The sequence below is a fragment of the Pogoniulus pusillus genome, chromosome 11 (genome assembly GCF_015220805.1).
Source record: "Pogoniulus pusillus isolate bPogPus1 chromosome 11, bPogPus1.pri, whole genome shotgun sequence".
NCBI lineage: Eukaryota > Metazoa > Chordata > Aves > Piciformes > Lybiidae > Pogoniulus > Pogoniulus pusillus.
In genome coordinates, this window is record NC_087274.1 from 22033862 (window position 1) to 22154346 (window position 120485).

Consider the following 120485-nt stretch of genomic DNA (forward strand, 5'->3'; position numbering starts at 1 on the left):
TGTTTTCCTCCAGCAGACGATGACGAAAGAACAGAAATGAATCACACAGCAATGAAAATGTTGCTCAGATGCTCACCTTAAAGAGTTCCTGTTGCAAAACAAAGGAACAAAGAGAAATAAAGTAGTTTTCCATTTCAGCTCTAGCTGCCAGACTAACTCTGGGCTTGATCGTCAGGCTATTTCAGACAAGATGTGTTTCCAAAGCCTTTGAAAGAAGAACAGGTATGCAGGATCCCTTTCCTTTATGTGAGTACCTCTGACCATGCTGCTGCAGCTCTTCTCTTTCTGATTTAGTTAATATTTAATTAATGTATGTAGCTTCAAAGATGAGAATGCAGGAAAGTTTCTTCATCTTCAACACTGAGATGCCCTCTTCCTACCCCTCTCCAGATCCGAAGGGTTACTAGAGGTTTGGTCTCTCTGCCTCGACACAGAAGACAGGTCACTGGGTCTCCTCATCAGGAGCCTCCTAAGTGCCAAGTGCTAAGCTCTAACTTGGCACGTACATGGGAACTGCCAATGAAATAAATGTGTCACCTTTAGAGGAACACTGTGCTATGACCAAGAGCAGTTAAAGAGGTGTTGGTATGTAAATCTGCATTCACAGGAGACAGGTGAGTTGGAAGATTAATTCAGATACCAGGATGATCTCAACGTTTTGGGATCTGAAGGCAATTGACAAGTGTGGACCTGAAGAACATGATATGCGATGCCTTGTGGAGTAGGTAGCTGAGAAGAAAACACTTTTTCAGACTTAAAAATAAAATTAGACTCTAAAGGGAGAAAAAGAATGGTTTATTTATGCAGCCAAGCCTTACACATCAAGAAGAAAATAAATTAGCAGTTGGCATTTTACGCTTCTGTTGGTGAATCCCCATGTATGAATCACAAATAAAAGCTTCATATCCCTTTTTTTGCTGTACTTATTTAGGTGCTGAAACTTACTGAAGCAAAAATAAAGCAATGTACTGAAGTAGAAGGAAGCAGACTGAAGTTGTTAACAGGCTAACAGCATGGCCACTGCCTAAGGCCAGAAATAGCTGATGGATGATACAACAACAGTCAACAGACAAATCCTCATTACAATTGTAAATTTTGTGTCCCAAACAATTTATTCTCTTCACTATCATCCTTACACTTACTTTTTGCAGCAGCTGCACTGCCACCTTTCAGTGCTGGCATAGCTTGCTAATTCTGCATCCCTGGCACAGACCATAAGCTCTGAGATTGCCGCTGTCAAAGCAAAATGATGGTTCTGGAGGAGAATCGTGGCAGAGGAACCTGAAGTAATGTCCAGGTGTGTCCTGGCCAGCCCACAGCATGGTGACAACAAAGGATGGCCAGTGAGGGATTTTCTGGGAAAATGCATAGGAAAGGAGCGGCTGTCCATGAGCAGATGCAGCACAGTCTGTATCACATGGCAGAGAGGTGTGTGGCCACAGTATGTGTGACAGAATTGGACTCTCATGTCCTCAGTTCAGAGGAGAAAGTCTTCAAAACAACAAGAGAGGGATTGTTTCACAGTGGGATGCGGGGAGTGGGGGGGTGGTTTGAAGTTAGAGAAGAGTAGTTTTAGGTTGGATGTTAGGAACAAGTTCTTTACAATCATGGTGGTTCAGCGCTGGAGCAGGTTGCCCAGGAAGGCAGTTGAGTCTCCATCTCTGGAGGTATTCAAGGTGAAGCTTAGCAGGGCTGTGGGCAACCTGATCTAGCTGAGGATGCCCCTGGTGACTGCAGGGAGGTTGGACTACATGATCTTTAGAGGTCTCTTCCAACCTGTGTGAGTCTATGATTGTATGATTTGAGCAGAGGAGACATGTTAAAATTAGGCACTTAGAAAAAGGCACAATTCAGTTTGACCCAAAAAGCATCCTCTAGCCTGTTGCTGCATATAAATATGTGGTCTTCTCCACCCAGCACTTTTCTACATATAGTCACACACTTACAGACTATATCATAAAGCACACATCAGCGGACGGAAATAAAGGTAAGATTGCCTGGGCAGTCTTTACCTTCCCTTCTCTGAGCATTTGGTGGATTTATTTGCCAGCTACAGAACTTTTCTTATAAATAAGATTGTTGTTGCTCACATGACAAATAGGTGAAATAGACTATAGCGTGCAGAGCGAACTTCCAGTCTACTGTAAACATTCTGGAGTCACAGACTAACACAAGTTGCAAACCTGGTCTGAGTATAAACAAAGAATGTTTTTTTTTCCTCAACTCATGTATATTCTGGTTGGGTACTGGGGCAGATCAGCTCCACAGAAGAAACTTAACTAACTTTCCCTTGAAAGGAAAGGGGTGAGAGTAGTTATCTAGCTGCTTGATTAATGAAAATAGTCTTCAGTGTGAAGCTTGTGACTAACATGTTCAATAGGTCTCTCTTTATTGATAAATTACCATATATCTCCAAGCATGATATAATTAGGTAATAGGGCAGAGCTGTAAATCTAATTCAGTTGTTATTGATGCACTTCAGCTCTGCATCCCATCCTGTGAGACCACTAGAAAACCAAAAGGCTGATTTTATACCTTTCTGTTTGCAGAGAAATACATCCACTGCACTCGTAGATATCTTCCAGCTACAAGCTGTTGCTGAGTGCATTAAATGGGGAACTCATTACTCTTTCACCATTTTTTCTTACTTCTTCACCTCTCTCTATTTGTTCTTGCCTTCTAAGCTCACATGAAACAGAGACAAAATGGGAAGACGCTTTCTCACTGCTTAGATGTTGCTGCTTGAGCTTCTGTTCCTCATTTTATTTGAACTTGGATTCAGCTCACCTATAAATGCATTGATAGGTTGAATCTGCCTGAAACACAGAGAAATGCCTGTGAAGGAATAAGCCATCTCAGCTTATTGAGCTCCTAAACCAAAAGGTGCCAACCTCCCTCTTCCAGCTGAGTATCTTTTTTTTTGGTTTGAGTTATTAGCCCTTGGTTTATAAGAAGTGCTACAGTTTTCTCATGCATTCAGTACAGGAACTTGAAAAGCATTAAAGGGATCTAATGATCTCATTCTGCATGTTGCTTTGCACAGATCAAGAGGAGAAAAATAAATAAATAAATAAATAAATAAATATTATCAAAATCTGCACATTGGAATAGAGAAGTTACTGATCCAGATACCCCTCAATTTATTTCATGTGGAAGAAGTAATGACTTGAATCATTGTGAAGGTGAAATTGGAAGATGAATCACAGAATGCCAGGTTGGAGGGCCCCCAAGGCTCATCTGGCCCAATCTTTCTAGGTGGTAGTGTAGTTTAAATGAGACGGTCCAGCACCCTCTCAAGCTCAGTCATAAACTGCCCAATGTAGGGGATTCCCCTACTCTCAGGAGATGATTGCAATGTCTAACTTCTCATGGTGAAAAATGTTCTTCTGAGGTCCAATGGGAATCTCCCCAGCAGTAACTTGTATCCATCATCCCTTGTCTTTCCATGGGACTCCCTGTAAAAAGAGAGTCTCTGTCCTCTCGGTAGCTGCTCTTTATGTACTGGCATATGGTAATAAGGTATCCCTTAAGCCTCCTCTTCTCAAGGCTGTACAAACCCAGCTCTCTCAGCCTTTCTTCATATGGCAGGACTTCCAATCCTCTGACCATTCTTGTGGCCCTTCTCTGGACACTTTCCAGCCTGTCTACATGAAGTAAACTTTTCACTAATCCCAGCTTTACATACTGCCTCAACCCATGAACCCAAGTGTGTTTGCCATTCCAGGTTGCCCCTCTTAGTTGGCAGAGTTTCAACATTTCCTTTGTTACTCTCCATAGTTCTTTTGCTTTTTTTCTGTGCTTGCCTCTCTCCACAGCTTAATCATCTCCACAGGCTGCCCTGTGGCTAATTAGGGTCAGACACTTAGGTAATTTAAAGCAATTTATTCTGTGAACTTGGAAGAAGCCAAAAACAATTCCACACACTTACCAGCTGAGATGCTGGGCACTCTGTACATCTGTCTTTCTCAAGCATTGGGCTCCTGTAGCACACCAGGATTCATGGGTAATAAATTCCAAGGAAAACATCAAAAGGTTGGTTTGATTGAGTTACCTTCTGAGATGTTCCAACATGTTGATGTTTCCTCACAAAGGCAGATGCCAAAATTTAGTTTCTGAATATCAAGGTTCACACTAAGAATTTGATGGAAATAATTTTCATCTCTCCTGTGAGTAGAGTTGCGAAGTTTATAACATCACATGTTTAGCTGTTGCCTTCTGTGACAGTGAGCAAGCTAAAGACTCCTCAAAAAAACTGTGGATGTCTTTAACAATCATTCCAAATATTGATTTACTTTTTCTTTAATTCTCTCTTGTCTTTCCATTATCCCCTGCCTGTTACTTTTGGGGAGTCATGAATACTTTTTGCACTATTTGGTTATGTTTAAGGGCTGATTTGTAGAGAAGTCAGACTCCTCAAAAGCTGGTGCTGTTGGCCATCAAACTGTCTTCTCAAGTGCCACTAAAACTGTGTTCCCTTCTATGGCTGTGTGTAACTACTTGTGCACAGAAATATATGCTCTTGAAATACATGGTCCTAAAGTTACCAAATGTTGGAAGGCAGCAAAGAAAAGGACTATAGTTATTAACAAGAAACTGCTGACAAGATGGCCATTGGCAGAAAAAAATCAGCCTTTCATATAAGACATAGGAAGGTGGGATTTTACTTGCTGCATAGAAATACATAGTATAGATAGGAAATAATTTTTATTTGCCATTTTATGATCTGGATTCTATTATCTCAAGATAAACAATCACAATAAGAGAGGACTGGGCAGTTTGAATATCTCTTCAGGGCTCACATTATAGCTTTCATCGTGTGCAGGACTGTGTGTTACACTTTCATCACAAAGTGGATTTCAGCCTTTGCCTAATTTATGGAAAGATAAAACCACCATTGCTTAAAAGCAGCAAGCTTTTTCAGAGAAGAAGGCTGTAAATCCACAGAGCTCCATACTTTTCAATTGATGATATTAGATCATTTGTTAGATCATTTTGGGGGGACAAATTGGCTTTTCTCATCTGGTCAGCATCTGTTAAGTTCCATGTCACTATAGAACTTGTAAGATTTTTTTCCTCTAGCATTTGCTAAATTTGACCCAACTTAATTTCAAAAATCAATCAGATACACATCTTAAAGAGAGGAGAGAGAGACAGAGAGACAGGCACACACAGAGAGAGACTCCTCATGATCCTTGCCCTTAGAGATACCTATGCTGGTCATCTCTTGTAAAAAAGGCTGAATTACTTGACCCCTCTACTTGTTGATCAAAACTCACTTTATTTCAATTCTTAGGGATGTTATTCTTTAATGAAAGCCACTATGGGATAGAAGATATTTTATATTCTTTACTTATTAGCTGATTTCATTGGCCAATGACTGCAAAACACATAACAATTGCTTTGTTTTATAAGATCTCCCCAGAACCTTCTTTTCTCCAGGTTGAACATCTCCAGCTCTATGGTCCTGTCCTCACAGGACAAGTGCTCCAGCATGGGGCCTTTCTCTGGACCCATTCAAGTAGGTCCATGTCTTTCTTATGTCGGAGTGTGCCTCCACAGGACTGCTCTAAATTCTCATTGCCCAGTTTGTATTTGTGTTAGGGACTTGCCTGTCCCAGGTGCAGGTCCTTGCACTTGACCTATCTAAACTTCATGAGGTTTGCACAGGCCCACTGTCCAAATCCCTCTGGGTGACATCCCTTCTTTCCAGCATGTCAACAGCACCACACAGCCTGGGGTTGTCAGTAAACCTGATGAGGGTGCACTTGATCCTACTGCCCACGTCTCCAGCAAAGATGATAAACCACCACAAGACCTTTCTTGCAATTTCCTTGAGTCTCTTCACATGAAAGCTTACCACAGCAGTTCACTATGCCAGTTTTACCTATTGGCATCATCCAAATTTCATACTAGTTAAACATCCAGCCTGATCTTTTGGCACTTCAAGTGTTGTGGAGTTTTCCCTTTGATAAAACACAGGTGACAGAAATACATGTGAAATATGACTGCTGTATGAGCAGACATAGCATATCTCTCGGCATCGGTGGGTTCTCAGCATGACTGTAAATCCTTTGTTTATATGAAATGTGTTTTCATCAAAATGCCTTATTATCCTGTTTAGAGGGTCACTCTCACTTATTTTGTACCATTGTTATCCCACTTTCCCCAGGGAGTCACTACTGATTTGAAGCAATATTAGATAAAGAGAAGGCCATTTCATACCTCGGAATGACTTCAAGCTCCCTTCATTTTCTGAAAGGTTGATTTAACATTAGATCAAACATCTCTTGAGATCTTTTCATAAAATTTGAAGCTCTACTGAAATATCATGTTTTGAGATAAGCACATGCCTTAGAAGTCACGGATTATGTGTATCATGTAAGATATTAAACCTGTCAAGATGTTGTTTTTAATATGTCTTTTAGTTAAGGCCATATCTTGACATGAATTATTCCTAGCATAGTTCCTCACACACTGGTTCAGCAAGCAATCATCCACTACATCCATCATTTCTGTTGCTGTCTCACCATGTGTCTCAGAGGGAGTGGGGGGGGGAGGATGTTTCCAGTTAATCTTTTATTTTTGCATTTGGGATGCAAATCACTTCACGTCGAATGATGTAGCAGTTTCTTAGAATATTGTTCTAAGAAAGACTGAAGTTTTAGTGCTGAGTGAAATCTGATAGGTGTGCTGGGTGGGGATTTTTGTTTTTCTTGAATCTTAGACAAAATTTTATGGCTAGGAAAGCAAATCTCATTATAATCTCTAGCCTATTTCCTCCTCAGAGATATGTTTGCAAAAATTGGTTTTATGTTATTCAAGCAAGAGGCTTTTGCTTATAATATTTCAATCCTTCATCTGTCCTTGTCTGCCATGACATTCAACCTTCTGACAAAATGGAGAGGGGGAAAAGTGCCATTCAATGAGTAAATGCTCCTTTAGGTAAATCTGTTAGCCTGGTGTGGTAGTTTGAGGGATCCTTGGTCCCCCTTAACAAAACCACAGGGACAGAGGCCCATCCCCAGGGGATTGACCTGCTCATCCCAGCATACTGTAGTATTGTTATTCTAGTCCATCTTACCATAGAATCATAGAATCAGCCAGGCTGGAAGAGACCTCCAACATCATCCAGTCCAACCTAGCACCCAGCCCTAGCCAGTCAACCAGACCGTGGCACTAAGTGCCTCAACCAGTCTTTGATTGAACACCTCCAGGGACGGTGACTCCACCACCTCCCTGGGCAGCCCATTCCAATGCCAATCTCTCTCTCTGGCAACAACTTCCTCCTAACATCCAGCCTAGACCTCCCCTGGCACAACTTGAGACTGTGTCCCCTTGTTCTGTTGCTGGTTGCCTGGGAGAAGAGACCAACCCCACCTGGCTACAGCCTCCCTTCAGGTAGTTGTAGGCAGCAATGAGGTCTGCCCTGAGCCTCCTCTTCTCCAGGCTAAACACCTCCAGCTCCCTCAGCCTCTCCTCACAAAGCTGTGCTCCAGGCCCCTCATCACCTTCTGATTCCACAGCTTAAAAGGTAGTGCCTGACTGATCTCTCCCCCTTCCCTCCCCTACCCCTCTTCCCGTCACCTCTCCCTGCTCTTACCTCGTTCGCGGGGCACAGGGCTGGCAGGCGATGGAGCTGCGTCACTGCTGCCACCGAGGCCTTGTGGGCCCCAGCTGGGGAGGGCGGTTTCGGCCTACCCTCAGGCCGACGGGGGGTGGAAGGGGCAGAGGATTCTGGCAGGCCAGTTTGGGGCTGGTGGGCTCCGTACTTATTCTAGCTGAGTGCCTTTTGTACATATGCTCTCGTAAATAGAATCTCTCTTTAGACTTCAGTCAGTGTGCAGTGTCCTTATTGTTACTCTGGACAGGGGCAAGAGCCACTTCTGTCCTCCAGCCCCGGGTACGCTCGTGGCCCGGACTGGGACACCAGGCATGAAGGGGACTGTGCTCACGCTGCCAGCCACATCCCCAGCGGCCTTGTGACTCCTCCAGGCAGTGGGCGCCACAGGGCAGCCAGGCTCGCGCAGGACGCTCCAACACAGAGCGTTTGCTCTTAGGGACAATCTGTTTCCATCAGCCGCGAGTTGACCCACAGAACGCTGGCACTGCCTAGCTTGCTCCTGGCTCTCTGAAGAGGCGTGTAATGAGATAAACAATGGCTTGTTAAGTTTCAGATCCGTTTTCTGGCCTCATGAAAGCTCTGCATAGTGCTGCTTAGTACTGGGAATCGTCCAGCCCTAAACGCACATCGGTAAGACACAGGAGCCTGACGTTTGGGACACGGAGCAGAGCTGGAAACCAGCCAGGCACTGGGACCTGACTTCTCAGCTGTGTAAGCCAGGATGCTTGTGCAGTCAGGCCTCTGCTGGGCACAGAACAAGACAGAGATGGAGAGGAGGGACAGGATGAATTTTTATCCTCCTGAGTTTTTTTCTGAGGGGTGTGTGTTGTGCACAGGCACACACAGGTAGCCTCCCAGGCTGCCTGCACTTTCTTTCTCTAGAGAGAGTAGCAGGGATCCATGGAAGCTATCACCAGCAACAGCTGGGTTTAGTTTCATCAAGACATATTTTCCAAGCAGCTCTTTGTTTTGTAGGATCATCAAGACAGCTTGGAGCTTAACCCATGAGACAGATAGAGCAGCTTACTGAGCGTATTTTCATCTTTACATTCAGCAGGAAAAGCTTCATATCCTGATATGGGTTACTCCTATACAGAGCACTTACACACAATCCAATTAAATAAGAAGTGGCAACAGAGAACATAAGGTCAGACTTTGGGTTTTGTGTTGACCAATTTTTTTCCATGTCAGAAACAAGTAGGAGCTGAGGTGGCATGCAGGCTTCCTTCTGCCAGATGACTACAAACTGCTAGATGATACAATCATAGTTCCTCTTGGTCCCTCTTGGATCTATTAAATTTTGAAGATTTTTCTGCACAGTGGAACAGCTTCAGTCAGAGACAAGAGATGCCCTCTGACCCCTCACACTCCACATCTTGTACCATCATTGTAGTGATTTGGCCTCTCATATATGGGAGAGGTGACACAGACGGGTTTGATCCTTCTCCAGCAGGGCAGGGAGCTGAAATGGAGTCTTTAACTTCACAAGTGATGCAACTTGCACTGTAAAATAAAAAAGACCACCATGTAATATCAGGCAGATGTGGAGTTTAGGTTCTTCCATATGTGAGAGCTGAGAAAAAGACTTCAGTGTTCCAGTTTTCAGTATATGCACGTCAGTTTTGCCTGGTTTAGGCACCTCCATCATTTTATTGCAGGAGATTCTTATACTGTGTCCTGGAAAGCAGTCCCATCAGTTCCTGACCAGGAGAGCTACAAATGCTACATTCCCTACTATTGACAGAGAAAGTGGCAGTTTCTCAAGCCACCTGGATATTACTGGTGACCAAATTTCTCATCTGAGAGTATTTCTGCTGTTCAGAAACAGGAGGTGTTGTGGTTTAGTGCCTGTGAAGGTAATTTTGTCCAACATAAACTACTTCTTTTGAGCTATGCTGTGCCACTGTGCCCAGTAATCAGGAAGGTATTTCCTTGCACACCAGGACTTTGAAGTTGGGCCTGAATGCTTCTGAGTCACAGCATAAAGCTCCAAACCTCTGGATCCTCATTAAAATATTGGCTCCTGTTTCACACAAAGAATATTTGACTGTTGAATGGACAGTGGATGTGCTCTGCAGATACCTGCCTGGGTCCTGCAGCCAACAGTGGCTGAGCCACTAACAGTCTGGTGGGTCAAAAAATACCAAGCAAAACCTCTGCAGGTGATGCTTGTATTTAGGTCTCAAAGGATTTGCATTTTAGATTTAGAGTAGGAAGGTGCTGAGCAGCCTGAAGCAGGTTTTTCTCCCACAGCATCCCCATGCTATATGCAGGATGAACCATCTCTGTCCTAGGTCAGTTGAAAATTACTCTCTTGCTTCCCTAACAAAATATGCTTCTTTTTTTTTTATTTTACTGAGGATGTGACTCAAAGCTTTATTCATCTTGTACAAAAGGAACAACAACCAGATGTGAATGGAAAAGGTAGAATAGTCTTTGGCCAGAAAGCTCAGCTGAGAAAGGCCAGTGGAGGGCTCCATTTCACACAGCTCCTAAGGGGAGGACAGTTCTTTTTTAGATTAAAAAAAATAATGACCACTCTTTGAAAACCTTTTTTTTTTTTCCCTTGGGCATCTCATGGACTTTTTACAAAGGCAATAAAGTCTTAATTTAAAGCATCAATGATGCAATCTTTCAAAAGGTAATGCTTAGTTTAGTCTCTGGCAGCTCTTTGGTCCAATTCTCTTGGTCTTCAGTTTTCATGGGCCATTAATGAAGAGATGAACTGCAGAGGCAAATCTTGATCCATTAAATCCATGCCATTGCTTCACCTGTCCTCTTTATCAATCATCCCTAAGTAGTGACTAGAATTTTCTGTAAACACCTATTGCTTGTTCCATTTCTCTTTCCTCTTCGGGAGGTAGTTATTTTAAGTCTAAGCATGACTTTTGCCTGCAAGATCTCTTGCATGGAGAGGAAACTTGCTATGAATACTGATACTTATTGACTCACTTCTCAAAAAAATGCTCTGACTTTGCATAACTCTTGATCTGTAATATATTGTTTTGTTGCCTAAAGAAGCATTAATCATAAATTCAAGAAAGACAGGAGAACAAAAATAACGAAGATGAAACTGGAACAAGAAATGCATAAAACATTGGAAATATGTAAATAAATCCACCAAACATGCCTGCTAAATTCTGAGGGTATCAGTGATTTTTAGAAATAATTGCTTACATGCTGAAGCAAAATGTTTCTGATCGTGGCTGTTGGATTGTTTTGATAGCCCAAGATCTTTCACTGTCTGAAGCATCTGAAGCACTGAAGGAATTTTCCTTTCAAAATAAAAAGAAATATCAAACACATATCTAGATCTAGGAATAAAGGCTTCTTTTTTTTTTTTTCCTACCAAAATAAAACAGTTAGAACAATTTTGAGTAAAATTTAAAGAAAGATAATGAAACCAGATTTTCTTTTCTTCTAAAAACAAAAATGCTATGAATATTTCTGGCACGTATAGATACTAATTTTAAAATATCTTTATTTGACAAGCTATTTTCTTTGAAATATGAACGCAGAAAACTCTCAACTCTTTCAGTATCTGGGATCCTAAAAGGCAGTAAGTTTTACCTGGTGGCTATTGGGGTTGTTTAGCCTGGAGAAGAGGAGGCTCAGGGATGACCTCATTGCTGTCTACAACTACCTGAAGTGAGGTTGGTCTCTTTTCCCAGGCAACCAGCAATAGAACAAGGGGACACAGTATTGGAGGTCTCTTCCAACCTGGTTGATTCTATGATTCTGTGATTCTATTTCTCTGTGATAGCCTCTTTGCTGCATGTAATACTGTCTGAGTTTCTCAAGGTTGCTTCTCATCATTAAAAAAAGACAAAAATTGCCTTCCCAGTTGGGGGGGTTGGAGGTGCTGAGTTTGAATTCTTCCAACCTACGCACAGAAAAGACATAGGATCTGAAATCCACAGGCCTGTGTTAATGACTTTGTCGACACTGTGTTAACAACTGGGGAGACCCCATCTTGAGTACTGTGTTCAGTTTTGGGCTCCCCAGTTTAAGAGGGGCAGGGATCTGCTCACAAGGGTCCAACTGAAGGCTACAAGGATGGTTAGGGGACTGGAACACTGCCTGATGAGGAGAGGCTGAGGGACCTGGGATTTTTTTTTTTGTCTAGAGAAGAGAAGACTGAGAGGGGATTTAGTAAATGTTTATCTGAGGGCTGGGGGTCAGGAGCAGGGGGACAGGCTCTGCTCACTTGCTCCCTGGGATAGGACAAGGAGTAATGGATATAAGCTGCAGTGCAGGAGGTTCCACCTCAACACAAGGGGGAACTTCTTTACTGTAAGGGTCACAGAGCACTGGAACAGGCTCCCTAGAGAGGTTGTGGAGCCTCCTTCTCTGGAGACTTTCAAGACCTTTCTGGGTGTGTTCCTCTGTGACCTGAGCTAGATTGTGTGGTCCTGCTCTGGCAGGGAGCTTGGACTCAATAATCTCTTTGGGTCCCTTCCAACTCCTAATATTCTGTGACACTGATCACAGCAAACTGCAGAAACATATATGAATCTACTTGATACAGTACCATTCCCCATCCAAAGCTGCCTTCCCTTTCCCATCACAGTGTGGCGCTCTTCCTTCTTCACCAACCTAATGGAGGGTAATTTACCCAGAGCAATGGCAAGAGGAACCATCAGCTGTTATAGAGGACTGGTCAAAATATCCTGCCTCTTTAAAACCCATGCCAGTCAAGGACTGGCTGTCTAAACATGTGGAGGTGAATTTTGTGTTGAAATATCACTCAAAGGTTGTAACCAGGGACACAACACTTTTGCTGATGGTCCCCTTCCATTCCTTCTGGGACAGAAGGTCCTAGACATAGGGCAGAACAAAATAGGTTGCAGACTTGTGGCATCTGATCACACCAGCATCTGGCTATATGGCCAGAGTCAGTAGGGATGTGTGTAGGGCCAGGAACAAAGAGCGCTTGCTCTTCTGGTCCCTCTTCTGAATTTACACAGAATTTCAACACAACTCCTTCAGTCCATCCAGTTTGCCACTTAAATCTAGGAAGTTTAGCAATGTCACCCAACATGAAGGAGATCAGAAAAAAGCACACCACAGAAAATATGTTTCAATGTTAAAAAGAAAAAAAAAAAAAGAGAAAAGAATTACAAGAGCAGTGAGAATGCTACACAAAGGATTTGCCTGTTCTCTACCAATGTTTATTGTAGAGGATTTGAATAGATTTTAGCTACTCTGCCTGTGTATACAGCAGGGACTGCACAAACAGGCAGTCTCCATTCAGATAACACTATCAGCTTCTTCCTTCCTTACAGTACACAGCAGCATCAGTTTGCCACATGACCTGCCTACAGCTATGCTTCATCCAGCACTCTTCCTCTGTAGGAAACTGAGCCTGCAGTCTTCTTTGGCATACAGATATTCTCAGGGCCTGCTAACATTCCATCAGTTAAGTCAGGATGCCAACAAGGAGAACAGTACCCTTTTTTTCCCTGAAGCTAAAGGAAAAAAAATCCAGCAGCAATGAAACTTATATTATGCATTTTATCCTGTTGACTGACTGCTAAATTTCATTGTAAAGAAGCTTCCAGAGTGTATCTCTCTTTCTCTGGTCTAGTTGAGGGTGTCCCTTCTGAGTGTGGGGCTGGAGTTGGACTAGATGACCTTGGGAGGTCCCTTCCAGCCCAGCCTATTCCATCCCACGATTCTGTGATCCTGTGTTCCTCTGCCTTTCCTTTCTTCCCTACAAAGACATATCCTGTCAAGTGTGGCACTGACCTGTAGCATCCACAAAGACTGTGCTTAACAGGAAGGAGAGAAACACTAAGTATAAATATTCATTCATTTTGCTTGTCCCTCAGAATACACACACACAGAGAATACACACACACAATTTTCAATGCTGTTTTATTAAAACAAATCTTCACCACCACCACCCCCCACCACCCCGCAACAAACACCAGTCATTTATTAGTGGGAATCCACATGGATACTACAGAGCCTGACTACTTGTGCATTTGAGATGTAAATACCAAAATTGCTTTTGGAAAGAGTAAAATGTAAAAGCAGTTAAAGTTCAGGATTCCGTTTTTCCCCTCTTCTTTTGATAAATGCACTTACATTTTAATTTTCAGTGTTTTCAATTTTCATCAGTGAAAGGCTGTATTTCTTTTTGAAAGGCACAATAATCAAATGTTCTCCAGTCCATAATTTTCTTGTAATTCACAGAAATTATCTGAGGGCATATAGCTCATGACAATATATATTACAGTGTTCAATGCAGAGAACTCAATTGTTAGGTTAGGGCTGCAATTTCAAACATATGTATATTAATGAACTGGCTGTGGCTTCATTAGAAATTCCTATGGAGTTTTTTTTGCTGACATAGAGTCATCACTGCTGTAATCTTAAAAATCTGCAAAGATTGTCAGAACTGTGCATGTTATTTCACTTATTCAGTCAATAAAAGTGTCAATGCCAATTACACTGCAGAAATCCATACAATAGTCCTTTATTTTTTTTTTTCAAGTCCATATGGCACCATAGATTACAAAAGGATTGGAACAATGCAACGTGCCATGTCTTGCATAATTTGGCAAAGCAGTCTGGCTTTATTTGTAAGAGCATACTTATACATCCTTTTCTGCTTTTAATGCCATCAGCTCCCTTCCTGCACTCAGAATGATAAAGCAGATTTTGCTAATGTTAAAACCAAACCAAACCAAACTCAAGACACATGCACAAAACCCCCAAACAAACAAAAAAATCCAAACAAAAAAATGAAACTAAAACAAAACCCTCTGGTCTTTATCCACAGCACGAGATAGATTCTAGCTACACATCTTATTCACTCTAGCTACTAGAAACTGAAGAAAAAGATATTGTAACTTGCTGAGCCAACAACAGTGCCTACAATGAACAACTGTTCAACACAGTGCCTGTTATAAAATGTAAGACTGGTGTGCAGAGCTGTGAAAACCATACAGACTCTATTCTCAAATAAAAAAATTGGCAATCAATAAATAACATGAGAAACCAAAGGATAAGGCAAAGTATGTAAGAGGTCAACAGAAGTCTCCTAGATAAAGCTCGGAAGTGAAGCTGAAAACCAGCACAGAATGGAGAATGCGTTCAGCAGGGTGCTGAAGTATTGAGACAGGCTGCAACTGGCTTTCTTGGGGAGCTGCCATTTCACCTCAGCACGGGGAGCTTGCTGCTGGAGGGAAGTGTCCCTCTGGCCATGCTAAGAAAGCCCAGAGAGTCATTTGAAGGCTTGCCCTTTGGGGAGACTGCATTCTTCTTCACTGCAGATGCTGCAACAGGGCGAGCTCTGTTTGCAGCAACCTTCCCCTGCTCATATTCATTTCTCTTTCCCTCTCTAAAGGTTTATTTCTCTCTGTCTGCTCTCTTCTGTTTGCAGAAGCTCCCACTAGCACTCCTTGCTCTTAGCTTATTTAGGTCTTCTGATAAAGCTTCATTTATTAGATTTGGTCAGCATTCTCCATTCCACTTGGCTGTCAGGTTTGTTAGCTTCTGTCAATGCAGAGAGATGGGGCTAAGATGGACCTGTTCAGCTCTGGTGCTGTTGAAGGCACTTCTCATAGATAATCCTGCTTGACCTCCACACCATCCCATCTGGAGAGAGGAGAATCTCTTTTGAAACAAAAGGTTAAAAGGTCTGACCTTAGCAAGCCCGTGACCAAGAGCTGGCTGCTTGCTGCAAATCCAGCTAAGAATAAGCATCAGGAAGAACTTCTCAAGCTGAAAGTTAGAACTGGCACTAATACCATGGCTGTAAAGGAGGCATGAACAATATTTTTTAAATAGGAATTAAGCATATCCACTTCTACAAGAATTATTTCTCCTTCTGTTTACATATAGATATTATTCTAAACATACTACCTGTGGAACTACTGACATAGTGATCCTGTTAGTATATTTTCCCTGAGAAAGTGCTGGAATCTGAGTCTTTCAGTGGAATTGAATACATTGCACTTGTTCACTCACTCACAAGATCATGTCCTTCACATTCTGGAAACTTAGTCAAGATTGTTGTGTTCACTCAGCCTAAATTTATTTGACCTTAATCCACGGTTGATGATGCACTGTGAAAGCCAAAAGGGACATAGCAGACATAATAAGAGATGTGCCTCACGGCAGGGAACAGTTTATTCTAATGATTATTTATAAACCCCTTCAGTTCCCTGAGATGTGCTTCAGCAGTTGATTACAGGAGGTTTTTTTCAGCGTTTTAGAAGGTGCTCCTAATATGGCAGATTTTTCTAGCTGTTAGAATTACATTTCTGCTTAATTTTGTATCATTTGTGACACTAAGAGGAGATGCTTGTCCCTAGTCACAGCCAGTATAGCCAAAGAAAGGGAACTTCACTGCAGAACACCCACTCCTAGTACAAGCAGACAGTCAAGAGGCTCTCTCTCTCTCCCTTTGATTTTTCCAGATACTTTTTTTCTATTTTTTTCCCTAAGTTAAGGCTGCAGGACTTGGCTGTGAGTTTGTTAAGTGCCAAGGAGCTGAACTGAGTTTTACTACTCCATTACTCATGTGTCTCTATTTTTCCCCAAACTCTTTATATAGCTGCCACAGTTCCTCTGCACCTTGCAAGAGATGGATGAGCCAAGAAACACCTCTTTAGCAATACCTGTAGCACTTGCCAAGTGCCAAGTCATCTATTTTCTGTAGGATATAAGCAGTAGCTCTTGAGTGCTAGACTGCAGGCCAACTGTCCTGTAAATAAATCCTGGTCTTTCCAAGCTGACCCTCTGCGCACATTTAAACACTTCATCTTGCAGGACTTGGGGCTGCACCATGCTGCACAGTGGCTCCAAGAAGGAGTTTGCAGTAAAGTACTCGGGACAAGAGCAGAGATAGCTTCCCAGAAAAGTTAAGTACCAAAGTTACAAATAGAATTTGACCAGTTCTGCCTCTAACTAGGAGGTCACTGCTCAGGATTGAGTCTGGGAATACAGGAGCTGACGTTTCCCTCACTTTCCTTCTTAGCAGCTAGCCACGATGGACAGAGAGTTCACAGTGGGGTAAAAAAGGAAAAGCAAAATAAATAACAGGATAAGCTAAGGCTTGCTGGTACCTGTAGATTGTATTCTCTACTACAAATGTTTGCCAGAGATTGTTTCTTAGGAACCAATGAAGCTATTTGCACACCGCTTGTACTGCAAAAGGACTGATTGTTCCTATTCATAGTCAGAGCTAATTTACCTTTCTGCCAAAGCAATTTTTATGGAAAACTGATTTCTAAACATCTGCAAAAAATACCTTCTTTAGAGAAAAGACACAAGCAACAACCAGTAACCTGCATGACATCAGTCCAAGGAGTATGAAAAATTCTATACTGGGTGAGGAGAGGGAAACTGCAGCATCCTTTCAGGACTAGATTTTGCTTTTCCAACACCTACTTCTCCGAGGAGCTGGATCCTGCAGGATGACAGCAATTCCTGTAGTTGCATGCTGCAGTGTCACCACTGGCCCAACAAGGTGAGATAAGCTACCGGTGCCACATGAGTGCTGTGGCCATTGCATGCACAAAGACACTGAGTGTTTGGCTTGCAAAATCCGGGGGGATTTTATGGCATTGTTTCATTAGTGGTTGTGCAGTGTCTTTCTTCCAAGACCAGGCTCTGCCGCAGCAAGCTGAACGAATAGTCTTGTAACAGCTGCCACAATAAAAGTACAGTTGTGCTCTCACTGCAGCTGACTCAAAACTACCTGACTTGAGCAGGATGGGCACTGTACTAAGCCTACTCTGGCTTCTGCAGCACTGTTGTTCCCCTGTATCCCCCTTTTCCCATTTAAGTGCAGATACAGAATACTCTTTCTCAGCTAAGGACGATCTCTTCAACCCACAGCCTGTTTAGAACATCTCAGCACACCAGAGCTGTGAATGTCTGCCCTCCCTGTGACCTTCTGCAGCCCACAGCACCATGCCCTGGCTTATCCCAGGAACAAAGTGAAGGAAAAAATACTTAAGAGTGGTCTTTGGTTTTCTTAGCCTATAGCTTCTGGATTTGGTGGACTTTTCTGCCTGCAGTTGAGCTGACTTTCACAGCAAATAGCATAGATTAAGTTCCGTGCTCTGAGCAGGGATTTCTCATTTCATACATCATTTATAACTTTCTGCAGCGATTCCACAAAGTCAGTATCTCTCCATAACACAAAGATGAGAAGGATGGAAAATATAGCTGAAAAAGTGACAAACCTGCAAATTGCATTTATGTAGAGTTCTGGTGCCACAAAGCTTCTACAGCAATTTTACAGAAACCCAGCAAATTCAGTATAAATAAATGTACAGTTTAGGAAAGTTATGCATTTATGGATTTTGGCACAGTGCCATATTACAGCTTAGAGATGCTAAATATCTCTCACACAAAATGGAAATCAAATTTGCTGTTCTATTCTGTCAGATCAGGTCTTTTCCCTGTGATACACACTGGGCATAGATTTCACTGCTTTTCCCTCACAGAAGTTGCAGTAGCAGTGAAAAATCACACAAACAAAGCCTACTTTTGCAAAGGTTGCAAACACTGACTACATCAGATGCTCTGTAACTGGCAAGTGAAGTCTTTTCTCATTTTCTGCTTCTCTGGGAGATTCAATCCATCACTCATTACCAGAAAGTGAAGAGAAGCTACTGCAGAACCCCAGTACATTTTAGTGACATCCTGATTCCAGTGAACAGGTTTTGTTGGAGCTGCAAACTGCTCCTCTGTACCAAGCACTTGTTCTAAAGTCAGAGCCAGTAGCCAAAATGTCGGTCCTGATCCTGCTTTCATAGCTTCGTAATCAGAATTTACTATGACCTAAATTAAGTGAAGTCAGAATGGTGGAAATTATAGGGGAACTGGGGCCATCTGGTGTGAATTTTCAGACACCAAAAATAAGCCAAAGAAGTGATAGGTCTCCTTACCAGCCTTCAATTCCTAATGGGCAAAGATTCCCAAAGAAAGTCCAATTGTGCTTATTACCTGCATTTAACTGTATAGGAAATAATGCCAGTAGTCTGCACAGACTCACAAACACACAAATGAAAACACAGAATGGGATTCAGCTGCAATGCTTTTCTTTTCAGTACAGCATACTGCCATCAGATAAAGAAAATATATATATTACTGTCTGTCTAGCTCTTCCAAAGGAAATAATACCAAAGGTCTAAGAACATGCATTGGCTTCCATCCTGATAGGATTTAAAATGTTCTTTTCCAATGTAAGTGCAAAACTCAAGGTTGAAAACTTAAGGTTGAAAATCAAGCATACAAGTCACGCACATTCAAAACTGATGGGAAAAACCTGGACCTGTTGAAGTCAGTGGCACAACTCCCACTGACTTCCACAGGGCCAAAATTCCATCCAGTGTTCCTAAGAGAACATTAAATTGGCCTCATTATGTACCTTAATTAATGGGCTACGGTAAAAGGCATGATTTATTAAGATCTACATTCAACAAAGAAATCAACTAAATTGTGGAAGGCATTTAATGGATCTGTAACAATAGGACCTCTAAATTAAGGTAACATTCAAAGTCTTATTTTTGGTAGTGCTTGACTTCTTGCTTTTTGAAGTATTATGGTAAGGAAATTTTGATATTGTTTTCCTTCATTTCCCACAACAGAACAGCAAAGGAAGGAAGGAAGGAAGGAAGGAAGGAAGGAAGGAAGGAAGGAAGGAAGGAAGGAAGGAAGGAAGGAAGGAAGGAAGGAAGGAAGGAAGGAAGGAAGGAAGGAAAGGAACTTTAAAATCAGAAGATATTCAAGCACAAAATGTACAGATCTGGGTAAATTATTTTGTTCTTATTTTTCTCAAACCAATTCCCTGCTTATTTTTAACCCAATCACAAGTCTACTGACTGCAGAGAAAATTTGGATCCAATTTTTTCTGCTAACCAAGTGAAATTGTTTGGATAGTAAAGTCAAAAATTCTAACATCTTAATCAGGTTGCTTTCTGACTGTTTTAGTAACAAAAGTAATTGGATACATTAAAACTGCAATTCTTTGAAGGCCAAGGCAAACATCATAATAACATACAACATTTGTATGATTATTTTATTTAAGTTGCTTCCAAACTTCTCTCCTTTCTGTAAGGTTTGCTGTATCTTAGGTAGTTTTACAGAAGGATTGGAATTGCATACACTGTTATGCAGCCACTACACCTCTGAAAAGGTTATGAATTTCTTGTCACTTCACTGTGGCCAGAACAGACAAATACGTCATTTAATTTGCTTTCCTATGTTGCAAAGCTGGAACATTTTCCTCATTTTGCTTTGTCAGTACCTTCCTTTAGTCTCAGGCATCTCAGCAAGAGAGATGCTAAGCTGTCATACCCCACCAGTCACCCAAAGCTGGTCACATTCTCTTGCAACCCTGCAAGAGTGGTGCATTGACAGGCAAGGGGTAGGCAGGCAATACCAGCACCCTTGGTGCTGCAAATCATGAGAGAAAAAGCTGAATCAGAGCACAGACCCTGCAGATTCCCAGTGTGGGTGCCATGCTGCAGCCCAGAGCCAACTCTTCTGGGTGTAGGCAAGGTCTCTGGCACAAAGATCAACCCCAGGTACCAATGCACAGCATGGGCGTGGGGCACCACACTACCCAAGTGAGATGTGAACACCTTCCCCACCACAAAAGTAACCATCAAGCAGACAATGTGTGGAAAACCTGCACAAACAAACCGCTGAGAATGGTTTTAACTTACAAGAAGAAAAAAATAAGCACTAGTCATGCCCATCCCCAAATAAAATATTTCCAAGCAGATCTGTAGTGAAAGGAAATAAAGTCTGACCACTGCAGGCAAGCGTCAGAAACTTTAAATAATGAGACTGGGTTATAGGCATTTGTTAGTGCAGAACAGCAGCAGCAATGAATATGCTGGGACAATGCAGGGGGGGGGGGGGGGGTTATTCTCTTTCTGTGGAAGAAAATAAATGGAGAGGTTCATATACATTTCACTAGCTCCAAAGCCAAGAAAAAATAATCATAACCACCCAGCATAACCCATTGCACAGATGAGTTGTATAACTTCTTCTGAGTGCTTGATTAAATATTCTCCTCAAAGATGTGCTTTCCTTTCACCATAAACACATCAAGAGATGCTGAATTTACCACATTCCTTGATAAATTATTCCTTTTCTCCCTGCTAAGAGACCACATCTTCTTTCAGGATTCATTTTATCTAACTTCAATTTGTAGCCATCTTGTTGTGCTTTTCTCAGCAAGATTGAAAAATCCTCAGCAAGAGCCTTGATGAACTGTGCTGCATTTTTGTTATGTGTTAAGCACCCTTCCTTCAAGCCATCTCTCAGCTTTCCCTTTGATAAGGAGTTCAATCTGCAGCTTCTCACATCATGACACTTAACGTTCAGCCACTGGATCTCGTTTGCAGCCACACTGCTTCATTGCTTTTGCAGTCCTGCCCTTGAAATGATACTCCTGCCTTGTCTTGCATATGCTCTGTCCTTTGGGCTGCAAACCTCACCAACCAGGGGCCTCCCAAATGCACCATCAGCATACTTCATCCAGCAAAGCTCTCGCAAAAACTCAACCACTGAAACGTGACCTTCTGGTGCGTCCTCCCTACCTTCTGAAGCATCATGACAAGAAGAAACTTTTACAGCATTTTCAGTATCCAGGCCTATTTTAAGCAGCAGCACCTTGTGTTAAACCTCATCCTTATGAGTGTGCCCTGGATCTCCCCTTGAAGTATCATGGAAGATGCAGATCATCACCATTTGCATTCCCTTTTTCTTTCCTTTCTCTTACTTTTCCCAATCATGACGGCTTCCCACCATCAGGATGCAAGGGGAATTTTGCTGATGAGGCTGGACAGATGCTGCCCTCCTTTCCTCACCCACCTCATCCCACCACTTGCAGATTCACCTGGTCAGGAATATTTAATAACTTACATTGTCATTTTTCATAGAATCATATAGGATGCCTTGAGTTGAAAGGAACCTTAAAGATTATCTGGTTCCAATCACCCTCCCATGGGCAGGGACATCTCCCACTAGACCAGGCTGCTCAAAGCCCCATCCAGCCTGGTTTTAAATGCTTCCAAGGATGAGGCACTCACAACTTCTGTGGGGAACCTGTTCCAGTGTCTTACCACCCTCATAGTTAAGAATTTCCTCTTGATATCCAATATAAATCTACCCTGCTCTAGTTTAAAGCCATTGCCCCTTGTCTTATCACCATATGCCTTACAGCTTTCCTGTAGGCCCCCTTCAGGTACTGGAACACCTCTTATAAAGCCTTTTTTTAGTCACCTGTGATTTTATTTTTTTTTTTTTTTACAGTGAGAGAATGCAGTTTATTGGTTGGATCCTGTGGAGTTTGCTTAATATTACTAAAAGAAGCCAATATTTTACCAACTAAAGGAAATTTATAAACAGCCAATTTCTAAATGAAACAGATGGCTTATTAAAAATGAGCAGTCACTTCCTTGGCATACCAAACCAGTTTTAACTCTTTTTGTATTCTAATATTCCTGGCTTTGTGTGTGTTACAAGGCAGAAGATTGACAGTTGTCAGAGACCCACCGTGTTAAGCCACAAATAATAGAGAAATACCAGTTCCATGTTTTTGCTATGAATTGCAAAGATCTAATTACCTTCTCTTATATGCATGTAACAGTACCAAGTAAAGAAATGAAGCTAGTACTGAATTGAGGAACAACTGGTTTCAGGGATTGTCAAACATTGGCAAATTTGATCCAAACCTGCTGGGCAGAAAAATCACCATAATGGACTTCCAAAGTGACACCCCCATGCCCCTTCTTCAACTTAAGGGTTAGGTCATTCAGACAGGATGTGAATGATCCAAGGTAGCCTGAGACACAGATTTTTGTTCTTAGAAAGTGAGTAGAACACCTTACCATATGAACAGAAACCTGAGTCAGGCAGTGCAAACATGCAGCCTAGATAAGCAACCATATACGAGACAGTCTTAACTTCATAATTGCAACAACAAATGACGATGCACTTTCCTGCAGCGCTGCACAAAAATCTGGAGGACTTTCACTTTTCATCAAAACTCTCCATGAAAGGCTTTGCATAAACTTCATCCATGCATGTAGAACATATATGTAATAGAAAGCTGTAGATGTGACATTAGCACATAGCTTTCATTGCTAAGTTAAGGGACTTGGTTTCCCTCCCTCTACTACACATCAGAAGAACAAAACCAGCACATTAGCCTGAGTCAAAACCTCACAGGCCAAAAATTTCCTAAGAGATAAAAATATTAAAAGAAGACAAGTTTGCCTATTCCTCATCTAAAGACTGTGGCTGTTTCTTTGAACCAAACTCCTGAGCTGTATCACAAAACTTGTGAGACTTCCTTTTCTTCATCAGCGTACTATATGAAAGGGGGGGGGGAGGGGGGGGGAAGCAGTTTTGAATACATTTGCTTGAAACTGAAGAATATTACTGCCTGAGAATATTATTAAACTTAGAGAATATTCATACTTCTACATCTAGGTAAAAGGTTTGATAATTCACCAGAGAAAATCACTGTTTGGGTTTTCTTCACAGATACAGAGCAAGCAAGTATTGACCTCTAAAATGCTGTCATCAGAAAAAGGAGGTCATTGCAAAAGCTACAAACATGCCATCAAGCTATCATTTTTTATGGCCAAGGGTTTCATTTTTGTTGATTTTGAGGTATGTGCTGCTTCCAGAAACTTTAATCAAGAACTAATCACAGCAGAGGAAAAACTTATCACCTTAGTCACAGATAGATTTCCATAATGGATAGCTTCCCCAAGCTTCCCGAGTTAGCCTAAAATGTGCTTTTCTAGAGTGATGTTGCTGACACTATCATGAGACATTAATGCATTTAAAGTAAATCTGAAGATGTCAAAAGACTTTCAAAGCAACCTCATGACTTTCTACATCTGTGTCTCTGTCTTGATGCCATGAATAATGAATTTGCAGTAATTTCATTTAGAGAGAAGCAGAGAAAAAGGTCACTTCAAAGATGGGAAATTAGGCAATGTGATTCTATCAGAAATCATGTTGAAAGGACTCATTTCTTACAAAAAGAAAAAAGAGAAAAGACAGCAGCTAAAAATATTAATCTTGTTCCACAGATGTTTGATAGAAAAGAGCACATGAAAGCAGCCCCCAGTCTGTAGAAACTACAGGGCCACATCCAGCCTGTGATTCAATTAGACAAAAAACCCCCACATCTATGTAGGCTGCAGTTTGCCTCCCTTCCATAGGACATAATGGTTTGAAAAAGCTGCAGCTGCCCAATGTCACACCATAGGAAACAGTTTGGGCTCCCACTGCTGCAGGATTTTGTCCAGAAGGGCTGAGGACACTGTGTCTTTATCTTGACACCTTTTCAAGCATTGGCAGAATAGGAGAAAGAAGCAGAGTACCAGAAGTCCTGACACATCACAGGTATGGTGATACAGTTTTTGAAATGCCTTTAGCCAGCAGGACTGCAGCTGAGGGCATTTCTAATGTGCTTTATCAGATCATCCTCTTGAAACAGCAGCAGTCTTAGATACCGATGTGTTCTGCAGATCCTTCAGCAGCTGGCCTCTCCTGTGATAAAACCTGGTATTGTCTGTCTTGTAGATGCTCTCCATCACTAAAGGTTGTCATTTTGGCTTTGGCATTGGCCATGCTGAATAACATTTATCCAGAGAAACAGGGATAGATATTTTAAAGTCTTAAAATATTAGTAACATGGCAAGCATCTAATTGCTGTGTTTGGTCTAAAACCAGAAATAATGTCCAAGTCTGAGCTGAATTAAAGCCAGACAGTGACAAAACCAAAAGGATTTGTGTGTGTGACAGTGCACTTGATTTATTGCCTCAGATTTCAGGTAGTAAAAGGCAATGTCAGTACTCATTTTTAGGTGACAAAAGACATAAAGAGGTTATTATAAGAACTCCAACAGGTTTCTACAGGTCTGATCTGAGAGAAGATAGTAATGTTAGGTGTTACACAAGGATGGAGCAGAAATGCAAGTTTATGGAGGAACTTCCCAGAAAGCAGCTGAGGTCTTCAACCTTTTTGAGCTTTATACACTCAAAAAAACAGTTTTTTTTTTCAAAGCCTTTATCTAGTCCTGAGGCATTTCAGCTGCTAGCAAACAGTAAAGTTCCCATGGCATCTAATGTTTTGCTTCTAGGCAAAAATGCATGCTCAGAGGTGAAGAGCTTAGCACTGAGCTCTTGCCTTATTTCCAGCAGGACTGGCACAGTAAGGTCCTAAGGTCTTTTGTCTCCACTCCTGGTTCAGCCCCACAAGGTCACACATCTTGGCAACTGTACACCAAGCAGGCCAGACAGTCTACCCTTTAGGTGAGCTGTCAAGGGAAGCACACTCAGATCCCTGACATTAGCACAGCTTATTTCTCAGAGCAGGACCCCAGCATGCAGCTCCAGAATACTCAAGAACTGAGACAGTGGCAATAAAAATCAATGGCAAAAGCTGAGCAGAGTCACAAATTTTACACTTGTCTCTTTTATGCTTTCAGTGGGCACCTGAAAAAGCAGTTAGTCAGTTAGGGTGGGTTTCATCTTATCTAATTCCAACTGTCTGAAAGTTAAGCACCTGCTCAAGGTGCTTAACTACAGTGTTACAGTCTTCAACACATCAGCAGATAGAAAACCTCTCTTATTTGCAGTAATTGTATGCATGCTACATGACATGTACACCTACACACACAGGAGAAAAGGAGAAATCCAGCTTCTGTGGAGCTGAGATCCTTAGAACATAATGACTATGAAACAGCCAAGTAGGAAGGCAACTGGTTTCTAGGGCTTAAGGAAGGAGGTATATAGGTACATTCGCTGCAGCGGAGAGAACACTTCCTCTCCGGAGCCAGAGCCCTGAGGCCTGCAACCAGACTGACCCCACCATCAGTTCATCTCTTTGAACCTTTGGCTGCCAGATGCTGTATGAAAAAAAAAAGGCTTGTACCATCTCCCTGCCGTGTGTTGCTAGAGCACTTCTGATTTACTGTGTCTGGCCAGCCAACGGTGCACTGAGCCGCACAAGTCTCTGCAGCCAGGCAAGAAGCAGGACAGACAGGAACCTGGTGAGGCAGATCATTCTCAACAATAGCCTCTAATGCAGAATGAAGTGGCAGAAACAGTACATTACAGATATTATGGTCATTATCTCTTGCTACCTCTAATAGGTTTTTATATCATTTTGCTCATTTTTATAGCTTGCTGGCTCAGAACTGACATTCTTTGTAATTCACTGGAAGAAATGCTTGATTTCAGCTCCCCTTGTTCTAACCATCCACAGAATGAGTGAAATAGGGATGTGACCACTGGGGTAGAACAACCCTTTCTTGCATGCTTCAGACTAAGACATTTCTAAAGAATGGTATTTTTTTGCACACAAAAGGATAAAGGAAGCTTCCTTTTACATTTCTTTTAAGCCTTTTCTTATTTACTTTTTTTTTTAGTCATTTCTTTCTGATGAAAAAACTACAGAAAGGTGCAAACTGGGCAAAGTGTGAGCCTCATGAAGCTGCAAGGAAGGATTCAGCAGTGAAAAAAAAATCTCAGAAGGCTATACCAAATGGCTACACAACCCCCTGAACCAATTTCTGTAGGGTTTTCCCAGAAGGTACTATCCCAACTGCCTCAGGACATGGAGCAGAATGATACCTCATTACGGAACTATGAGTTATTCCAGCACTTTTTTTGATCTGAGAAGGAAAACCCTTGTGTGAGAAAGCTAACACCAGGATAGCAATCTGTGTTGTGATAGGAACATAAATACAAAATAATTTAAACCCACCAACATCCTGTAGGATGTGCCAAGAGCCTGCTTTGGGACACTCTCGGGAGCAAGTAATTGTGTGCTACCTTCTACCTCTTCCTTCAACGGCTTGCTTTTCTTCTTATGTATTTGCTGGTAAAAACAATGCCCTGGGCTCCCATATGCTCTTGTAGGAACACACACCTTGAGGAGGGGGCACAGGGAAAGTAGGGGAGGTCCAATTTGGGGACATAAAGGGGAAAAGGGCCAAGGGGCTATTGTAGAGGTAGGGGAAAGCAGAAGCGCTGGGGCTGCAGAGTGAGAGCTGGACTGGGAGGAACATGAGAGCAGAGAGGACATGAGTGTGGGGTCCTGAGGGAGGAAAGTCAAGCCTGGAAACACAGTGCAAACACAGGAGTTGAGTGGGAAAATGGGAATGTGCATGAAATGCCTGAGGGGAATGAGGTCTGAGAACAAAGAGAGGAATCTGCCACGATACAGGAGAGAGCTGGGATGCAGCCACCAGCAACACTGCAGTGCTAAGGGACAGAGATCTGCAGTCTGGGGATTAGCTGCTTCACATTTTTTCACAAAATTTAACCACCAAGTGTCATTACAGAAAGAGGCAGTTTCAGGTGTCACATCTGCTGCTGCTTCACACTGCTAAGTCTTCATTAACCTGCCCACACATGTGCCTTGTATACCCCACTCACGCTGTTATTCCTGAGCTTCTGCTGCCCCTCTGCTTATTACTTTCAATAAGCATTTGTCAGAGTGGTAGGTGTTTGGTCTGCTGTGGGCAAGGAACCAAGAGCTCACTGGGGAGTTCAGATACTGTATTCTTTTCCAGACCTCTTAATATATTTTCTCTTTTTTTTTTTTTAAGGTAAGCACATTCAGTTCCTTGCAGTCTCACTTCTTTAGAGATTTTTCTTCTGCTGTTTATCAGTGACAGTGTTCTTTGCTAACCCCCTCTAGCCCAATTTCCAGCTGGGCTGGGCTGCTATTGCTCTAGATGTTCTAGATGAGGTCCAAGCAGAAGCATCCTGGGTGATGTGACACAACAGATGGCAGTCACACATGCCCTGAAATATCATACATACATACATGTATATGTGTTCAGTGTCTAGTTTTGGCAGGAGTTTATGTATCATCTCTGAATGTTCTCACTTACATAAGCACAAAAACTTGCACTTGAGGGAAGATAGGTTTGGGATTATCCTCGTTTCTTGTGGGTGTTTGGGCTAATCTTAGACAGGCTGTCAAGAAACCTCAATTCCCAACGCAGCCAAATGTAGCCTTTATCTGTAGAAGTCCTATTGTGTCAGAGACACAGAAACCTTGAGCACAGCCTTTATCACAAAGCTTTAGCTAAGACTCCATGTAAACTGAACCCCAGCCATTGAAGGACTGAAGCATGAGGTTCATAGCCTTGAATTTTCTTTGGGGCTCCACAGCTTGACTGGGGGGAGAGAAAATACATAGAAAAGTGTGGGCTCAGGTTTTCTGCAGCCTGCTGGAATGGCCAGAATGCCAAGCCTTTCCATGCAGGTTTAGGGGATTGCCACTGCCTAGAGGAAAATGGAGTCACAGGGAAATGGGTCGATGTTTCTGAGATGGAGCAAGAATCCCCAGGATAGCTGGAAATGGTAGAAAGTTCCCTACTAGTGCACTGCTATGCAAGAGCTTGTTTGAAATCTATATATATAACTGACACTTAAGTGCCTATTGTCTAACTTCTTGTCTAGTGGTTGCAAATATAATTAAAATCAGGCAGAGATGGGGGGTGAAAAACCCCTGCAATCTGTATAATACCTATGAAAATACTGACAAATCCCATTAGCAAATCAATCAGCTATAATTTTCAGCCTCAACAGTGGTACAGGATGATAGATACAATACATTGCCAATCCAATTTCCTGATCAGAGTTGACTGTCTTGGACAATGCTGTAAGTAGGAAAACAAAGCATTCCTATCCCACAGTAATGCCATGGTACTTTAATGCCAGTGAAGGCTGTTGCTGAGAATCCTGCTTATAAAACTGACTTCATACAGCTCCATCCTAGGATACGTTTTTCAAGTTGTAATTATCTAATCATGCATTCATTCAACTTGAACTTTGTCTTCACATAAAGAGATACAATATTATACAGCTCAAAATAAAATGTGGAACTGTAACCATGTATTTTAGTTTTGATTGCACTGCCAGAATACACACAGTCATGCTAGATTTTGAGAGGAGGCACGAATTAAAAATGCATGCTATGAAATGCATTTCATGTGAATAATTGTCAAAATGGCACAGTTTCACCTCTTGACTAAGCTAAGGAATTAATGTAATGTATTAAAATGAAGCTATATAGATTACAATGGAGAAAATATTAGCAGAGTATCAAATTCAGATTATTATTACCTGCCATCCTACAGAGACTGTCTAAAAATGAAGGCTTCCATTTTCTTGTTTTTCTACTTCAACCCACAGCTCACTTTTAGAAATCATACAGTCTGAGAAAGCTATACTGGGTGGCAGATAGAGCCTGCACTTGCCCATGGCTGGGCTGGTAATGCAGAGTTGTTAAACCAAGAGAGCAGATCTTAGGAGCAACACTGCACATTACAGCCACTGCATCACACAGCCCAGCGCTGTGACTGCAGGGATACTGCAGGGTGAGAGAACACCAAAGGTACAGCCCTGTTCACAAGCCCTTCACAGAACTTCGCTAATACAAATCGTGGTTTAGGAAGGGGAAAAGAAACAATAACATAAAATATAAATTACCCTGTGCCATGTTATCAAAAATTTCCTGCAGCAGGGATAAGCAGAACCTAAACTCTGCTGTGCTTTTTAAAGACAAGGAGAAAGAGATAAGGCACCTGCACACATACAGCCAGTAACTAATTTGGGAGTCCTTTTCACTGTCTGTATGTGGGAAAGACAAAAGTGTTCACAGTAGAAGCCCCATTTTGGAAGCTTTTACCAGCAGAAGGAAGTATGTCCCAATGCTGTCTCATGGACATCAAAGACACAAATAAGATGTGAAGAAGCTAGAGAAAATAGTTCAATTAATAGGAGAGCATACTGAGTTTAGCCATTCCCTTCATGATCCTGAATCCCATCCAATCCATTAAGTAAGGGCACAAACAGATAAACAACAGCACTTACTTAAGCCTCAGGTGATCAGTTTGCTCAAGGGTGCTAGAGAAGAAGCTACCTAGCCAACAGCCATTTATGCCCTCCTCCTGATCTACATACTGAAATGCATTTCCCACTGATGTAGGCAGTTAGGAATGATTTTCCATGCACCTGCTTCGGGGACTTGCACAGCTCTGTAACCAGTTCAGCCAGACAAGGGAAAGGCTATATGCAACTTGGGTTTCATTGTTTACATTTTTGAAGCATTCATTAAAGTTAGGTGAGAACAGATCTCATCTTAAGAGAGAATAAGACCAAAGAATCATTGCTAAAAGATATGAGTATTTTAGAGGGGAAAAAAAATAAAAGAAAGAGGCTCCTTCTTACAAAGAGCAAACAACAGAGACAGAAAAGGCTTTCTGTTGGAAAAAATTCACCACATATGCAAAACTGGAAGATGCCTGGGGGAAAAGACAAAGTTGGTATCAGTGTGAGTGGCATCTTGGGGAAAACCCCAGCTGACAGAAGGAGGCTGCATAGAGGAAAGAGTGCTGGGAACTACTAGACGACTGACTGGCACATATGTGGTTTCTGGTGATTAAAATAAGCCATTTAAAAACAGACCTGCTTGAAAAGCAAAAATCTAAATGACATTATACTGGATGGAACAGCTACCAGATGGTCCAGTTACCAGCAGCTACTAGATTTTGGTTTTGTTTTTTTAAACACACACATGCACTCGCATGAGCAAACGCTTGTGGGCCAAACTGGACTGTAAAAGCCATCTGGCACTGTCTGTGTAAGTTTACTACACTGGGAAACCTCATTCTGCCTGACATTATTTGTGGTTAGAGGACTAATTCCAGTTTCAGCCAGGCGACTGCGCTGCAATCTGGAGCACAAGAATCAGAGGGCATAGGAACAAAGCAGAGAGCCATAGGTTGGATTCTCAGCTGTGAAGAGACAACTTCCAAGAGGAAAATGTGCTTCCCTTTTTCTGTTCTTAACCTGAGGAATGGGAAGGTAAAAAGAAAATTCTCCTCATTCTTTGCTGTAAATCAAGACCCATAAAAGCCTCCCCTCAGCCTTTACACACAGCAGAGCCCCAGCGAGGATTTATATCTGCAGAGTTGTTCACCACTTTCTTCTGCCTTCCCCAACTCCTACCTATTATCAGAGCATCACAGGATTTGATGAGTTCCTATTCTCCATTCACTCATCTACTCCCAGTTCAGTTCCACTTTCCTGCTCTGGCACATTAAGGTGTTTGAGCTCATATCCAGGTGCCACCATGCAGGAATGATGTTTGATATGTCATCACAAAGCATTTATAGAATAAGCTTATAGAATCATCATATTAATATCTCCTGCACATCTTGCTCTTAAATGTAAGGAAGATGGTTAGCAATGTGTGTTCCTAAAGGATCTCACTGGGCATTATCTTAATAAAATAATCAAAGCATTATTAAAAAACCTGAACACCTACTAGAACATAGGCAGTCCCATCTAAACGTGAGGAGGAACTCCTTTACATGGAGGGCAGCAGAGCACTGGAACAGGCTGCTCAGAGATGTGGTGGAGTTCCCATCTCTGAAGTCATGCAGAACCCTTCTGGATACCATCTTGTGCAACCTGCTCCAGATGAACCTGCTCTGGGAGGAGGTTTGGACTAGATGATCTCCAGATGATCGTCAGAGGTCCCTTCTAACTCCTGTCATTCTGGGATTCTCTGATATGTGAGTCTTTTCCTAAGAAAGACATAATCAGCTGTGCCATAGCACTGCAGGCTCTGCTCCTGTCCTCCTGGGGCCCCAGGTTACGCTATATGTCACCTCCTACTTAAAACTAAGTGCTCCCACTAGTAGAAAATACATTCATGGTTACCCCTACCATTCTGCAGGCATCTACTTGCCTTTTCTGTTTGCAGTAGCAGGGCATTTTCTGGAGGGAGAATGAAGGGTTAAAAGAAAACCAGTCTCATCTCCACTCACACATTTGTCACCTTCCCCAAAATAGCTGCAGCATTTGAGCACTGTATGCCATTTTCCTCCTTGACAGGTTAATCCCTGTATTATTCATCCATTTAATGAAAATACTGTGTCTCCATGCTAAGAACAAAACCAAACCTCCACCAACACTGGTTGCCTTTAAATCATTTTCATCATATTGCACACTTTGGTTTGTCTTTGAACCCAGCTTTATTTTTAACCATAAGTTGGAAGCAGGAAACCTATTTCTTCGGATTTCACATTGTTGCCTCTAGCCACATTTATGGAATGTTTTCTGGGTTCTGCAAAATGATCAGCATTTCATTACTGGCTTCTGCAACAGCCATGTATCTGCTGTGAAAAGGTCACCCAGAAGTTAATGAACCTCACGCTTAGCCAAACTGCTCTTCTCCTGTGGGACAGAAATTTTCATGAAACTCTGCAAGGCTCATCTTGCAAAGTTTCCTGAATGTACTCCAAAAACAGAATAGTTAGTAAGTCATGGAGCAAATATGTCTCCCTTTCACAGGCAACTGGCCCTGTTAACTTTTCTGCAATAACATGGGGCTCGACTTTTCAGTGGCATCTTTTGTAAAGGAAAAACCACAGCAGTGTTTTGAACCAGGCACGGAAGTATTACAACCATGTAGCTCTACAGAACAATCATATCCCCTTCCAGGCTTTCATTCTTCTACAAGATCCCCTATATCCACTGGAAGCAACTTTTTTGATGCACCACATATGGTTTTCTCCACAGATTCCTCACATTAGAAGGCTGGATTCATGATCCATTCAAGTAGTATGCCTAGATCTTTCTCCTCAGGCATTTCCTCAGGGTAACTAACTTGAATACAGAAGAATCATATAATACTGCATTTTGAACTGCTGCATTTCAAACCACTCCTCTCACTCCTGTCATTATTTCCATCTTATATTCCAGCCTTTTTCTCTATGGCCAGTGCCTCCCAACTCCAGCCAACTCTGGAAGGGACCTCACAAGATCATCCAGCCCAAACCCCTGCCAGAGCAAGATCACCTGGAGTAAGTCACATAGAAATGTATGAAAAAGGAAAATACCCATGAACAACATTTGATTGTTTCCTTGCCCAGTACTGACAACAGTTGTCATGTTTTCTGCCTTCCAGTTCCCTTAGGTATCCTCTACTCCAGCAGCTTTCTCTCTGGGACCATACCAAGTATTTGCATCTCTCAAGAAGTGCCATCAGAGTAGTCCAGCAGAATCTGGACTTTGTCAGCCTATTTTACTATACCAAATTCACCTTTCTTAGGTTCAAATATCAAATAAAAACTTGTGGCCATTCATTGCACTTTTAGCTGTAGGTCACAACATTCTTGAAAGACCTTTGTGGGAGCTGATGCCGGCCTTGAAACACCACAGTTAGCTTTTAACTGTGATCTACTGCTCCAACAGAATAACTGCATGAACAAGTTGCTGGGAAAAAAAAAGAAAAAGAAAAAGGTGAGTAGATGATTATTTTTTACTTACTTTTTAGAGGCACTGTTGCTGCATCAACTACATTCAAAATGAAAATATAATTAAGACAGAAAATGAAGACAAAGGCATTTGGTTTGGGGTTGCTCTGCTCTCCATTACAGGCAAATCACTCCAACAAGAAAAAAGGATGTTTGGTCTTTTTAGTCTCAGATTAAATGATTAAAGCATTAAATGTCTATAGGTGAACCAGAAACAGACCAAGACTTGGGTGTAACAGGAAAAGAATTTGGGGTGGGAAAACAGTTCCCTCTTCAGCTGCATTACCAAATCCTGATCTCCACCCTTGTGCAGGCTTCCCTGGGGCTTCATTCAGGGTCATGCTTTCCACGGTTTACCCAACACTAGTATGAGAAAACAGCTCACAGAACTACTGAAGGTTAACTGTTGCTCGAAGCATACCTTGGATGCATTCCTCTGTGACCTGAGCTAGATTGTATGGTCTCTGTGACCTGAGCTAGATTGTATGGTCCTGCTCTGGCAGGGGGGTTGGACTCTATGATCTCTTTGGGTCCCTTCCAATCTCTGACATCCTGTGATCCTGTGAAATGAACAGTATGTGCAGAGGTGCAATTCTTAGGGCCAGAACTTGCAGACACACAACGGGGCTTGACCATGTTCAAGCCTGGAGGCGTTGCAGCAGTTCATGTGTGTGATCACAACCACTCAAGCTGGGAGGGACCTCAAGAGGACTCTGGTCCAGCCTCCGTATCAAGCTGGGTCACCTGTGAGATCAGACCAGGTTGCTCAGAGCTTTTTCTAGTTGAGACATAAAAACTTCTGAAGAAGCAGAATGCAGAACCTATGCAGCCAAAACATCTATTTTGAAACATCTGTTGTTCAAGTGATGCCTCAGAACAGCAGTTTTTCCAGGCTTGAATATCCCACTGGCTTTAAGTCAGCTGCCGTTCCTACTTATCTGTCTTGACAGAAGTCGTCACCATGGTATCCAAGCACCTGGAACCTAAGGGACAACATGGAAATTGCAAGGCAGCTCCCAGCACAGCTAAGATGACTCAAGGACAACACAATGCCCAATGTGTAGGCAGGCTCCCAGAGGCTAATGGCATGCTCTTGTTCCACCCTAAACCTGAGTAAGGCATTTGACTCTGTCCCATGTGACATCCTGGTCACCAAGCTGGAAACACACGAATTTGATAGGTGGAGCACTGCTGGATAAGGAATTGGCTGGATGATAGCACACAGAGAGTGGTGATCAATGGCACAATGTCCACCTGGAGACCAGTGCCAAGTGGTGTCCCTCAGGGGTCAGAGCTGGCACCACTGCTGTTTAACAACTTTGTCAGTGATATGGACAGAAGACCCTAAGCAAGTCTGCAGATGGCACCAAGCTGTGTGGCACAGTTGACTTGCTAGAGGGAAGGCATCCATCCAGAGGGACCTGGACAGGCTGGAGAGGTGGGTCCACGCCAACCTCATGAAATTCAATGAGGCCAAGTGGAAGGTCATGCACCTGGTTTGGCACAATCCCAAGCACAAATACAGGCTGGGTGGTGAATGGCAGGAGAGCAGTCCTGAGGAAAAGGACCTGGGGGTCTGGGTTGATGAAAAGCTGAACATGAGCTGGCAGTGTGCACATGCAGCCCAGGCAGCAACCACATCCTGGGCTGCATCAAGAGAAGTGTGGCCAGCAGGGCAAGGGAGGGGATTCTGCCCCTTTACTCTGCTCTCGTCAGACCCCACCTGGAGGAGTGCACACAGTTCTGGAGCCCCCAACACAAGGAGGACCTGGAACTGTTGGAGCAAGTCCAGAGGACGGCCACAAAGGTGATCAGAGGGCTGGAGCAGCTCTGCTACAAGAACAGGATACAAGAGTTGGGGCTCTTCAGGCTGGAGAAGAGAAGACTTCGAGGAGACCTTATAGTGGCCTTCCAGTATCTGAAGGGGACCTACAGGAAGGCTGGGGAGGGGCAATTTACAAGGTCTTGTAATGATAGGATGAAGGGTAATGTGTTTAAACTGGAAGAGAGGAGATTCAAACTAGATGTTAGGATAGGGTTCTCTCCAGTGAGGGTAGTGAGACACTGGCATAGGTTGCCCAGGGAGGCTGTAGATGCTCCCTCCCTGGAGATGTTCAAGGCCAGGTTGATGAGGCCTTGAGCAACCTGTTCTAGTGGGAAGTGTCCCTGCCTATGGCAGGAGGTTGGAACTGGATGATCTTTGAGGTCCCTTCCAACCTAAACCATTCTATGATTCTATGACTGCCCCAGCACAAAGCCTCCAGCTGGCCTCCTGCAGCAAAAGCATCCAGCGCTTCCCAGGCTGCCAGCAGATGCTTGGGTGTCACCACAAGCAGCACACAGAGGCATCTAGGCACAGGCAGACACAAGGCAGGTCATAAATGAAGAAGATGAGGTTCTTAAAAATAGCAACTCTCTTTTTAGGAGGTTAGGCTTGAAAATGTAATGACCTGCACTTTCTTCTTTATCTGTTACTTTAACTACACAAGCTCCAGAAAACCATCACTGTCCTTCTTTAACTGGACAGAAATAAAGTCTCATACTCTGCTTTCAAGCAGCAGACATAATGAATCTCTGCAGGTTCATTTGTCCTGGTGGACTGCATGCCCTCAGCAGAGTTGTTTAACTTAGCTGTAACTTAACTTCATTTCCTAATAAGCCTCATCAGATTTCCTCAAGCTGTCAGAATACAGACTACATTTAAATAGCAGATTGTAGGTATTAACAGTCCAGGGCAAATGGCAGTTAGGCAATGAAAAACTGCTTCTTGCATTTTTTTTTCCTTGATAATGCCAGTAGACAAGCAACCAACAAGGCATTTTAGCTGGTTTGTGTCTCTCATAACAGCAAGAGTTAAATCAAAATAGCTGTGTGGAAAGCCCTTCATGTGTCTCTCCATCTCACAGATAAATCCAAATTTCCAACAAAGCTTAGGCAAAAGGGAAAAAAATACTATTCACTCATTTTCATATGAAACTATGCACTGCTGTACACTGGGATGCAAAAAAAGGGCACAGAATGGGGCAGGGATGTCAGTGCTGAAACAGCCTTCAAGCTGCTGTGCAGGACCTGGCACTTGCAGAGCAGAGAGCTCAATGACTTGCTGACCTTGGCTGTGTTACTGGACAGCAGTTCCACAAGGAGCGGACATTAGATCGTTTGGACCTAACAAGCAAAGCAAACACTTACCAAGAGGCATGGGAATACCTGCACTTTGTATCTCGTCCCATCATCTGCTCACGAGATTCATGTGAAATATTAGGCAGTGACACTGAGTCCGGCTGCTAAAAGGTGCAGGTTTACGAGACCCGGCATGGTGCTGAACGTCTGTGCTGCTCAGCCAACGACTCCATACGCGCAACTCCGCTCCTACAGCTCCTCTTGGAGTTGGGGGAGCTCCTGTCTGCAGCTGGGAGCCAGGGATGGGAAAGGAACAACTCTGACTTGTAAAGCAATCGGATTTCCAAGCTCTGCTTTTAAAAATACTCTGATGACAAAGTAAGCGTTTAAGTGTTAAGAGAGACTTGGAAAGAGATCTCGCCCCGCTCCCAGGCAGAACACTGGATGAAAGCAGAAGCAGCTATTTGAACAGGGAATGCGTTGTGCACACGCCAAGTCCCCCAAGTCCAGACGGAAAGTCGAGATTGCCACCTGCTGCCCAAACGGAGAGTAGCGATCGGGACGGCAGCAAACCCAGGCACTGCCAAAATTAACGGGGACTTCAACACGGGCTTCCACACAGCTTGGACCCCACCCTGGCTCTTAACATGCCTCGCCAGCCACACCAAGACGTGCGCTCATAAAGCCCCACAGCTATCTACTGTACGAAAGACAACAGCTGTCAGAACACGAGACAGATACAGGTCTCTGGCTCCGTCATCTTCAGCTGATGAGATCATTTTGTTCAGTCATCGAATCTTGAAGTGGTTTGGGTCAGAGGAGATTTCATAGCTCCTCTAGTTCCAACCCACCAGCTATGGACAGGGACATCTTTCACTAGACTAGGTTAGCCCAATCCAACCAAACTTTGAACACTTCCAGGAAGAGGGCATCCACAGCTTCTCTGGCAACCTGCTCCAGTGCCTCACCACCCTCATCATAAAGAATGTCTTCCTTGTGTCCAATCTAAACCTATCCTCTTTGATTTAACATCATTGCTCCTTCTCCTGTCATTACAGGCCACTGAAAAGTCTTCCTCTGTTTTTCTTGTAAGTCATCTTCCTTCCTTCCTTCCTTCCTTCCTTCCTTCCTTCCTTCCTTCCTTCCTTCCTTCCTTCCGAATTCCTTCCTTCCGAATTCCTTCCTTCCTTCCTTCCGAATTCCTTCCTTCCGAATTCCTTCCTTCCTTCCTTCCGAATTCCTTCCTTCCGAATTCCTTCCTTCCTTCCTTCCGAATTCCTTCCTTCTGAATTCTTGTTGAATTCCTTCCTTCCAAATTCCTTCTGAATTCCTTCCTTGTGAATTTGTCCTTCTTTCTGAATTCCTTCCTCCCTTCCTTTCTTCCAAATTCCTTCTGAATGCCAAATTCCTTCCAAATTCCTCCCTTCCTCCCTCTCTTTCCCCTTCCTTCCTTTGCATTAGCACAGGAGCAAGCTAGGAAAATGTAACCAGTGCATTAAATGAGCAGGGTTTTTAGATCAATTAAAAATATTAATTTCATGCTATTTTGGATGGCTTTGTTCATGGGCAGACAAAGGAAACTTACATTATGGCTACTAAAATGATTCCACATACTCGTGTAGGCTTAGTCTTCTATTCTTCAAGCCAGCTCCCCACAGACACATCTATATAAACAGAAGCAAGCTAATTAAAATTGCCAGGGAGACAGCATCTATTTAAAGTCTCAAAGCATGATTTTACTTCTAGACTACATATTGTGATCGTGTAAAAGAGCAGAGTTTCTCTTCAAGGTTTAAATACAATGAAGTCTAAATTTTTGTTAAGTATCTGCTGTTTGGCTGCATGCTGCCCTTATCTCCTCCAACATGCACCTGATTTCCTTTTCTATCTTGCCTTTGTTGGTTGTTAAATCTCCAGCAGTCTTTCATGGTTTCTAAAGGACTGCAGAACTCATTAAAACTTTGCCGTTGTTTATTTCTTTCTGCTTTCTCATTTAACCCTCCCTTCACAGTTCCTTCGGTGTCACATGAAGTCAGAAACTTTAAGACAGTTTAGATACACCACTGTCTAGACTGTCAGTATTTACAGGCCTCTTTCTTGCTATTTTACTTCTTCTGCCAACATATATGTATGCATTTATTGGTTTGGTTTGGTTTCAATATAATATCTTAAATTTTCCACACAATTCCACATATTATGGTCTGTAATAGTGGGCAGCACTTTGTTTATTAGTCCCCAGGATGACAGTTCCATTACAGTTTTTCTTCTTATGTCTTCTCCAAGATGCTGTGTCTAAGTCCCACCTTGGGGACATTAGTGTAATTCAGTAGCTAAGCATATTTGAACTTAATCTCTTGGGTCATCAGAGGAACAAGCTTAGCCATGCCAGGTGTGTCTGCAGCCCTCATTCTGATGTGGTGAAAAGCCTCCACACTTGTCCAAGACAAAGCAGCAACACGCCTCCAACTGTGATCCAGTGCCTTCTCTCTCCACCAGGCCCCTGCTATGGAGCTCTCATGCCCTTATTCCACTAACCAGATGTTTTCCCTCACTTGATCAGCTGATAGATTAAAAATCTATGATCAGAAGCCATCAAAGAGCACTTGAAGCCCCAGAAGCCAACTATAACCTGGGCTGCATGAAAACAAGCATGGCCAGCAGATCAAGGGAATATTTTTTTCCTCTCTACTTCACTCTCATGGAGGAATGCATCCAGCTCTAGGATCTCCAGCACAAGAAAGACATGGACCTGTTAGAGAAGTCCAGAGGACAGTCATGAAAATGGTCAGAGCTGGAACACCTCTTCTATGAAGAAGGGCTGAGAGAGCTAGAAGGAAGGGAAGGAAAGGGAAGGGAAGGGAAGGGAAGGGAAGGGAAGGGAAGGGAAGGGAAGGGAAGGGAAGGGAAGGGAAGGGAAGGGAAGGGAAGGGAAGGGAAGGGAAGGGAAGGGAAGGGAAGGGAAGGGAAGGGAAGGGAAGGGAAGGGAAAAGTATTTTAAATCGTTAGTCAAAAGATTCTCTTTTTGGTATTTTGATGAAAAGAGTCTGAGGAGATCTTGAGAATATGTAGAGAATTTGAGAAGAGAGGAAGAAGGTATGTGAGCTCCACCCTTTCCCTTTCAATATCAGAGCAGTGATCTGTAATTGACATCCCAGGAGAATCTAGAAATACTTTTGCCCACCCCAGAGATTTGAATTACTTGTCTAATAAATTATTTTAATCCATCCCTCAGGCTAAGTGAGAAATTTTGCATATGGCAATAGCCATAGCTCCTCTGTGCTATATAGGGTAGAATCCCACTGCAATTCATACACAGTACTCTGCCACTACAATTAATGGAACTGCAGCAGGAAAAGTCAAGGCATAATCAAGTGCTATAGCTGATTTTCACGAAGGGTAGATTTCATGCACTTCCACTATTACTTGCCTTTATTGAGTTCTGAAAGTTCATGTGCCTCTCTTGAGATATTTTATTGCAGGCTTGTAAAGAAAGTTGTGTTGTTCTGTATAGGGTTTTAGTTTATGGGGAGTGGGTGTACATTGTATTTCTGATAACCTTGTCTCTTCAGACTCTTGTCAAGAAGCAATAAATCACAAATTTGGCTGAAACAAGCAAGTACAGAAGGATATTTTAAGTGAAAAAGAAAAAAAAATCCAGTCTTGCTGGGAGACCTTAGTGTTACTTTTCAAATAGAGCTGATTTTAACAACCACTTAGTAGTCAAAGCTGAGGAAAACACCTCCAAGCTCAGGCCAGGAGAGAGACACAGGCCTAGAAAAAAAGAGTTCTTCTGTTTGTATGGATACACAGGCAGTGGGACAATTTAACAGACTGTTTTGGAGGAAAGACTTTGTAGCACCAGCACTGAGAAGCTCCTTTACCCCTTAAAATTCTACACAGCTTCATGGTCTTCCTCATTGTCACTTCAGAAAGCAAGAAAAAAAGAGACTAAAATATCTTTGGCCAATGTGGGCAATTATTCATTCTGTCTCAGCAGAGGGAGAGTCAGAAGCTGATGCTTTTCTCATTAACAGACAGAAGTAGATGTAATCAAAACTCTGCAATACTTTGGGATCTGTTTTCTCACAAGAGAAATCAAACAGTTCTGGAAAAGGACTTCAGACTTACGGAGAGTTAAAGAAATAAATTCCCATCTACACTCAAAAGTCAGATTGAGAAAACTGTAACCACTCTAGATCATTTCCTTTGATGCCGGCAGCCTTGGCAGGACTGGAATGCTTTGCTATCAGAGGTGAACGCTGCATGTGGTGCTTTCGGGCAGCAGTGTGAGGGCCAAAGAGAGTTTTACTTGTTTCTTGAGCTAGATGCCCCAGCTACCAGCCTCTGAACCTGACAAACATGTTTTCAGCATGACAAAAATCACCTTGACAATTGCTACATGCAAAAATACCTCCTTCCATCTCCATAAGCATCAAGTGGACTACCTGGAAACAGAGATGTTACTATAATGATGACAGAGGTGGTGAGTGGGATTTTGCTTGGAAGTCCTTAGGACAAAGTAAGTAGAGCTTAAGCTGTGGAGGAGAGCAGAGGGTCATTGGCATATAGTTTGTATTTTAGTTCTTTAAGCCTTTCATTTTCTTTCTAAGGCTGCTTTCTTGAAGTCTGAACTGCTAAGACATTTTGGAGAACCTGAGCAAGCAAGTACTTTGGTCAGATTTCCTTTGGTTGATCCATGACAGCACACAGGAGAGAGGAGCATTGCCCAAAATCTTCCCAGCACCTCTCTGGTGGAAGTGGGGAATATACCTTTTGAGTCAGCATATAATGAGAAAGAAATTAGCCCTAGCTTTATGTAAAGAGAACCATATAGCTGGTTAAAAAATCCTGCAGCAAACAGATGTTTCCAACTACAAAAATCACTGAAGTGTGATGCTGCTCTCCTAGGAATTACTTTCACAAAACAAGCTATATGACATTATCAAAGCCACTCAGGTGATGAGCATTAACACAAGCCAAAAAAATAGACCATGAGATAAAGTAAAAAAAAAGGTCAAGTTTGTGGTACCTAAGGCAAAGTCTGTGGAAGAGGCTGCAGACAAAGCAGTTCTGCCCTCTACGCTTGGAAGGGGCTGCAGACAAGCTGGCTGGATCCAGCACCTTTTTGACAGTGGTGCTGTGCTTCAGCTGCCTGACCACCTTCCAGTCAGCATACTCTTAAAACAGGAGAAAAAGTCTCTGGCAAAGTTGGCTTTGTTTTTTTTCCCAGCTCCTTTTTTTCTGAGCACAAGAAAATTTTTTACTAATCCCATTGCTGAAGCAAACATCATACTTGTTCATTTCAGGAAGGTTTCAAACCTTGCTGGGAGCAAATAAAAGCTAAAACCCCCAGCAGGTTCTGATTTCTTACTCTCATACACATTCATGAGAATTAATTTTTAAAATACTGTAGGATCAAACTCAGGATGCCCAAATGTTCAAGGTTAGCAATGGTAATACTGCTTATACTCTTCCCAGCTTTCCTTTTTCCTCTGGTTAAACAAATGAAATAGAAAACCTTGCATTTCTCACACTCCCCAGCATGACTGAGCAGGCACACCAGTCTGAGATTGTTTCCCCTTGTCTGACTCCTACATCAGTTCCTATTCAGAAGGCAGCTGGTCTCTGAATATATTCAGAGCTGGTTATCTCCATATACAATAGATCCTAGTGGAACTAGGCTTCTATTTCCACCACCCACCCCCCCAGGAAACATTTACTTCACTATTTGTCAGGCTTTCTTCAACCCCTGTTCCATAACTTTTGAAATGGTTGGCCAATTTTAATGAAACCTGGCAGAAAAGCAAGGCTCTTAAAGACATTAAATTCCTATCATCTTTGTACAAATCAATAGGTGAGGAGGAAAGATTTGGAACAAGCATTATTATTTCTGCTGTTTCACTGAAGATAGTTTTCTTCTCTCATGTTCCACCTTCTTTAGAGTCTCAAAGACTGTCCCTGGCCTTGAAGTGCAAGAGTTTGGGGTCCTCCTCTGAATAGGTAGGAAATCTCCAGAGTCCAGTTCAGGCATCTGAATTTCAAGTGGGAGCAGCCTCAGGTGGGCAACACTCTCCTCTTCTCTTCCCACTCAATGGACAGCCATGAAAAGACACCAGGCATGCTGCCAGCGTATCCAATGGGATCTGCAGCACTCAGAATGGGGGAACATCCCTAACTGCACCCAGCCCACAGCCTTGATTTGAAGCCAGACCCAGCACATGCTGGTTTACCTGTGCCTCCTTCATACCCGCCCTTGCTCTGCATACTCCTGCCTTACCAGCGACTTCAGAAAGAGGTCTCTTAATTGCCCAGCTGTACAGGGAACCAAGCATGGGAAGTAGGTCAACAGCAACAAAATGATCCATCTCATTCCTGCCTTCCACTCCACCTGTCCTAAAAGAATACTGTTGCAAGGTGACTCATCATTCCATTTCCTCTGAAGGTGTGGCACTCTCATCACAAAAGAACAAGTCAAAATCCCAAATAACTTCTTTTGCTTTTATTTTCATAAACACTTTCAACATTTTTTGCAGAAAATACTACTTTTTACTAGATAAAATAACTTTAATTTTTACTTGAGGAGTACGACCAAGGTTGCAAAAATGACAGAGTGAGCAATTTTGGGCACCCTCTTATTTAGTGGCAAAGTCCTGCTTTGATCCATCTCCCTGCTGACTTCAATGGAATGACGCAAGGTACAAATTAAAGCAAAATTCAGTCCATCCGCTCTCCTTTAGGCTTCGTGCGTTCCATTTAAGCAGTGCCTCCACCTTGATCTCACCTTGCTGCAGTCAGCAAAGAATGCCAATATAAAAGGTGTCACGCTCTCCTGTATCCGTTCATGCTGCTTTCATGTTTAAGCTGTGCCATTTTACCTCACCATTAAAATCACATTTAGGCAAAAGTGGAAGAGTGTAGAAAGAGCGTAGAGTCTCTTGTGCTCTCTCTAGAGAACAAGCCTCCATTAAGTTCTTCTCCGTCCCCCTGTACACAAATAGCAAAAACATGCATTTTGCAGTCAGAAACAAGCATCAAAGTAAAGTCTATTAAAGGGAGCACAGTCACTCACTCTAACATTTTTCATCTGAATGGAGAAATAAAGTGGTATTTCTCCAGTAGACAGGAACCTACCTTTCAAAAAAAAAAAAGTTATGGTGAGATCATCAATCACATTAGCAGAAATTAGATGTCCAGTCTCTCAGATGCCAATAACAATCTCAGCCATATTGCATCAATTAGCCATTGATTGCTTGTGAAGAGGTAAGAAAGCTTTAGTGCTTTTCTCCCTTCTCTCATTACCATGGAAGAGCGCAGCACAAAGAGCTGTACCAGGAGTTGCAGCCATAGCCACACGGGTGGGCTTTCTTCTCACTGGCATGTCAAGGGTCCATCTGCCATTGAAGTTTTTTTTCCTGGTCTGTGGATTAAAGCTATTTGTTACAGTCATCTTTTTTTTTTCTTTCAAATGTCATCCTCTAAGCAGGCTCTACTCATCTCACAAAACTTGGGGATCCAGGAACTTACTCCTTGGCCTTGACAAAGACATAAAATGAGATAAAGGGAGAAGAGGTGTAGCTATGCTTTCAAAACAATGTATTTTTAAAAGCGATCATGTGCAAACTTGGAGTCACACTGAAGTTCTGAAATTGGAAAAAGTAACCTTTCAGAGCAAGTTACAGTCAGAAATGTAACTTGAAATTGGTTTTATATGTTAAAGCTAGGAAAATAAAGATGAGTTCATTCCTCTGCACATCAGTGAAAAAGCACTTTGTTGAAATGTGGCTTAGAAAATTGTACAAGTTGGGTGTTGTTTTGGGTTATTTTTCTTCAAACCTTAAGCAATCTTCCCAGCTAGTAGGATTAGCTACTGAACATGACAACCTTAGTATTTCTAAATAGCACCCCAGTCTGCCTATTTGATTAAGCATGTTGAGCAGCCACCACATGCTGTCTCCATTCAAGCCATGTGTCAGCAATAACAATCACCCTGCTCAGATCCAGTGAGAGAGACAGGATCTCAGTCATTTTTTTCCTCAAAGAATCTTCTTTAGGAGTGACCAAAAAGTTCTAGAGGTGTCAGCACAAGGTCTTGACAAGCTAGTTTAAATAAATGCTTTCCTTTCATCACTTTAAAATGTGTTGTCCAGTCACTGTTTTCATTTCTGGCAAGTGTTTTCCTTGCCAAAGACTTGCCTGTGGAAAACACTCAGGATAGGCAGCCTCCTATTGAAAGGGAACGTATTTGCAATCCCACTGGATAACACCATTAAGCCATCAAGCATCACCTTCTACACAGGGCCTATTTGCCAGTGCAAAAAAACCCCAAAGCCTGTATGTCTGTATATCTGTGCTTCAACAAATAAAAATACTACTAACACCTGGAAAAAAACACAGTTATAAAGGCAGAAAGAGTACTTTGTGCATGCTTTATTAAACAACAACAGTTTGTCCAAATGTTCTTTATTTGGCTAAAAAAAAACAAACCCTAAATGCAAAAGATGACAAAATCATGTCCTCCAGTCATGGAAGTCCAAAAGCATTTCACTCACCATGACAATTTCCATGTAAGGATATGGACATCACTCTGATCACATCACAGCTGAAGTATATTCTGCATCTTGGCTACATTATAGCCTTGCGCAGCTGAAGCCACATGTGTTGTTAGCGACAAAGCATAAAACCTCAGCAATGCTGGCACCATTTCCCTGCTGTTTCAGAACAGTGTGGACTAGATTGTGATTACTGGTGATGCTCCTAGGAATAATAATTTTGCCTTTTTTGGAAAACTCAGAAAGCACCACAAAATCTGAGCATTTCTTTAACTAGACACGACCATAAAATATACTGCTCATGCACGTGGAGAAGCAAATGTGAACCATGCATCAGGAAATGCACACTTATACAACAGATCAGCCCACCAGCAATGGGTCTGAGTTTTATTGTGTAACAATAAACAAGACATAAAATGCACACCAAAAGAAAATGAGCCTCAGAGAATGGCGCAACAGTGGCAACAGATGGTGCAAGGCACAAATGCATTATCACATACACAGAGGAAGAAGTGAGCAAACCATCCAGGATAGATCTCTAGCTCGTGTTGGGCAGCTTCAGAATTTTTACTATCCATGAAATCTGTTCTGGCATTTCACTGAAATCATAGAATAATAAAGGTTGGAAAAGACCTCTAAGATCATCAAACCCAACCATCAGCCCACCACCACTATGACCACTAAACCATTTCCTGAAGTGTCCTGTCTACACGTATTCTAAACACCACCAGGAACGGTGTTTCATTTGAGTCATTCCTGATGACAAGTCATTCTTTTTCCTAGCCAAGTTGAATTGCTTCTAAACAGCTCCCTTTTCTGTGTCCTCTCATTAGTAAAAGTCCACTGAGATTTTATAGGAACATTATGCTAGTGAGGTATTTCGCCCTCTAACTCAATGCTGCCAGCAACGTTTTATCTTCAGAGAGCACAGAACTCTAGAGGAGTGAAGCATGTGCAAATTCAAGCAATAACAGAAATACAGGTTAGGAAAATCAACTGAGACTATGAAAGTAAACAAAAAGAATACTCTGCACAGAACAACATTTTGTATTCACTCTAAACTCTCTAATTACCTGCTAAGTCTTTACCAAACTGTTATCTCACAAATAAAACCATTTGACCAGCACAGGTGATCAGGCATCACAAAGTGACTACACTGAATGACAGTAAACTACAAAGGTAAATACTGAGTACAAAATAAACAAGGACTGAATAGTCCTGGAACAACTGAAATGATTGCACTTATATAAGCACATTCATTTGTGAACTGACTGCAAACAGCAAGATGGCTAAACATTGAGTTGCACATTCACGATTATTTATGTAGCTGTAGGATTCCAGTTTCCTTTTGTGATGGTTTGAAGTTAATTGGAGTATATTTTAATGAGAGAAAATATAGGTAGTGAAAACAATTGTGATATCTACTTCACTCCTAGGTTTGCTGAGATGTATAAAAGGAAGGACACAAACATAGATAAGAGAGTCTGTCGGAGTCTGTGTCTCTCTCCGGCTTCTGCTCAGACCTGTATTAACTAACAACTAACCATTCTGCTTCTAACCCCCTTTCTGATCCTTCTAACTCACCCTGCACATAAGGCAGACTCTGGGATAAAGTAGAAGGGTGGAAAGAAGGTGGAAGGGTGGTTGGGAGCCCCTTCTAGGGACTCTGGTTTCTGGAAGGGGTGTTGTGTTTCTGTATTACCTTTAACTTGTATATTTCTGTATATAGCTGTAAATATTTGTAATATATTGTAAATATCTGCTGTATATTGTGCTAAACTGTGAATATAAACCTTCATTCCTTATCTTCCATCTGCCTGAGTCTAGCCTTGGTGATTTCATTGTGTGGGGGGGGTGGGGGAAAGTAACTTTCAAACCATCACACCTTTACAGGATTTTCCTGTAAGGTAATCTACAGTTAGACCCAGACAATGAAGAAAAAGATTTTCAGCCAACATGTAGGGTGAAGATATTTGATACATAAGGTAGCTGGCAATCATTTGCATGACATATGGGACGGTAGATGATTTAGAGCACAGAACAATCTTTTATATTCAGCTGTTGAATCAGACTATGGACTGCTTGTTGCAGTAGCTTTAGACCACTGGGCATAACTTATTCCTGATAGCCCTTAATTTCCAAGTTATTAATGGATTCCAGCTCTCTAGTACATATCCTTGACCCTGCATTCATTAAAGGCCACAGATATTCTAGGTTCTTCATGATATCTTATATGTGTATGTCATATTCATCTGTAAGGCAGGTATCTTGATCATGCTGTTAAAAAAGGAATTATTTTTTCCTCATTTTCTTCACATGCCTTGATTTGGGAACACACACAAGAGCAAACAAACATTTGAAAAGCCAAAACCCAGGCAGCTGCAGTGCCTTTTCGTGGCACAACATTTTGAAAATGTCACTTCCTAGTAAAGTCTGGAATTTTCATTCATTATCACAGTAAGTCACACACTAGTTCTAAAATTAATAGATGCCTTTATTAATAGGACAACAACCACTTATGCCCTCCCGTGCGTACTGCTACATGATCGGCAGTCGGCAGTGAGGAAACTTAACAGACACTGGGTAACATATCTGGATTTGCCAGTAGAGGCTGTGCTAGGCTACAAGCTGCAGATTGCCTGCTCCTCTTACATCTGATCACAGGATGCCAGAGGTTGGAAGGAACCCAAAGAGATCATTGAGTCCAACCTCCCTGCCAGAGCAGGACCATACAACATAGGGCAGGCCACAAAGGAACACATCCAGACAGGCCTTGAAAGTCTCCATAGAAGGAGGCTCCACAGCCTCTCTGGGGAGCTTGTTCCAGTGCTCTTACAATAAAGAGGTTCCCCTTTATGTTGAGGTGGAACATCCTGTGCTGCAGCTTACGTCCACTGCACCTTGTCCTATCCCAGGGAGCAAGTGAGCAGAGCCTGTCCCCCCACTCCTGACCCCCAGCCCTCAGCTATTTATAAACCTTTATTAAATCCTCTCTCAGGCTTTTCTTCTCCAGACTAAGCAGCCCCAGGGCCCTCAGCCTCTCGTCATAAGGCAGTGCTCCAGTCCCTTCATCATCCTCGTAGCCCTCTGCTGGACCCTCTTGAGCAAAGCCCTGTCTCTCTTAAATGGGTCTTTTTATACTTCTTGGTGGTGCTGAGGGCCCTGCTATAGCACCAGACACGGTAGTATTAACTATTGGTTGCATGTAGTATCTTTAAGCTCTTTTCCGATAGAAATGATTCTACAGGATCCCACGGAACGGCCTAAGCCTTCACTTGGGCTCACGGCAGCAGTGACCCCTGAAGCTGAGGAAGGTACACCGAGGGGGTCGTGCGTGCAGGGTTCGTTAGCAGCGAGTACCAGCGCCTCGCCGCCCCGCAAAAGCCCTTCGGGCACGCACCCCAGCAGGCCCTCCGCCGGCCCCGCCCCCAGGCCCCGCCCCGCGCCTCCGGGAGGAAGGGCGCGGCGCTGCCCCCACCATGATGGCGGCCAGCGCAGGAAGGGGCGGGGCGCGGGGCGCAGGGCGGAGCTGCGGGGGCACAGCCGGGGAGTGCGGCAGCGGCGCGGCGCCGGGGCGGCCGGGAGCCCCAGCGCTGCCCGCAGCGCCCAGCCGGGGCCGCGCTGCACGCAGGAAGGGGGGGGGCACGGGCTGCCGGTGAGGCGGGTAGGGGCCAAGGGTCGCGGCGGTTGTCCCTCTCCGCGCCGCGAGCCCCCCCCCCCCCCCCCCTTCCCCTTCCTTCCCTTAACCTCCGCCGCTGCCGCCGCCGGGCCGAGGCCCCACTGAAGCGGGCCGCAAGCGGCTCCGCCCCCACCGTGTCCTTAAAGGGCCCGCGGCTGCTGCGCGCGGCTCCGCCAGTGCCCGCCTGGCGCCGATGGCGCCGCTCTCGGCGGCGTCGTCCCTGCTTCCCTTCTGGCCGCCTGCCGCTTCCTCCCTCCGTTCCCTTTCGCTTCCGGGGTCAGTGCTGCCGCGGCCGCTGCTCGGTAACAAGCCCCGTCCCGGGGTCTGGCCGGGAAAGCCGGCAGCCGCGCGCAGCGCAGGCTGCGCCGTCCCGCTGCCTTTATGGCCAGCAACCCCCCGCAGCAGCCACCGCCGCCACCCCCGCCGCCGCCCCCTCAGCAGCCTCCGCCGCTGCCGGGTGCTGGGGCCGCCGTGGGGGGCGGTGCGGCCGAGCCCGAGCTAGTCTCCATGATCGTCAACCACCTCAAGAGACAGGGGCTTTTCGACCAGTTTCGCCGCGACTGCCTGGCCGACGTGGACACCAAGGTGGGGGCGGGCGGGCCTGGCTGCCGGCGCCTCAGGGGAGTCCCGGCGCCCCGCCGGTGGCTTGCCGCGGGCTCCGAGCCGTCGGGGAAGGCTGGGCCTGTCCGAGACCGGCGAGGCCCGGCCCGGACCAGGAGCGGCGGTCTCTTGAGGGGGAACATGGCCCACGTTCGGGGACGGGGAGCGGCCGGCTGGGCCCGCGTAGGCCTCCGACTGGGCCCGCTGTCCGAGGACGCTACTCGGCGTCCCGTGGGGCAAAGCCGGAGACCTTGTTTTCAGAGGGAAGCGTGGGCTGGCCGGCGGCACTAACGCCTGGTTTCATGGAGTGTTTCTAGTGACATAGGCTTGTTTAACATGCTGTGATCTCTGCGAGCGAGAGGGAGCAGCTGCACGTTCAGTGAGTTGAGGGGTGCAGTGGGTCCTCCAGCTCGGCCTCTGGGAGGTTAGCTGCTTATCGAAACCTTCCTGTCCAACCTCTCTGTTGTTGTTTTGTAGCCCGCCTACCAGAATCTGAGACAACGCGTTGACAACTTTGTTTCCAATCATTTGGCCACTCATACTTGGAGTCCCCATCTCAACAAGAACCAGCTGAGAAATAACATTAGGCAGCAGGTTCTCAAGTAAGTGGCAGCTCTGGGGTTTCTCTAAACGTTGTCATGTACTACAACAGGTGATGGAGGCTTTTTAGATCGTTTGTAAAGTGTACCTCTTCAAAGAAACTTCTGAAGAAGCTTGCTCGATTGTTGTTTTTAGTGTTTAATGCATGGTGTTATTTCAACCTGCCATCAGCATTAGTCAGACAGCAAATATTATTTTGTGTGATCCAAACTCATTCAGAGGTTGAAAGCTCATCTCTGGCTTGAGAAGTCTGTCTTTAAAGTTTCTACTAAAAGAATTAATTGCACTTACCAGGTTTTGAGCTAAGGAAAACTAAAAGCATTTGACAAGCAAAGCTCTGCAGCATACAAAGCCAAATTCAGAAACAAACTGACTGTCCATCTGGCTAGAAGACAAAAAAGTTGTTTTTCATAACTGCTGTTACATCAAAATTATCAAACACTTACCTGTTGTTACATTATTTCATGTGGACTGTTCTAGTTTTTTCCTTTTCAAAGCTTAAGTCGTAGGTATTAGGAAGCTTCTTCAAAGAAGCGTAAGTCTGTTCACTAAACTGGGTCAAACAGGGCATTTAGGAATAAACTTATTCATGCTATAGTGGTACTGTTGAACTGAGGAGCTGTTCTGTTTTGGAGGAGGGGTCTGGTGATTCTTTGGAGGTTTTTTTTGTTCTTGGGAGACTGTATGTTCCACAAAAGATCACAAAGGTCTAGAGAGAACCTATAGATAAAAAGGTCTTTACTGCTGTTCATTTAGTTTTACTTTGGTGTTCTGTAAAGTTGCAGAACCTTCAGCTGCACTGGCCAGTAAGTAACTTAGGCTGGTGATGACTGGCTGAGTAGTTGTTTGTCCTTCATGCCTTCTGCAGTTCATCTGTTTTATGCCTTGGGAATTGATATCATCAAGTTGTTTAATTTTTTCAACAAGTGTTGCTTTCACAGTTAGATAACGTTTACAGGCATAACCAATAATGACATAATAGGCTGTTGTGTTAATTGCATGTGATTGGGCTGCTTTCTTACTCTGACTTTGTTTTTTATTACTTGATAAGCATAGAGAGAGCTGATGATATACAGGCATCTGGTTAAATTTGTAGCTGCAACATTACCCAGAAACTGTTAATGCTTTCACTTATGGGTCTTGAGCCTGTTCATGTCACACCTAAATGAGGATATTTCATTGAGATGTTCTTGAAAAGTAATTGTTCTTATTAGTTATTCATGTAACTTTGTTCCAGGTCTGGGATGTTGGAGTCTGGAATTGACAGAATAATTTCTCAGGTTGTGGACCCAAAGATCAACCACACATTTCGACCTCAGGTGGAAAAAGCTGTCCATGAATTTTTAGCCACATTGAATCACAAAGAGGAGGCAGGCCCCAGTACAGCTCCAAGTGAGGAGAAAGCAGATGTTTCTATTACAGTACAAGGTATTCTACCATTTCTCTGAGCATTCTATTAACAAAATATTTTATAGAGAGCAGTTTAGCTGCTTTAGAGAGAGAGTAGTTTAGCTTCTAGCACAGAATTGTTAGTATTGGTATGAACAAGCTGAGCCCAGGGCAGCATGCCATGATACTTGTCTCTTACTGTATGTATAAAGGTAAAAGGCAAGAGAAACCATGTCACACTCGCTTCTGCTTGAGATTACAAGGGATTGGTTTACTGTAGGAAAAAAAGTTGGTCTCAGGGTTTAAGTATTAGAAGATCAGACAAGACAGATCTAAAGTGTGATTCAATTTTTTTAATGAATTAGTAAACCAGAAGAAAAGTTCCCTATGACACAGACAGTTACCTGTCTTAATGCGTCTGCTGTGTGCTGTGAAATTTGAATAGCTGTAGTTTTGTCAGGAGCTTCAGCTGTGCTGTAAATCAGCTAGTCTTTGGTTTGTTTACAAACACAGCGTTTTTTCATTATGGTTTTCATTTTTGTTGCCTGATAGCAACTTCTAAACACTCCTGCAGGTAGTTGTCCATTCCTTCTCTTCCTAAGAAACTCCACAGCAGTCCATCTCTTTGTAACCAGACCCTTTATTTAAATTCTAGCCCTTTCCCTGTGAGGCCCACTTCCTTTAAAGAAAGTGGGTTAACAAGCCAGCTGCAGTTCTTAGCTCTAGTCCAGTTAACCCTTTCTCATCTATCTTGAGAGTTGCTTCAAAGAGAGTGGTGAAGTGATAAGGTATTTCTGATAGTCCTATTGTTATGTAATTAATATACTGAGATAATTTTCTGTGTCACGGAGATACCAGAGGTATGAAATACAAACTTTCTGCTGTGGTAATCTGTGTTGTGCTGCTTCAGAGTTGTCATCTCATTTGGGATGATGGTGAAGTTAAAGACTGTGTGCAGAACATCCTTTCCATAGGCATGCTTTCCAAGTTGATCTCGGGAGCAGTGGCATGTGGCAGAGCAGAATGCATCTCCAGAATTGAGAGTGGGATTACTGCAGGAATGCAACTTCTTGACTTTTTTTAAATGAACTCTTGAACTGCAAAATTGGTTAATTTTACTGATTTTTAAATGGAGTAGTTATTTGTTTTTGTTTTGCTTGCTTAACATTCTGTCTGAACAGAATTAGAGAAACTAAGATGAACTGAAACTATTTTCTTCCTTACTATTCAAGGTGTCTCTGCTACAACTTCTAGTGGGAACGTAGCTAATGATGCAATGTCAATTTTGGAAACAATAACTTCTCTTAACCAAGAAGCACATGCTGCCAGGGCTTCGTCAGAGAACTTAAATCCCAAGAACAATGACAGAGTTGCAAGAAGACTCTCATCACAGCAGAGCGTGGATGGTAGCGGTGATAGAGAGAAAAATGCAGAGGACTTGTCAGACAGAGAGAAAGCAATGTGTGATCCTTCCGGAGAAGGGACTGAAACATTTGCAAGGTGTGAAGATTTAAGTGAACTTTCCTACCACAGTGAAGAAATAAGACATTCAACAAAGGATGCTAATAATTTGTCTTTCACAAGTAAAGAAAATCAACATGAAAGTGAAGATCAAAAGAGTAAATTGTTATTAGATAAATGGGACAAGAAAACAGACAGTGGAGAAAGAAGAAAAGAAAAGAAGGAAAAACTTGACAGGAGGTCTGACCATTCAAAGAAAAGCGATGATGCTGCAAAGTCAAAAGAAGAAAAGCAGTCAAGAGAGTTGGAACCCCTGAAACAGTTAGCTCCAGAGAAAAATAACAATAGACATAAAACAACTGAAAACACTAAAGAAGGTATGGTGCTGGCATTGATCTTCCTTAAAGTAATGGTTTGGGCTGTTTAAGCACATTCATGAGTTGAATCAGGAGTATATTTGGAATGTAGATTCTCTGCTTATTCTGGCAAATCCTGGTTAAATCTGTTCAGCTAGCCACAGGTAAGCCTTGATTCATCTTCCTGAAGTACACTGAAACTGGTTGAGCTTTGGTTCCTCAAGTGTGTGATCACTTGTCTTACTTCCTCTGGCAAGTTCTCTCAGCGATCCTAGTCTATATTTACTGTTTCTAGTTGTATCTCAGAGTGGTTTCTGTTTTGGAGTAAACCAAAACTAGCCTAAGAACGTTTCATTAGTGTTACTTTTTTTTTTTCATATTTCTTGTTCTTATGATCATTTTGGTGTTGAGTGGCAAAATTAGTGTTTTTCAAAGAAGAATTTCTCAAGTTCAGTATGTTGCGTTACAGCCTTTTCTTTCTGTTTTTTCCTTTGCAAGAAAATACATCAATAGATTCAGATATGGATGCACTCAGTGATATCACTGTCAGCTCTGTCCATACCAGTGACCTTTCTTCCTTTGAAGAGGAGAGTGAAGAGGAGACTGTAATTTCTGACAGTACTGAAGAGGGGGAGATCACATCAGATGGTAAAAGACTAAGTAGCAAGAAAGCATATACAACACTTTTGAGTGCATCAAATCAGGAGTTTGAGATTTTGCAGTGTGTTTTGTAGTATTACTGTAATAGTTCGTTCTAAACATTTTATTTGTACTACAATATTTCAAAGATGAGAAAAATGCCTATGTGTGAAGGATATGTCACTTATCCATGGGTTTTCCTCCCTTCCTTCTGCTATGAATTTGGTATAACATTGGAGTGCTTTGTGACCCCAGAATAGTGGTTGTAGTTGAGTTTGCAAACGAGGTTGATTTTGTTGCTTTGAGGTTAAAGGAATTTCCAAATTCTGCCTAGCTGTGGTAGAAGGAACAGGAATAGATTTAGCTTTGAGAATGTGGAGATCTCTTCTTTGGCTGGGTTAGCTTTTTGTGTTGTTCTCTGAAAGCAAACTTTGGATAGTGTTGCTTTTGCAGTTAATAAGACTTTGCACTTTGTAATGTGCAGAGCCTTAGTACCTGTAAGAGTTGTCTCTGATATCCTGCGATCTTTTCTGCTCTAAGAGTATTACTTGGCACTAAATTACTTGTATATTCTCTGGCTTTGGTTTTACCTCTAGGCAGGACAGATTGTGTTCAGTTATGACTAAGTATTTGTAAAGTGAAAAGGAGCCTTAAGCATGTTTCAGAGCTACAAGTAATTTGTATAGTATGGAGCACAAGCAGCTTCACTCAGTTTCTAATTATATTGATAAAACTGAAATGTTTATTCTTACTTCAGCAGGACATGAGTATAGACAGTGTGTTTTGTGTGTGTATTTCAGTAAGCCTGTCTAGTTATTACATACTTAAATGTTGTACAGAAGTTTTTGGTCTAGGGAAGAAGCTTAATTAATACAGAGCAGAAATTAGACTCTAACTTCTTACATGATGATAACTACCAAGTACTATATGTAAAAAAGGCAGTGTGATTACAGGCAAGATTTGTATCCCAGTTTATTCTGGGCTATTTTGTAATTTTTGGGCTGAGTGGTGCTTGCAAACATGAATGTACCTTTCAGATTTTCATAATCTAGTGCTATTTTTCTGATAAATGTGTTTTAACTGTTTTTAGAATAAATTGTAATCCATTTTGAGTAGCTTTTGACTCCTCGAAAGCTATATTGAAAGAACTGCTCTGATTTGTCAATGCATCTCTACACTTTACTAACCTTTCTTCAGATGAGGAGGAGAAAAACAGTCACATTAAGACAAAGCCTCATGTTAATGAGCTGAGTGATGGAAAGGCCAAGCCCATTCGTCATGCCTATGTTCGCAAGCCTTTCCTGTACTCCAAATACTTCAGTGATTCTGATGATGAACGAACTGTAGAGCAGCGCCGTCAGTCTATTGTAAGTGTGGGGATTGTTACTGCTCACATTCTGACTACTTAAAACTCCTCAGCACAGAAATTGCACTTCTTACTTGGTGATGGTTTGTGAGGGAGAGTGTTCTGTTTCTTCTTGCTTCATTTTTTTGTATTTCTCTCCTTGTGTTACATCTGCCCCTTCTTCAGACATCCACCAATATTACATGATCTGCTCTCCAGTGAAGTACTCTGCTTGTAGTAGTTTGAAGCCTTCTTGTGGTGAAACCAACAACACACTTTCCCATCTTTTCCCCTCATTCTAAAATGAACAGTCTTCTGGTGTTGATAGAGCATTTACTAATTACATGCAATGTCTTCACAAAATCACAACAATAAATTGATTCTTTCTCAATTTTGATGAGGAGCGTAAGAACTACTGCACATATTATGACAATTTGGGTGGGAAAAGTAGCATATGTCTACTTGCAACTTGCCTTCAGTGGACTTTTGTGTAGTTCAGGTTTGTCTTGACTGCTGCAGGCTGCTTCATCAAATCATGTCTTTACAGATGTAGTTCATGGTGCCAGTAGTTTGCAGCATGTCTGCAGCCACTGAGAGTGGAAAGAGGTTTAAGTATATTCCCTGCATTCTGTGAAAGAAGGACCAACAGTTCTTTCTTATGTTCTTTCTTTGATTAAATAGATAAGGGGTTATATACAAAAATGTGTGTGTGTATATTAATATAGTTAATATGCAATATGTGTATAATTTAATTAATTTATCTATATGAAATACGCATGTTCTCTGAGGTCTCGTAACCACAATCTGCAGTGTTAAGGGGCAATAAAGCTCTGCAATTCAGTTAGATTCACTTCATGGAAGTTTTGGAGGATTCTGAGAACTACTTATTTCTTGGCTTGTTTTAAGCTACAGTGTTTTGTTTTCTGTGGGCTTTAGACATACACTTACAGTGAAAGAATAGTTTGCCCTAATCGTTTTCCTTATTTTTTGCCCTAATCGTTTTCCTTATTTTTTGCCCTAATCGTTTTCCTTATTTTTTGCCCTAATCGTTTTCCTTATTTTTTGCCCTAATCGTTTTCCTTATTTTTTGCCCTAATCGTTTTCCTTATTTTTTGCCCTAATCGTTTTCCTTATTTTTTGCCCTAATCGTTTTCCTTATTTTTGTATATCAAGGCCAAAGAAAAAGAAGAGAGACTCCTAAGAAGACAGATTAACAGAGAGAGACTTGAAGAAAAACGTAAACAGAAGGCTGCAGAAAAAACAAAATCCCTGAAAAACGGAAGTCAGAATGCTAAAGGTATGTGAACATCAACTCCCAGTGCCCTATTCTCGTATGCTCACTCTGATAACATCCAGCTTGAAATACTGGTAATAGATCTCTAGGCATTTCCCTTAAAACCCCAACATTTCAACAGCAAAGTAACAGAAAAAAAATGCAAATTATTAATACAAAATTCTATATCTTCACTTTTTCATACATCCTTTCACGTATCCTTACATTCTTAAATGCAGTGTATACCTGCATACACTAATACTCTATGCTATATATTAGTTTTCTTTGTACTGCTTTCAGTCATGTTTATAGCTGAAATAGTGGTAAAATGACATGCTTATGTATTGCATCATTTGTGTATTATAGGAAAGAGTGGCTTGAACTTAGAAGAACCTTCATCGAGAAGCCTTGAGTCAAAAGCTGCTGGCACCAGCATTAAGGATGTGCTTAAAGAACAGAAATTTTTAGAAAAAAAAGTAGCCTTGAGCAGAAAAAGAAAAAGAGATTATTCAAGGTATGACTGTTTGTCCAAAAGGGATTATGTTTTTGGATAGTAATTTTTGCCAACTGAAAACGTTCTTTTCAGCTTTGCATTAGTCTTACCCGTTTTGACTATTTTCTCTGAAAATGTTTCTGTGATTTTTATTACTAACAAACATGAATTCCAGGCAGAAAATCAAATTACAGCAGCTCAGACTGGTAATAAGGGCATGAGAAGGAAGGCTTTCAGATATTTGTGCATCTGTCAGTCAAATTTGCCTGGTCTTTAAATTGGCATTTTACAGTGATATGCACACGTGTATGTATGTCTACACATGGATATATATGGGGCAAGGAAATCTCTTACACATTTTGCTGGGACAACTACATACTGATACTCTCATACTGAAATTCTCTGCTTTAAAGCATTGATGTCCAGAGGATAGCCTAGAAGCCAGCACATGATTTTTCAAGAGAAAAGAGCTTGGACAAACTGACTGGTCAAAACTTGTGTGGTGATGTTCTATTTCAGTGTATTTACTGTGCATATCTGTCACTTCTTCAGCTGTAGAATCGGGATGTTTACAAACTAATGTTAGGCTGATGCTTGCTTTTTTTTTTTAATTGACAAAATACCTGTTTCAGGCATACTGAAGACAGCTGCAAAAAGAAATATGAGCCTTCTGAAGAAAATTCTAAAGAAATGCAAAAGACAAATGAGGTATGTGTCATATAAAGAGAAATTTAAGCGTCTTCCTTTTTAACTGTAGTACTACTTATTCACATGTCTGTACAAGACCACTTTGTGTCAGTAATCTGGCAGTGCTATAGTTAATATTTTCTGAGTTCAGTAGCTGCTGGAAGGTAGTTACACAATAGCAGATGGACTGAAAATATAAAGTCTGATTTTCGTATTGACTATATTTTAGGTGAATTCTAATTATACTGAGTGTATTCTCTAGTGTATTTTATTTTTATGGAGAGTTTGTCCTTTTAACAGTTCTGTTCATTCACATAGTGAAGGAGCTGTGGACCATTTGCTTATATATAAAAACTTTCTTTTATAGACTGGTGAGAAAAATTCTTCCAAAGAAATGAAGCACAATCATGGGAAAAGTGAATCCTCCAAACAGCTTAGAAGATTTTCAGAGTCGGTGCATTCAACAGAGGAAAGCAAAAGCGATTTAAAGGCAGAAAAAGAACATAAAAGAAAAACCTCCACCTCCCTTCAGGGTGAAGTAGCACAGCACGACAGTGAAACAAGGGATCCAAAAAGGCAGCCGGATAGAGCAGAAGTCAATAGTGATGAACTACCAAAGCAGAAATCTATATTTAGAAGTGAAAAACACCCCAAGAAAGATAATGATGCAGAAATTCAGCATGTGAGAAGTGCTGCCAAAAAAGAATCCAAGTCTTACAGAGACAAAAACGAAAAGGAAAGAACTGCTTCAGAAGATAAAGTTTCTTTAAAGCACAAATATAAAGGTGACATTATTCACAAATCAACTGAAGATGCTGACATCCATTTGTTTGAGAGAAGTTTGAAAGGAGAGGATGGTGGTCAGAAACATAATCAACAAATAAAGGTTTCAGATGATAAATCTGAAAGAAAAAGTAAACACCGAAGTGAACGGAAAGTATCAGTGACAGGAAAAGATGGGAAAAATATTTCTGAGTCCACCCTAAAAGCTGAGGAGTTGTTGCATAAGGAAGCAAAAAAAGACAGACACCTCTCAACAGAAAAATCGAGAGCAGAATACAAGTCCAAAAGATCCCTGAGTGATTCTAGGCCACAAAAAGATTCCCTAAGTGCCTCAAAGCAGCTTGCTTCTGCGTCACACAAAAGAAGTGAAAGCTACTCAGAAGATAAACATGAAATAGAGCCAGCTAACTCTGATAGTAATTTCAAACAAGAAGATGGTGTTCATAAAGATAGACGAAGATCTAAGAGCCTTATAGAAGACAAGATTTTGTTGAAGTCTAAGTCAAGGAGTCACAGTAAACAATTCAAAGCATCTGAAACAGAATCACAGGAAAATTTAACAAAACAAGAGACTGGTCAGAAACTAGAAAAAGATAAGAGTGCAGAGGAGAATGACTCAGATAAGCAACACAAATCCAAGAATGAAGACAAAGTTTTTGAGGAAAGTAGTGCTGAGTTTGAAATTGTAAGTGGCACACAGTCAACTCAGGGATCACAAAAAGACTTTAGTCACAAAGTAAAGTTACATTCTGGTGAGAAAGGATCTGTAAAAGAGAAATACAGAGGAGATAAAGATTCAAGTAATTCCAAACTAGAAAGAAGGTTCTCTGCTGAAGGACACAAAAATAGAAACCTAAAGCACAGCAACAAGGAAATCAAGAAGAAGGAAGAGCATCTCAGATCAGAAAATAAAAGTGTTAAAGAAATTGACAGTGGGCATGAAAAGGTGTTGAGCATCCCAGTGGCAGTGAGTAAAAGACAAAGTAAGAAGATACCATGTGAAAACAGGAAAGGCAGTATGTCAAACCAGAGTTTACTTGGAGAGGATAAGAAATCAGCTAGCAGTGCTGAAAGCAGCCATGCTCCAGCCCCTCACAGATCAAGTATGAATAATGACTTGCATTCTGGTCACGAGGAAGAGCTGATGGAGCGTGATTTGAAACGAACAAAAGTACAGGTAGCACCTAACACTGAAGGAAAAAACATTCAAAACTCAGTCCAAGCCACAGATGCCAGGTTTACAGCAAGTTCAAATAAGAAACTAAAACACAGCTTGGCAGATCTGGAAGGCTGTGAATCACAGTTTCCACCAACAGCTAAAAAAACTGTTAAACAAGGAGATATCTCTTACAAACAAGTTGGTGCCTTAAACACTTTGTCCAAGCAAGCTTCCATGGATCAAGGATCCAGTAAACAAGGGGCTTACAAAACAAACGTTTTACATGAAACAAATGATAGACTCTTACTGAATGTTCCCAGTAAGAATCAAGCTTCAGAAAATAGCAGAAGACCAAAGAACTTAAAAACTGTGACATATCCTAATTCAGATGATGTTCCTTCAGCAAATAATTCTTCCAGAGAAGATGCTGCTAATGCAAAGTCCATGGATATGGATATCTCAGATTTTACAGATTCTTTTGATAGCATGTCTAAAGAATACCATAATTCAGATAGAACTTCTTCATTGGAAGATACTTCCATTTTGAAGAATGATGCAGCACAGGTTGTACACATGGGACAGCAGGATAGTGTGGTGCTGAATTCTGTCACAAAAGATGATGGTGACAGCACCCCTCCGACAAAGAGTATAGAAAAAGATAACGAGGTGCCCCGATCTGATGAACAAGCAGTAGAAAACAGTGCAGTTTGGTTACATAGTCAAGAAGATTACAGTGAAGCAGAAAAGTCAAAAAGCACTCAGGGAAGGGATTTGAAAATAAAAGAGGAAGACTTGATGACTGACATTACTGAAGGTTGTGGAGATGTAACAACAAAAGAGCTGGGAAAAAAAGGATGTTTGAATACAGATCCCTCCACAAAGGAAGAGAAGAGCACAATGGTGGATAATATGGAAAAGAGTGAAGGGCATGATATTGATGATATGATACAGTCTTCTTCTGTCTTAATGCCTGAAAGAGTTCCTGAGGAAACAGTTGAAGGCTCTTGTATAGCCAGTGAGCAAGAAGGGAATGCTGTGCTTGGCATGGAAGATAAAAATGATAGTAATGCAGTAGGCACCAGTGCAGGAAGTAGTAAACTTAGTTTGTCATGGAGTAGCCTACAAACAGCTCCGAGCACTGTGATAGGAACTAGCACAGAAGAGATCATTGAGAGCACCATAATAGCCACCAGTACAGGACAAGAAAGAGCCGAGGGTGCATCACATTCTGAAAAGGACAGTGATGCTACAACCACTTGCTCAGAAAAAGAAAGTGAGGTGACTGTATTCTGCACAAGCATAGAAGCTGATGAAGGTTTCACAACAGGCACATGGGTGAAAAGCAGTGGGGCTGGCAGTTGCATCACAGGTACAGATGTTGGTGAATGCACTGTTGCTGCAGCTGAAGAAAGTGGTGGTGTCGTCACTGAAGGATTAGCAGAAAGTGAAAGCTTCCTAACAAGTACAGAAAGAGAAGAAAATGAGGACTGTACTGTGGTTAATGCAGAAGAAAGTGGTAAGAACTCAGTCAATGCAAGTGGAATAGAAACTGAAGACAGTGTCAACAGTGCTGGGGCAGAAGAAAAAGATGATGCTGTGACTAGTGCAGGCTCTGAAGAAAAGCGAAAGACCTCAACTTGTGTAGATACAGGCAAATTTGAAAGTTCTGTATCCTGCTTAGGTGAAGTGGAGAGTGATGGAGCTGTAACTAGTGCAGGGACAGAAACAGGTGAAGGGTCAACGAGTGGTGACAGTCCAGGTGAATTTAGGGGCAGTGTGACAGCTGGCCAGGTTAAAGAACATGAAAGTACTGTCACTTGTACAGGTGCAGAAGAAAGAATCCATAACTTCATCATCTGCTCAGTGACTGGAACAGATGCCCAAGGAGAAGGAACTGCAATTGGTGCATGTATTGCAATGGAAGCAAACAACAGTGCTACAACTGGAACTAGTGGTGACAAATCTGAGGATACTATAAATGGTGAAAGTGCAGTGACCAGCACAGGTATAACCCCAGAAGATGATGCTGAAATTTCGGTTGTCTGCACAGGTCTAGAAGACAGCAATGAGGGGTTTGCAGTTTGTTTAGAAGTTGAAAAATGTGAAAGTCTAATGGACAGTACAAGGGCAGAAGAAGAAGCCAGTGTCACTACGGTCAGTGTAGGTCCGTATGATGATGAAGGCTTTGTGACTAGCACTGGTTCAAAAGAAGAGGATGAAGAAGGTGAGGGCATTGTGACCAGTACAGGAAGAGGAAATGAAGAAAATGAGCATGCCCCTACTTGTACAGCAGTAGAAAGTGAAAACGCTCTGATCTGCATAGGTGCTGAAGACAGTGAGAGTTCAATTATCTGCATAGTTGCTGAACAAATGGAAGCTGAGTCAGGAGTGGCTGGCACAAACACAAATAAGCTCACTGTGGACAGCATGATGAGTGCAGAGCAAGAAGCTAATTGTGGCACAAACCACAAAAGTGATAAAGGGATTGTTGAAAGCAGTGTAACCAGTGCAAGTGCTGTGGATGAGGGTGCCTTGACTGCCCACGCAGGAATGCATGAGGGTACCTTGATTGCCTTAGATGCTGAGGAATGTGAGGGTCCCATGACTAGTGCTATGGCTTTGCAAGAGAAGGGTCAGTCTGGTGCTGCAGGTGAACATGAGAACACCATGACTTCCTTTGACAGCAGAGATTCTGATGCCTCTATAAGCAGTGCAGTTCCAAAGGAGGATTCTTTTATTCCTGCTGATGGAGAAGAAAAAGTGAAAGGTGATATCATCTCTACTAGTACAGCAGAAGAAAGTAGGGAAAGCTCTATGATTTTAATGGATACTGAAGACACAGAGGTGCCTATGCCCAGTACAGCTGCAGAGTTCAAAGAGTGTGTGCATACTTTCAGCAATAAGCAGGAGAAAGATGAGTGCACTATGATTTCCACCAGTATTGTGGAAGAATTTGAGGCTCCTATGTCAAGTGCAGGTATTGAATATGATGGTCAGCTCCACTCTGTGAAAGCAGAAGAGATAAATGAGAATGCTATGGTTTCTCTAGATGTGGAAGTGTATGAGGTTCCCATGCCTAGTGAATCCAGTGCTGGAGGAGATGATAATGATGATGAAAGTCACCCATCTGCTAGTGGTAAGGAAGAAAAAGATGAGTGTGCTATGATTTCCACAAGTGTTATGGAAGAACAAGTAATCTTGCTAGCAGATGGAGTCACAGAGGAGACGATTCAACATATGTCAGACACAGAGTCAAAAAATGAAACAGTAATGATCTCTACAAGTACAGCAGAATGTTTTGAAGCTGCAGTGTCTAGTGTAGCTGTGCAAGATGAAAACAATCTCTCTGCTTCAGAAACAGAAGGAAGATATGAAGCTGCTGTGATCACTACAAGCATGACAGAAGAATGTGATATAGTTTTGATCAGTGCAGAACCACAAGCTGGAAGTCAGCTTATTGTAGCAGGAGATGAAGATGCTGTTATCTCTCCAAATGCATCGGAGGAATGTAAGATTGTGGAGACAACTGCAACTGTAGATGAACAGTTTGGACTAGCTGCTTTCAGTGCAGATGCAAAAAACAAAGGTTCCATGATTTTTGTGGGAGAATGTGGGGCTTCTGTGCTGAGAGTTGCCACCAACAGTGATGATGAACATGCTGCTTCGAGTATAGGAGAGAAGAAGGAGGGAGCAGTGATCACTCTGAGTACAATGGAAGAATGTGATAGTCTCTTCACCTTTACAGTCATAGAAGAAAGTCAACTTGCTGCTGAGACTACAGAAGGAAAAGACAAAAGTGAGGAGATGTTTGTTACTGCTAACCAGGCTGAATGTATCTTATCAACTGCAGGGCCAGAAGAAAACAGTAGTTCTTTGGTTGTCACTGATGGAGAGAGTGAGACCCATGGCAGCAGTGTGAGGGAAGAACCAGTGGCATCTCAGACCACAGCGAGCAGTGAAATCACAGAAACCGATGAAAATTCAGTGAACCTCATGAGCGTAGATGAAGCCCTTTGCGTGGAGATTAGTACAGAGACTGCTGTGAGTCCAAGTCCTTCCTCAGAGTCCACTGAGGATGATGAGCAAGCTGAAGTTGTTCTGCACGAAGATATTACATCAGAACTCTCTTCTGTGATTTCAGAAGCAGCAGTGGAGAGTGAAATTCTAAGGAATGTAAACCATAAATTTAACTCAGACTTGCTTTTAGAAAGTGACTTTTCTGAACAAAGGACTCCTTTGCCCAGCACACAAGCTCTTTCCTTAGTTTCTGCAAGTGAAGGGTCTGTAAATACCAACCATGGCAAAGTGACAACAGAGGCAGAATTAGGGGAAAAAAGTGACTTGCCTTTGCTATATGGCAGCGATGACAAAACGAACTTGGTCAAAGTAGATGATGATAGTGGAATTAAAGTTACTTTTGAAGAAAGTAACACAGCCTTGAATTCAGGTGAGAATTTCTTTTTGTTAACTCTTCAGTTTGTAAGGTGTTGCAATTTTCAGTAGTTACCATGGAATGATAGAGTGGATTGGGTTCAAAGGGACCTTAAATGTAATGTAGTTCCACCCCCCGTGCTGTGGGGAAGGACACTTTCCACTAGACCACTTGTAGATGCCAGGTTGGGATTTTCTGAGCTGCTTTGCTGCAGACAGGCTTGCTATTGTTTCCTTTGTCTACAGGAAGGGATTACGTTCATGCACTTTGTTCATGAGGTGGTACTAAGAAACAACATCCTAACGTAGCATGAGATGAATACAACATAATGTAATCTAATAATTTTAACCTATTTGTATTTCATTAGGCAATAATGCAGCTTTACCAAAGTTGGCAGAAGAACTAGAATCTGAAAGTAACTTGAGAACCAACAAGGTATTTATGTTGTATTGAAATTTTTGACTAGACTATTTCTTGTAGTATTATACATCTGGCTGGGTTTCTTACTCTACAGATGGATTTTTTTGTTGTTGTTTTGTTCATCAAAAAATGGCATTTGAACTTCAAAACTTTTGAAAGAGTTATTTTTCACATTTTTCAGCTGTACTTTTCTAAGCAACTGGCATTTAATTTGCAGGCTGTTCGTGTTCTCTGGTACAACCAATTCCTTCCCTCAGCCATTCTCCTGTTACTGTGACATCCAAGTTTGCTTTTTTTAGGCTTGGTCATACTGTATGCCTGCTGCTCATGATAGTACTTGTAAAATAATTGCAGAAGCTTTAGCTCTCACAGTTGACAGTTGTTGGTTTAGTGCTTAGAAGTAATAAACATGCACTGCTGTTCCTTTCCTGGTGTCACTGCCTTGCCAGGCTTCAGGCTCGCCCATTCCCTAAGTGTTTGAGGAACATTTGCTGCTAATCTGTACTGACATGGCTGTAGTCCATTGTCTGCTGCAACAGAAGCCAAGGGCATCCTGGATAATCCAGGGTATTTGGCCTCATGGGCCACCTATAGTTCATGCAAGACCAAAGTTGAGCCTTCTTGTTTGTCTGTGCCCTGATCCATACAAGCCAGGATTCCAGATGAGTTAATTCTTCATTCAGATGTGAGAACAGATCTATCCATATCTTGCTAAACTCTGATAATGAGCATTTTGAGGGAGAACACAGCATTTATGGAAGTGTGACTCCTCACAGGGCTATTGGCTGCAGCTCCAGAGCAGAGCAGATGGTTTTGATGCCTGGAATGCACATCAGAAAAATCCAAGTCAGCTTCAGTCTGGTGGGATGTGTTGAGCTGAGTTCCACCTGCAGACAAATGTGTAGTTAGGCAGCATAATATGATATGAGTCAGTGTAACCATGTTTACATGTCATATATATTGAGTTTACAGCGTCCTGGTCTGACTTAAGTTCTCTTAACTCCACAGAGCATTGTCTGTATCAGTGACATAGAGCTGAGCTACAATTTGAATTGAAAAAAAAAAACCAAAACAAAAAACACCAGAAGGGTGTTTCCTGTACTTTGTTACACATTGCAGATACAACTTTTTCTATATATATGAACATTTTTAGACTATTGCTCATATTTGGAGCTCACAGTAGACATTGCACCTTGACTTTCTGAGTTTTCTCTTTTTAAAGCAACTGCCTCTAGTACCAGTGTTAACTCTAAGGACAAGGCACTGCACTGTTTAACAGTAGTGTGATCTAGCTCTGATGGTGTTCTTTATTAATATCTCTGCTACTAGCTTAAAAAAGCTTTTGAAGACTTCCATTGATTATAATAAGACTATGTTCATCATGACACAATGGAGAGAAATGAGACATACTTGTTCTAGATGTCTGAAATATTTTTTGTTGGTTTTTTTTCTGATTTTGTGTTTAGCCACAGCAGCCTGAAGGTCTAAGAAGTGAAGAGGGATATGTGGATCTTCATACTGAAGAGTTTGAAAAAGGTGATTTTTATGCTGATTGCAACTTAATTTTCATACTGATTTGACTATGACTTATGATGGAAGGGCCGTAGATTTGATACACACTATGTTTTATGTTTCATTTAAAATTTAAGTAATGGGCTGAGGGGTCAGAACTGGATGGTCCTTAAGGTCCCTTCCAACCCAAACCATTCTGTGTAGAGAGACTGAAGCAATGCATTCAGAAATCTTCCTGAAATCTTTTGAAAGCTCCTGTGGCTCTGCATTTGATTCGTGGGCAAGAAAGAGGGTGACCCATCCCTGGAGGTCTTCAAGAAAAGACTGGATGAGGCACTTAGTGCCATGGTCTAGTTGACTGGATAGGGCTGGGGGATAGGTTGGACTGGATGACCTTGGAGGTCTCTTCCAACCTGGTTGATTCTATGGTATGTTGAAAGAAAGGTGGGAAGCATTAAGGTTTTTACAAAAGTAGGCTGCTAACCTTCTGTTTAAAAATTGATAAATACAGAAGTAGTTTTGCCTAGGAAAGATAGAGAAGAATGATTTTCTTGGAAACTTAGAGCCTTGTTATTTCAGGTCTTGTGACAGCCCCTGTGAGCATATGACAAGAGTAAGAAGTATTTGGCTTAAGTCACAGAGGTTTTCCAGAAAGTGGGGGGATTTGTTTGGTTTGAGTTTTTTTTGAAGTGGGGAGGGGTGCTGTTGTTTTGTGGTTGTTTTCTTGCTTTCTCTTCAGAAAACTAAAATATTTCTGGCCATCCACTGAAATTTGGAGAGCATTTATAAGTAGGTAATCACTTAACTAGAAGTCTCAATCAACTTGGATCTCTGCTCAGAGAGATCCTCCTTTTCTATGTATTAGATTTATCTTCACTAGGACCCAAAAAAACCCCGAACTGTTTCCCAAAACCCCATTCTTTTAAAATGTCTTGCAATTCTTTGGCTTTCCTATTAAAGCAGAAACAAAGCCCTGCTTTGTTCCCATCTTGATGGATTTTGTGCACCAGATCTATTGAAAAGATGTTTACAGCACTACCAAATGAGAGCTAATCCTCAGTTGATGGAGTAACAAGGAAAACCTCAAGTGAGTTCCAAGAGGTACCAATGTTACTGCTGCCTGAAGAGCCCAGAGAGGTTAAAGATGCATTTCCCCTTATGGACAGCTGGAGCTGAAAGGCTAAATGCTGTGAAAGGACACACTGTTGAGCTCAGTCCTAAATTTTTAGACATACATGTGATGATAACCACTTACCAAACAGAAAACATAAATGGGAGTAAAGTGAGATATGAGCATAGGTTTAAAATCTTGCATTTCTTTTTATTCTTGGGCTGGGTCAAATTTACATGCCTGGTCTAATGGTGGTGTATCTGGTGCATCTGGTAAGAGATGGTAAGAGACAAGTTCAGCTTGCAAGCAAGAGAATGTAAATCCTGAGAACTGTGATCTTCAGGACAACAGACCCAAAACCTGAACCAGTTTTTCCTCTACTGTGAGGTTTCTTTGAAGTGTGCAAAAAACTCTTGCCACTTCACATCACTCAGTCACCCAGACAGACAGTGCTTAACGTGCAAAATGTGCAGACTGAGCTAGCTGTGATAATCTTGTTGCCTGAGAAATGTTTAACAAAAACCCATTTCTTGTGTAAATCATGGTAGATATGACATGCACTGAAGAGTAATGCTTTGTAGCTCTTGGTAGAGAGGGTTTTTTTCCTCCCTCCCACCACACAATTATATCTCTTACGTATGTCTATACAGACATATATACATATAGCTCAACGTACGTAAAAGGAAGTTGTTTAAAAGACAGATGTGTGTCCTGTCATGAGTATGAACAGCAGACACAGTAGTTTAGTAGTCCAAGATTCCTTGGAATGTAAACAAATCATTGCTGGTTGAGTGGGTAGGATCTAGTTCTTCATTTGACATTGCTTTTAAAATGGAGAGATGCTGTGCAACTGAGCAGTAGAGCTGTGGAAGAATTGTTGCTAAAACATGTAGATTTAAGAAATGAGCTGCAGTGTCCCTAATATTGTATGTAGAATGGAGTGGGTTTATTGGATTATAGGTTTATGTTCTTACTGTAGCTGAAAGGAAAACTGTTTGGAATGTTTCAGCAGTTTGGGTTTTTTTCTAATTAAAACACTAATTCAGTGCCATTATGAATCAGACCTCAGTTTGTAGAGCACTTGGAGCTGCTTCTTCATGATTCTTTATATGTATCTATGTGTAATGGCTTTGGAAGTTGCAGATTTCTTTCAAAACTGCAGAGTGCTCATCAGATCCCATAATTCATAATTATTTTCTACATTTTTGTGATGTGGAAGACTATGGCTCTACTTTGTCAGAGTACATGCAGTATGGTCTATCAACTGAGCAATTTCCTTATGCACACTGCATCAGCTGCAGGTCTCATTGGTACAATTATGCAAAATTCTATGTCACTGAACAGTTTTGCATCACATTTTACTTCATCCCATGATCTAGGGGTGCAATGGATACAACTCTTAATTCATTCAAATGCCAGAACTGGCTTTGAAATGTCAAGGCTACCATAGAGTGCAAAGATGACAGCCCTCTGCCTGTATTTTAGCCATAAATAGATTCTCAGTAATCTTATACTTTAAAAATACACATCTTTATCTTTTTATCGTTTGAATATTGTGAAACAGAAGATTGGGTGGCTGTCGTTTCCAACATCAAAAGTAAGTTTTACACAGTTTCAGGCACACTGGAGTCCTTTCAGTGAAGTAAATACTGTGATATTTTACTCTTACTTGTCTGTTTTTTAATTGCCTTTGTATTTACTTTTAATAGGTTTGCTGCAGAAGAATGCTGCCTTAGAAAAAGAAACATTACATGTAAGTTCATAGGTTTTAAATTTGCTCTCTAAGTCTGTGCTGTCTTTATTTTTTCTTACTTGAATTTACTTCTATTTACATTGAATATTCTCTGAAGGAAAGTAATAGTTTTTAATTATATACTCAAAGCCTGTGTATATTGAGACTGTGCAGCTGTGTAGGTTGATGTCTATTTATTCTTTCAAATTTGCCAGTATAATTTTTTTTGTATTGTTCCAAGCTCTGTGACTATTTCCAGACTGTTATCTGACAGAAAAGAGAAGCTTGATTGTCCTCTTGCAGAATAGAGGGTAAAAGTAACAATTATTCTCAAGGCTTTTTGATCAGGATTACAAGTCTAGTTTAGTGCAGCCTTGTTGTCATTTCACAAGAACTTGATACTTAGTGATACAGAAGGGGATTGGCTGGGAAAGTTGCAAATGTAAAGTGTTTTTTAAAGAGCAGAAGTCATAGAAACAGATGAGAAGTTTCAAACCTCTAACTTGAGTAGTAAACTTATATATTAATACAGCATAATGCTGGTTGGCCACATTTCTGGTGCTAGGGAGACACTTACTTCTGCATGCAAGTGTGCCTTTCATCCAAAAGTATTCCGTATGTATTGCTGTAAGCTGCTTTTAAAGCAAATGATAGGTGCTTAATTAAAACTGAGACTGATTAATTAGAAATTTTGAAGACACTGTGAGTCAGAAATTCTTTCATGGTGCTATTTGATAGTAGTAATTGAATACTACTTGAGCTCTAGGAACTGCTTTTGTAATAGTGATACTTTCCATTGTGTTGCATGTTGTACTTGAAAGTAACAAGTAGGAAAAGCTTTCTTCTGTGTTTATGAGCTTTATGGGGGGAAGAAAGGAGGTAAGGAGTTACTTTTGTGTTTTCTGTGTAGGAGGAACATGTGGATCCCCAGATAACTGAAGAACGTAGATCTAGAGCAATACAGTGTATATCTTCAGGAACAGTGGATAAAGACAAATGTAAGTGACACACAACTATGTGAATTTGCCTAAAGCTTTTCTGCCACAATATCAAGTTCTGCTGCGCTTAGGCCATAAAATGGTATTTTGGAGAAAAGAACAGAACATGGGAAATTCCAAACTCCAAAAGATATATATATATTTTAATATTGCACTTCATATACTTGATAAAAATATGGTAACCAATTTTATACTGCACAAAATTGTATTAGAGTAGCTATTAGATTGGAAAGAAATAAGTTTTAGTATAATCTTTTATCTCTCTAGAAGCAGAAAGTGCAGAGTCAGTGCATTGATGGGTATAAACATTTCTAAAGTTAACTTATTTCTAAGGTGGACATTTTGTTGACACAATGAGGAGTATGACTGTGTAAAAGCTATTCAAGCTCTACCCTCAACTGCCTTTGTCCTTTTAGCATAAGAATATTTTTTAAATATATGAGGATAGATAATAATGTCAGATTTTAACAACAGTTTTTGTCCTGCTTCTAAGAAATTAGATTTGATGAAGTGAGTCATTATAAGCTATTCATGCTTGTGACCCACAACATTAACTGCTTTCTCTAGCTCTGATTGAGTTGAAGTTATGGTTGTTGTTTTGTTTCTTAATGTGGTACCTGTCAAATTTTTACTTGGAGATTATCTTTGAAACAAACCAAAAATAAACCCTCAAACCCTACCTGTAACATAAAAGAAACTTTTTAATTGTTTTTGGTAGCTGTTTAGTCTTCCATAAGGAAGACATAACTTCTCCTTCAGAGCTTTTAAATGAGATGCTGCTTTTTAGAGTCTCTCATGTGGCACTAATGATGAGCTAATAGAAAAGTGGCATCGAAATCTCACAATGCAGAAGGCACATTTTTAACACTTGAACTGTTGTTTGTCTTTGCAGGCAACCAGCTGATTGCTCAGGATATGAAAAAAGATGATGAACAAAGTCAGTGTTCCAAAACAAAACCTGATAACATCAAGGTATTTTCAAAAGCACTTTTTAATCCTATGCAGTTGTTTGTAGGTTGAAGTCTTAAGTTTTTCTTTCTAATGCAGTTTGTTCTGGGAAGTTTTTTTTCATTATGAACTGCAAACTACTTTTGAATTGTCTTGAGTACAAAAGAACTGACTGTAGAATGATACTCAACTTTTCAAGGGGGAGACAAAAAGGCATGAGTCTGTTTGTTCACAGCATTTGAACTCCTTTGGGTTGTGGTGCACTGATGTACACAGCTGTTAGGAACTTCCAATCACTTGGAGCATTGTTGAATCCCAGCTGCCTAGTCAGTTCAGCACCATCATGGTCATACTGATATGAGATTTGAAAGAGGTTATGAGACTTGGCCAAGTTTTGGGGGTTTGCACTGGTTCCTTCTAAGTCAAAACAGGAATTCAGGGCAAAATAGATGTGGCTTTTACAAGTACACACAGAATATTTATGACTATCTCACCGTTAAGGTTTTTAAGAGACATTACAAAGTCTTCATGAATAAAACTATTCTTCATATATTTGGGTCTGCAGCTGGTTAGTGGTTTGGGTTTTGTTTTTTTTTTTCATATAAGTAACTGACAGTGGTTTTAATTTGTAGTAAGATGTTCTTTTCTTTGTTGTTTCAAAATAATATAGGGTGTTATTTCAGATGACAAAGCAGAAGTGTCCAAAGAAATGGATGTAAAGCATATATCTCCTAAAAGTACTCTGGAAGAAAAAGGTAATGAGACTGCCAATTTTGGACCATTTTTCAGTACTCATACTGAATGCTAATTTCATATGAATGATTCTGAGAGAAATTAAGAACTTGGTCCCACTTGGATCCTAGCAATTGCTTACATATGTTTGCTAGTTGCTGTCTGTTCTACTGCTGCTATCAGATAATGCATTAATCCTAATTCATTTAATGATGAGAGCAGACTGATCTTTTCCACTGTACTATCACTTGCCCAGTCCATTATTTCTTCATTCTGTACCTCAGGTAGAAAAGCTAATTGCAAATAAAGATTTGGATAGGGAAATAACACACTCAAGGTGGGTGCCAAGAAGAACTCCTAACTCTGACCACAAATAAGAGATGTCCTTCCATTAGGGAAAAAAAAACATACCATCAAAATCACTAATTGCAGTAAAATTAATAATAAAAGGTAGCTGGTTCACAGTGTTCCTACTGGCTTTGTAACTTCAGTCTGTCTTTGTGTGAACAGTATATCTTCCCTGTTGTTTTTGTAACCTGTTCATAGTTCTGGCTCTCCAATGAGCATGTTGACAAGTCTGAAACCGTTCTGCAATGATCCCCAGGTCCCTGTTTCATGAAATGTGGGAGAAAATTGAATAATGGGGACCACTATTCAATTTGGGGTTCACACTCTTGAGATTTTGCACATTTACCTTAAATTAGACAACCTGCCTAACTAGAATCCTGGCAAGCCAATATGTTGTTGCTACAGGGCAAATAGTGCTAATTCCTGATGAATTTTGGACTACAGAATGAAGTAATGCTTTTAGTGCAGAGGTTGTGGCTTGTAGCTTTACCTTTGTCTAATAAAACAGAGCTATACACTTCCTCTCTCTTTTTCCCTGTTAAGATGAATTTACTATCAACCAGGACGTGTCAGAAAAGGACAGACGTGGTCTAGAATCAAATGAAAATTCACCCGAGGTAAGTGATCTTATTTACGATAACTCACTAAGGTAATGCTGCTTCTCACTAAAAATAAGTACTATGTGTTTTGTTGACAGCAATATTAAAACTCACTTCACCAGCACAGAAATAGCTGTGAAAACTTGGTTCCCTCACGTTTGACTCCTATAGTTCTGTGTCATAAAGTATAAACTCACCATATGACATCAGTGGCTGATAACTGAAGTACAAATAACTCACTTCCTACATTTAATGCTACTTATTAGTGGTCTCGAAAGCAATTCTATGGAATTGTGTTGTACACAAATCATGTTTTCTGAAAACTGAGACATAGACAGTGTGGTCACAAGCCAACATGACTTGGGTTTACAAAAACATTTTCATAGCAATTGTAAAACTTCTCTGTCTTAGGAATATGCTTGCTTCTACAGTGGTAGTTATAAACTGATATCTGAACCCTAGAGATGAGAATAGTTGCTGGTCCCTAGAAATGGTGCCAGTTCTCATAAAGATGTTGGGTTTTGTCATTTCCCTTTTTTGCCTCTGATTTGGAGGTGGATGAAAGCTTCAAGAACAGATAGTTAACATTTGTTCATGCAGGAGTTGAGTCTCTAAGATTCATTGCTGGGGGAGGCATGGCTAGACTTCAGTAAGTGCCTGAATTGAGGCATTTAACCTTCTTTCCTTGCAAATAAGACAAAGGGACCTTTGTGATCTGAGATTGAAGATCTTTGATCTAAACGTCTGACTCTATTCATTACTTAAAACTGTCTTTCAAAGCTTACACTGCCAAGTCAGGGGCCTGTTTCTGTAGAGTACATCACCCATCTATATATTGGGATAACTGGGAAACCGGCCTGTTTAGTAGCACCTGCTGTTACAAGATGCAGTCTGTGCCATATGGCATTGAGAGAAAGAGCTCTCAAGATACCAAGTTCGGAGTTCTTGTGAGACTGAAAAGATGTAGCTGGATATTTAGGATAGGGCAACAGCATTTGTGAGAACAAGTGGTAGAGCTGCTGGGGGGAAGGGGCAGAAAGCACTGTGCTCTCAGGCATGCTTTGTGCCTGAGGCCAGCTACAGAGAATTTTGTATAACTGGGAGCTGTCCTGATTCTTTTCAGCTGTATCAATGGATATCATAGCAGGCAGTGTTTCTTCCTCATCTTTGTTTTTCAACCAGCAAACTATTTCCACCACTATCACACGAAGAAGCTAGCAGCAGCCCTTGTATTATATTGCTCAAATGGCAACAGTCACTTACAGTACCTAATTTTCTTCCTTTTCCTTTTAATAGGAAAATCAGCCTGTAATAGTGAAACGGAAAAGGGGAAGGCCTCGTAAATACCCTCTTGAAGCTGTACAGCCTGGTGGTAAGTACTTCTTAACACTTGTGTGGAGCAACAAGGAAAACAGTGACATTCAAGTTCTGAATTCATATTTCTTCCCTCAGGTGGGGAGTCAAAAGCTGATATCAGCACTGGGAATGTAAGTGCCTTTATTTTGTTTGGGTGCATTTAAACATGGTAATTCAAGAGCCGTTTATCTGTTTAACATTTAATGGTATTTCAGAAACATCTTGTGGAAAACTTGATCATTGAGTTCAGTCTAAGCAAACAAAGAGCTATTCATAGTATCTCAATACAACTGAACTAAGTAAGCAAAATAGACTATTAAAGCAGAACACAGCAAATATGCTAATAGGATCAAACTTGGTACGACATACTTGCTTAATGCAAATCTGTGCTGCACTGCCCAGAAATACACTTGTACAAAATTCTGTTTGTGTGCACATGGGCTTATAGTTTGTGCTGAGAGCAATTTTGGCCTGAAGGTGAAGGATGGCTTGGTTTTGAAAACTTGAGATTTTTTTTCTCTACTGAACCTACCCTAATAATAGCTTATAGTAATTCATGATACCTGTGAAATAAAATGTTGTGTGATGCAGTTGTATTCTCTGTTACAGCGTGCACAGTTTATTCCAGTGATAGGGACCTGCTGGTTAGTAACTTAAGAGCTCATGAAGCATATGTCTGTGTTTTAAAGCTCAGCAATATCTTAATTTCTTAGTCCTGCTGAAGTATATTGGATGTGGCACTTGGTGCCATGGTCTAGCCTTGGGCACTGTGGTAAAGGGTTGGACTTGATGATCTGTGAGGTCTCTTCCAACCTTGGTGATACTGTGATACTGTGATACTGTGATATTGCTACTAAGAAAAGACTGTTTCTGCAGTCCAGTGGGTTAAAGCACAGGGTAGTAATGGATCAGGGGTATTCTATGGGTATTTGTGAAGTACAGCTAGCTAGGTTTCAGGTAGAAGGCTCCTCTCTTGGAAATTCCTGTCTGCCATAACCAGTGTTGCTGTCATGGGAAAGAAGTGATTTTTGAAAGCCAAATTATACTGAAACTGAAGTTTTCTGCCTGCTTGCCTGGTGAAGCACCAGCTGACATAGGTGTCAGAAGCCTTAGGAATTCATGTAGGCTATAGGCAGCGTTCAGTCCTGTCCCTTTCACAGGTCTGGTGGAGCTTCGTTTTGCAATTTCTAATCTTTCCTAATTGACTTTCTTTTTCCCAATGTTAATTTAATTGTAATTTGAACTGGTGTGGTTTGAGGGTAGAAGGGGTATTCATGTTGATGGGTTTGGGTGAATTTTTATTGTTGTATCAAATAAGAATTATAACTAATTCAAATCCCCTTCAGAAGTAGATATACTTTGCAACTGTCAGTGCTGGAACAAAGTCATCTTGTTCTAGTTGACTATCTTAAAGATTTTGTTCTTCTTAGTGATGACCAATTGGTTTGTCAGTCAGGTAGAGACAGGCTTCAGGAGGAGCAGTATCTGCCCTTCTGAGATAAGGATTCTATAAAGTGAGATAGGGCCTTAGCAGGACATTTTCCCCTAGACCAATTGAGAACATGTCGCTAGTTCAGAGGGAGCATAGACATCCTAGTGTAGTCATTCAGTGATGAAAGCAACTGGATTTTTTGGGTGGTCTTCATAAGAACTCGTGTAATTATAGCTCGCTTTTCCTGCGTTCTGGGTGAACACAAAATCCTGGTGATCTCTGTGTGTGGTTACATAGAGTGCACTCCTCAACTGTTTTCCTGACAAATTCAGTTTTTAGGAATGTATTTGAAACTGCTTTTAACTTTGTCTTACTGTGATGGCTTTGGTGTCAATGAGGTTACTGAAACTGCTGATTCCTTTAGATTTTGAGCTGATTTGACTTGTTTCAAATAATCAAATGAAAAAATGCAGGCTGCTGTGAAGCTGTGTAAACTTTCTGTATGCTCCTTGATGTTCATGCCTCTAGATTGGCAGATACATTCTGCTACAAGTGAAAGCAGCTTGCTGTGTTTATGTAATACAATCCTGGATTTCTCTGATTTGCTTGAAATTAAGACACACCTCTTTTGTTTTTTTATTTCAGCTGCAGTTTCCTGTCTTTGCAAGTAGGAAAACCCCTCAAGCAGGTAAGAGAATGATAACCAAGTAAAAGATACACTCTTAGTAATATAAAGTTACTTGTATGTGAATTTTAGAGCAGGTTTCTGCTCTTTGAGATCTATCTTTAATCAGCTGCATTGACATTTTTCTGCTTGTCCTGTCAGCCTAATGGTGATGGGTTTAGAGTTTGTATCATTTTTTGTGTTGCTTTCAGAAAACAAAAGCAGGCAGCAATTTTATGGGAGGCAAAAAAACTTACTGTTGTTTGGGTTGCTTTGCTCCTTTTATTGCTAAGAATCTTCATCCTTGCAGTGTTGCAGATGCTTCCATTTACTGGGGCTCAAAAGCTTTGTAAAATAAGCTCTTTGTTATTACAGAGCTGGTCAGGGTAGAAGTGGTAAGCATCTGCCGTGGGGTGCAGCCTTGTTGAAACTTGGGTTGTAGGGTAAGGAATGTACTTAAAAATACAGAGGCCAGCCTCTAAGAACTGACCTGAAAGTAAGAAGTACTTCAAAGGACAAAAACACATCATTTGCACACCAGATATTAGACAGATTTTAAGTACTGTCTTTTTGAGCTACAGCCATTTGGTGCTTCAACGTTGACAGCTAAGCACAATAACAGACTGCTTGGTGGAGGGCCCACAATTTTTGAGACTGTGAAAATGGATTGAACAAGATCTTCTCACTTGTGCCCTGTGATAGGACAAGGTGTAATACATGTAGACTACAGCACAGGAAGTTCCACCTCAGCTGTAAGGGTCACGGAGCACTGGAACAGGCTTCTCAGAGAGTTTGTTGAGTCTCCTTCTCTGGAGACTTTCAAGACCTGTCTGGATGTGTTCCTTTGTGACCTGTGCTAGATTATATGCTCCTGCTGTGGCAGGAGGGTTGGACTCAATCTCCAGAGGCTCCTTCCAGCCCCTAATATCCTGTGATCCTGTATGATCAGATTAATGTAACCATGCTCTGAACAAGAGGTTGGACTAGATGACCTCCAGAGGCCCCTTCCAAGATATTTTTTTTCTGTGATTCTGTAACTGATTGACAGTAGTTAAAAAGGATAAGTAGCTTTGCTTTTCTATTAAAACAAAATAGCAGATGCAAAAAGCAATAAATAATGTCAGTCATACAAAGCCTTTCTCCTTAAAATGAAAAAAAAATTATTGACCCAGTCTTTGTGTATAACAAAATGCAACACAGCCATACTGTAAATCAGATAGAGACTTTAAACGTTTTCTGAGTTTCTGTGATGTTTATGCAAAGTTGACAGAGTTGGAAAGGACTCTTTTGTAAACTGATGGGCAAAAGATTTGAAGTTCAGGATTAAATTGCAGGATGTCTTTTGTTTTCTCTTCAGGTACAGACGTATCTAGTAAGAAAGAAACAACGAATGTAAGTGCAACCATTTTAATTTGGCAGTTTATTAGCAGTATATAATGAAAAAGTCTGTCTTCTATTTAAATTAAATTGTTGCTGCCTTGCATTCTGTTTTCTCAGGAAGATGATTCTAAGAAGGCAGAAATGATTGTGCGTAAAAGGGGAAGGAAGCCCAGGCGTTCTCTGCTTCGATCAGAGGAAACTGGTAAAAACATGAAAAGCTCTGCTACTCCCAGCAGAATGTGGAGATGTTACTGTGCCTTTCTGTTTACTGATGGCAGCAGGATGAGCTTCACTCAATTTTTTCATTCTTGAGGGAAAATCATTGAGTTCCAGCTAGTGTAAATATTATGTAAATATGTGTAAATTGCTGTAATCTCATGTCAGAATTGCTACATCCCAGATGCTTCTATAAAGCCTCATGAATTTTCTCTGAATTCTGGCTACAAGCTGCATAAGTAAACTGTGATGAATGTGTTAGCAAGATTAAATCAAACAAATGTGAATTAGAAATGTTGAAGTATAAAGGAGATGGAAAATTGCTTACTTGCAACAGGATTTGTGAATAGAATACTGTTTCTAAACTAAGTGTCCATATCCTTTTGGAGGGCTTTTGGAAAATTATAGCACATGTGTAAAATTTTACATGGGCAGAAACACTGGAGCCAGAACGAAAACGTCAGAAATTAATGTCTTCTGAAGATGAGCTTAAAGAGCAGGAGGAAGGTGAGGAAGAAGACGGTGAGGAAGATGATGAAGCACATTCCGGAGCCACAACGAGGTCAGCCACAAGATTAGAGGCTCAGAGGTAACTGCTTATAGAGACAGCAATAGTAGAATTGTTTTCTATATTGTTCTCAGCTGGTTTGGGGTGGTTGGTTTGGTTCATTTTTAAATTGATTTGGTTCTAATTCTAGCACCACTCTTCTAAAGACAAAGAGACAGAAGGGGAGGTGGGGAAGCTGTTAGGGTTTCAAGAGACATCTCTGAGTATGTCAGAAGGTAATTTTTCTTGTTTAGTTTTCCAAGTACTATTCCAGTTAACTATGTCAATCTGCAGCAGTGGAGAACTACTGTCTAGTCTGGTGACCTGCAAGCTCAGAAAGCAATCTTCCTGCTGAAGACTGCTGTGGTAGCAGAAATCTGTTTTCAAGAAGCTGTTTGCAGCACAGGTCTCCCTGAGCCTTAAGTCTGCCTTTGGTAGGCAAACTGAATGACAACAGAATTCCTCCCTTGACTTCGTTGTGGAAGCAGCTTTGGGAAGTTGCTGCCTATCCAGACCAGAACTGAAATCCAGGCTTTATTTTTGTTTTCATGATGAGATTCCTGTAAATTCGTTGGATTTAATTCCTAAGGATACAATATATATGTTAAGTCTTGGGAGCTTATTCACAGTGCACTCTTGAATTCATCATTTCAGAGATGAATCAGAAAGTAGTTATTTAGTCTTCATTTAAATGAAAACTCTGAAGGTTTATCATACCACACTTTGCAAACAGCTTGTTTTGGTAAAGGCTAGGGAACTTCCTTTAGTCTTGCATAGTTGTTGACTACAATTGTAATGAAAGTTTAGCTATTAGTGTTTCCATTCTGATTACTTGTGGGAACATTTGCTTTTTTTTCCTATGTATAGATGTTTGTGTTTGGTTTTGTGTATCAGCTTTACAGTGTTATCTTTCTAGCACAGGCTGTAATACAGCATCTCCCATTGCTGCTAAGAATATAAACCAGCATTTTAGAAGTATCATTTCGGTCTAATTCTGTGGAAGGGGCTGCTTCTTCACCTTCAGCATTGTAGGATTATCAGTTTTTATGGTTTAAGTAACCTGTTTTCCAAGCTGTACAGTTGATCACCAGTAACCAGTTCTCCATCTTTCTGAACTGGTGGATACTGAAGCTAATGAGGGCTTTTCCTTCACACAGGATAAGCAAATTCTCTTTCCTGCTGCAGTCCACTTTTCTCTGCTTGTTTTGGTTTTCTGCTGCTACTCCAAGCTATTCTGTTAAACATGGACACTTCTTGTGAGAATGATTGCAGATTTGGAACCAGGATTTTTGTTTACTTAAATGCTAAATACTGTCAGCAGAGTAGCCTTTTGACTCCCTGTTTGATATGGAAACACATGGCCTGATGTTGCAGTTTGTGTCCCAAAACATTCAAATGGTTTATGAGTTGGTTTTTTTTTCACTGCTGCTTTTGGCAGCTTTGATTTACTTGTTGCAAATACTATGCGGTCTTAATTTTCTGCTCTTGGAAGGCAAGAAGAAAGTAACTTGGTGAAAGCATTTTGTTGTATATACCTTCATCATTCTTTCGTATTGCAGAAAGCAGCCCAGCAAGCCAACCACACGTGCAACTTCTAAAGGCATCAGTCCAAGCTCAATTTCTCCCAGAAAACGACAGAGCCTAGCAGCAAAAAAAAGATCTCCAAGTGATACAAAACTTAATAAATCTCCTCCGTTGACACAGTAAGTATTAAACTTGAATCCACTTCTAGTATTTGTTTTGGAAGCCACTACATTGAGCCTTCCCTTATATGTAATATACTGCTTCAGAATCTGAACAGCACTCGTAGCTTCACTCTGTTCTGTTCTCTTGTAGTACAGAAAAGCTTTTAAAGGATTTTCTTCTGTTTACATTTTTTCTCTTTTTCTTCCTTTCTTTAACATTTGGAGACTAGATTTTTTTTTGTTTTAACTTTCCATCCTCAGAAACCTCTTGGGAGAATCTGAAAATGCTGTTATGAAGTATTTTAACTTGAGCTGTGATTCCTTTCTGAATGAGAAGAACAGCTGTAGTTCAGGTTAACAGATGATGACACAATCCTAATGCTTCAAAGTTCTTTCTGAGTTCAGCTGATAAGAGAAGCTCTGAGAGTCTATCAAATTCTGAAAATATTTCCCTTTCCCTTCTTCCCTCTACACTTTTTAAAGTTGAGATCAGAGTGTAAAATCCTAAGGGAATAGTAGAAGTGATACGAAGTTGCTATTCATCTTGTAGTTTACTTGTAAAATGGGTCATATGCCAGACAAACCTAGTTGTCCTCCACTCTGAAATGTGGCAGTGTCTTCAGACTGAGCCGTGGGAATGTGTGCCATGTTCTGATCAGTTGTGACAGTTCACATCCTGTTAATTGCTTTGCATGATTATGAATGGTTTAAGCCACACTTACAACTGGCTACAGCTGAAATGTGGTCTTACATATGGATATTTAAATGAGAGGTGGTTATGTGGTACCTGCACTTCACTCCCTCTTCTAGAAGCATGTGAGATTTAAGCCACTTACTGCTGTTGTAATGTCTTTGAGACAGAGTACTGAAATTGGTTCTATTCTATTACAATACACAAGTCTTCTCCAGAGAAAAGAAGGAATGATGACAGCTCTAGCCCCAAACTCTACATCTGGAGCACTGTCCAACACACAGAATTAGCATGCAGCACCCCCACTAAGATGTGATGGGAATGTTCAGGGTCACCATGTGGTCTGTGCTGGCATACAATGTTTGAGCAGTAAACTTCTAAGTAATTCATCAGAGGTGGGCAATTAAGTTTCATCCTCTAAACAGGATTGTGCCTGCCCACCCTTTTTGTTTTACAGCTCCTACCATTATTAACATGATTATTAATAATGCTTTTCAGGTTAAAGGTGCAGTCTATCAAACGTAGAAGGGAAGACAGTCCAACAGTGGTACGGAGAAAAGGCCAGCAGAAGACAGAGGAGACACCAGTAAAGAAAGCAAAGCGATAATCTACCAGCTAGTACTGTTCATGGAAGAGTCAAGAGAGGAAAAAACAACAACAAACATCTGTGCTTCTATTTTCTTTTCTTTTGTAAAGCAAAGGGATTTGCACGTGCTTGTTTCAGAGCTCTAAGTTAATCAATGCAGTACTTTTAAGTTACATTCTAAACAGCTTTATAAACTATTGTTTATACAGAATATTATGTACATTTATTTCAGAGGAAAAAAATAAGTTTACTTTGTATCAGAAAGAAAAAAAAACAAAACAAAAACAAAACAACAAAGTAATTATATATTTTGTCACTGACTTGGAAAGTTGGGGGTTTCCCAATTGACATGCTAATGCAGATGCTTCCAACCCATGAGGCACCCCTTGAGCCTACTAATACACTTTGTATATAAACTTGTAAAAATAGGTTGTATTTTACTCTGTGTATGAATCTAATCAATGATGGACATTTTATTTATTATATGGAAAGCATTGGTCTGTAAACTTTAGTATATACCTTAGGGTTTTTTAATTATATATTTTACATTCTATGCAGATGTCAGTAGGAAACTTCCCCTCTGCTCCCCCAGGGTATCTAAAACCTGAAGTTCTCAAAAAGATTCTCAGTTGGGTATTTTTCGCGCATGCATTGAAGTAGTTTAGCATAGTGAAAGGGACTTGGCTCCTTTCTGGTCACGTTTGTGACAAAGTATGAAACAAACAATAAAAAAATTCAAATGTAACCTTACTAAATTGTATTTTCACTTGGGAATTTACTATCAACCTGAAGGAAGAAATAAATAGTATTAGGTTAGATTTATTCACAGTGAGCCAACACTACCCTGAACTTGAAACAGTTTTATTTTGCAACTTTAACACCTGTTCTTTCAGTATTTGTCTTTGTTTCCAACAGAGAGGGACCGATCGAAATCAAATGGCAGTTCTAACTCTAGAGCTTCAGCATTTTATGTTACATTTTATACACAGGTATTAGAACCTGGCATTGTTGCCAGAATCTTTTTTTAATGTATATTAACTCTGGTAAGAGCAAATGTTCAAGTGAAGTTGTATATAAAGTTAAACTTTTCTTATGATCAAATGTGTCTCTTGTTATGATGTGATGAGTTGCCAAAAAATCTGAGATTATTTTAAGTGTTTTGTTGATATTCTGGTTTATAATTAAAAAAAAAAAAGGACTCTGGGGGTTTGGAATTTTACCTTTTTTTGTTTGGTTTGGGGTTTTTTTTTCTCTCTGTGAGTTTGTTTTTGTTCGTTTTTGTTTTTTAACTTGTTGTAAGGCAGATGTTTCCGTCAGATATTCTGCTTGGTTTCTTACTGAGATTTTTGTATAAAAGTTATAAAATGTTTGCCAAAAAAATCTGAATTGCCATATTTTGTTATTCTTTGGTTGTATTGCTGTGGAACTGTCTTCACAAATCAGAGAATCATAGACTCACTAAAGGCTGGAAAAGACTTCAGGCCAAGTCCAACCATAACCCAACTACTGTGGCCACTAATCTATATCTGTGTGTGAAGTACCACATCTGCGTGTTTCCTGATCACCGCTAGGGATGGTGACTCCATTACCTCTCCAGACAGCCTATTCCAGTGCCTCACCACTGTCTCAGTAAAGAAGCTTTCCTAATGTCCAATCTAAACCACCACTGACACAACTTAGACCCCTTTCCTCTTGTCCTATGGCAAGTTTTTGGGGAGAAGAGATCAACACCAGCCTCCTTTCTGGTAAATGTAGAGCACAATGAGATCTCTCCTTAGCCTTCTCTTCTCCAGCCTAAACCACTCCAGGTTTTTCAGCTGCTTTTTGTGAGATGTGCCCTCCAAAATTCTCACCATTGTCCTTACTCAGTGGTTGGAGCTATCTCTACAAACTTTACCAGATCAATGCCTTGTATTAGGCACATAAACAGGTGTAGGCCCTCTTTGCCAGACTTAAGATGCACTACAAAAGCAGGTACAGACTGGTACACTTTAGAGATGCAGTAGTTGTCTGCTGTATTTAAGCATAGCTTAGGCACTGACTGCAGTTCCCAACTTCATTTGCTCTGTCTCTCAGAGCACTTCCTGAGCAAAAGGAGAAGGTAGAGAAGTCTGGTTTCCATTGGGTGCAACAGGAGATACATCTTCAGAAGTTGAGTTTATGGTCCAGCTTGAGCCTTGGACATGGGTAAAGCAGCTATGCTTTCTTATTCTGTGCAAATGTGGAGTTCAGGGGGAAAGGTACTGTTTCACACCATGATAATGTCCTGACATTATGTCCTTTACACAGACATTTACTCAGGGTGATTTGTTGCTACCTTTAGTGCAAGAACGTGGCTGCCCTGCAACTGAAATAAATTCAGTGCCTGGCTTTTCTTCTAGTTCCTTCTCTTGGAACTGCTTCATTTCTCTGAATATTAAAATTAAGTGAACTAGAAATGTTCTGGTGGAAGATGGAGTTCAAGTCCTCCTGCTGAGTTTTATAGAAGAACTTGAGTCTTGTTTACCATGCTTCAGCTGGCTGTTGGCTACTTGTCAGTATCTCCACATGTTTTCTACTGCACTCTACTCAAAGGTTCTTTACATCTCTACTGTCTTCAATCAAAACCACTATATCCTACCATACAGATTTTAAAGCATACAAATGGATTTGGTTCAATTTGAAAGTTTCTTTGTTAAATCAACTAAAAGGTCATCATTAAAAGTTCATTAGCAGTTTTTGATGGGGTCTGGCAAGGTTAGGACTCTTGCAACCAGTGAAATTTCACTCTAGAACTTGATCCAAAGTCAGAAGGTGCACTTAGCAGCTGGGGCAAAGCTTTTGTTGATGCTGGCAGATCTCTGAATGCTTCAATTTTTTATTCCAACAGCTACTTTAGCAACACATCTCATTTGGTTGGCTCTTTGGGGTTTGGTTTTGGTTTGGTTTTTTTTTGTCTGTGACATCCATCTCAAATACACAGCTCCTCTGTTTCTTCTCAGTCTGTCCTGAGAGCATCAGAATAACCTCTGGTCCTGGTCCCTCAGAGGCTGCACACTGTCCTGAGTTGCCTTCATATGCCCTTTTGGACTCAGTAAAAATGTATGCCATAGAACTTGGCAACCAAGAGCAGCAAATGCTCCTGCTCATAGTGACTATCAACAGGCATCCACCTAGGATGCGAGTCCAACACCAATTAGATGTCAGCACTAAAAGTGGCCAAAATCTGCTACCTGTATCAAATGCTGCATTGGGAAAAGATCTTTGGCCACCACGGATTGTTGTCACCTCTTGCTTATTGGAAGAGGCAGTGGAACTTTTGTGAGGCTGAGAGTCATGGCTGACCTGGAGCTGGGGTACAGAGTGACTTCTCGATGTCCTTCCAAAGCAGCATTTGATTTCTTTGGAGCTGTACCTGTTTATGTTGTAAAGAGTGAATTTAACTGGTAGATTTTTGTTCTCTTCCCATTAAAGTCATTCCATGTGAAGCGTTTCCAGTTCCAAGATTTAATGTGAACATCTGAGCAAATATGAACTGCAGGTTCACATAGCATTCACCTACTCCCAGCTCTTGGTGACTTCAGCATTCTCAACACTGCCTGCCTGGTCACTTCATGTACCAGCTTGGAAGACTCTTACCTTCACAATTTCAACAGCCTTCATTTAATTTGCCTCTAGCTCCAATTCAGAGGAAATTGCCCATATCAGCCTTCTGCAGGTTTTGGCAACTTCTTAAAGATACTGTGCTTGCTTCTTTCAGTAGATTCCTTGTCCCACCTATGTATGTCACACTCCATTACTTCCATCAGCTTCTCAAAAATCCTGGGTCTGTTGCAAGCAGAGTGTTTTTTAGTACTAAAACATGAAAGTCTAAACACCAAGGAAATTCTATCTACATTTCAGTCTTCGTTTCCAGATCTCGATGTTTAACCAAAATTCCTTGAAAAACAATTTGTGATTTAAGCTTCTTTCCTCTTTCAAAAGTCAGCTTTTTAGCTCTTATCCTTGCTGGCTTTGTGAATAAAGTCCACAAGAAAAACATAATAAAAATAAGTGTTTCTCTGGGAGTCCCTAGATAGCTGTATTTAAAGCTAGGAACATAACACTCTTGCCAAACAACTAGGGAAGAAAAATATGGTTTGAAATGGCTGTAACTGAGTAGGGCAGGAATAGATTTTTGGCACTGGCTGTGCAATTAATTAGCCCAGGGTGAGCATTCATGGTCAGGCTGTGACAGCAAGGCACCTTTCACCTTTCCTTTTCTTCTACCCCTTGGTCAGTGCCTTCCTCTGTGCCAGCACTGAATTGAGCAATCACAGACTGATGGACCAGGAAGCCTTAAGTTTTCTCTACAAAGCAAAGCTGCAGGTTAGTTGTCACAGTGTATTAAACCAACTGGTGCAGTGCAAATACTGCTGCTCACACTAAGAAGATGGTCATGTGGTAGAGGGAGAATGTGGAACTGCCCTTCCTTTGTACCATGAATTTGGGTACACTTAAGCTGGTCCTTCAGGTGTACCAGGGCTTCTCAGATGCACTTATAGTACCTCTGTACCAAGCAATTGGTGTATAGATGGATAGTCAGGCAGTTTCCTGCAAGAAGCATGAACTACCCCAACTAGTCAGGGACCCTTGCTGTCTACCATGTGCCAAGAAGAGTTGATGCAGTTTTCAGAAGCAGACAAATTAAGACTGGATATAACACGCTGAGTCACTTCTCAGCAGTGCAGGCAGTTCAACAATGAAGCGACTTGCAGGGGTGTGATGTGTTCTCCCCTAGTGGGTATGCTTTCATTTCTGACATGAGACAAAATTTTTCAGAGCTCTTTAGGAACTGAAGCCCTGTACCTAAAGCCGATGCAAATTCTTGGGTTGTGCTCAAAGGTTGAACTGAGTCTGGTGTTGAAACACTTGAATTTAAGCTAGGTGTCTCCCTGGAGAAGTCAGGGATCCAAAGGAAGCAGCAAAAGTTTCTGTATTAGGGCATTTAGATCTTCAGATGCAATCCACAAAGCTGAGCAAGCTGTCCTGGAATCTGACAGCACTGACCCCTAGGAAACACCTAGGATTATCTCCTCAGAAACAAGCACGTAGAGCTGGAAGATGGTATCTAACCTCTGCTTAGGTTTCCCCAAGAATGGACCTTTGTTGGTCTTTCTTCTAAAGACACAGAGAAAGAAATGTGGCTGTATGCTGTGGTTAGCCCATGATGGGGCTGGAACCCACACATCTGAGTGGGGTATCTAAAGGTGGGTACCAATTTCTCTCCTGTTAGGATATATCACTTCTCCTAGCATGACCTACCTGCTGAAGCAGAAGCTAGGTATTAGGTCTCATTGTCTGCATGCCAGATGACTGCTCTACTCCAGAGCATACTGAGGAAATGGTTGTTAGGGGCATGCATGTTCCACCACTTCATTCAGGGTTTGTCAAAAAGAAATACTTAGGCTTTTAAATCCAAGGCAGGCTTCATGTCTGTGGCTCCTTAAGAAGACAAGGCATCTCTTTCCACCTCAAGTTAGGAGCTGAATCAAAGCTATCAGTCTTATTGTCAGCTGGACAACTTAACCCTCTAACAATGTCCCTTCCCTGTCTAGATTTTATTGTAATGTCACACAAGCTCTGCAATGGTTTATATAAGTCAACATAAATTAAGATGAATGAATAGAGGGCCACATAAGAGGGAAACACTCAGTGATCACATTCATGATAGTCCAGCAGCAGTTCCAGTATATAAATACAAAACTGTTAAAATTAAATAGCCCTTCCTGTTTCTGTGCCCAAAGCAAACTGAGATCTGGAATGTGACTTTCTTTTCAGACAATGGTAAGTTCACCCTGCACTTTTTATATAAACAAAAGCCAAGAATTGCTGGGTAATATACTGCTTATTTAACTATCTTCAGCCAGGATTTTTCAGGCTGAGTAAATAGGCAATATAAGGCCACTTAAAAAAAATTAAACCTATGATAAAACTTCTTTCAATGATTTTTTAACTTAGAACTGTATTGGCCCTCGAACACATGAAATATCCTTTTGGGGAAGCTTTAAGCAAAGTAACATGGGACTTCTACATTCCTGAGCACACTCCCAGTGAGCTGCTGTTCTAGATCAGAGCCAGGCTGGGTGATGGAGAAGGAGCATGAGAGTGCAAGAGAGAAACCATCAGGGAGATGCAGGAAGGGCTGCTGAGCCCAAGAGAGACACTGAAAGCTTGTACCCTTCTCTGCTTTCCACAGCAGCGGGTGTGAAGAGTCTGACAAATTGCAGACTGGACATTATAATTGGTAGATCATTTCTCTGCAAAGGTCCAGCGCCAGCATCAACACCTCTGGGAAGTCAGCTGAATAGTAGCTGCTGTCTTGAGAGGAGGCAAAGACTGACTGATGCAGTGGGCTTGGGTTGTTACAGGTTGTTCCACATACATGAGATGTCTAACCAGACCCTATAGATCTCCAGGAATGGTAGTCCCCTCCCTGTCACTTAACCCTTGCTGCTGAGTAGATGTAAAACAGTTTTTCTGCCCTGAAATTTTCTGTGGCAGCTTTTGCTTTTTATTTCCTATGTGACTGTATCTCTTTGCAGCTGGCACTACCCCCTTGAAGACTTTCATTCTGCTTACTCTCATGTGCTCAATCTTATGTTGCTACATTTCTGTTTTCAAAAATAATTAAATAATAATTGTAAAAGTTTGTTCTGAGTTTGCAGTGGCTCGTGTGGTTTATTTCCCTACTGAAAAAGAAAAGGAGGAGCAGCGTGAAAACCTCCATTCAGAAAGAAGCAAAAAGCAAAGTTTTGGTTTGAAATAAACAGAAAAGAGGGGAAGGGTTCTGCATTAAAACATGAAAAGAGAGGTTCCTTGTTTCCCACTCTTAAGACATCTATGACTTTATTTTTAGGCTGTTTTGGGGTTTGTTTGGGGTTTTTTTGTTGGGTTTTTTTGTTTGATTTGGTCTGTGTGTGTGTGTGTGTTTTGTTGTTTGGGTTTTTTTTTTTTAATATGAAAGATTCAAGCTCTTGCCCTCCAGTCAGTCTTTACAGGTATACATTGGTTTGCCCTAGCCTGGAGCTAATGGACCCAGGGGCCTCATCAAGTGTAGCCAAGAAAGGAGAAAGGCAGCTGTGCCATGTAAGACATTCAGAAAGCTTTCCTCTCACAGATGTACTGCTGCCTTCATTTTTCCTGCACGAACAAAACACTGTCCAGTTACCATTATGACTTCATAATAGATGTTAACAGAGTTTTATTGTATTTTCAGAATTGGACAAGTTTTGCTTTTGAAAGCAGCAAGGGGATCATGGTGTAAGTATCAAGTACTTAAGTTACAACTGGATGGTGTTTGCTGCTCTGATGATGTACCACAATTGCAACAATCCCAAATGGAATGATCCATCATGAATGAAGTGCTACCACGGTGCTGGATGTGTGTGGGGGAGGTGTTTTTCCAAGGCACTCCATGAGACAGAGGAGGAAGATTCTTCTATTGTTTTATAGCTGTCTTCTTTCAATGAAATAAAATAATGACATGGAGAGTTGTAATTTCTCTTTTCTATCAAATACACCAAATTCTTCTCTTGGGATTTGTCCATTCAATTTCTTGAGATAATTGGATTGCTCAGAGCCACCAGTGAATACAGGGAATCCTCCTCAGATCTCATTCCTTCCTGTCTTTCCTTCTTCTCCTGCTTTTCCCCCCTGTAAAATAGAATCATAGAATCAACCAGGTTGGAAGAGACCTCCAAGATCATCCAGTCCAACCTATCACCCAGCCCTGTCCAGTTAACTAGACCATGGCACTAAGTGCCTCATCCAGGCTTTTCTTGAACACCTCCAGGGATGGTGACTCCACCACCTCCCTGGGCAGCCCATTCCAATGGCAAATCACTCTCTCTGGGAAGAATTTCCTCCTAACATCCAGCCTCTATCTTCCTCAGCACAACTTGAGACTGTGTTCCCTTGTTCTGTTGCTGGTTGCCTGGACAGATAGATAGATAATAGGAAGCCTTCTTAAAAAAAATCTAATTACTTTTGTTTTTGTTCAAGGGCATCAGACTTGAAACAGTTCATCTGCAACAGCCCTTCCGTTTTCCTTGACCTGGGGAGAGAGATGGTGTGGGGCCAAAGGGCAACTGATCCACTGGACCACAATGGGCTCTATGCTTATCCAATAGCTAGAAAATCTTGGTCTGGTTGAGACCTGCCGAGAGTGAACATACTAAAATAAGATGAAAAAAACTTTCTTCCTATTCCTCTAATCTGTATGGGGCCAGAATCATTACAAGCAAGAAGCGACAATCCTGGTGCTGCTGAGCTGAGCAGCACTGCTGTTTTGCCAGTAAGGGAGCCAGCCTTCCCTCAGCAGGGCTGAGGGCTTACTCGGTGGGCGTTGAGACCTGCCGAGCCTTCTCCGCCTGCAAAACCCGCACCTAGAGAGCAGAGGAGTAAGGTGCCTGACGGCAGAGCGTGGCCAGACTCGGCGTGCTGCACAGGGGGAAGCCCGCCCGGACCCCTTGTTTCCGTGCAAGCCGCTCAGAGGTTTTTGAGGGGGCGAATCCTGCAAACTTGGAGAGCAGCAACGCGGGGAAATGACCGTTTCTGCTCCCGCCTAGTCAGCAAACGGCCACTAGAGGGCACTGGTGCCCGCCAGCTAGCGGCGCCCGATCCGGCGCAGCCTGCGCCCCGCCTGGGTGCCCAGAGGCGGGCCGGGGGCACCGCTGAGCGCACGGCGGCAGCGAGGAGAGGCTGGAACGCCATGGGCCTGCGGCCACCCCGGCACCCCGCCCGGAGCACTGCCTTCGGCTGTGGGCTCCCCAGTTTAAGAGAGACAGGATTCTGCTCGAGAGAACCCAGCAGAGGGCTACGGGGATGGTTAGGGGATAGGAGCACTGCCTGACGAGGAGAGGCCTGGGGGAGCTGGGGCTGTTTAGTGTGGAGAAGAGAAGACTGAGAGGGGATTTAATCAACGTTTATAAACATCTGAGGGCTGGGGGTCAGGAGCAGGGGGACAGGCTCTGCTCACTTGCTCCCTGGAATAGGACAAGGAGCAATGATGGAAGCTGCAGCACAGGAGGTTCCAGCTCAACACAAGGGGGAACTTCTTTACTGTAAGGGTCACAGAGCACTGGAACAGGCTCCCCAGAGAGGTTGTGGAGTCGCCTTCTGTGGAGACTTTCAAGGCCTGTCTGGATGTGTTCCTCTGTGGCCTGACCTAGATTGTATGGTCCTGCTCTGGCAGGGAGGTTGGACTCGAAGATCTCTTTGGGTCCCTTCCAACCCCTCACATACTGTGATTCTGTGACATCCTGCCCTGCCCGTCTGCCAGCTCCTCCTGAGCTGCTGTGCTGCACCAGACAGCACAGGCAGGATGTCACCAGTTTCAGCAGGAGCACCTATGTCCTGTTCATGAGGATCATAGAATCATTTAGGTTGGAAAAGACCTTCAGGATGCTACTCAACATCCATTTATTCCCATGCACTCCAGTTTCCTCACAGGGTCCCCCTCGGTTCCTGATTGCCCCTTCCTTTATCTCCTTAGTTTGTTGCATATTCTTGGATCACACAGATGTGATCTCTGCCTCTGTCCTTGTCCTCCTTTTATTTCTTCAAAAGCTTTTCCTTCAGCTCCATTTCCCCCTTCCCCTAATCTTCTTGCTGTGATGAAGAGCTTTTGTGGCTGACAAAAGCGCATGGGTGTAACTGGCATCCAAATGGGTTAGACACAGGCTAAAGAGCCTTTGCATTTACTGGCCACTGAGAGTAAAGGTGATAATAGAAGTTGTAGGAATATCTGTTAGAGCAATTATAATCCTTATTTCTCTCTCTTTTTTTCTCCCCAGCTAATTCTAATGTGACTGGAATCACTTTTCAGGATCCCAGGACTCAGTAAGCAAGGACTAGGACAGAGTCAACATCCAAACACCATCTGAATCAGCAGGTGGAAAAATAAAGCCCAGTCTTGAAGAAAATCATCAAAGACTCTCTGCATCTTGGAGTAAATACACAGAGGATTTCTGTGTCACCTGGGTTCCAGATGCTAGGTCACATAATAAGGGATGTGTATCAAAGGCAGCTACAGCCAACAACATCCCCAAATTTTCATAAGATGGCCTGATCATGAGGCTCAGAATCAACACCTTTTTGAGAAGGAGTTTATTAAATGCAAGAGTATTGGCACTGGGATGTTCTGGAGAAATGCCACTGCCCCATTCCATGTCTGAAGGGCTGGGGCTATTGGAGCGAAACAGCCCACAGATTCCTGTCAGGACATTGATTTGTAGATGACATGCCACTTTTCAGCTCCACAGCTGGTAGTCTCATCTTCTCCTCACTGAAAGGATCTCACTACCTCATTATCCAGGTGTTCTGACATTTAATATGCTCTCAGTAAAAGCAGATGTTGCCTTATACTAAAGAGTTATATGAGCTGCCCAGGCAGCCACCGTGTATTAGAAAGTAGCTCTAGCAGCTGTGGTAGTGCTCCTGGCCACATGCAGACCAAGGAGCAAGGTATTTGAGATTGAAAGCTCTTCCACAGCCCCCATCGACTTCAGGGATGCCAATTTTTCTCTCTGGCATGCTTCTGTGCTTCCAGACTGCCAGCAGTTCTCAAGGATTTGAAGTCAACACACCTTTTGGCTGCAGAGGTTCCCTACAGGTAACTCTCGAGGAGTCACTAGAATAGCTAAATTAAACCCTGTGACCAAAATATTATTGTACGTGAAGGTCCTTTGGATTATTTTAGTCCCCTCCATGATTACTGCAGATGGGAATACCAACATGGGCAGGTCTGATCAACGTGCATATACACAAACAGAGTTTGGGATGTTCAGAGGATCACAGGATGTTAGGAGTTGGAAGGGACCCAAAGAGATCATTGAGTCCAACCTCCCTGCCATAGCAGGACCATACAATCTAGGTCAGGTCACAGAGGAACACGTCCAGACAGGCCTTGAAAGTCTCCAGAGAAGGAGACTCCACAACCTCTCGGGGGAGCCTCTTCCAGTGCTCTGTGACCCTTACAGTAAAGAAGTTTCCCCCTGTGTCGAGGTGGAATCTCCTGTGCTGCAGCTTATATCCATTGTTCCTTGTCCTATCACAGGGAGCAAATGAGAATGTTCAGGCATTCATCCCAACAATACAAGGAGGTGAGACTACAAAGGCTTGGTTGCATAACAATACAAGGAGGTGAGACTACAAAGGCTTGGTTGCATATTTTGCAGAAGACGACTATGCAGACATCTAAAAAGATGCTATGAAGCCTTACATTTTGGTTTATTAAGAGTTGTATTGGCCAGTAGGACAGGGAGGTTATTCTTCCCCTATACTCAACACTGGTCAGGCCATACCTTGAGTACTGTGTCCAGTGATATGGGCTCCACATATCAAGAGAGATGTTCAAATACTAGAATGTGTCCAGAGAAGGGTGACAAAGGTGGTGAGAGGCCTGGAACACAAGGCCTATGAGGAGAGGCTGAGGGAGCTGGGGTTGTTTAGCCTGGAGAAGAGGAGGCTCAGGGGTGACCTCATTGCTGTCTACAACTACCTGAAGGGAGGCTGTAGCCAGGTGGGGGTCAGTCTCTTCTGCCAGGCAACCATCAACGGAACAAGGGGACACAGTCTCAAGTTGTGCCAGGGCAAGGTATAGGCTGGATGTTAGGAGGGAGCTCTTCCCAGAGAGAGTGATTTGCCATTGGAATGGGCTGCCCAGGGAGGTGGTGGAGTTCAGGAAGAGACTGGATGAAGCACTTAGTGCCATAGTCTAGTTGATTGGACAGGGCTGGGTGATAGGTTGGACTGGATGATCTTGGAGGTCTCTTCCAACCTGGTTGATTCTATGAATATGCAATGTAAAACAGCACTTTGCCCTGTAAAACCCTTCTCAAAAGTTACAAGTGAGAGGATGAGAGGAAGTGTCCTCAAGATGCAGCAGGGGAGATTTAGGTTGGATGAATTAATGACAAATTTCTTCCTCAAAAGGATTATCAGGCACTGAGTTTGGAACAATGAAGGTACTTAGAAAAAAAACATGGGACTTTTAATTAGCTCTCATAAACTACAGGAGATATTAGAAAGGACCAGAAGGCCATACCACACACTACTCTCTTCCCAAAGCAGGGAGACCAGAAAGCTCTCATTCCTCCTGCAGAAAATCACCTCATCCCTAATTCAGCGAATCACAACTTGCCATCTTGAAACTGTTACCAAAATGTCCTTCCAGACAGCACTCCTCTGCCTTCCTTGTTTCACTCACAGACAGATTTCTGTGCCCTTTTGTTGTGAAAAACTTCCTGGAGAAATAAAAGGAATTCTTAGTTTTCCAAAAGATTCATAACTTACGTTTTGTCTATGCAGATGCCTGGTCCTTCTCAAGTGTTAACTCTTCCACTACACTGTGAGAGTTCTTTAGCACCCAGAGACTTCTTCAACCACTTCATCTACTCTCATTCATGTAACAAGTAGGGTTCAAATTGCTTTTGTCATATTATGTTTTTATTCTTTGCCATATATCACTTGCCTTAGTACCTTTTTCTTCTGTCAGGTGTATTCCAAAGTGTAACTAGCCAATAAATTATAGAAAGAGCTACATCTGTGACAGGAATATCCTGAGAATCTGCTCAGGCTGTGCTCCTCTCAACACTGTAAAAATGCTCAGAAGGAGATAACCTGTAAGTCAGCATCTCTAAATTTACACAAACACAGCACTAATGAAGATGGAAATTCTGAGAGGATTGAATGTCACAAGGACAAGCAGAGTGCATACTTGCAGTCATCCATAACTGACATGCTCAGAGTTTCTAGTCTCTAAGATACACACAGAGAATATGAAGCATGTCTGTATCGCCTGCAGACAGTTTGTGCCATGTTTGCTGATTTTTGGGCAGTCAGTTAAGTCTGTGTGTGAACTTAACAAAACAGAGTCACTGAGTTCTTTGTGAAGTTTATGGAAGTATTTGTATTCTCACTGAGCAAGCCAAAAGAATTAGTGATTTAGCGTAGAAGCTGTGTTCGGATGAAATGTGCAGTCACTATGCATACAAAATTATTGCCAGTGGAAACAACTCAGGCAGTGAACTTGCTAATTGCCCTAACTTCATAAACTCAATGCTAGATCCAAGGTCTCCGTGCTCAGACAGCTTGGCTTGTTTGCTGCAGCCATGGCTGATCAGGTATGGATAGCAGCAAGGCCAATACCATGGCTGTGTGACAGAGCTGCAGACATGTTAGTCCCTGTCACACAGCACACAGAGCTGGGGGGCTTGTTTTCCACCAGAGGGGTCAAAAAAACTGTGGGAGGCTGAGATCTCTTCAGAGCTGCCATGGAGTGAAATACTCTATCTCAACAGCTTGGATTCCTTCCACACTCAGCACAGGGATGGAAGCCCTGCACAACCACCTAGTGAACTCACATCTCTGATTTCTCCTCAGACATATGAAGTCAGTCACATGGGCCTGGATCCAAAAAAGGATGGATGTGCCATGATGCTCATCTCTGCAACACATCATGTTTGAGGCACCTGAGTCCAACACTGGAGCTCCTTTATCAGATACGCTTCACCAAGCAGGCAGCCCAACAGCCAGCACTGCACACAACAGACTGCCCACAGAAATGCCATGTCCTATCTCCACAATTTAGGGTTCCTATTCAGTGTGAGGAGAAAGTGATAAGAGTGAGTCCTTGACCTCATATTCTGACATTTTTAAGTGATTGCTGATCTCATAGAATCAGTCAGGATTGGAAGGGACCACAAGGATCATCTAGTTCCAACCCCCCTGCCATGGGCAGGGACACCCTACCCTAGATCAGGCTGGCCAGAATGTGTAAATGTATAACAAATAAGTCTCAAACAGTCCCAGATACTACCTCTGATGCGTGTCTGCTCCTGACACAAATAATAAAGAGATAGAAAATGTAATGCAAATTTACTGTTGACTTGCTATCAATAAAGATGCGACTCTTAGACAAAGACGTGAAATCACTTTATAGATGTAAACAGTTCCAGTACCTGAGAGGCTGGCAGACTGGCTTGATTTACCTAAATGTCAGAAAGAATAAAAATATTTAAATATTACCCCAATGTAGCCATTGATTTAGTCCATCACATGTGAAAAGTGAGATCAACTATTTCAAACAAAAAGTAGGAAAGGTTATTACTTATTTACAGGTTGAGGAGCAATGGTAAAGGAAACCTGGACTTCATATGATGTTATACCAAATAAACACCAAATGATTAATCTGTGCTATGAGTGCTCTTAACAGCCTAGAGACTTGCACACAGCAAATGCACCTACTGCAATATGGTGAATATTCATTAAAATGCTCTAGTAAATAATAAGGACAAAGTCAGGAGAAGTACATAGACCAGATGGTGTAGACAATTCACACACATATGACTGTGGCATAAGTTAGTCTGTTTCTATTCATTTATTCTATCAGACAATGCAAATAGACTCCCCTCTCCTTTTAGAATTGCTTGAACTGGGTAAAAAGCTTAATACAGGGGCTAAATGTCACAATATTTATTTCACAGAAAAATTCAAAAGCTTTAATTAATGACTGTGAGATGCATCTGGGCATTTGGGTATGCTGCTCTGCTTTTTTATTAGTAAATCAAGTTAATCTTGGTCAGATTGTATTTCTGTCCTACAGATAAATAACATCAGAAGATGAGGAATACACAGCCATTCACTGAGGTAGTAGGAAGCCTAACATAAAAACAGGAGTCATAGAGAAGATTTGTTTCAAAAGAAGACATCTACTGAAGGCAGATGTGTACACAGCTCGTGTGGCCTCCTGGCACCGAGTGGCAGAAATGACCATACAGCTTCATGCTTTGTCAGGAGACCTTGTGTCTTCTCCTTTTCAGGGTCTTGCAGGTAGAGATAATCCAGGACAAAGACAGCCCTGCAGGGAAATGAAAACGTCAGTAGTTTTGTGTTTGCGCTTGGTACTCTGCATTCCCAGCCTTGATTTTTTTATTGTAAGGATAAAGCAACAAAGTGAAGATTCATACTGGTTTTTTTTCCCAGAAACAGTAGCCCTGAGCGATAAAACCGGGCCAAATCATGTTACTGTGTATGTGCAACCAGCAAGAGTCAAGCATTCCTTTCGGTTTGGTTGTAAACTCCTATAGGAGTGTTTGTGTTTGAGCCTCCCAGCCTTAAAGGGCATGGGCTTTTCCCCATATAAGGAGTGTGCACAGAGAAGGGGATTGCGAGCCAGATTTTAAAACCTGCTGAACTAATTTGCAAAGACATCGTTAAGTTCACAAGATTCAATTTCTCATTGTCAGCCTTAGATCTGCTCATTCTCCAAGTTTAATATTCAGCTGGATTCTAAAAATGGTTCAGATTCTTCGCTTAACTGCAGGCAGTAAATCCTTTTGTCACTTAAGTCCAGAAGCATCTTTATAGTTGACATCTCAGCAGCAACACAGCATCCTGACATCAACTGCAAAAACCAATTAGAAGGCTGTGCGGAGCAGTTACTTCTGTGAGGTCACTCACAAAATAAATTCATGGAGAAATCCTGCTAGGAACTTGATTTAAAGACACACAACTCCATGCCTAGTGTTTAGCTATAGTTACATTTGCTTGGAAATACATTTTTATTATGTAAGAAATAGAGTCAAAATCTGATCAAAAGCAGATGATGGTTTGCTGTGCAAAACCAGCAAGTTGTCCCAAACATACTTATGTGCCCTTGCTGCACAGGCAGCAAGGAGTACAGCTAAAGTAAAAAAAATCATCCAAATATCCACCGACAGAGCCACAGCGGATTACACTTTCCCTGTAAGAGGAAGCACTGTTTGTGTCATTGTCATGTTTCACCTAAGCCCCTGGAGGACTCAGAAGAGACTGAAAAGATCTGCATCACTCTGTGTATATTGGGAGGCAAGCTAGGAACAAATCTGGGAAGACAGGTTCTGTCTAGGAAAAAAAATACCACATCAAATTAGATATGGCAAAGACGTTACCTACTGCTGTACAGGGCTGCCAAGAGGGCTACTGTGTGGGGCAGCCCTGGGCCATAAAGCTCCTTGGGCTGTCTCACTGCTAAGAAGGGCTCAGGGGGAAGATAACTGGGACAGAAGTGGAACTGAAGAGCTGTGTCTGAGAGCTGTAGCCTCCAACTGTAGCTGTAGACTACACCACTAACCAGTTTCCCATTCAGGGCAAATCCTATGCTGAAGGAAAGGTGATAACATTCTCTTTTCCCAGAGCAAGCTACTCCCACCCAGGGGACAATAGAGATCTTTTTTATACAGCGTTATATATTGTATGAAAAACATGTGTTCTTCACAAAGGGCTTTTGCAGATACCGTCAGGTAAGTGTGCACTGTCTTTCGCCTGTTTAGCTGATGCTTTTATAAGACATCTATGAGCAGGAAACAACCTTGTAGTTCCATCGGTGCTGGCAATATATGCACGTTACGCTGCAGCCGGGCAGGCTCTGCTCCCGGCTTTTTCTAGCCCGCAGCATGATTTGACACCGGATACAGGGAAACAGCACTAGAGATTGAGACTTTGTACCCCTGTCCCCACCTGAGTTGGCCTTGCTCTGGCCCACTCTGGCCGCCGGGGGGTCACCACGGCCCCTTGGCCGAAGCCCTCTTCCCCGAGGGTCGGCCGAGGCAGTGCGGCACGGACGCCTCTAGATGGGGCCGCCCGTCTGCCGGCAGAGCCGGGAGGACGCGGCGCGGCGAGATGGGGTCCTCCGGTGTGGGATAAAGAGCCGGGGGGCTTCGGTGGGCGGAGGAATAGGCAGTTCACGGAGCACGACGGGGGTTGGGGTTTCCCAGCTGCAGTGTAATGAATATACGCCTGTAAAACGGCTGATCCAACACATAATTTTTGGCTGCTTCCAAACCGCCCCATTCGCTCGCTGCTCATCCCACTGCTCCTCCATTCTCCCCGAGTTTTTTCCTAACAGGAGATATGTTTGCGCCCAGTTTCTCACACACAGGCTCGGGGTAGGGGAGCTGTGCTCGCCATTGCCAAGGAGCCCTTGCCCTCTGGTGCTATCCCAGCTGAGGGCAGCCGGGAGTCGACTGTGAGCCTTGCACCCGGGCGGCCAGTGCAGAGCAGCAATGCTGGGCCGCTGCTCTCCACCCCTCTACTCCCGACGCCTCCCCATTCCACTCTCCCTCCCTGCCTCCCGCTGCCCGTCTCCCCCGGCGGGGCTGGAGGGCGGGCGTGGCGAGACCACCCAGCTGGCCCCGGGCCGCCGGAGCCCCGGCACTACCGGCCCTGCCTGTCTTCTCTCGGCCGCTCTCTTGCGCCTGGCTTTCGCTGCTGCTCGCTCTGTGCCCGGCCTCTTCCCCGGGCATTTTCTCTCCCAAACAGTAGTTTTCTGCTGGGGAAGAGGACATAGAGATCATCCTGGGAGGCGGCAGAGAGGGAGAAGATTAAAATAAAAAAGGAAAAGGGGTAACAGGGAGTGAGCTGGGTAAATTATCAAAGGATTAGAGCCATTGTAAACTAACCGCAGGTATTCGCAAGAGCTTGAACACGAAATCCTGTAAATCAGCCTTCGCGAGATGGAAAATATATGTGTCGGAGCTCGGAGGGCGGCTGCGGCGAGGAAATTGTCTTTGCTTCTTCCCCCTCGCAGCTCCCCTGGCTCCAAAGCAGCTGCCTGCCCTGCCTCCGACTCGGCGGTCTGCCGCACCTGGCCGTAGCCCGAGAATAGAAGAGCAAAGATGCTGAAAGGTGCCCAGGACAGTTCTGGCTCACACCCCGACTTCGCCCTGCCCAGAGCTCCGCTCCATCCTCTCAACCCAAACCACAGCTCTCCCGAATCGCACCTTTTTTTTCCCTTGGAAGCGCTGAATGCTTCCTCTCTCCTCACGTCTCCCTCCACGCGTCTTTTCTGACACCCCAAATTTAATCTCTCAGCTATTTAGTATCCCTTAAAATGCCCGTGCGAGGCACCCATCCTACACCTCCTACACATCTCCTCATTGGATTTCTTGCACCCTTCACAGATGCCCTTTATTTTTTCCCCAGCTCTTAAAAATATCCCCTTGGGAAATCTAAGTATATCATGACACCGAAATCCCGGGTGGCAGAAGCCATGGCTTTTCCAAGAAACGCCTGGTGAGAAAAGGGGATAATAAATGAGTTCGAGCAAGGCTATTTAATACAGGATGAATTTGTTCAAAGAGATAAAACTTGTTCTCTTTCAATCACGCAAAGGTGCTCTCTGGCTTCGTAGTGTGTGTGAAAGTAGGATTATTTATTTTTAAAATTTATTTTCTAGGTAAGAATGATGACTGAAAACATTTGATTTATGTCAGAGTCGTTGCTAATCAATTATCCTGGCTTCGTAGCTTACAGAAAACAGGCGATCATCTCTGCAGGATCCAGTAATGAAATGTGGGCATACACCTGTGAAGAAGCAAGTTTAACACCCCGGCAATAAGGCTTACGAAACGAAGACGAGTTTGGGAATATCATTTTGACATGCTTTGGCTCCCTATGTCGCCACGTCTCCCCAGCACCCAACAATCACTGGCGAAGGGCTGCCATGTAATTTCTCGTGTACCTGCTTGCTGCTTTCACCGTTGGGTTGTTTTTTATTTTCTCCCTGTTAGCTCTGAGAATAAGATCTGAAATAAATGAAAGTGTGATATCTGGGAGCGCATCGTTGTTTTGGTAACGACTCTCGTTTATAATATTGACGTGCATGTAATAGTTTCCAAACCCTTCCTTTTTTAGGGCAGTTTTCTTTCACTGAAAGGATCTTTTCGAGGAAAACAGACTCTAGTCTGTGAGAAACTGCCCTCCTAAATAAGTCTTTAAAAGCCCTGCGGACAGAAGACCGTTCCTAACATAATGTGAGCACGCTTTTAAGCAGTCGGAGCGGTGAGAGCCCGTTTTGATGAGCCGGTAGGGAGCTGCCCGAGCTCCGCGCGTGTCTCTCGCGGCTCACGCGTGGCCTCGACCCCGGCGCGGCAGCGCGGTCCTCCCGACAGACTCTGAAACAAGCCGTTTCCTGAGGCCCTTTCCAGAGCAGCTCCCTTCAAATGCCTGCTGGTCTGCGGCCTTGCTCCCGCTCCCCTGCGACGCTTCCCGCCGTGACCGGACCCTTTCCCGAGGCCGGGCTCATTGCCCGGCTGGGCCGAAGTGCGGCAAGAGTAGAAACACCCTGAAAAGATTATTGCCTCTGTCTCCAGGAAGCAGAGGCTGCTCTCCGACTGTCCTGTCCCACCGGTGGCAGCAGCGGGCAGCGCGGTGCGCCAAGGGGGGCCCGGAGCCCGCGGGACGCAAGGGGTTAAAGCGCCGTGCGCCCTACCGAGCGCCCCGCGGAGCCGCATCGCCCCGCGGCGAAGAGCAGCCAATCGCCGGACGCGCTGCGCGGACACTGCCCAATGGGAAGGCGCGGGGCCGGCGCTGTCAGTCGGCGGTGAGGGATGACAGCGCCGCCGGCAGAAAAAGGAGAGGGCGGGCGCGGGGCGGGACAGAGCGGGGCGGAGGCAGCGCCCGCGCCGCCAGGGACCGCGGCGGCGCCCGGCGGAGCGCGGCGCGGCGGCCCCGGCCCTATGGGCGGGTGGGCCAGCAGCGGCGTAGAGAGGCTGCCCCCGCTGGTGCCCGCCCTCCCGGCAGCAGAGAAGGGCCCGGCACCGGCGCCTCCGCGGCCGGCGATGCGGTCGCCCAGCTGAAGGCACGGCCGGGGTCCGCTGCTTCCCCGCGGGGGGCCGCCGCGCCGCCGGGCCATGGCCGTCCGCGGCGGCAACGCCCTGACGCCTTTCTCCATCCAGGCGATCCTCAACAAGAAGGAGGAGCGCGCCCGCCACGCGGCGGGACGGCCGCCGCCCCCGGGGGCGGCCGGCGGATGGCGGCTATGCGGCGCTGCCGAAGGGCCGCCACTTCCCTCGCCCGCTGCCGCCGCTGCCCGCGCTCCGCGAACGGCGGTGAGTTGGGACTCGGACTCGGCGCTCAGCGAAGACCTCGAGGGCGAACGGCGCTCTGAGGAAGAGGGCGCAGTTGGCAGCGCCCGCCCCGCCGAAGCCGTGGACGGGGGGCGACCGACGGCGGAAGAAGCGCAACCTCCGGAGGCAGCGGAACGGGACTGCGCCGGGCTCAGTGACAGCGAGATGTCGGCTGCCGTCTCAGGTAGGGGCGACCCCGGCGGAGGTCCTCCGCACCCTCACGGAAAGGGCAAGAGGGTACCAGGGAGGGAGGGGCAGCTGGGAGATGATAGGGACTGTCCGCTGGCACCGCGGGGGTTGTGCAACGGGCCCGAGCTGTGCCTGGGACCAGAGGGAGGAAGCACCCAGAACGCATCCCGTGAAGCGAGGGAGGACGTGGAGAGCCCTTTGCCAGGCCTATCTCGCAGGCAGGGAGGGCGCTTTGTGCCTTAAAGAAAGCGAGAAATCCCTGGCTGTCCGGCGTTGGGTTGAGCAGCGCCTCGGCGGAGTCTCCACCCGCCCCGTCGCGGCAGGCTGCGGGCTCTCTGGGGATGTGGGTACTCCGGCGCCTGCCAGCCCTGACCGCCGTGCTTTCGCCCTGCCTGCAGATCGCAGCCCGCCAGAGGAAGAGGACGGAGCGGGCAAGTGCAGCAATCTGCTGCCAGGGGAGGAGGAGACCGCAGCGCCGAAGCCGCGGAAGAAGCGCTCCCGCGCAGCCTTTTCCCACGCGCAGGTCTTCGAGCTAGAGCGGCGCTTTAACCACCAGCGGTACTTGTCGGGGCCCGAGCGGGCCGACTTGGCCGCTTCTCTGAAGCTCACCGAGACGCAGGTGAAGATCTGGTTCCAGAACCGACGCTACAAGACCAAGCGGCGGCAAATGGCTGCTGACCTCCTGGCCGCTGCCCCTGCCGCCAAGAAGGTGGCCGTCAAGGTGCTGGTGCGTGATGACCAGAGACAGTACCACCCCGGCGAGGTGCTGAGGCCACCCTCGCTGCTCTCCCTCCAGCCCTCCTACTACTACCCCTACTACTGCCTGCCCGGGTGGGCTCTGTCCACCTGCGCTGCAGCCGCTGGCACCCAGTGAGCGGCACACGTACATACCCCCACAACTGCACCCACACCCACACTGGCAGGCAGGAAACCCATCTGCCCTCTGCCACCACCACCATCCATCCATCTATCTACCCATCCATCGTCTCAAATCCAGAGCCCCAGCTGCAGCTCTCAGTGCCTTGGACAGTATTTATTATTATTTTATTATTAATATTATTTGGATGGTTCCTCACCCTCTCCTCTTCCAACATAGGATTTCTCATTCACCCCCACCCTGACCCCTCACCCTTTCCCTACCCTGCCAGCTGAGGACTCTCTCAATTCGGCATGACTAGTTCATGGTATCCATGTTGTCAGTGTATTTGGTGTAGACTTCTTGTTTGTTTGTTTTATTTTGCTTCGGATTGGTAGAAACTCAATCTTGTGTGGGAGAGAGAAAGAAAAAAAAAACCAAAACCAACCTGCAAAACCAAATGCAGCTCAAAAGAGGAGATCAAGGACTCCCTCGGTGGATTGTAAGGAAGATTATTTTTGACGTCTGAGTCCTTGGTCTTCCAGCTCTTTGCAAACTGACTGTGCCTTGTATGGTGCTGAATGTAAGGAAGCCTCTTTCATATCCCCCCTGCTCTTGTCGCCCGTGTTATTCCCGTACTCCATGATCCCTGGCAAAGGAGAAATGTGTCACAAAAGGGTGAGACTTCTATTGAAACTTCAGACTTTTTATTTTCCTTTTTTCCTGAGATCTTTCCGTGTTCGAGGAGGGAGGAGTTACGGATTTTTCGCACTTTCCAGTTGTATTAAAGTTGTTGTTATTTTTATATTCAATGTGAATATTTCTAGTCGGGCTTTTTAAGAAATTGATGGAATAGGAAATTTTAATACCGTCGGTGCCTTTTACACTTCTTCTGCAGACCTCTCCTCCAGGGGCAGGGATTTCTGATCTGCTCAGCAACGTAATTCTTTCTTTCAAGGTAACTCTTTGCGTTTTTTTCCCTACTTCCTCCTCTTCCCTTTCTCTTTTAATGGCACTGTGCACTCAACTAGATTATTTACTTCAAATGAATTGTGAATGTTTGTAAGCTATCCGCTGTACTTTTTGTTGTTGTTTTGTTTTAATTTATAAACTTCAGTTTAACACTTAGCTCTGATGCTTGTGTCATTTTTGAGAGTAGATACAGACTTCCTCAGCGACTTTTTTCCCGCAACAGACTTCAGGCTCAAACTTGTCCCTCTGTTTTCCACTCTGCTGAGAGCTGGAGCTAGGGATCGTGGGGCCTGGAGGGGACCTATGCCTCTGGTCCCTAGGGCACCGTGCAGCACCGATGCTGTTTCCCCCTGCGGGGTTTGAGCTGTGCACCTTAAGGAGTTACTTGATAATGCACGTCCAGGATGGAACAATCCCGGGTAAACCGAGACTACTGGTTTGATTTCCCACTGCCCCAGTTGCGGTGTGGATGTGGCGCAGATACGGTGTGGTCGGAGGAGCCCCGGAGGATAGCCAGCCGCTCCTCCCGGCTGGTTTTGCGGTGCGGAGATGGGACGGTTAAACTCTTAGCAGCTGCTGGGGGAAATGCGTAGATTGGTGGGTTCTTTTCGCCTTGCTGGAGCCTGGCAGGGAGGCCGGGGGTAGCCGGCGGGACGAGGTTCCGGCTGGGCGTTCGTGGCCCTCAGCGAAATGTTCAAGGCCGTTCGTATCCCGACACAACCCTGATAGCCGCTTGAGGCACCCTCCTGCCAAGCCTCCGCGGCGAGCTCGGGCCCTCGGCACGGTACTGCCCGCGCATCCCAGCCGCTGCCTTCCGTTCTCCGGCCGCTCCCGCCGGTGCAGTGTCGCCAGATGGGGCGAGCAGCCTGCGCTAGGGTGGGCAGCTCCATCTGGGGGCCGGGGCCGGGCAACGGCCTTTAGAGGGACCAGACTTTGTGGTGGCTGCGGTAGTTTCTCCACACCGACGTCTGGGCCCCTCTCACCAGTGCCACATTGCCCGAGAGCCACCGCTTCTGCATCGCCGCTCTCTCCCTTCCTCCGACTGCCGAGCGCGGAGGGGCTAGGAGGAAGACCACACTGAACCGCTGCCCCCGCTCTCAGTCCTTGCAGGAAGCAGCCGGGCTCTTTCCCCGTCAGCCCTGGCCCTACCCGTTTATTTCGCTTCCCCCAAGTTTGGGCAGACAGCGCTGCGTGCCGGCTCTGCTTTCCCCCTGCAGGTGAGCTGTGCCCGGTTGGCAGCCCGGCTGTTCTCGGCGGTGGGAAAAGGGACTGCTCCGGCCGCAGAGCGGGCTCGGGAAGAGCTCTCTGCTCCAAAACTCCTCTGGTCCTGGCATGGGAGGGGGTGCCTGGGTTTGGTTTTATTCCGACGCAATTCTGCCGGAGAAAGGAGCGCTCCAAATGCAGCGGTCCTACGTTCTGCAGTGAAGAATTTGGCGAATGCGGGACGACTGACATTTATTAGCCCCATCCTGAAATTTATTTCCTTCTTTCTGTTTTCCTTATTTTCCTTCCCCTCTCCCCCTTTCCTAAACTGTTTCCTTCCGACTTTCCCATCGCTTCCACCAAAGAAAAATGAAAGTTTTTGGATGGCAGGAGCAGGATCTCCTGCAGGATAGGGAAGGTGAAGAGGAGCCCTTGCTGCCCCGCAGACAGCTCAGTTTGCTCCCCTTTTTTTTGCCTCTCGAGATGTTTCTGCCACTACAGTCCCCTATGAGAGCGAAACCTCACAAACTCACTGATTCCCATCCTAGTTCTGACGGGGACTTAGTCCCAGCTGGGATGTGGAGGAAAATAGGAGGGGGATGGCTCTCGGAGAAGCTGGTTGTGGTTTATATCGGACTCCCTGTTGGAGAGAGAGAAGATTATTGCAAAACAATTTTTTCCCCTTATAGATCATCATGTTTTTTTATTTTGCCTCGTGCTTGCTGACGCAAATAGAGCTGTCAGGATGCTGCCGATAGAAAAAGAAACCCTCGGTCATGAGAAGCTTCCTCGGGGTTTCCCAGGTTGCAACAGGATAACATGCACAGGGAAAAAAACAAACAAACAAACCCTCAAACTATTTTTCTTCAATTTCGGTAAAACTAAGATTCATCTTAAACGAGAAAGAAATTGCTGGAAAAAAAACGATCCGAGTGAATTTACTGGGAATTTTAGGATTGTGTTTAATATCGATCATTGACACATCGAGAGCGTTTTCGTTTCACGCTGATGAAATGTTATTTGAGAAACATCAATATTTTGCATCAGGGAAATTTATTCGATAATTTAACAGAATTTTACAGGATTTCAAAGGAGTTTCTATTCCTGATTTTATCGATAATTCTACTACCGTAAATTTATAGCAACCTAGCTGAGTCTTATTCTCTTTTTTAAACAACAAAGTCCCTAGTAACCGTGGTGTAGCTGTACCAAGGCCAATGGAATTAATCTGGATTTTTGGCGTTTAAGTTATCAGCAATACCTGGGCTCCAACACTCTTTCTACACTCCCATCTCCCTCACCTGAGAGCACATTTATCTCATCAGCACATTCACGACCGCAACATGAAAATAATCTCCCAAACGATATACCCCAAATCCGGCCTCTTTTCCATACACTGAATGCATACAGGAGCCGTGGGAATCCGGCCATGGGCAAGCTTCAGTCTTGAAGAAAGAAAAACAATCGCAATAGAAGGAGGGAGAGAGAGAAACCCCTCCAGCTACATGCGATTCGATTGTTGAAATGTAATGTAAATTGTGTATATCTTTACATATGTTTCCATAGGCGCTTGTATTTGTCTTATAAGCACTCGCACAGGCGCAGAGACCAATTCTGCAGCAGGGAGACTGCCTATATTTAGATACCTCCCGCTCCCTCGCAGGGTAATAGAACAGGAAACCATGTATATTTCAAACACACACACACCGCCACACGCACATTCTGGTCAGGTAGGAACCAGCGATGCCTGCTCTGGAGGAGCAGGAGCCGCACAAGATGCCGCAGCACGAGCTGTCCCGTCTGCAGCGCAGCACCTGTCCGGCATCCTAGGGGCTCCTGGGAGCAGGGGGCAAAGGTGGCCCGGAGGTTAAGGGCCTCTCCCCGGCAGGCCCGGGGCTTTGGCAGGCACTTTTCCGCTCCGCTTCTCCTGTCAGTGGGAAGGCGACGCGGTATGAGGGCGGGCCAGGACCGCGGCCCTCCCGGTGGTTACCTCGGCTTTGCAGCACCGAACCACCGGAGAGAGCAGTTCCGCTCGGAGGGAGGGCCCCGGAACCCAAAGCAGGGATGCTCCTGCCCATAGGCTGTTTGGAGTGCTGAGAGAGGGCCGAAAGGCCGAATCCCCTCTGCCCTTAATATGAAAACAGTAGTGGCTCCAGGAAGCAGCCCGGTTTTCCCCGAGATGATGAGGATGCATCCTCAGGGATGCTACTGTTCCTAGACTCTCCAAAAGCTTCCCAAAAGTGGATTATTTCCTTTGCGTTGGTCGCTGCTGCGGGGAACGAAGTGATTAAGTGGGGAGCAAAGTGAACCAGTGAGCCATAGAATTGCTTCTCAGCCAAATCGCAGGGCGGTCAGCGCCGGGACATTGCTCCCAGCGCTCCCTACTTCCTGGAGCGAGCAGAGATCCCGATGGGAGAGGAGGCTCTGTCCAGAGACTCCGGCTTCGTCGGTGCTGGCGCCTGCTAATCCGCGTCCCGCTCAGCCCCCGAGGTGCCGCGTCTTCCCCGCACGGCGGCTTTCCAGTGCCTTCCCGAGGGATTGCGGGAGCGGGCGGACTCTCACCCACAGGTGAGATTTGCCTTTTCTTAAAAAAAAACATGACTTGAATTTGATTTTTTTTTTTTTCCTTTTAAGGGAGGGAGGTAATTTATGTCATCTACACTCAAATCCTCGTTGTCTCCAGAGGATGGAGCGGATTGAAGGAAACAGTCCAGGTTCACCTGGGATGGGGATGTTGCAATGCCCGGCAAAGGCTAGGGGCAAGAGCTGCCCTTCTCGCCCCAGTTCCACCCTGACCAGCTGCCGGCCGGGTCCCACGAACCCAAGAGGAAAGCCCTGCCCAAAGGATGAGGGTTTTACCCAGCCGCTCGGAGCCCCTGGGGCTCCCCGCCTTTTCCCCCGGTTCTGTACTGGAGCTGGGAGGAATGTTAGCTACAACCTGGTCCCAAGCCATGCTGGCCATGAGTGCAATTGTCAGGGCCCTCCTCGCAACAACACTAGCGGGGCGTGCTGTCCGCAGAACCACAGGTTGAACCCTTTAGGAGCTCTCAGATGCGCCTGTGGAATTTTTTATTGAAATCTGACTCAGTAGTAAAGAGGCCTGGAGCTCGAGCTCCTCAGAGACACTGCTGGCAGCCAGCAGCGCATCCTCCTCTGAGACAGAAAAGTATCCGAGCCAGGGAAGCCTCTTCGTTCTTCTCCCGCGGCAGTGGCTCGGCTCTGGGAGGGCAGGCAAAGGGGGATGTGGAGGGGGGTCTGCCCTGCTGCTGGCCTGGGGTGGAATGTGACTTGCAGGGACTGCCTGATGTCTGCGACAAGGTGAGACCTGCCACCAGGACCAGCGGCTGGTGTCTTTCCCAGCAGAGCAGGAACACAGATACTAGTAAATACATATATATTAGGTAATACGTATTTAAAACATCTATTTTCTTTCTTGGGAAAAAAAAAAAGATAAAATGTAAAAAACGCAACAGTAATAAAATCTCAAAGGCTACAGACAGCCTTTCTATGTACGGCCGATTGACAACCAAAACAGAGCAGGAATGGCCAGACAAACATAAAATGTGTGGAAAGTCGAAGAAGGGTCTGATTTTCAGCTTCCAGGGGCTGCAGCGTGTGAGCAGAGGTGCCAGCGGGCAGGGGCACAGGGGCAGTGAACGCAGCGGTCTGCCCCTCGGGCGGGGAGTTAGGGCTACAGAGAGAGCTCACGGGGCAGGAGCCGGATGCTCGGCCGGGCGCAGGCTACGTCTGTGTTTTCTAAATTGCTCTGTGGGGTAAGCATGTCTTGCAAGCAGTGGTGGCTCTGAAGGACGTTGTTGCCACTGCCCGCTGCTTCAGAGCCCGGCCCTGCCTTTCGATCCTAGCAAGGGTCCTAGTGAGGACTCAAATCGGCACCAGTGATCTACCCGCAGCTAAAGCCGCCCGATGGCGAGATCCGCCCCCGCCCGCTTTTCTCCTGAGTACGGGTAAAACACTTCGCCCAGGGATCTGTGCTGCGTTGCACTTAAACTGTCCGAGGAAACTCTTTGTGTCGCAAAGGACCTAAGTGATAATTAGGGATGAAATGCGCGTGGAGAGGACTAATATTATCTTTGGCTTGTGTGCGAATAATACAGATTTAGGAGCAGTACGAATAAAGCTGGGTAGGCTGGGAGGGGAGGGGAGAGGGGGAGGCAGCACTCGGGCTGGGTGCCGGGGTTTGTGCCGAGCGCTTTTGCTCGGGACAGCGAAAACGAGCGACGGATCCTCCTCGGGATTAGACTTTTGTCACTCGTGTGCGGTAACAATGGGCGGCCCCAGGGTGTCTGGAGGGGCTGCGAGGGGAAAGCAGGACAGGAGGGCCGGTGGGCAGCCCCAAAGCACGGCTAAGAAGCAGCGGGGCCCTTTTCCTCTGTGAGGGATGTTGTCAGCGGATTTATCGAGATGGCGTCGTCGCTGCTCCGCTCTGCGGGGTGGCACAGCACTTCTAAAACAACACAGCAAACAAAGCGTTTTACTTGTCTAATTAAAACCAAAACAAAACCCAGCGAAGAAGAAAAGCGTATTCGCATGTCCCTTTATTTAGTTAAGAATAAAAAATAACCGAAGCTGAGGACTTTTACTGACATTACATTTCCCCAGCCACCGCAATAAGAAAAGAACATAGACTCTCATTCGCTAGTTATAAACAGCACTCTGCAGGGGTGCAGACTGTCATTTTGCCAAGTGACTCCGAAGTTCCTTTAATTTGTCTGAAATTGTACTAATTTATCGGATTAAAATCAAAACCAAAATCAACCAATCAACCAAAAAACCCCAAGGCACCTTGATAAAACTGATGATTTCCCCTGCTGTCAGGGAGAAAGCTTTTGCATGTTACTTTAAAAAGCGAGCACTGCACTGTGGACTTTACACACTTCGGGAAACTGCCCCTGTCAGGCTACGGCCCGGGAGATCACAATGGCATAATTTAACAAAAAAAAAAAAAATATCCAAAAGACCTTGAAATACTCACTTTAAAAAAATAAGACAAATAATTTCGCTGAAGCAGGATCAGAAACTAAGGGAAATGGTGTCAGGGAAAAAAAAAATCTATCGCAAGTCCTGACTGTAAAAGGGGTGAACTTTGAAAGTAAAATCGACATTTTTTTTCTTAGAAAAATTATATTCAACCCTCGCAACATGGAAATTACTTGTAAATCGATCTGGCCTCAGAAAATGTCCCATTATGGGAGCTGTGGCAAAGTCCTTTTGCCAGGCAGGCTCGACGGGGCTGAGCGGACGCTAAGCAGCAAGCCGGGCGCTCTCTGGCCCCGTAGAACCGTGGAAGAGGGTCCCCGGACTCCTCCTCCTTCCAAGGGCCTGGTGTTACAACGGGACACATGCCTTTTGCAGAGAACATCTTCCAGAATCCCTCCTTATCCTTTCTATGCTCCGGGTGATGTCTTTTGGTTGCTCGGGTCAACCAATCCTCGTTGTCGCATCCTGCCTGGCTCCCTGCCCCTCGCATCCCTCTCTCTGAAAAACATTCTGTGACCTACCAAGAGCCTCTCCCCTGTCCCTGCACCGTGAGCAGGGCCACGCTAAGCTTTGAGGAGGGCTCTTTGCTCCGGGCCGCCGCTGTCAGCGAGGCGGCAGTGCCCGGCGGCCCTGGTAGTAATGTGTCCCCAACTCCTCTCCCGGGCCCTGCCAGCCCCGTCGGGCTGCTGCCGGCCTCCCGTGGCCCGGAAGGGAGGGTCTTCTCAATGCCAAGCCTGTGTATTTGTAGTTTGATTTCGCACGTCAAGGATAATTTCTTCATACAACTTAATGGACGCGGCTTGACATCCATAATGATCGCTAATCATTCAAATTATTTTTGCTAGCGCCCAGACATGTTCCAGTTGTTGTGATAGATCGCGTTTCACCCATAATGACAGACAATTACCATTTCTAATTCGCCGGCTTTTGACACCTAAATCCACCCACCATATGTGGCTGAAACTCGGCGGCGGGGCCTTGATGACATTTGCAGCAAGTCCCTCTCCTCTGAGAGGGGCACCTGGGATGCCACCACTCACCCCCTCCGGCCCTTGCGGCCTTTCCCCAGGCTGCTGGACCTCGGCCCTTTGTCATCGCAAGCCCCCGAACAACAGCTCAGTGGCCGCGGGCGTGCGTGGGCCAAGACGGTGGGGACAGCGGTGAGGCCCGTGTGGAGGGCGCACACCGGGTCCCCCGCTCCCGCCCCGCCCCCCTCCTGTGGCAACAGAGTCAGGCTCGGCGTGGAGGCTGTCATGCCTCGGAGACAGCCCCGTCTCGGAAAGCAGCTCGGGCCGGGAGTCAGAGGCATTCCTACGGGCAGTCCTCTTCCCCGCTGCCCCTATAGGCAGCGTGGCTACGGAAATCCGCGCCTTAATTCGTGCTCTGAGTGCAGGCACAAAGCGCCGGTCCTCCTAGACGTGAGGACATATGGCCTTCAACTGCCCTATATGGGAGAGGCAGAAAAGGGTTGTGGTGGAGGCTCAACTGTAAAAAGGACGCGCATTGTCTTCCCATCAGATCCATCATTTTTTCTGGGGCATTTCTCGCTACGGTTCCCCTGGAAATACGATGCACCCGATGGAAGGTGTCCCTGCGGGCACGATACATCTGACGGAAACAGCTCCGCGGCTCCGCTGCTGGGCCAGCCCTTCTCGCCCGATCGGGCTGTGAGGTTATTCATCCCGCAGATGCTTTACGTTGCCCTCGGTCCCTCAGGGACACGTTTGCCGAAAAGCAACCGGGTGAGAATTTATCCTGACTGATCCCTTTTTATTTTGTAACGAAGCCGTAGCATTTGGTTTTACCTCCCGCACGACAGAAGGGCCATCACAAAGTCCTTGCCCAGCCTTGCAAGGCGCGAAACTCCGCGTTTCTGTAGATCGAGCGGCGGCACTGACGTTTAAAGAGCCACATGAAACATTTCCTTCGGCAGATATAATTGGCTGTAGACATCCCAGTCACAGCTGCAAGGAAGGGGAGACAAAGAGAGCAACCAGGTTTAGACCCTGACGTGGTGCTGCTTCTCCCATCCGCAACGCTCATCGACCGCAGCCCGAGGTGTAATTATAGTGATACGGGAGCAAAGATGGGGCCAGGCAAAGACATGCATGTTTCCAGTGGGACATGTAGATTTGTTCTAGAGCTGGCGATTACTGATGCGAGTCATTGTCCGGCCATGTCGGGATATTGCCTGAGGCTTCTCAGTGTCCGTATCACTTCGTTAACTCGCCTCCCGAGCACAAGTCCCACTCGTGATCTCGAGCCTCCCCGCATGCAGTCCTTCTTAGCTGCCTTGGACATCTCTTCTTTGCAAAAGTTTAATACTTCACAGCTCCGGTGTAATATTCTTTAATTTAATACACTCCACCACCCCCACCCCCCCCAAAAAAAAACAACAACCCAAAACCAAAAAAACAAACAACCCAATCAACCAACCACACACCACCACCAACAGCAAACAGAAAACCAACCAAACAAAAAATCAACCCCAAACCAAACTATTTCCTCGCTGTGTGCCCGAGGAACAAACGCTGGAACGGATTCCACGGGGAGGTGTCTGAATCTCCATCCATGGAGATGTTGAAAAGATGCAGATATGTGGTGCTGAGGCACATGTTTTAGCACCAGTCTTGGTAGCCTTAGATAACGGCTGGACTGGATCATCTCAAAGGTCTTTTTCAACCAAAACTATTCTATCACGATGTGAAAAAGACGCCGGCGGCGGCAGGGCAGGGTGGCCGTCGTGCCTTCCAGAGGTCAGGAACCGGCAGACGCTGCCGGGATGCAGCAGGCAGAGAGAGGGGGGCAGCTACCACCGCCTGACACAGGCTCGGGGCAGAAAAAGGGAACTGTCATCGGCGGGACAGTGCTGAATTCTAGCTGACCGCTCTGGCCCTGCTCCTCTGCCAGCGGCAGAGTCCTCGCCTCCCCCGATTCCGGCAGAATTGGTCCCGCACAGAGCAAACACGTCGGACCCCGCTCTGGACACCCGCTGTTGAGGAAATGTGGTTCTCAGTCTTTTCAAGGGAGAAAGTTGAAGACTTTTTCCATCAGTATGCTTTAAAGTAAGGACTTAGAGAGATTGACTGATCTTCACTCCCCACCCTGGCATGTGGGACTCCAGCCCTGCATCTTTGCAATGCCCTCCCTAGGTCTGGTATCTTGCCAGCTCTTTTTTTTTCCTGTAGGGCCCCAAGAACCACTGAGTTCCCCTTCCTTTGTCTGTGCCACTCGGATCTTCAAACACCTTCTCATCCTTCCTGTCCTCACTCCCATGGGATGTGCCTGATTTTAGGGTACTGAAACATGCTCAACTTGAGTGTCCTTGTTCAAGCAATGACAGTCAGTGACAGTTCTGCTTGGTGGCATCTGAAAGATTGGGGTGCCCAGAACTGCATCTTGCAAAGAAACCGGGCCCAGGCACTCAGTAGTACTAGGAAAGTCATCAAGGACACCCCATCAAGAAACCCCTAAACTCAGCAGAATAATAATTGCTAATGACCTTCACTGGGTTTGAACATATTGGTGTGATTACAGGGTATTTAAAGTTTATTTCCCCACTGAGACTCTGCCAGGTGTCTGGACTCCAGAGAGCCAAATTCCTGCCAGGTTTGGTCTGGGGATTTTGCCACATTTTAGATCACTTTTGCACGTTCTCCATTCTGACCCTCACATGCTCACCCTCACTGATTATAGTGACCTTCCTAAGTGGAGCAACATGGCATTTATGAGCTAATAAACAAAATTTCCTGTTTCTTTGACAAAGATAATGCTCTTACTGTATGTGCCACTCCAGACAAACACAGAGACTGGTGATAAATCAGTTTGAAAAAGAAATAAATAAAAGAAAAAGCCCTTATCTATTTGTTTTCTGCCACGATAACTCCAAGGAAATAAAAGCAAGCTTCCAGAGACAGAAAATCCATTTTCCTTGAAACTTCTGCAAGGTATTTTTATGTCCTAACATACCCTCTTAAACCTGGAGAACTTAAAGAGATCTGCGTGAAACCAAGACCTGCTTTGCAGAGAGTACTACTTTATTTCTTCTGCAAGGCACTTTCTAAGAGTTGTTGGAACATGAAGGTCTTTTGCTTCCTATCAAGAGTTCCATACAGGTATCAAGGGAAGCACAAACATCTCGGTGCCGCTTGCTTCTGTGCCCCCTCCCAAGAGACTCAGCCGAACCAGTCTGCAGATCCCCTGCTGTTTTGGTAGGTGGTGTCTGACACTGCCATCTCGTGTTCTAGAGTTTCAGCTATTACAAACCCAGAGTCTTGTCACTAAGTTTCAATGAAAAGGTGTAATACGCAAAGAAAAAAACCTCACTGAGTCGGCAGACAGTCTAAGTCACGCTGTCAAAGAAAGCTGCCAAGTGTCCATTTCATTTAAGATGCTAGGTTTCAACATTTTAGCTTCAAGATAAAGAGCAAAGTTCTTACACTCATTGAGCCTGTTGGAACTTCCTGAGAATGAATATTTTCTGTGTCTATCATGGTACAACTCAGGTTTTGCTGATCTTACAAGTCTCTCTAGTGGCACTTCTAGTCATGTCTACCATTCTCCAGGAAGAAACTAGCACAGTTTATCTATCCTCTGTAGACACAGACATGAAAGTCATGTCAATAGTTTCCTGCATATTTTCTGTCTTTACCACCACCATAACCTCAGCCCAATCTCTACAGACTCACCATGCACATTTGAAGAATGGCTTCACTAAGTAAAACTAGAAGGTAAGGAAAATAGTTTAAACAGGAGAGGGAAGTTTTACCCTAACTTAATAATTTTTGCTGACTGGCCCAGACATTCGGACAGTGAGGGCACATGGAAGTGAACTAAGATACAGGCATTTCATGCCAACTAATGAACATTAAAACTTTTGGGGAGATGGAAAGGGAAAACTACAATGAGGACAGCAGATGCATCTCTGGAAATGCAGGGCTGTTAATCTGTGTCTTTACTTTCAAATTACACACACACACACACACACACACATATATTTCCCTCACAGAGAAGGCCTAGTGACATGCTCAGGATTATGACCAAGTTTATTTAATGCTTCCTATTCCTAATTTTTTTTTGCATGCTATGACCTAAATTACTTAAACATGGTTTTCTTTTTTAATTAAAATAAGTGTAGATTACAAATCACTGTATCCTTTTAAGAGCATTAAAGTCATATAAGAATGGTGTAATTAGAGTAAGTGATGAAATCTTTCTGGTCAGGACTTCAAACCATGTCAAATTAATAATGAACAATTCAAGTAAGGTGTTGCAAATAATGTTAATTAAAAATGTCCACGTGCAGTCCCTTTGAGGGTATGTGAACAAATATCTAGCAGTTTCTGTTGGGGTCTCAGTTTATACTGAAAATGAGGAAGTCTTTATAATTCATAACTATTACAGAGTCTTTATGAATGGTCTTTCTCATATTTCCCACTGGAAACCATTAGATAATCTGTTTTTATTATATACGGAGCCAAACATTTGGCTTAATATTTTTGTTTTAGAGCAGACCACAGAATCGTGGGGATATTAGCCATCTCATAATTTTTAGGGGTGCCTTAAACCCGTGTACATTTATTCCTGTCTTGAGAGTTTCTTAAAGATACAATCTTTGATGCTTGTTCACCTAAAAAATGTTACCCAAGTTACATATAAAACAGGCCTTTAAGGAGTTTCCTACTCTACATTTCTTCATTTACCATCTACCTTACCACCCACCAATGCTGTGGATTTAAGAGTCTACATAATTGGGTCCATAAATTAACAAAAAATTCCAGACAGCTGGATCAACCAAGCAGTAGATGGTAGATTTGCCTTAATGTTCTCATATTAGCACATTAAATAAGCAGAAAGGGGGCTTTTAATTATGTCTAGGGTGGTGTTTTTTACTGGTAACAAGATACATGTCTTTCCTTAACATTCCTGCAAAGTCAACATATTTCTGGGGCCAAAGCTGAACTAAGAGAGATAACAAAAGTTTATGGATTGAGGCATTATTATGAGTATCCAGAAAAAAATGTAACTAGGAAGCAGCAAACTTCAAGCGCAGCTCAAATTGGTGTTCAGTGTTCTAAATGATGAGCTATTTAGCATTTCAAAATGACAGCTTGTAAATGTAAATGTGATAACATTTTGTAATTTTCTGTCATTCTGAGTTCTAGTGGCTCAGGTTGAAGCCTCTAGCCTTTTAAATCACAACTTGTACGAGCACAACTCGCAAGCATTCACCGGGCTTAAATGTGTGCTTTTCAAAACCTCATTATTGCTTTTGCTCATAAAACATCCTTGTCAAGACACAGGTATGCATGCCTCATGTCAGTAATAGGCTGACAAGCTCATGCTCTCTTGTATGTTTACAGCATGCATTGTATAAAGCTTTGCCCTCTTCTTTTTCACTAGGCAGAAAATAAAACAAGGTTAGCAGTCATATCATGCTTTAGACCAGACAGATTTTCCCCTCTGATCTCCAAAAAATTTCCTTGCACATGTGTGGCAAAACTCTGGCTCGAGAACTCTTGTTTTGCACTCAAGACAGATATCGAATGATTCTAGACAAGTGAAAAGATACTAACAACTACCACTTAAAGTTGAAATCTATCAGGGAATATTTTGGAAAGTCTTTGCATGACAAAAATGAGATCAGTGGAGATCTCTGGTAACATTTTAATGGATAACAGAGCTGAGAAGAAGGCAGTTTTGTGTAGGCAACAGATCACAGGAACTTGGCCAAAGAGCTCAGACATTTATGAGACCAACATTTTTCCAGAAGATTACGGCTGCCACTGAAGCACCAAAGTGAAGTGACAGAATTGCACAGCATCCAACAAGTTTGTGTTTGCCAGTGGGAATCTAAAATCCAGCACTTCACTTGATGTGCTCCAGCAGTCACAGATGCAGCAGTGTGGGTGTGAGTGTACATTCATCCCTTTAAAAGGAACACTATCACCTCAAATATCACATTTTCTTCTAAAAACATGTTCTCTAATTGCAAGTTACCATAGAGAATCACTCCAAACATTTTAAGTTGTGTTGAATGGTGAGAAAGATTAAACAGTCAGCATACTTAAGTCTGAATCTTGGTTCTGGATTTGTATTTTTAACAGTATTTCATCAGCTCCGTGCAACAAGCTGTGCAAGATCTTAATTAATTTAATACACTGCCAACCTGAACCAGAATTTTGTCTGGGTAAAGTAAATCCAATAGGATCTGATTCACTGATAGATGCTAACAAGTTATGTAGTGGAATCCTGAAGACACTGAAAACAAGACCTGATATCTCATTAGTTGAAGTTGTATAGTCTCAAAAACTTAACTGCAAGGTTTCATCTTGGTCTACCTAAGTATAGAATTTGCTGTGCATATTCTGTTGTGGTTGTTGCTTGTAATTTTCCCTGATGTCCTAACTATCTCTTTCTTACCATTTTCTGTGTTTACTGGGTTGCTAACACATCTCTATAGTTTGACTAATCATGCCATAAAGCCACTCCATCAAGAATGTCTATAGTTTTGGCAGCAGTAAATGAACTGCTCTCAAAGAAGTAAAGTTTCCTGGGAGGAAATTAGTTTGGGAGCACACAGGCTAGTGTTGAGAGAAAGCATTTTGAGTGAGTCATAGCTTTTGATACCACATCAGAGGAGAATCAATATAAAGTAGGGTTTTGAAAATTAGTTGTTTTAGATATGTAATTCTGCTGGTCATACTCACTTATGGATTATTGGCAGTTCTGATTTTAGTTTGTCATGTGCAATAAGAAACACAGACAGGAAATGTATCTGAAATCTTAGCCTTTTGTCGTTCCATCTGAGACACATTACCAGTGAGCTGTGAGCATTACTGTGTTAATATCAGCAACAGCCAAGAGGATATGTTTATTAGAACTACAACAGGCCAGCTGCTGAACCAGACTGTGATGCCCAACTGTGCAGCCATGACATTAGCTTTCCAGTTTGCTGGATGTCACAGCAGCGGAAGTGACAGCAGGCGTTTGCACCCAGTCTCACTGCTCATGTCACAGCTGAAGTCACTGATGAAGATGAGCTCACACGAAGGCTGTGGTGCAGGTGAGGTGTGGGCGCATGCTCATTTCTGCCAGATCTCTTGCTGTTGTGGTAACTGTGGGCAGAGGTGTGGCAGCAAATAACGGGGGTGGTGGGGATGATAACATCGGGAAGTGCTGCAGATGTTTGCTTTCTGAACATGAGTCAGAGCCCTCCACCACGCTGGGTAGTGACACAAATGCCTATTGGGCACAGGACACATTTCAAAGCTGATTAAGACACATTACATTTAGTAACCTTACACATGACATTTTCTAGCAAAGTACAATGGTGTGGTGAATGCTTCAGTCATCTTTGCCTTCATTTGCTGACAGGTTGCACTGAACTGGTACAGGCAATGAACAGCTTAATGGCTTATGGAGGCAATGCCAGGTTTCATCCTCTCTGGCTCTGTATCTTATATAGTCTCCAACAGCGGCACATAGTTGAGCAGGAGGCATCTAAACAACACTTTACAGATATTTCAAACTTGATTTGGACTAGAATAGTTGCCTACTCAGACAAGCCAGGCTTGGATGTCTGCAGTCAGTGCAAACCTACCACTCCCTCGCAAGTTTCCCAGGAAAGCAGATATCTAATTGAGTAATTCAAGACTGAGGTGTACAACTGACTGTATTGTTCACAGCAGTTAAAATCTGTAGTCAGATATGAGGATCACAGTTCACCAGGTGGTGGACACAGGTATAGATGATAGATCCTATTTGTTCCTTAAAACTTGCAAATGTCAGTCTAGGGACAAAGGAAGAAATAGGAATTTGCCAGAGTCACGAGGAAGAAACAATGAGATAATTTTATTCAATGTGACAATTGTACTGTAGATCATTAGTACCTTCCAGCTGCCAAGATACTCATAGACAAGACAGCTGAGCAGTGAAGGAGAAGAAGCATAGGCTCTCATCTCTTCACATCTGAGTCCTTGTGTAATCAGATTGGTCATGTTTCCCCTCCCTCCACAGTATGGGAGCTTCTGTAAGAGCTATGCAGGTGTGTAGCTAAAATAATTTTAGAGAGATCACATTCTGGAAAAAAGTTCCTGGAACAGGACTCAAATTTTTCCAAGTGGATCATAATCCAGAATGTTTTTCTATGCTATACAGAGACTAGTAAAGTAAAGCCTAGGAGTCTGGGGAACTAATTAGGTTTGAGCATGCTGAAAGCATGGTTAGTATGTGCTGGTAAGTGCTGCAGTGAGCACAGGATGGCATGCTTAGGTAGAACAGCCATGACTATAAGATCTGTAGTTTTGTGTTAGAGATATATATATATTTTTGAGATCAAGGTGGGAAACCCTGAGCTTCAATCTTCCATTTGATGCTGACATCATATACGACTTTGAGTTTGGCAGAAAAGGGACTGAAGTGGATTTCTCATGCCAAGATTCATGCATGTATATGCACTTCCTCAGATGAGATCAATAGTGAACCATAATAATGCTGACAGGGATATAGTCACCGTCCTGGGACTCCTAAGAAATCATTTGCAATTAATAACTTTTTCAGAAAAAAAAAAAAAAAGCAATTGTTCTCTTGTGAATTGCTCACAAGTAGGTCATATCTTCACAGACTGATAGATGAGGTCTCTTCCAACCTTGGTGATACTGTGATATTATATAAAGGCGTTCACCGATGTACTCCTAAGGGACTTGGCATAAAGTTCGGTGTGAAAAACAGTAATTAATAAGGACCTCTAGGCAAATGGAAAATAGGGCACATTACAACACAGGTTTACTTCGTGTGTCAGATGAATGTGACAGTTTTCCTTGCTGAAAGACATTTTAGACAATGTTGATATGGGTTTGCACAGCAAGGTGTTGGTAGCAGGCCAGGCTACAGGAGCATCTGTTGCAAGAAGCTGCTAGAATCTTCCCCTATGTCCAATTGAGCCAATGTCAGCTGGCTCCAAGATGAATCCACTGCTGGCCAAGACTGAGGCCATCATTGATGGCAGTAGGGCCTCTGTGATAATGTATTTAAAAAGGAGGAAAAAAATAACCGTGCAGCTGCAGCCTGAGAGAGGAGTGACAACACTTGAAACAACTCTGTGGACAGATTTCTCCATTGTTCTAATGAGCTTTGTGGTTTGGAGACAAGGAACAGGAGTGGTCCTCTGTGCTCAGGCGGCACACTTCAGATTTATGTGAACTGCTCAGTAGAAGTTATATGTACTTTGTGTGAATTCCAGTTGCCTTTTATATAAATTAATTCTTGTTCTGAAGGTATTTTTCACCTCTTCCCTAGAGGTTGCTGTTATTTAGCCTGGCTGTTGCTGGATTTTCTACTTTTGAGTTGGTTAGTGTGCTTTCTTTTAACACTAAGAAAGAATGTTTACCACACTGAAAGTGTGGTGTGGCTTTACTAGTAAATTTGGCTAGCAGAAATACCAGAAAACTTGTTTGTGCATTCACACAACTGGAGAGCAAATTTCCAGTGTGGGTTTTTCATGTTAGTTGCAGCCAGAATTACTGTTCATGGCTTCAGCACTAGCCAGGTGTCAGTTAGCTATTTCCCCTGCCACAATGCAGGGAAAATTTAGCACCTCACACAAAGAAAAAATGCTACTACTCACTTTACTCTTCCCTCCCCTGAACAGACTGTGTAGAAGGAGATGCTCTGTTTGGGACCACATACCTTGCTCACTTTTGTGGGAGGGAGGATGCGGTTACCCTTCTCTTAAACATTGAGCTTGGCCTCAATAGACTTCTGCTTGGTGAACCTCACCAGTCCTGTTTCACTGGGTAGTTTGTGGGGAGCAGCTGGCTAGAGGTTCTTCCCTGTTTTATTAGGCAGTGTAGTTCATAAACTCTGCGGCCTCCAGTTTAACCGTGTTCCTGTATGGAAAGTCTTGTTCATTGTGTATCCTGGCCAGAGACATTTACATCACTGTAATCAACAAGCACTTAAAGCAGTTACTCCTTAAATGACCTCAGGTTAGCAGGAAGCAAGATGGAAGAATGCCCTTCCAAAAGCAAGGATTTCCAGCTTGGGTAGGAACTGGTTTTAACATGTATAAAAACAAGTGGTTATTTACTATTTCCACTCAGTTGTCAGTCTAGTCAGCTGCATTAATCACTGAGTCAGACTCAAGGCACAGCAGTCTAGCTGTGTACAAGAAAAAACTATCTGGTAAAGACATTAGAGATAATAAAGATGAAGAAGAAACAGTTTGCTTTTTATTTGCAAATCTCTAGTGCAATTAAAGGTAACAGCTGCTTTCTACAGTGGTCCAGAGCTGAGCAGCAAAATCAACACAGAAACACAATTAAATACCTTATTCCTATTTCTTAAATGAGCACTCTGATTTTTTTTTTTTTTTAATTTTTACAACAACTTTTCTTTTCAAGGACACTTTGCTTGTTCAGACAGACATAATGCTAATTTCCGCTTTGAAGAAGAGAAGCATCTATGGATGCCCTGGAATAGAACTGAATGAACGAAACGCAAGAGAAAATGCATGTGTTTCCAGGAGCACAGGGCGAAACGGCAGAACAAAAGTTAAAAGAATGGCTTGCATTGGTAGCAGAGGACACAGCTCCTGTCAGTCACTGAGAAATGTGCTGTTTCCATCAAGCACTGAAGAGGACAGCACAGATAACTTGATGGCTAATGACCCTGCATTCCGAAGAGGATGGCAAAAAGGCTGCAGGCTCTCACACATGGGGCTCCTTTTTGTCAGCCAAATTACACCTTGGTCAGCTTGACTCCTGCCTTTTCCCAGAGCCCGGGAGAAGCATAGGACTGTTTCCTACTTACGCAGTGATTTTGGGCTCTATTATAGAAACCTTAATGTAGGAAATGCAACTTTATACTGCA

General features: G+C 43.4%; 2 protein-coding genes across 6 annotated transcripts; both read left to right on the forward strand.

Moving 5' to 3' along the window:
* Nucleotides 1-48333: 48333 nt before the first annotated feature.
* On the forward strand, nt 48334-81880 carry BOD1L1 (biorientation of chromosomes in cell division 1 like 1). 5 transcript variants are annotated; one of them, XM_064151432.1, is made up of 25 exons: nt 48338-48897; nt 49390-49514; nt 50750-50940; nt 52134-52739; nt 53217-53366; nt 54555-54724; nt 55876-55999; nt 56342-56489; nt 57101-57176; nt 57523-63544; nt 63897-63964; nt 65416-65485; nt 68282-68325; nt 69215-69302; nt 70195-70274; nt 70921-71005; nt 71874-71947; nt 73226-73301; nt 73382-73416; nt 75363-75405; nt 76739-76773; nt 76879-76963; nt 77413-77539; nt 79084-79227; nt 80399-81880. In XM_064151432.1, exons 1-25 carry the CDS (start codon nt 48694-48696, stop codon nt 80505-80507), a joined length of 8979 nt encoding a protein of 2992 aa, XP_064007502.1. In that variant the 5' UTR covers nt 48338-48693; the 3' UTR covers nt 80508-81880. The 5 variants fall into 5 exon arrangements, 4 of the variants coding, with proteins under 4 accessions (XP_064007504.1, XP_064007502.1, XP_064007501.1 ...); XM_064151431.1 differs by having other exon boundaries at nt 48339-48897; nt 77413-77566; XM_064151435.1 differs by having other exon boundaries at nt 48834-49291; nt 77413-77566.
* An 18082-nt stretch (nt 81881-99962) lies between these two features.
* Nucleotides 99963-102569, forward strand: NKX3-2 (NK3 homeobox 2). Its single transcript, XM_064151436.1, has 2 exons — nt 99963-100580; nt 100984-102569. Exons 1-2 carry the CDS (start codon nt 100181-100183, stop codon nt 101457-101459), a joined length of 876 nt encoding a protein of 291 aa, XP_064007506.1. The 5' UTR covers nt 99963-100180; the 3' UTR covers nt 101460-102569.
* Nucleotides 102570-120485: the final 17916 nt, after the last annotated feature.

Bases quoted from the DNA above. Each gene is read 5' to 3' on its own strand.
- BOD1L1 (XM_064151431.1), top strand. From the start codon at position 48,694: ATGGCCAGCAACCCCCCGCAGCAGCCACCGCCGCCACCCCCGCCGCCG. The intron at 56,490-57,100 runs GTATGACTGTTT...TACCTGTTTCAG, and splicing joins AGAAAAAGAGATTATTCAAG to GCATACTGAAGACAGCTGCA. The intron at 76,964-77,412 runs GTAAAAACATGA...TTACATGGGCAG, and splicing joins GCTTCGATCAGAGGAAACTG to AAACACTGGAGCCAGAACGA.
- NKX3-2 (XM_064151436.1), top strand. From the start codon at position 100,181: ATGGCCGTCCGCGGCGGCAACGCCCTGACGCCTTTCTCCATCCAGGCG. The intron at 100,581-100,983 runs GTAGGGGCGACC...CCCTGCCTGCAG, and splicing joins GATGTCGGCTGCCGTCTCAG to ATCGCAGCCCGCCAGAGGAA.